At 44.5% G+C, this 144,179-nt stretch overlaps 2 protein-coding genes across 3 annotated transcripts; one reads left to right on the top strand and one right to left on the bottom strand.

The window, feature by feature from the left end:
* Positions 1-28,503: 28,503 nt before the first annotated feature.
* On the bottom strand, positions 28,504-32,875 carry WRN (WRN RecQ like helicase). The gene has a single exon (XM_086938637.1). It carries the CDS (start codon positions 32,646-32,648, stop codon positions 29,376-29,378), a length of 3,273 nt encoding a protein of 1,090 aa, XP_086794763.1. The 5' UTR covers positions 32,649-32,875; the 3' UTR covers positions 28,504-29,375.
* Positions 32,876-33,382: 507 nt separating this feature from the next.
* Positions 33,383-131,298, top strand: NOP53 (NOP53 ribosome biogenesis factor). 2 transcript variants are annotated; one of them, XM_086938636.1, is made up of 13 exons: positions 33,396-33,636; positions 54,781-54,845; positions 56,743-56,830; positions 83,428-83,627; positions 86,757-86,827; positions 86,964-87,059; positions 87,523-87,627; positions 89,395-89,598; positions 100,856-101,031; positions 103,187-103,253; positions 112,892-112,968; positions 117,857-117,913; positions 131,181-131,298. In XM_086938636.1, exons 1-13 carry the CDS (start codon positions 33,440-33,442, stop codon positions 131,185-131,187), a joined length of 1,410 nt encoding a protein of 469 aa, XP_086794762.1. In that variant the 5' UTR covers positions 33,396-33,439; the 3' UTR covers positions 131,188-131,298. The 2 variants fall into 2 exon arrangements, with proteins under 2 accessions (XP_086794761.1, XP_086794762.1); XM_086938635.1 differs by lacking the exon at positions 131,181-131,298 and having other exon boundaries at positions 33,383-33,636; positions 117,857-117,917.
* Positions 131,299-144,179: the final 12,881 nt, after the last annotated feature.

The raw sequence follows: 144,179 nt of genomic DNA, 5'->3' as shown, positions 1-144,179 counted from the left end.
CAGGGTGGTCACTCCTTGACCACAAGGGAGATTATTCAGTCTTCTACGTTGAGTAGGATGTCGAAGGGTCCAGAGTTTCGTTTCTTATGTTTCTTCAGGATAATCTGAGTTACATTGGCACTGCTCCCACTCTTATTCGAATCTGGTGGGCTGGATTACCTGCTAGGTCCCCTCCTATGGGTGGGACCCAGGAAGGGGGTGGATACACCCCTTTCCTTTGATCCAGGCCGCGCTGGGACTGGGGCTGGTGTGCCCCAGAACCGGTTTGGCCGGATTATGCAAGGGGCAACCTTGTGCTCCCCAGGCAGTGTCTGGTTTCTTTGAAACCTCCCTGCTACAATCCACTATCTCCTGTCTGGGGTGGTGTAACACCGCCCTGCGACAGGAAACCCTTTGTCCAGCCCACCATTTGCTGAGTTTCGGTCAGCAGCAGGAGGCCAGACCCGTGTCTGTGGCAGAGGCATCCATTTTGTGGATCTGAGGCTCTTTTAAAATCAACCGCGTTTTAGTAAAGTAACATGTCTTCCCCCTCTAGAAGGGTGGAATGCTACCCCCGTCGCCAGAACTGGCGAGGGGGTAGTATTCCAATTCGTATGACACCTTACACGACATGTTTTGATAAAGCCAAACCAAAGTTGCTATATAACTGCGAGGATTATAAGGCACTTAATAGTATATGGTATGGCATTATCCCGGATCAGCTTAGGGAGTTGTTCCTGACAGCTGCAGACAGGCTCAGCTCATGCCAGAGCTCCATCTCACATTAAACCACGCACTCTGCCTCCAGGATTGATAAGGCCTTCCATAGGAGTGACTCACAGGTATATATGTGTCCAGATATAGGTTTTAGATATAGGTATACTATATCTAAGCAAGGGGTGATTACACCCACTTGCCCCAGCTGAGTGATCAGCCAGTTGTGTCAATTTAAGAACCATCCAGGGGTGGCAAAAGCTATGCTTCAGCCCCTGGTAGGCCTTGGTGGCACCTATGCCCTGAGCACCTATAGTGCATGGTAAAGGGGCTGACAAGGAGTCCATTTCCAATTGTAGTATGTACCTATAGCACATGTATTGCAAATTTAGAGAGAGAACAGCAGGCTGGGGGTCTGATTAGCAGGCCCACAGCCTCAGTAAGTCGAAAACCAGTGAAGCAAAAAGCAAAAATTGGGGTGACCATAGGATAGCAGACCCTACTCTCCTACACACCTCCACCCAGACCAGACTTTGTTTCTGACCCACAAGAACTCAGGGCTCCCACCTCAGGAGGACAGAAACATGTCTAGAAGTGGTAGGCTGGTGCAGACCACTCAGCTACATACTAGACAGCTGGTCGTTTTTCAGGGGGCATCTAAGATGCCCTCTGAATGCATTTTGGAAATACATCGAGCACTGGCATTAATGTTGGCTTATAATTAGGGCTCCCGGTTTTATGGCATTTATTTTTTTGGCATTTCCGTCTGTATTTATCCAGATTTATTTTTGGGGCATTTTATCTGCATTTATCCACATTTATTTTCGCCACAAGCAAAAGTTGACGCTGCAGATAGTATTTTTCCACATTTATTTAAATTGACAATGCACACATGCACTTGTTTGTTATTGGCCAACACAATACATTCATCTGAAAACGTTGCCATTTGCAGAATGTCCCAAATATGCTTAAAAGTGCAATCACAAGCCATTTGTCTCAGAGCCTTGCAGTTTCTGTCATCAGTAGAGTGCCACATCCTCTCCCTCACTGAACCCCATACTGCCCCACTTAGAGAAACTCACACTGCTTCAGCTACAATCCAATTGCACCCCGCTTTAAACACATGGAAGCAACTCAATTCAAATTATGCACTAGACTAGGGTAATATGCTGTCTGGAAAAAATCGTAACAACGTACTGGAATAAAGCAAACGCGTATAGGGAATACACCTTAAAGCTGTTACACTCATTATTCAGAAATCAATGAGTGTATTTGCTTGAAAAGCTAACAACATGAAAAGAAAAGTAGCGCTTCACTGGCAAACTCTGAAAGGTAGCGCTAATGTTTTAGGTGTAAATAAAACCAAACTGGCCACTTTGCAACTACTCTGTCTAGTTTTATTCAGTTATGTATTGTTCCATCTTAAAACCTTTGTTCTCTCCTCCTGAGGCTGCATTGTGGTGTAGAAAAATGTCAGACAAAGACATTTGCAGCAAACTTGCTTCTCCTTTTTAAGATCCATTTCACAGAGCAACAAATGATAGAAAGGAGAAGAAAGAACAATCACGTTTTCTACAAGTGAGGAGCGCAACAGTAAGAGGGAAGAAGAGGAAGAAAGAGGGGGGTCAGCAGATGTGGACACTGTCCTTGTCTCGTCTAGTAAAAAAAAGAAGAGACCGCAAAGGTTATGGGCTATGCAGTCCAGCCACAAACTCTGCAAACACTCCAGTCAGTGGTGTAGAAATGCTTTGAATTTGTGTCCAGATTGTTCTTGCAGCCACAAATACACAGCGTACTCCTCTGCAGTGCAGCCACAAGCTCTGCAACACGCCACTGATGTAGCTAGGCTTTGGCACCCCACTGGATACTGGCATTCGATTCCTGTTTTGCTGCCCCCAAAACTGCATACACCACTGACTCCAGTCCCACCCCTCCTCTCTTCCCTGAGAGCACTTACTTTTGTTTACAAGTGACTGGTGCAGAGCTCCCTTGAGGGGTGGAGCGGAGCACCGGAAATGACTGGGGCATCAACAAAAATGTTTCATGTTACTGTAGGCAGGCACAGCCCTAGAATCAGGAAGAGGGCGAGGCAACTCTCTGCTGTAGCATGGTTGTAATATTTTCCTTTTTTTACATATAAATACAGACAAAGGAAAACCTGTTTTCAGACTGTATTTATATGTAAAAATCGGTTTAAACAGAAAACTGGGAGCCCTACTTATAATACGGAGACCTTTGATAATCAATCAATCAATGACACTTATAGAGCGCGCTACATACCCGTAGGGTCTCAAGGCGCTGGGGGAGGGGGGTGCCTCTACTGCTTGAACAGCCAGGTCTTCAGCTTCTTCCTGAAGGAGAGGTGGTCTTGGGTCAGGCGCAGGTCGGTCGGGAGGGAGTTCCAGGTCTTGGCGGCCAGGTAGGAGAAGGACCTTCCTCCTGTAGTCGCTCTTCGGATGCGGGGGACGGCGGCGAGGGCGTGGTTGGCTGATCGGAGGTGGCGTTTGGGAGCGTAGAAGTTGATCCGGCTGTTGAGGTAGCTCGGGCCTTGGTCGTGTAGGGCTTTCTGTGCGTGGGTGAGGAGGCGGAAGGTGATTCTTTTGTTGACGGGGAGCCAGTGAAGGTCTCTCAGATGTCCGGAGATGTGGCTGGTTCGTGGGATGTCGAGGATGAGTCTGGCTGAGGCGTTCTGGATCCGCTGGAGTCTCTTCTGGAGCTTGGCGGTGGTACCGGCGTAGAGGGCGTTGCCGTAGTCCAGTCGGCTAGTGACGAGGGCCTGGGTGACGGTCTTCCTGGTCTTGGTGGGGATCCACCAGAAGATCTTCCGTAGCATGCGTAGGATGTTGAAGCACGCCGAGGAGACGTTGTTAACTTGCCTGGTCATGGAGAGGGAGGAGTCCAGGATGAAGCCCAGGTTGCGTGCATGGTCTGTCGGTTTGGGTGCGGTGCCCAGGGCGGGAGGCCACCAGGAGTCGTCCCAGGCGGAGGGTGAAGAGCCCAGGATGAGGACCTCCGTCTTGTCAGAGTTCAGTTTCAGGCGGCTGGTCGTCATCCACTCGGCTACCTCTTTCATCCCTTCGTGCAGGTTGGCTCTGGCAGTGGCGGGGTCGTTGGTCAGGGAGAGGATCAGCTGGGTGTCGTCAGCGTAGGAGATTATGCTGAGGTTGTGTTGGCGTGCGATGGCCGCGAGGGGGCTCATGTAGACGTTGAAGAGGGTGGGGCTCAGAGAGGATCCTTGAGGGACGCCGCAGATGACTTCGGAGGCCTCTGACTTGTACGGTGGTAGGCGGACTCTCTGTGTTCTTCCGTCGAGGAAGGAGATGATCCATTCCAGCGCCTTGTCCTGGATTCCGACGTTGCTGAGGCGCTGTATTAGGGTGCGGTGGCAGACAGTGTCGAATGCCGCGGAGAGGTCTAGGAGGATGAGGGCCGCTGTGTCTCCGTTGTCCATCAGGGCTCGGATGTCATCGGTGGCGGCGATGAGGGCGGTCTCGGTGCTGTGATTGGCTCGGAAGCCGGACTGTGAGGGGTCGAGGGATCCATTCGTCTCGAGGAAGGCGGCCAGCTGCTTGTTGACGGTCTTCTCGATGACTTTGGCTGGAAACGGGAGGAGCGAGATGGGGCGGTAATTCTTGAGTTCGGTGGGGTCCACTGTAGGTTTCTTGAGTAGAGCGCTGAGTTCGGCGTGCTTCCAGCTCTCAGGGAAGGTGGCGGTGTCGAAGGATGTGTTGATGATGTCTCGCAGGTGGGGTGCGATGACATCGTCGGCCTTGTTGAAGACGTGGTGAGGGCAGGGGTCGGTCGGTGATCCGGAGTGGATGGAGTTCATCGTGCGGATGGTGTCTTCGGTGCTGATCGGGGTCCAGGCGTGGAGGGTGGTGGTGGGGGGTGGTTGTTCGGTTTTGGTGTGCGTTGGTTGGTTGTTGAAGCTGTTGTGTATGTCCGCGATCTTGTTGTGGAAGTATGAAGCGAGGGAGTTGCAGAGGTCTTGCGATGGGGTGATGTCGTTGTTTCCTGCGCTGGGGTTGGATAGCTCTTTCACGATGTTGAAGAGTTCCTTGCAGTTGTGTGCGTTGTTGTCCAGCCGGTCCTTGAATGCAGTTTTCTTGGCGGCGCGGATCAGCTGGTGGTGCTTCCGGGTGGCCAGCTTGAAGGTGGTCCTGTTGTCCGGTGTGGGTTCCCTTCTCCAGACTTTCTCGAGGGCTCGGCAGTTCTTCTTGGAGCTCTTGAGTTCGTCGGTGAACCACGGGGCTTTCTTGCTGCCGGGTCTGCTGGGCGGGGTCCTCAGCGGGGCGAGCTCGTCTGCGCAGATGCTGATACCAAAATTCCTAGCACTCAGTAAATCATCATGGAGCTGTGGAATTCGTAATGACAAACTCCCAGCTCATGTACTCAATATGGCTTCACTGCACTTACAACGTCTGAGAATGGACTCTGACACTGTAGAGCACATTACTCATGCAGCTATGCCCTCATCTGTGGTATAGTGCAACCAGCCTTATGGCTGTAAGGCCAGCTTGAGGTGACTTACTTATGCCACAGGCAGTGTTTACTAGGCATTGAACACAGGGATGTATAAACATGTCGACTCTTCAAATAGGAGTATGGGGTACAATGATGTTTGTAGCAAACCCGACTTTAAGTAAATCTAATGGTGAGCCAGTGGTGTTCTCCCTTTTGACAGCTATGCTGTGGACACACTGAATGATCATGTTTTTGATCTGATGTTTTTGAAATGATGACGGCCACCTTAACCAAACAAGGAAGTGCGATATATTGAGAACTGCGAAAGTACACGGTAAAGGTATCTGGTCTTATAAGAAAATTCCTATAGGCAATATATGTTTGGACTTATTTCAGGGGTTAATCAGAACCTATACCACATATCTTTTTATGCAGGCGCATTCAACTGAAAGTAGGTTTTTAGCAACTCGCCTCCATAAGAATCAGCAGGATAGAAGATGGTGCCCCTTGGTAAGATGCTTGGCTGTAGTACGGCTTCGGTATTGAGAGATGACTCCGAAGACATCTGTGTCAAATGGTATGTGATGGCACTCTTCCTTTTTCCTTGTTAGGAAGCAGGTCCTCTTCTGTAAAGGATGTCGCCTTGGGTGTTTTCCCAGACTTCAGTGGTGAAGATTTTACCTAAGTAGTGGAGATTCTCTGCTAGTAAGTACCTATCTATGGACCATAGCGGGGAATGATACAGTGGTAAGAGTTGGTGATACAAAGCTATGACTATAGAGAAGTGATGTACAGCTTTATGCAGTTATGGAGGAATAAGTGTTGGTATTGTATATATAAATGTGGCGATAGTGTTTATAGTGTTTTAAGTTTTATCTTTTACCAGCAAGCGATTCTGTTTCTTGTTTTGCCCTTAGTAAGTAGGGGCGAGATAATTACAGAAATCTCACTATCACTGTGGATATATACTCACGGTTGATTTTTGTGATAAGGTGGCACCGTTACATTATGTCATGTGTCAAGAACACTTGGTTGTGTTAGTTCTCTACCTGGGAGAGAATATATTGTAATGTGGAAAACTAATTTTGTATTGTAGATGGTTGAGGACATTATAAATATGTAATTTTGATAAAGCTATATGTTGAAAACAATGATGATAAAAGAGTATCAATGAAAAACAGTAAAATAAAAGAAAGTCAAAAAAGTACAATGTATATGTTTTAGAATTTTGGTTTTCCCTAGAGCCCATGTTTGAATTCATAGTTTGAATCATATTATATAAGAGATAGGTCATGAGGGAGTTACTTTACAGTGTTTGTCGTCTTTTCCCTTCTTCTCCCTGACCTTAAAAAAGAAATTCTTTCAGAGGGGGTCCCACAATGTTTGCATAGCATTCATGTTTTTCAACTGTGGGATTACATTACCCATATGGGTGTGTCTTGATTAACTATTGACATTAATCAATCAATCAATCAGAGTACTTGTAAAGCGCGCAACTTACCCGTGAGGGTCTCAAGGCACTGAGGGGAGGGGGCGCCGCTGCTGCTCGAAGAGCCAGGTCTTGAGGAGTCTTCTGAAGGCGAGTAGGTCTTGGGTCTGCCGTAGGTGGGTAGGGAGGGTGTTCCAGGTCTTGGCGGCGAGGTAGGAGAAGGATCTGCTGCCAGAGGTTGTTCATTGGATGCGGGGGACAGCGGCGAGGCTGGCGGAGGGGAGCTGGCGGGTGGGGGTGTAGAAGCTGAGTCTGCTGTTCAGGTAGGCCACCAGGAGTCGTCCCAGACTGAGGGGGTGGGTCCGAGGATGAGTACCTCCATCTTCTCCGAGTTCAAATTCAGACGGCTGTTCTTCATCCAGTCTAGATTGGACCTGAATGTATGTGCTTTGGTAAAAAATGTTTGTTTTGTGTTAGGTTTGTGTACATTGTTTGTAACATTGGGTAAGTATTTCACCTCACTTGGAGTTTTTTTTGTTCTAGGGTTGGTGTAAAGAATCTCCTTTTTTTAATGTTTCATTTTTTTTCTTTGAAGTAGCTTAGATTAATTTTCCTCACCTGCTCTCACCACTAACTTTATGGAGGGCCTAAAGACTTTTGGGTTTACAGATGATGACTTCACTGCACTAATAGGAAGGGCTTTAACAAGTGACAATGCATCTTCCTTACAGCCTAGTGTCAATGGAGAATGGAATAACCTACTAAATCTGAGAAAAAAACATAAGCGCATGGAATCGCATGCACATTATATGCTTGAATATCTGTGAACAGGGGTTATACCATCTGGCCTGAGGGTACGTAATGTCCCGGCACTATTTGTGAAAGTCCATAAGTTCCTGGAGCGGTGGCCACTTATTGCTAACCGCTGCTCCAGGGACTGGGTGATCCTTAGAATAGAAACAGCTAGGGAAATGATGGAGGTACTGAGCCAGGAAATTACATCATTGGAAGAAAAACTGAATACTTCCACGGCGTTGGAAGAAGCAAAGGCTAGGTTAGAAAGAATCAATTCAGAAATGAAGGACTTCGAGATCTATTTGAACAATAAAAAAACTGTCAAGTTGAAGAAGGACATCAGGTGGTATACCCAAAAGAAGGCTTATCCGTATCTTAATTCTACCTACTATCAGGAATCGCGTAATAATCAGGGCCGGCAAGGGAATACAATCAAAAGTTGTAGGAGGATTTTGAATGTCTTCGACACGTATTCATCAGACTCTGATAATGATATCGTTCAAGTAGGAGTGAGGCACAGTATGATACTCATCCTTAAGAGGGGCAGACAGATGGGACAGCAACCATTTCTGGGCCAATCTCCTTTTTTACCGAGTTGTCAATACCGAGGGAGGAACAAGAGATGGGCACCAAACAGAGGGGAGCCACAACAGATGGCCCCTCAACATCAGCAGCCATACTTGAAAACCAGGAACCATCAGTATTGGTAATAGATGCGTTTGAAGGAGGGGACCAGAAAAGAGCAGATGTATTGCCTATTTTTAATCGGTCATCTATAAATCCAGATTTAGAAGATTATTCGGTTCTTAGTTGGGGTTTGTCATTTGTCCCTAGCACACGGTCTAACTTGTTCAAATTGCATGAAAACCTGTTTTACTTTTTTAGAAAAGTAAGATTAAAAAATTCTTGCAGGAACGACCAATAGAAATTGAGGATGAGAACCAGTCGAAATGTAAGCTCCCATCTCAATTTACACCAACTTTAGAGATGGTGGCACCAGAAGTGAACATCTTCGAACAGAATGCTCTGAAAGAGATTGCCCGGGTTATCAAACATCCCCCTCTGGTGCGCAGTAACTTGTCACCCACAGAGAATATGGCTTTACAGAATATTAAATCAAATAAAGATGTGATTATAAAGCCCTGTGACAAGGGCGGGTATAGCCGTTATGAATAGACTTGACTATGATGATAAGATATCTAAAATGCTGGCTGTCCCACAACCCTATAAAAAAATCTCACCCGAGAGAACTATCTAAGTTGAGAAGTACAATTGAGGAAATATCAGCTAAAGCATTAGTGTGTGGTGATATTTGCCAGCAGGAATTTAATTTTCTTAACAAGTCTTGTCCCAAAACTCCAGCACTGTATGGTCTCCTTAAGACGCACAAAGATGTATTAGATTCACCTATGCTTCCCATTATATCGACCATTGGCTCGAGTACTGAGCCACTCTCCAAGTATATTGATTCGTATCTGTGTCCTTTGACTCAGACATATGCCTCCTATATTCGTGATAGGGGAGATATTATTGGTAAACTTGAGTGTATGCAGTTCAACCCCACTACAGAAATATTAGTTTGCTTGATATTCAGGGGTTATATACTAACATCCCTCAATGTCAAGCGTTATAGGCGGTAGCTTCCCTCTTGCACAGATCCGCTGGAGACAGACCTGATGGTTTTTTGCTCGAGTGCTTGGAAATAGTTCTTATGAATCATTTTTTTCGAATTTAAAGGGTCGCTGCACTAACAGATAAAAAGCACTAGCATGGGAGCTTCCTGTGCTCCCAGTATCGTGAGCATTTACATGGAAGAGTGGGAAATCCGAAATGTCTTCAATGAAGCGGCTCCATTTTTTGACAATGTCGGAAAATGGAGACGCTTCATTGACAATATTTACTTTATTTGGAAGGGAGACAGTGACTCTCTGAATGAATGCATCCTATGGTTGAATGCAAACGACAACAATCTCAATTTTACAGCTAAGAGTAGCGTCCATCATGTGGAATTTCTGGATATCCTGATCTCGGGGTCTAACAACATCCTGGAGGTCAGTTTATTCAGAAAACCAACTGCAAAAAATACCATCTTGCAGTATCAAAGTTACCATCCCACTATTCAGGACACAATCCCGTTTGGTAAGTTCTTACAGGTGAGGAGAAATTGTACCAACATGTCTGAATTTCACAGACATGGGGAAGCTCTCAGAACAAGATTGCTAGCTAGGGGCCATCCTAATAGATTAGTTTGTCATGCGTACAAAAGGGCTAAGTATTACAACCGCGATGCCCTTTTGGAGGGAACACATCGTACCTCCAAGGAGCAGGTAGTCTGTGTTATCAATCATTCTTCTTTCAATTTCAAGGTAAAAAACATTATCCAGAACAAATGGAAAATTCTAAACACTAATAACGACGAAGCCCAGTTAGACCAACCGATGGTTGCCTACCATAGAAATAACAATTTACGTGACATCCTGGTACATACCAAACCCAATACACAGTACCAAATGCGTCAGACTACCATAAAAGGTCTCCCAATGGTGATGGGTAACCACAAATGTGGACCCTGTCATGCCTGTGACTCCGCTATAGTTACAGACTCCATTGTATATCAAGGTGGGAATGTAAAGTTGAAAGATCTCACGAATTGTAGGAGTCACAATATTGTGTGTATGCTGACTTGTCCATGCAATTACCTTTATATTGATGAGACTACACGTAGATTCAGAGTAAGATACAGTGAGCACAAATCGGCAATACGTACTGGTAGGACCACAGCTCCGCTTGTTTAACACTTTCTTGCAAAACATAATTCTGAAGGAGATATTAAATGGTTTGTTTTGGAAAAAGTTAAAGGACAGGTAGGAACACCCATGGAGATAATTCGTAAAAGAAGGGAAACCTTCTCGATTTTCACTCTGGATAGTGTAAAACATGGAGTGAACGAAGAGATTCAGTGGAACATCACAGAACCGTGGCAAACCTTAGGTGCTGAAATGATGCTTAAATGAGGTACAGGACTAGTAATGTCCTATTTCTATTGTGACCATGGCAAACTAAGTTGGGTAGCTGAATGTTGGTGAGAGATTCTTTGCAGGCAGTATGTTGGTTGTAAGTGGCACCTCTGAGTGAACTGACACAGCTTTCTTGGATTGATGGAAGTAGACGGCTGTCTACCTCCGATATTGCTTTTGGTTAGTATAGAATTTAGAAGGATGTTTTAGAAGGCCTACATAGTGTTAATGGTAGGATGGGAGTAGACGGCTGTCTACCTCCGTTATTGACATGTTTTTTCAGATATCGATGGTGGTCTGTGAAAAGTGGTACAAATAAGTCCTCCAAATTGATGGTTGAATATATGAGGGTGGCAAGATACAGAGGGCTGCTTATGGTAGGAGTGGTGATTTGATGTCCTTTTAGTGTAATATCTTCTATTTTGTTAAGTAGGGATCAAGGCATTGTGATTTGACAAATCAGGTGGTTACCGATTTCCACTGATAGATTGGTTTGAAAAAGAACAATAATAGTCTGATATATTGTGAGCTTGAGGTTAGAGTGCGACTAGGATGTTAGTACCTACATATGATCTAGGGTAGGTAATATGGGTGTTGAGTTATAATGATGATAGTGAACTAACATCTTGAGTAAAATGACATTAACAATTTTGTTAACATTGTTGGTTGAAATACACTACCGAAGGATGAAGATCATGAATTAACATCTTGAGAAAAATGGCATTAACATTTTTGTTAACACTGTTGGTTGAAATATACTACCACCATAGGGTGCGACTGACAAAGATCGATATAGGCTTACCGCGCTAATATTGTTTATGTTTTATCCTTATCTAATATGGAGCAACCAGTCCCTTGGCGAGTTAGTCCGTCGTCAGTCTTTGTGGTCTATGACGTACGTGGTGCAAAGACAGGGTAGATGGTTGAAGAGTTACTTTCCCCACCAAGATGGCGTTCTTCAGGCAGTGGTAGGATAGTCCGCTGTTAGTGTTTAAGAACTCATCAGGCGAGTAGGATTGCGACTTTGGCGCACGTTTTTTCAAAGATGCCCCCAGTATAAATGGTCGGGTTTGAATGCAGGACATTTAGTGACCTTCAACTGAGGAGACCACATTGGTGTTAGTGTAAAATTGAGAGACCTACACACCGAGTGGATGCAGTTATGCTGCTGCGACTGCATGGTGGGGTAACCATTGGTTTTGCCAATTATTATTAAGTATAGGGCAGTCTCCTTACAAGTAGAATCAGTTAGGTGTTCAGCGGTACCATCGTTATCAGTGGCTAACATTATTGTAGGCTGGAGCAGATATGGGATGGGTACGCCAAATTGTCTTATGTTGTTTACGCTGTATATAGGAGCAATTTTTCCCTATGCTAATAAATATCGAAGAGAGTAAAGTTCGCCTAAAATGTTAGTGAGGGTGATGGCTATGCGACTACAATCAGGGCTGACAGGATGGTCTTAATGTGCAGTCTATTTTTGTAACAGTGCGTAGTTTGGGATGTTGCAGACTACAGCAAGAGGCAAATATAAATACATAATTTGTCTGAATGCCCATATGAGTATGGGGTACAATGATGTTTGTAGCAAACCCGGCTAAGTAAATCTAATGGTGAGCCAATGGTGTTCTCCCTTTTGACAGCTATGCTGTGGACACACTGAATGATCATGTTTTTGATGTGACGTTTTTGAAATGACGACGGCCACCTGCACCAAACAAGAAAGTGCGATATATTGAGAACTGCGAAAGTACACAGTAAAGGTATCTGGTCTTATAAGAAAATTCCTATCGGCAATATATGTTTGGACTTGTTTTAGGGGCCAAATCAGAACCTATACCATGTATCTTTTTATGCAGGTGCATTCAACTAAAAGTAGGTTTTTAGCAACTCGCTTCCGTACTAATCAGTAGGATAGAAGACGGTGCCTCTTGGTAAGTTGCTTGGCTGTAGTACGGCTTAGGTATTGAGAGATGACTGCGAAGACATCTGTGTCAAATGATATTTGATGGCACTCTTCCATTTTCCTTGTTAGGAAGCAGGTCCTCTTCTGTAAAGGACATTGCCTTGGGTGTTTTCCCAGACTTTAGTGGTGAAGATTTTACCTAAGTAGTGGAGATTCTCTGCTAGTAAGTACCTATCTATGGACCATAGCGGGGAATGACAGTGGTAAGAGTTGGTGATACAAACCTATGACTATAGAGAAGTGATGTACGGCTTTGTGCAGTTATGGAGGAATAAGGGTTGGTATTGTATATATAAATGTGGTGATGGTGTTTATAGTGTTTTATGTTTTATCTTTTACCAGCATGTGATTCTGTTTCTTGTTTTGCCCTTAGTAAGTAGGGGCGAGATAATTACAGAAATCTCACTATCCCTGTGGATATATACTCACAGTTGATTTTTGGGATAAGGTGGCACTGTTACATTAGGTCATGCATCAAGAGCACTTAAGAATGTCGGCAAATTGGTCCAATCGGTGTCATTGAATTGACAGATCATGGGCCATTAACTTATCAATATCTTCACACATATTTTTCCAGGAAATGCCAGGGTGTAGAGAACCAGTTTTTTATATCTGGTGGGTCTGATGAAAGTGGCTCCTATTGTTGCCGTATGCCACCGAAATGCGTTTACCGAGTCCTTTTAAAATCCTACTAAAAGCAGTAGCCCTGAACAGGGTCACAAAGACTAAAACCAACTAAATGTGTTAACATGTACAGATATATTGATTTGTGAATGGGATATGTATGTAGTATAAACGTTATGTATGCATGAATGAGTGGTATGGTTCGGTTAGTTCTCTACCTGGGACTGAGACTGAATATATTGTAATGTGGAAAACGAATTTTGGATTGTAGATTGTTGAGGACATTATAAATATGTATTTTTGCTAAAGCTATTTGTTGAAAACGATAATGATAAAAAAAGAGTATCAATGAAAAACAGTAAAATAAAAGAAAGTCAAAAAAGTACAATGCATATGTTTTTGAATTTTGGTTTTCCCTAGAGCCCATGTTTGAATTCATAGTTTTAATCATATGATATAATAGATAGGTCACGAGGGAGTTACCTTACAGTGTTTGTTGTCTTTTACCCTCTTCTCCCCGACCTTAAAAAAGAAATTCTTTCAGAGGGGGTCCCATAATTTTTGCATACTAATAACATTGTTCTACATACATCTACTGTTGCAAAATATATATGCATTTCCATTTAAATTCACATGTATACACTCACACTAACATGAGGCACAGAGCTCCAAAGTGCTTCCTATCTGACCTTGCCTGGACATGCTTCCAACAGCTATTCTGAATCAGCCTTAGAAGTCACTTTCCTTGTCCAGACGTCATCATAAGTTTCCGTATCTGGTTGTGCAAGTTCCTTACACAGTGCCATGCCAGCCTTTCTAGTCTGCCCATATCTGGCTGTTTATAATTTGCATGGTGCAGACATTGCACATCCATGTTAGCCATATTTGGCTTGGTGCCTTATTCTAGTTCCGCTGACATGGCATTACTAAACTATATAGTACCCAGAAACCAGCCACTCTGGTAAAAAGCAGTCTGAGAGCCCCTACGGCAGCAGACCCAAATTCTTCCTTGCTAATTAGCAATGATGCATGCTTTTGGTACCAATAAATAAATGTCACTTTGTTTCTGAGCAAACCTGGTATGTCTGGTGAGTTTCATTCATTTGCTCCTGGGAGGGTGTCAGTATTTCCCCATCATCTAGGCTTTCTCAATCCATGACTTAGAGATTAACACATCTCACAGAAATGTACACAACAATTCTCAAGCTCACAACACCATCACATCAGACCCTTAACTGCACCTATGTCACTGCCTTCCACCACAGAGCTAACAACCCTTCCAACATCTCACAACAAAGCCCTAACCAATATCAATCACATAAGAACTCCCACTGTGCTCAGATAGCAGCACAAATCTATTCCGTTGCAAAGTCAGCTTCATGCTTAACAACCCCCCTTCAAGCGCCAGATGTCCAAGACAAATTATCTGGCACAAATATCTTAAATATGGGGTGCAGAAAACTGTGCCACAACAGTTCATAAAGCAATCTACCTGGTTTAAGACAAGCATAAAGCAAAGACATACCCAAAGAGCAGTTGAAGTAACACTAGTGCAAACACAACTTAAACACAAAAATCTATTCCAGCTTGAATGACCTGTACTGCAAATTCGTATTGCTACAATGCACTCTATGCCAATACCTTACAATGCATTTGTAGTCATCCTGAACATTATCCTCCACGTACATCTGCAACAAATCTGTTCAGTTGTCCATGGCACACATTCCCTGAATGCTTCAACACATTGTTAAACCAGAGGAGTAAGGCTATACTCCTGTGCAGAAAACTTTGGTATTCCATATCTACACCAGACGATAAAAGAAGTCATTCACTCAAGAGGTCACAACAATACGGCTCTGACCCCTATTAAGTGGACCGGAGTGCTTTACATCATAGAGACTCAAGCGGTAAAGCCCAAAAAGGCAGACACATGCCTGCGTGGCTCGTTCCCTGTTCAGAAGAGATGCAACCTCAGCATTTGTGGTGAACGGTTTCTTTTTGTGCAGGGCCAAGTCACCTGAACATGGGTCAGTCCCTATCAGTAATGGAACATACAAGGTAACAAGCATTGGAAATGCAATAGGTCTCGCAGCATTAGAGTTAGTGCTTTTAGAATTGTTTATGGGTTTTTTTGTAAATCTTTAGCATTTTTGTTTCCTGTAGCCAATGCTAAAGAATTTTAAAAAAAAAGCCATAAACATTTCTAAAAGCTCTAACTCAAATGCAAAGGCGACCCTGATTTGCTGGTCATTCCCCTTTTGTTCACCATCTGTCCTAGCAGACTTCAGAATATTTAATACGTCCGGTTTTCAGACGACTGAACACAGGAAGCAAGTTACATGTGTTACGATACTTACTTAATTGGTTAGCTGTCCTCAACCGAAAACTATTTAATTAGCACAGAAGGTGATGTGAGCATATAATGACCCCTTAGTGCCTCATTGTTTGTATATTCCATGTTGATTGCACTGTTAATTAAGCATTTCCATGTCGCTCACGGATGCAAATAGTAGTCCTATTTCTATGTTTGTGAGAAGTCCTCGGTTTTGGTTTAAAAAAATTCAAGTCGCCCTTTAAGTGCCTGCCGTTGGTTGCAGTTTCGCTTTCTAAATTATCACAGTATTCAAGTCCGAGGTGCTCGAGAACTACTAGCAAATAACATAATAGTGAGTAAATCGCCGTTAATTGCGAAAAGTGCTAATTTGCGACTGGCAGCGATAGCTGTCCGATTTGGCGAAATTATGCTCTTAAAATGAAGCATCATGTTAGAAGAAAAAAAAAATCCTATAACACGATAAATCATTGTGAATTATTTAACTCCCCAAAATAATCTTGTTTAAAATAATTAACATAGTTGTTAAGGTGGTTTGAAAAGCACCGTTTTAAATGTGACTAAATGGACATTTCAACTCTGAGACAATGACGCGGTTAAAACGCACAACCTAGTGTTTAATAATACAATAAGCAGAAACGGGAAGTGTAACTCCAGCGCACAATCACACCACCAGTCTCGCTGCAATCCGGAAGAAGTCCGCCATGACACAATGGGTGAACGACAGCTACTGCAATGACCCCTGAGGCCGAGATGAGGGCCAAGTATTCCAGCTGAGCTGGCTTGAACTATCACAGTACGATGAAAATACATACTTGATTTGACAAATACTGCTTGTAACTAAACGAGAACTAGAAAATTGATGTAGGCAAAGTATTATATACCCGCCGTTGGCGTGGAACGCACAGCATCTTGTTTTTTGCCAAATGTATTTTTACTTTAAATTCTTGTTTGTATAGAGGTAACATGGGTCCGTCCAATGTGCCCCTCCCCCTCTCGACGCCGCCTATAACCTCGAAAATGGAGTCTGTTGGAAAGGGGGGGTGGGGGGGGGTCGGAGAAAAGAGGTAGTATCAGGTTTGGGATAAGCACGAAACAGATTTTTTGTTTAATTCAAACAATCTAGAGAAAGAAAACAAAAACAGACCAAATGAAAGAACGGCGATTTTTTTAGATCGCGGATCGAGGGCTTGTTTATTGTTTGAGGTCACAACGAATAATAAACTCTGATTACTGTAGGTGGTTTACTTGAGACGCAATGCAAAATATTTTGCGAGCATAATTAATACGTAAAGCCCACCCGTGGCGCGTCATTTAATTTTTGGTAATGAAAATAAATGCAGGTTCGGCTAGGCCACGGAGGAAGCGGGGTTGAAAAGCGGGAGGGGTGAAGAAAACAAACTATTAAAAGGGGTATACTGTAAAAGAATAAAAAGGTGTCGCATCGCAAGAAGGGAGGGGGTCGGGACGTCTGTATTTTATCGGTTCTTATTGCTGAGTGGGCCTCAGGCATGGCCGGCCGGCCGGCCGGCCGTGAAAGCCTTTGATGCGGCAGGGGAAATGCGAGACGGCGGGGAGGGGGCGGAACGGGTAAACAAAGACGGACGTGCACGCGCTTTTAAGCTCAATGCGCATGCGCATTGAGCTTAAAAGTCACGGGCACTGCAAGGAATCGCCACGATTCCTTGCAGTGCGGATAAAGAGTGGATAAGTGCCAATACTCTCGCTTGCTCGATGCGCATGCGCATCGACAGGCGAGACCTAAAAACAACATACAACAAAATGAGACCAGAGTAATTACATGCATTTGTGGCTGATACAAGCACTTCATTCCACACATTTACCACTATATTTCTGCCAGAATAGGCTACTCCTATTGCCACTACTTGAACAACCCACTCTTGCACCCTTTTTCACATTCTATAATCAGTCATCCCCCAACTAGCAGCACACACTAATAGTCCCAGTCATTTGCACATAAGGGGGCCTAACAGGAAAGCTAACTTGGCAATGACTAACATCTCAGTGACCTCTAACACAACCCCCCTTCGTAATGCCCCAGGATCAGGATAACTTATTTGACACATGTGGCTTAGTGGTCTCAACGGACAACACACACACACATACTAGTCCACTAAAAAATGAGAAGCATAGACTGAACTCAATCTCTCTCATCAGTGGCAACCGTTAACAGAAGACAAAATAATTTGCAACACAAACCCCATACATCCTACTGCTCAACGATTTACCCCAAATTATATCAAATATATTTATATCCATCACAGTTTAATATTTGAAATTGCCATGCTCCACCAGCTAGAAAGCGTGGTGCTCCACATTCCCAACGCAAAGGCGTCTTCAAGGATTTACTGGCACTAACTTTGGTTGGAAAACCTTATTGTTGTCTCAACATCTCATTAGAAACCTTTATAATTCCCAATTAACTAAAAACCAAATAAATACACCTAAATGACAAAACTACACCCTAGCCTGTAAATCCTGAACAATAACAAGGTCATCTCAAACGTCCCTTTCCCTGAATATCTTCTTGAATGTGCAGTCCATAATATCATAACTTGAAATCCACTAACAACAAGACGATGCCAAAGAGGGTCTCAAGAGACAGGCACCCCTAGTTAGTCTATATTTATTGGAATTTATCAACACCGTAATATCTTCCATCACAACACAGGGCCTACCCCACAAAGGAGTCAAATTAGCTGCTTGACTGGTCGCCCTCTCATTTCAGACCTTTTCCAATTAAGATGCCTAATACCGTTCTGCTAAGAAGCACGCCCCCTCTTGTGGTACACATTAGGACTCCACAATGTCTAACTTCCTCTTGAACCCTTGCAATATGTCAATACTAACTGATATGCAATTTTTTGGGACTCACCTTCTCTCATTTTATTCATTCATTTAATGTCATACGATTGTGAAGAGATATGCTGCACAACAGTATAGTAATTGTACCCAGAATCTAATGTGAATCTGTGGATACCAAAAAGAAACGAGTGAATGGACCTGAAAAGAGTGACTGACACAGTTTGTGAGCATAATCAGGGAACACAGGCAAACTTGCCTGTTCACTGTGGTGGGCAAATGTTTAGCTGGGCGCGAACTTTCAGGGGCTTACTAGTCCTGTGGGTCGAGGGGACTACTACACGGATAGATAGGAGCAGTGCCTGTTGCTCAGGGCCTTTCTAATTAGCAGCGCAGCTCACCCTCTTCAGAAACAAGCATTGGCAAAGACAATTGGTCTCGCGTGTGAGAGCTACCGGCTCTGGCAATGATTTTTAGCCATGATGTACAGTAGCCCGGCTGCTATGCAGCATGGGTATAAATTATATTTTAAAAAGCTCTATTCTGCAGCCAGCGCTATTGAGCTATATTTAAATTGGGGAAAAAACCGAGAAGAGTATTTGTGACAAGGCAACACAGAAGAAGGGAAGGTTGCGGGTAGGGAAAAGAGGATATGTGAGACAATGAGAAAGCATGCTGACAATGAAAGGTGGGTAAGAGCATCTGAGGAGGCAAACGGCAATGAAGGGTGGGTGTGAGGGGATGAGGAAGAACACTGACAACAGTTTTACTCACACAGATCCTCCTATTGCTGGATTTCATTGGTTCTTGATCTTTCAAACTGTTAACCAGTAATCGTGATGCGCATGATTGTTACAAACTGTTTTAAACGTAAACCCATCAGAAGAGAAGTACATCTCCTCCCACCTACCGATGGCATGTCCTTGCAAGGTTGTAAATGCATTTTGCAGTTATATACCGCTTACTACCCCTGATGAGCCATTGAAGAGACAATCTAATGTGCAATAGCGCTGTTATGTCGAGCCCAAAGAGCAGTACCAAAATCTAAAACTAAATAGCAAGTTTAATACTGTGTGCAAGGATGTGAAAATGGAATCAAGCAATGTTGATTATGCACTATTGTAAACCACAGGTGGCTTACGGCGCTGGAAGGCAATTATTGTGTTGTTCAATAAGGTGAGAGGATGTGGACTTACGGCCAGAGCTGCCAGCTTTGGAGATAAGGAGCCAGGGCGAAGCCTCGGAATTGGCTCAGCAGCCTGAAATTCACGGCAAATTACTTAAGCTCCCCGTGCCTACCAAAAAGGAAAAATCATTCTATAATTTAACTGGTTCTCATCTAAAGCGCTTCAATATCTTTGGGTCGAGTTTGCGCTATATGAATATGCCCCCCCCAAAAAAAACAGGCTGTAACACTTTGAAGCAAATATATAGTGTATATTGGTGTTAGAAAGTGGGTTATTAGTAGTGGTAAAAGTGCATCTACCACTGGCAATAAGGCCACTAACACCGTCCAGGACTCAGAATAAGTTTTGAAAAATCATTCCCATGCTCAAACCTTGGTAGCTTGGCTGTGAGCAGGCAGGATTAACTTCAGAGACAGGTATGTAAAGTATTTAATAACACCAATTCAGTAAATAATTAAGACAACACATAATAAAAATCCAACACCAATTTATAAACATAGGAAATCTTTTTTTCTTTCTTTAAAATGACACCAAAACAAGAAGAATCCAATGTAGGGAACTGGAGATATTCATTTTTAAGATTAAACACTTCCTAGTGCTTAGAAACCAATAGTACCACTTCTGGAAATTGTCACCTCTGGCCGGGACAAAGGCAAAGTGTGAGGAAGACGGAAAAGGAGCCCTGGTCAGATACACTAAGCGGGACGCCCCGGTTAAGATTTTACCTTCACATTTATAAACTTTTCTGGAAGATTTTTCATAAGACGTCGTGCAGCCGCCTCCAGCAGGCCAGATTTGGTGAGAGTTCGCCGGATTGCCTTTCTGTTAAGGTCTGGTCATACTCTGGATTTTTTTCCACAAAAGTTGCACTTGAGGGTGCAAAGTGTCAAAAACACAATCCAAGGATCTAGAATCTCCAAGATGGTCTTTGACAGGTTGGAACCACAATTACCACAATGCACCTGGACAGCACCTTAAAAGTCCACTGAATACAGTCCAGGCAGGGGACTCTTGGTGGAGGTGATGTAGGTAAGCTCTGTTAACTTGTAGCTTGCAGGGTATCCACTCTGTAATCCTTTTGAAGCAAGGTACATCCAAATAGCTGTAGTTCCAGATAATGCAGCAGGCACAGTCAGCCAGATTGCAGGGCCTGATAGTGCAAATCAAGTTTCCAGCTTGGCAAGCCTTCTTAGTTTCAAGCAGCAGATCTGAGAGGATCTGCCCCTCTCAGATACTTATTCAGTGTTCCCTGGGGTCAAGCAGGAGGGCACTCCTTTCCACTGAGGTGTAGGGCAACACCCCAGAGCATGACAATTTTCTCCAAAGCGTGGCACAATAGTTTCCCAGAAAGCACTAATCTTCCAAAATGTAATATGGCTGTAGTCTCAGCAGAGAAGCAAGAGCTAGCTAAACCAACCTCCAGGATGGCTCATTTCCATAGCTGCCCTCCTTCTGACATCTGCAAATTCCTTCCTTAAGCCTGCCATTTGGCTGGGTTCAGAGTGGAAGGGGGTAGATGGACTTGGATTTATCTGCCTGTCCCTTTCTGCCATTGAAGCTGATGCTTTCCGACCCCTGTGCACTTCTGTTATTCCTGTGGAACAGGGTCCTCTCACAAGAGATAGCCTCTATGAGGTGAGCCACGTATCACGTCATAAGGCAGCCTGGTTAATCCGGTTAACTCTGCCCAATCAGGAAAGACCACTTGAAGGCTGAATTGTGGCTTACAGACAGGAAAGTCTTATAACTTTTTTCTGTATATTTTAGGATAAATTCAACAACAGTATATTGTCGGATTTATCAATGCCATTCTCCCAAGTCCTTGAATGATATTTTCCGAATGTCTCTTGCAGTAGTTATCAATTCATAAACTATTGCAATGTTAACCTATGTGTCTGGGGAGCTGCAATGGGGAAAATGAAATGTTCAACTTCTCCAGCACCAGGGCTTATAAAACATATTTTGTAAGGATCCTGCTTATAGCTGCATGTCCCTCACCCCTGGGACACCTAGGGGAGACTTTAGGGGTCCTGAGTATGCACACATAAATGTAGAACCTCACTCCACAGTGCTTCTAGTACAAAGTTCGAATTTTAGGAAGCACTTTACTACAATAGGGGAAGTGAAATGTGCAATTTCTCTATCCCCTGAGAATATAAAACCTCATTATTAGGGTCCTCCTTACAAGTACCTAACACCCCCGAGTTTGGGCACAAATTTCATTTGAAAGCTGTTGTGCAACATAAGTTACATTATAGAGTGGTCCCAGTAACTGAGGACTGATTTAAGTTTAGAAGGATTATAGAAACAAATATTCGAAAGGGATGAATCTAAAACAGTTATATCAAAAGGGAATGTTATTTAATCACATTACCACACAAAAAACACATTTTTCATTGTACAAAGTAGAAATCTTCAGAGTTTAAACATAAGGTGCCCAAAAGGACAGAGAAAAGGGAGAGGGTAAGTGCATTTGGAGTGAGGATCGTGGTCATGTGTAAAGCATGGAAAAAGATGTGAGATCATAAATCATTTCACAAATAGAGTCAGATAAATAATAGAAAGGCAAAACTCCATTAATTCGTTATATGCCTTAGTACATTACTATGCCCTATTGGTGGACCACAGTAAAAGTCTTTGTTGATGCAAGGGCTAGTTAGAAGCAAAAGGAATGTCGACGTTTCGACCCCATTGAGAAAACGTAGGTTGGTTGACACCTTACACTGGGGTCTTCATCAGGACAGGGGTGTATGTAGGAGGGCACCAAGTAGTCCTTCAATGGGGACACAGTGTGAAAAAACGGGCCAGATGGCTCCTAGGGCGTAGAACACGACATCCACCCTAGAGTCTGTGGGACAATTGCGTGTCCCTGATAAGTATAAATCATTGGTTGTGGTCAAATTTGATTTTAAATATGGAAGTCAATCGCCAAAATCTGTTCCAAGAATGCGCTGTGGAATTTCAGTGAATAAATATGCGGTCTTCAAGGCTAATGGCAAATACTCAGGCGGTGCTAACAATTGCTACTCGCCGGTAGAATGCCATCTCCGATTGTATCTGGATAGGAACATAAGGCTGATTTTAAAATGACCGAAGGCTTTCAGCAGTGTGCACATGCAAGTGCAGAAAGGGCTGCTGGCCTCTAAACTGCCATGTCCTATTATAAACTAGGGACTGAAATGTCGTTTTTATCCAGCTGCCCTATTATGTACTAATGACTTGCAGGGTAGGTCCTGCCAATCATATGTGTAACCAAGTGGTTTTTCCGCATAGCACTGGCCCTGGTTAGGCAGAGCCCTTGGACAGTCAGTCAGTTACCACCAGTACCAATCAGCAAAAAATGGTTGTGCCCAGGATGACTTTGCAACAACAGAAATATATTTCATTTGCATATTTTACTTATTAATATTGCAAACAAAAGCAGAAAAGATGCGCAGTGACCAGTTACTCCCACAAAAAACAGTTGTACATCATATCCCATGTCTGTCTATGCAAACAGTGCCTTGTCAGTTCATTGACTATGAATAGAATTACTGAACGTTCCTGAAATGTGACAATTGAGAAGCTGGAGGGTTGTTTCATAAGAGCTTATGCTGGTCAGTGTTTAATCTAAAAAAACTTGCTTGACAAGCAGTCTTCTCACTCAACTAAGCGACAGCGTAACTATGTTTGAAACAATGAAACATGCTAGCACCTAAAGATTGTTTTTGAGAGGTTAGGGACAATAGCTGAAATAGACAAATGAACAGCTGACCGTTGTGTAACAAAATACATTAAACAATAAAATTAATATAATCTTCACAACAAGTTTGCACACCGGAACTTCCAGCTCAACTGTGTACCATGAAGCCCATTTAGGATTATTTATGGGGTGAGAAACTATGCCCTGCTAAGTCTGGTTTATTTAAAAATTGAACGCCCTCACCTCAGCCTGATACCATGTCAGAGCACGCGGTTGTTCAGTCTTCAAACATACGCTGCACTTGGGATACAGTTCCCTGCACAATTACAAGAGCTCACACTCAACGGAAAAGGTAATAGCGAGCAGGCCTCCCCTCAAGGGAACATGTTCGGATTTCATTATTAAAACTGATCAATGCTTATTTTCCAAAAGATGTTTCCATGCTCATAAATTATCAGTATAATTTAACATGACTACAGACAGACTGAGCATACACACTGTCATGGAGACAGAACTCCCAACATCTTTGCTCTGCATTTTACCAACGAAATACATGCACTTTGGCCAACGGGTTGAAAGATTATTACTGATAGGACTCAATATTGCACAACAAAAGCATACCCAATGTGTGGATCCTTGAAATTAAAGGTGGGATGACAATCAGAGCTACTTAAACAACTAGACTGTAAAAAAAAAAAAGGGCATAGATACGAACGGGTCCCCTGGGGCCCCGTTCCCCTTTGAAAACGTTAAAACAAAATGTAATGGGCAGACAGTAGCCCAAGGGACCACTGCCTGATCTTAAAAAAAGAAATTTAAACATTTAATTTTCTTTTTTTAAATAGATCTCCTCCTTCTTCTATAAGGAAAACACTTATTCATGAGGTAGGTTGATTCGCTACCTTCTAGGAATCGCTGTTTGGGAATAAAAAAAATTAAAACATTAGGAATACCAATCTCCTAATTGTGAATCGGAGGTAAACACAATTAGGGATATCTGTATTCCTAATGCTTGCACTTCTGGCCCTTGGAGCTTTAATTGCAAAATAAGAGTCAAACGGTCTTGGTATTGAATAGCAAGCATTTAGCATAAGAGCACTGGCAGGACACTTAAAGTATTGTGTTGTGTCTTATCTTTACCTGGGTTTCTAAAGTCTGATTACCTTCAAGAGCAAGTCTCCACCGAACTCACAAGCCCCTGAAATACAAAAAAGTCCAAAACGGGCTACCAAGACATCTTAGTGAAAAATGCATTAATACCCTGGGGCTGAAGGTGCTCCAACAAAATACAATACAAGTCATAAGAACTACCCAGTATTTCTCAATCCCCAAGGTCGTGAAGAACTGGTGCGGCAAGGTGAAGATTTGAAAGCGATATCTGCATATTATTGCCAGGAAAAAAAAGCAGTTTTTTGTGAACAAGCAAAACTCATTTCATCAAAGATGATCAAGGAATAGTAAACACACAGGGTGTGAAAAAGACAACAACAATATGGGTGCATAAAAGGAGAGATGAAGGACTTAAACAGCCTCTTCCTGTTAACATGTAAAAACCAAAAAAGAACCACATTTGAGAAAATTGAAGTTAAAAAAAAGCCAAAGCACATTTGAACTTGCAGTTAACACATGGCTCAGTTACACCTTAGCCAGTCAAAACAGAGATAATCCTTGCCAGCAACTAATTATTGACAAACCTCACAAATAGGCTTGCATTCCTTCTGATAAAAAAATGTGAAAACACAGTTGGGGATATGTGTTAACTGTCACGGTCCTATACCTCAACTCAATTCTGTTGTCAAAACAGCATTTGTTAATGTACCTCTTTCTTGTCCTCATACAAAAGATTCCTGGCAGGAATTACTTAACTACCACACTGCATTAGGCACCCCCATTAATTAATTGGGTCATCCAACATACCCATCTCACAAATTAATCATTCAAAACTCAGGAGTAATTCTGCACAACCACCCCTGCCCCCTCCAAAAAACATTCACACCTTCTCAAACAAAAATGCTACCCATTGTCTAGCATTTGAGTGCTATATCAGTTTTAAGACGCACTCCATCACCAGGAGAAATGTAGAAAGAGGATGACCTAAACTCCTAAAAGTCATATTAGTCAAATACATTCACAACCCCACTTTCTAATCAGTCATGCACAAATTCTCATTGTCACAAAATTCTACAAAACCTAATTAGGATGGTAAGCCTTGAGCCAACCATGTTATCTGTACCATTTGGAGGGGTAGGGTTCTAATAGGATTTATTGGCACGATATGGACACCCAGAGATGAAAAATATGTGATAAGTCAAAACTCTTTGCTGTTTGTGCGTTACCACTCCACTCATAAGATACCTTGATGTAAATGTAAATTTTTTTCATCATTTTTATTGTGAAGGTTATTAAAAATTACACTAAATGTGATTATATAAATTGATAACTAATAGTAAATATGATCATATTAGGTACACCAGGTAAAATGTATAAATGTTTTAATTAATTTCTTTTTCTAGAGCTGGTGGTGTATGAACGTGCAGCATTGTGAAGAAGACTGAAACGAGCACATCCTGTCCCTCCGATTCCCAGTGTATAATTAATTTACGGTCAAATTACCAACATGGAGTTAGGCTGACAAGCCGGAAGGACTACTCATCATGGAAAACTTTGGAAGAGGCAGCTCAATTTAAAAAATCACATTCTACTGCTATTAGAGATTGCGAGAAATGTGGAAAGCAACATGGTGCCCCAAGTATTTTACCACAGGAAGTGAAGGAGCCTGTTTAATATGAAGAGAGCATTACAGACTACTAAGTGAAAAGCTGGAGAAAGTGTCAGTGATGATGCTGGACCTAGTGAGTGCAAGAGTAAATGCTTAAACTGAAGAACATCATTGAAGTCAAACATGTATGCTGAAGAATGTATATTCAGTGGAAAGAGAAAATGCTACAAGGTAACATCAACGTGCTAGAAATTACTCAAGGCCACATAGCTTAGAGATGACAAAAGGCTTTGAAAGTGTGCAACAATTAATTGTGATTCAAAGATCTTAGCAGTTTTAGTAGGGACATAGTTGTTACAGAAGTCCATTATCATGCATCTTGTTTTAGGAACTATACAAGGGTGAAAGCAAAGGAAGGGTATCATGCATCCAGCATTCAAAGCGAATACCACTACAAACTGAGAGATGAAGCCTATGATGAACTATTTCAATACATTACAACTAAGATTATTCCTAACAAAGAGGTAATGCTTGAGACATCTCTCACTGAAAGGCTTGAAACCTTCATGACACGCTGAGTATTTCGATACATCCCCCACATATTCCCAGACAATCAAGGAAAATTATTGGCCCAACCTGATAGTGGACAGGGCGTTGTAATAGAAAACCAGAGTTTGAAAAGAGAATTATCAGTTTTAAAGGGTAAGGCAACAGACATGAACAAGATCATTGATCAAACAAAATCACATCTGAAGGGAGCCACGAAGTTCCTGATCGACAGTACACACAAAGAAGATGGTTGTTTGTTGCTGCATACACTGCTAATGAGCGTTGTGAAGCAGTAATAATAAGTTCAGATGACATAGATGTGTTTATTATGTGTTTGGGATTCCATGACATAATCATGTCTAAATTGTTTCTGATATGTGGTACTAAAATACGCATGAGTGTACTTGACATTGGGAAAATAGCTTTAACTATTGGTGAAAATGTTTATCGAGATATGATAGGTCACCATACGTGTACCGGATCTGACACAGTAAGTGCATTTGCTGGAAAAGGAAAAGTAAGTGCATTCAAAATCTTGTCTGCCAACAGCCATACACAGGAATCCTTTTCAAACCTCGAAAACTAATAGGATCGCTATGAAGAACTAATGGACAAATTAGAGCAATTTTCGTGCTCGCTTATGCACCAAAATCTTCAGTTCATAAGTTGAATGCCTTGAGATATCACCTATTTTGCGCAAAGAAGGGCGAGATAGACAGTCATCAACTTCCATCTTACAGGGACTGTCTAAAAAAACATGCCAAATGTGCAAAGTATCAAGCCACTATAACCAAGAGATACCTTCTGAATGAACCACAGACACCTAGTTCAATTAGGGGAGGGTGGAAGTTGGAAATCAACAAGGGAGCAGAGCAACTGGTAGTGGACTGGATGGAGGGGAAGCCAGCACCTCAGGCTGTGTTAGATCTACTAGCTTGCAACCGCACTTGGAACTGCCAATTGGCAACGTGTGTCTGTGTTCTAAATGACCTCAAATGCACTTACATGTGCAGACTTCCCGCCTGTGAAAATCAAACAGACTGGAATGACGACACCTGTTCAGAAGATGAAGATGATTGTGAAGGATATCATTGTATTTATGTTCACTCATGACATACATTGACTATGTAAGATGAAAACTATTATTTGAAATTTTAAGTGAAAATTATGCATATAATCTGTATCAATAGAAGAGGAATACAGTGAGGTTTTATTGTTATTTTAAGGACTACATTATTATTACAATTAATAATCAGAATTATTTTAAAATATTTATCAATTCTGGTGGAATTCGATTTTCCCACATATTATGATGAATTTGTATGCTATTTATCAAAAATATGAACACCATTATTTATTTCCAGTTATGGTTGCTAATCCAATAACATTTGGGTCCTGGCTCATTGCCTAGGATCTCTTTCAATACAAGCCACCAATCTGTGGAACACAATGTCCATGCATATGAGCAACATATATGAACACCTGGCTGTCTAAAAAAAAAAGGTTAATTAATATTTTCCTGCTGCAGAGTCTTAATCAAATAACAGCAATACTGACAAACTCCTTGGTCTTTGCAATAAGGACCTGTCTAGGCAGTGATGCATGCTGCTAAGTTAATATTCATATTCAGATCACTAAATTTCTACTCTTAAAGGGGTCTACAACTCCCAAAAGTAACCACTGCCAATAGTATTTCCATAAATGACTTCACAGCTTCCTTTTCTTTTAAGTATTTCTTTGCGGTTCAATGCTAATCAAAACTATGTGCCAGATATAGAATTTAGTGGACGGTTACTCAGTTGCTATGATGATGGATATCCTGTCTGCCCAATTACAAGTACATTACAAATGAATGCACTTTTAATATGTGGACGGGACATCTGTCACTTTAGTGATGGAGTACCCCTCTGCCAGACTCTAAATCAGGCCACAACTCTCTTAACACAGACTATATGTTCAAAATAACAAAGCTGTGTTGTTGTTTTACACAGTCTTGCATGGTTTGGTTGATGTTCTCCATTTTCAGACATGCCTTTATCCAATTATGCAGTTCTTGTGTACCCCACAAGTGAGCAGCCAGAACACACCATTTAAGAGAACATGGCATGGATCCTTCTACATTACCAGATAGAATTAAAACAAAAATAAATTGCAAAACGAATCAGTAGTCAAAAAAAGTGTGTCCATCACCAGGCTCTGAATAAAACTTTTCAATATGCCAGCAATGTAAACATTTGCATTAGTTTATTGGAATAATTAAAGGGTGAAACTAAAATGTAATATGGTTAATTGCTTGAGTGCTTACATAGAACAGGTCTAAATAGCATTTGGGCACTTACGAGACAGAACAAACTTACAGTTTTCCAGTAACATTTGTTTCCACGTTAAGCTGTTCTGTGGGCAATAAATCTTGTCTAGACTTTAATTGACCAGTAATCTAGATCCCCCTCTGTGGCTCACGGGAAATCAAATCTTACTGTGGTGCTGAAAAATTGAGTGGGAATGAGAAGCCACTCTTCAACTTACTTAAGTCAGCACTTAATTTTGAGACTTGAATCACTTGCCATTTGAAATGTACTCAAGAGTGGAAAGTGTCACAATTAACTGCTATCCTAAGTAAGTTCTAGGAAATTTGTCAAGATTTTTGCAGTTTATAAGTAGCCATTCTAATACTTTAGTAAAGACACAGGGTGAAGTGTTTCTACTGCTTCCTGGTAAACATATGAATTTAACATAAACTGCTGAGCACACATTCTAATATAATCACAAAATAAACCTCATATTTTGTGAGGCTAAACTTACTTTTCAGAAGGAAAGTGCTTTTAAGATTGAGTGGAATGTACGGTAAGGTACATTACATGCAAACTACAGGATTTACAATGTACAATTTATGCTTCATTTTATCAACAGTACAATGCAGCATTTCTTGTAAGTTAGATATGCAGCAACGCTGATAAATTTTAATTGTCAAGATAGTGCTTACACAGGCCACAAATCTGCATATTATCCTTTTGAGATAGTTGTCTTTCACATTTCAATACAACTATGTTACTGATCTCTTTGTCAAATACATGTTCTCTTAATTGTGAACCAGATCAACTAAAGAGGCCACGTTTTGTTTTGGCTTTCTTTCCAGACACAGTTGAAAGGCCACTTTCCTTGGGAGCCCCAAACCACTCTGGCAACTTTCTCTTGGAAGTCTGACTAAAAGTCTGAGAGTCAGCAAACAGTTCCTCTGTATCTGCATCAAACTCACTCACATTCAAAGATGCTGAATTGGCAGGCAGAGGATTTGGAGACAACTGGACTCTCGCTTGAGAGCTTTGCGCCAGTTGGGTTTCATTTGTCTTTACAACTTTCTCTGCTTCAATCCACAAACAATTGTTCTTGATACCTTTCAGGTTAGTGCTGTGAGATGGCCCAATAGTGGATTGGCATACTTCAACAAGGTCCTGTGATTCGTTTTTGCTGAAGTCACAGTGTCTTTCTCCTTGACCAGTACCTCTACTTTTCTCTAACAAATACATAACCATCCTGATAAGGTAGAGTTCTATGCCAGCAGGAACCAGAGCTCGTATTGCTTTTCCCCTGGAGAGATCGGAGTTAATGGGAGGGCTTTGGATTATGGTGGTGATAACTTTCTGAATATCAGAGGTCAAGCCGGCTCGATTTAAGTCAACCTGATACCCAGCTTTCAGAGCCTGGTATAAATGAGCCCCCACCACAGAAATTGGCAATCCTCTGGTGCTTGCTATTTCATTTAAAGACAAATGCTTATCTTGGAAAAGTGAGTAGGTGATATGAAAGGAGTCAGATGGCGGACTAGATTTAGGAGTTGCTGAAATAGACTTCTCCACTACTTTCCCACAGTTACCAGAAAACACATCAGCCTGCAGTTTATTCAACAGACAGAACTCCTTGATGGCACTCAGAAGAGGAGACAACATGGAAGCTTTAGCCTCAGACACCCCGTCGATTTTCTTCAAGTTTTCAACAGTGGTTGGCCTGATTTTTGCCATCTCTACCAAAATCTTATTTGTTGCCAGCACTGCAGGAGGAATATCCTTTTCACCAGCTATCCTTTGCCTTAGAGCAACAAGTTTACCATACAGTGACGTCTGAAGTTCCAGTTCTCTACGAGATACAGTAGGTTCTGAAGGCACTGCAATAGTATGATTTGGCGACTGAATAGGAAAACTTTTGGAAGGTTTGCTAGGTACTTGATAAGAAAACTTCTCCCACAAACTTCCCTTCTGAACCTCTGATGAAGGTTTAACTGGGTTCATAATTGGTGTAAGCTGAACTGCAGATTGCACTCTTGGACTACTTGAAACTTGAAAGGTTCTAGGGCACAACTCTTCACTTGGAGGTAGCAAAAGAGACCTGTATGATTCATTGACTGCTTTGCGCATCCAGTCATGAGCCTTTTTAGTGAGACCACAAGTCACTGCAAACTTGTTAGTCCCAGAAGCCTCTTTGAGGAAGCTCTCACCAATAAGCAATCGTGCCAACGCCTTCCACCAGTTCTCGGACTGGTCCTTTCCACTGCCAAAGAGTGGATGACAGCGGTATCTGTCTGGAAGCCTCTGAGAAGATGATCCTCTGAGAAACAAAATAGGGACGCCAGATCCAAATCTTTCTCCCAAGGCTGAGATTGCAGACATGAGCTGGTAGGCTTGCTTTCCAAAGTCTTTCAAATTCTCCTCGAAATTGTCAACAGATAAGTTATTTTGAGACCTTGACCTGCAGTTGTCACAACAGTTATCTGTCCCCATGATGCCAGAGGTGGCTTTTCTAAGTTGTTTATCCTCAAAATGGGACAAGATAATCCTCCGTCTGCAATTTAATGAGTTGAGATATTTCTCCATTTTGGTAAGCATCTTCATTTTGTACTCCCGGAATGTTGTACTTTTGATCTCACTCAACATATGTCTGTTAAAGTTCATGTCTGATAGTGTCCAGAATACATGACATGAACTGGGTAGCCCATCTCTGCCAGCTCTTCCAATTTCTTGATAGTAGGACTCCATTTCCTTTGGTGCTCCATAATGAATGACTTTACGAATGTCTGCCTTGTTTATGCCCATTCCGAATGCAACTGTTGCCACAACGCACTGGATTTCATCTCTCATAAATCTATGATGGACTTCTCTCCTTGCTTTGATACCCATTCCTGCATGGTATGTTCCACATGAAATGTTTAATTTTCTCAGTTCAGCTGTAACTTGTTCAGATGTTTTCCTGGAGGGACAATAAATTATTGTAGGGCCTTCAAACTCCCAGGTGGACCCTTTCTTTTTAACCATTAATGGTTGTAAGTCATGAATGATGTTTGATGTTTTGCGCCCTACTTCCAGGTACAGGTTAGGTCGGTCAAAACTTGTGCAGGTCACCGGATAGTTCCTCAATTTTAAGGACTGGGCTATGTCTTCTCGAATTGATGGACTTGCCGTTGCCGTCAGGGCAAGAATAGGAACTGAAGGGAGGGATGTTTTTAATGAGCCCAAACTCCTATAAGAAGATCGAAAATCATGTCCCCATTCTGAGATACAATGAGCTTCATCAACCGCGATCAGTGTAATACCTACAGTATTATTCAGATGTAGAAGCAGGGATACACCACTTGAACAGAATTCTGGTGTCATGTAGACTACTCTGTAGTGGCCTGATCGGACCTCACCAAGAATATTTTTGGACTGCGCTGATCCAAGAAAACAAGATCGGATGTTTGACATTTCAAGTTGCAACACTTGATCTTCCATCAGTGAAATGAGGGGGCTTATGACGATAGCAACACCCCCAGTATAAACTGGAGGGAACTGATAACACAAGCTTTTCCCATAACCAGTTGCCATTACAACAAGATTATCTCTTCTTTCGCGTAAAACGGAGGAGATTACCTTCCACTGAACAGGCTTGAACTTCGAATGTCCAAAATACGTTTTTAAACATGCAATTTGAGCGGCATTTGGCTCTGGTATGGATGGGTCCAAATCATCCTCGAAAGCCTCCTCAATGCCTTCGTCTTCTTCATCGTCCAGATGTCGGTCTTTTAAAGCTTCAAAAGGACTCTTCCTGCCTGGAATGGTTTGTGAGGCTATAAGATGCTCCTCACCTCGGTCAATCTCTTCTAATGCTTTTAGCATCTCTGGGTCAAGCTCATCCTCACTATCATCGTTACGTGCAGCGTTTGGGTCACTACTGACAGAATCGAGACCGTCTGGCTCAGACAAGCATGCATCCTCCGCCCATTGCTTTAGACGCTCCTCTTCGGCTTGATATTCCAGCAAATCAAGTTCATAGTCCGTAATGTCCAGGGACATCGGACAGTTTCTGTCTTGTATGGTGCCGCCTCGGTTGTGTGCCATTATTCTGTGGTAAACAGTGTCTTCTGTCGCTTGTTTTCTTCACATTGCTAGTCATTCAGCGCCAGAACGCACGTTTTGCAGCGTCTCCAGATTTGCTACTGTTCACAGCACGACGTCAAGGGTGAGTTCTATATACCAATGTGACAAGAGCTTCACCGGCTGTCCGCTGCAGAAACTCCTCAACTTTTCGTTCCCGGGAGGTAAATTGCGCGCTACTTCCAAGCCAACTTGCCCAACCTCCTTTGCGATAGAAATAGAAGAACAAACTTTAGTTGGTCCTCCCCAGAGGCAGGCAACAAACCCCACAAGTGATGCTGGCGGCCATCTTGGAATATAGTTGTTTGGAAGGAGACCGACAGTGTAATTAACGTGATAGTCGGGGGGGGGGGGGGGATGCCAGCTGAAATACTTCATTGGCTACGTACAGAATATTAGTGCAAACGAAAATTCTAGTTTCCGAAGCATGCCTCACACATTCAACCAAAAATACTTTTAGAGTGTTTCTGTAGATGGACTATTGCTGAGGACCAGAAGACACAACATTGCGTTTCAGCATAAACTCTGTCATCGGAGCCGTCATTTGTTTATCTTATTTTGTTTGCGTTCTAGAAATTCAGCACAGAAGCAGACATCGTCATCACTTTATCCAGTTTTTGCAAGGCACCCACCAAACGACGGCGTCGTTTAAATTAGTAGTTTCGTCACGAGCCTTACTATCCCAGCAGGGCGGCTCTATGACCGGAAGTAAAAGAATCACTTCCGACTATTTACTCGCTCTTTTCTCTTTTGGGATGGCTAAAGGGAGCGTGGCTACGGCCCCGGCTCCGACTGGATTTCTGGGGTTGAAGATCGGCGCTGAGCATCGAGTGCCCGGGGCGAAAAGAAAGCGGTTAAATCGAAACAAGAAGAAGACCTGGAAGCGGCACATTGATGCCCGTGATGTCGAGGAGTTTCTGCAGGATGTGCGTTTGCAAGAGCGCACTCAGGGGTGAGTCTCTTCCAAGTGATCTCAGCCCTTAGAAAAGTAGACCATTTTTAGAGTCGCACCACCAGAAAGACCCATTTTTCACAGAGTTCTCTGAGAAAAACCTCCCTACTAGTAGTCGATAATCGAGAGCTGCTAAGGTTTCAGGTTGTCCTAGTGTAATATTTGTTATTTAGGTGTGCATATGAGTGCCATTCTAATGACACTTTCCCGCAAGTAAATCAAAGCTAATTGGTGACTGTGAAGTTTCTGTAACTATCCAAAAATCACACCGTAATGAATATGTCTAAAACTAACCTGACCTATTGGCTTTGCTAATGCCTTTTAGCAGTATCATATCACTAGTAGTAACACTGATTTTTGTAGTAAATAAATTGAGCTGAAAGTATTGTAGTTCTGAGAATATTAGACTGTGGAAATTACTAGGCTAGTGGAAGGAGGATATTGGTTTTAAGAGTACCTTGTGCAACAGCATTTGCCGTACTCACACACTCTTTCCTCCGCTGTAAATAAAGGCTTATTTCAACAGCTGTGTGCCTGCGTCACACTCCTTAAGATACAATGGTAATTAAAATTGTCACATGATAGTTTGTTCCCTCTTCATAAACGCTACTGCGAGGATGATCATGTCCCAGCAATGTAATCAAGAGGCACTGTGAGAAACTGGCTTCGTACTTAACCCCAAGGATATCAATAATTCACAACCACCCATAACCTGGAATTACCCAGATACCTACAGACAACTCAGTTTACAGTAATATGCGTTGTACATAAGGCTCCTAGTTTTCAATTTGTACATATTTTACAGATAGTCAATTTATTTTCCTGTCTGTATTTACTTCTAAATATGGAAACATTCGCAACTAGGTTTTCTTCTAGACTGTCCTCAATACTGTCAATCATGCTGGATCAAAATCTGGGCAGACTGACAGGGTAGTTCAAAAACGATTTTAAATAACTGCAGCATGGTAGCTGTTTAAGCTGTTGTACAACGCACATGGTTTCAGATGTATTGTACTGCAAATATCTAAAACTAATTGGAAATTCGGACATGAGTAAACTCTTGTCTTAAATAAACGTGTAAATATGCCCATTGCGGCTTCGTTTTGTACACTTAGCACAAAATATGTTAAATACAGATAAAATGAGCAAACAATAATTATGGATGAATACAGACGGAAGTGTAAATAATTACTGTAAAACTGGGATCCCTTATTATACAATTGATTATTTTGCATTTGTTGCCCTAAGCGGGAAGGGTATGCCCAGACGTCGGTCCTGTGCTCACTGCACCACTGGATTCGAGCTAGTCTGGCTGATGAAGGTGATGTTCTGAAACCAGTCCCAGGATACTTGTTTCCGGTCCAGTGAGGACATGGCTTGAGCTCGGGCTGGACTATTTGCATAAGGAACAGGGTCAAGACTGATTTGCATATGGTTGGGTCCAAACTGGGGTGGTGTGGTGAGCAAAAGAATGATGGCTTAAACCCAGATCCTTGTGACTGGGAGTTAATGTTTGCATTGCCCAGCATTCTGTCCATCAATTGTTTCTTTTCCACTCATTATGCAAGAGTCTGACATTGCATGAAAATAACAAGCATTTGCAATGCAGTAGGTCTCGCATTTACGCAAGTTGAAGCTATTGGTATTGTAAATGGCAATGCCTTTTATTTCTGTTTTTAAAACAAAAACATTGAAATGCATTGCAAATGTCTATAGATAGGAAAATCACAGACAGGATGACCAGGTTAAAGTTTCAGAGTGTATCTCATGTCACTGTCAGTGGCTTTTGGATGAATATGGCCTGGTGTTGTGAGTCACCAGGACTCCAGTACGCACTACTTCAATGCAATTATTTGACGTTAGTACATTCTATTTATTTCAACAAAAAATGTTAAAGCAATCATGTTGTTCACTTTACTATTTTTACATTCCTTACAACGATATCATTATTCATATCATCACATTCACAGAGATGCAAACAAATTCAATGGTTTATACAACTTAAATCATAATAATTAATCTACACCCAATGCATTTCGGGGCAGGTGCCCCTTCGTCAGGGGTCTGTGATTTGAAAAAGAGAAAGAAAAAGAAAAGAGAGAAATCTTGTTACTCATAATGCAAGAATGGAACTAAATTCTTTGATATGGAGTTTCTGTAGTTAAACAGCTTCTTACCACGGATATGGAGGAATTATAAATTCCAATTGAACTTCATAGTACCCAATGAATTTGTATTTTCTGAAAAGGGGGAGATATTACAGGATTTTAGTATGCGAAATCTATTTATTTAAACATACACTGCATGTGTCAAGGTCTTTAAAACTGTTACCTGAGTGTTTAACTGTGAAAAATCTGTAAAGAAGAGCCTGTCCACTCTACTTCTTTGTCTGCATGTGTGTTTAGACAAGGCCATTTCTACTGGACAAAGATATGATGGAAGTGGCACTGCTTCCCGAGTAATAGTCACTGGACCATGAGGTCCGTGACAATTGGTGGCAACAACGAGGAGTCAAAATTTTTTTGATCTGATCTCCTGGTATACGGGCCTCCAATGGGTACATGCATCTCAAAAGGTACTGGCTCTAACCAATTATGAAAAGCAAAGTCACGGTGTTCCAATCAGCAAGTCATTCCATGTGGCAGAGAGCAGTACCATAGCTAGATCAATATTCTGGTTTCCAGGTCAGCCATTCATTCTGAAATTGAGGCTGGGGATATGTTGCAGCCATTGGATGCAAATCGAGAAAGAACAAGATTTCTTGCAGTGGTTAGTGCAGACGCCAGCTCCAAATATACTACCCTCAACATTGGCGAGAGGGATGGCGGTGTGGTATACTGGCCAGACAAATGGAGGGAACTGGGAACCGTTAACCCTGCGGAAGACCACCACGAAAAACCTTAGAGTGAATAGTTACTGCAGAAGTTATGTTTAGTGAGGTTGATCAGCACAACAATGTTGAACATCAAGGCCTTTAGACATAAGTTGGATATCCCAATACACAGCTTTACCACTACAAAATAATTTTTAATATTGCCAATGGGGATACTTCTGTATGCACAGTGCATGCCTATGCGAAGTAAATTAGTGGTTGTCAGAACAGATTGCTACAGTCGGAGGAAAGTATTTGCCATAAGTAAAAGTGACAGAAAGGCTCATTGGCAGGGCCTGTGTTCATGTTTTCATTCACAAAAGGGCACACAGGAAGCAGCCACAAATTGAGCTATGATTTGGAAAGTATTTAGTAAGAGAGCAGGCAACAGACACCCTATGATCCTATTCTCCCCTTGGTAAAATTGTGGGCAACAGCCCTTGCCCATGTTGAAGGGATTTGGGTTTGCTAAGAAGAATGTCAGGGGCAGAAAAATTCACACAGTTAATATGAATACATACTGCAAAGTTGATGTGAGAGGAAAATGAAGCCTGACAGTTGAGATATTATGAATGGAGTTTGGTAAATAATTAATTTGCAACCTAGGTGTTACGATCCATATACATCACAAACAAATATAGTATTGTAATTGCATTGATTTAAAGCTTACTGCTGCTGACTAGGCATAGAAGCGCGTTGTGGAGAGCAGCACACTACTCCGGAACCCAAGGGTAGTAGTTAATCCAGCGGACATTGGTTACTGGGATTAATTAGCCTTTTTGTCTCAAGGAAACCATGCCACGTATTTACTCTAATTGCTTTGGCAAAAGAAATGAATAGGAGCCCGGTCTGATCATTAATGGGTGGCATGTGAATTCATGCAGTGGTTGGTGGGGTGAATAGACTGGATAGAGGAAATTAATTATTAGTAGGCTGCAGGGATATGGTGTCAAATAAAGAGAAGTTGTAGTGGGGCAATATTGCAGAAATACATCAGCGAATTAGGCAGACAGTAATGCAACTTACCATAGGCTGTACTTAAAGGAGGCATGCAGAGGATGGTAATGTAAGGATAATTCGAAAGTAAGGAGAGATAAACAATAGAAGATTTTACACCTGCCTGAAAAAATGCATTTTAGGTGTTGAGTTCTTGCACAACCTGAGGGTGCAACTATAGATAGAAACATTATTAGAATGAGAAATAGTGTACATCTTTTGTATCACAATTACTAACCCCGTGTGGGCCACTGAAGCATTTATCCACATGGATAGCACGTTACTGTGTGTGGTTAAAAACGTGATAGTCTCTGCTTTGAGCTTACGTGGGAAAAGTTTGCTGTTTTGATGACACTGAGGTACGTTATGTTATGCGATGCACTTCCTCGTGGTGTGACGTATGATTGCCAAACTGTGATGTGGGATATATGCAGCACACTGGTCTCAAATACACTTGCCATGTACAAATGCTTGTTTGGTCAACTTTAAAAAAAAAAAATGTTTTAAAGCTCAATGAATCTTAAAATTAAACCACTTTAAAAAAAAATTGAAATTTCTGTAGGGTTAAAAATGTCCATTCACACTTTTAGATCTGTTACAGTACTCCTACAATGCCGCAGTACTTTGGTCCGTGAATGTATCTCACTATTTTTCTAAAACTGCTATTACCTATTGCGTATATGTATGTAGGTATATATGTAAACCACCGTTACCCAATGTGTATGTATGTGTGTGTATATATATGTATATATATGTATATGTATGTATGTGTGTATATATATATATATATATATATATATATATATATATATATATATATATATATATATATATATATATATATATATATATATATATATATATATATTCACTGAAAAAAACCATAGGTTTCACACCAGTTATAGTTAGGAATTAGCATTTAAAAAACCTATTAAATTCACTGAAAAAACCATAGGTTTCACACCAGTTATAGTTAGCTGGAAATTTTACTGATATAAAACCATTGAAATTCCCACGTTATAGTTAGTCGGACTCACTATAACTTGCGCGTGCAATGCACTGCTGATGACATCACATATTACATCACTCATGACATGGTCAGTGACATCACTCATGACATCACTGATGACACCATCCTTGTGACACAGTGACAGACCTCCTTTCAGTGTAATGTAACCCATGAAACACATATTCAAAAATAGAAACTAATATTTTCAAAAAAGTGGATATACCCATACCAGTTACAACAACCAATTCAGTAATACCACCATCTAATACACATCCACTCATGTGTATGTATATGGGTTATTAGATATTTTTATTAGTATCAGTATGAGTGTCTATATGGTTTGGTGGGGGTATTACTTAGCACATAGATGCATGAGTGACTGACTCTTTGTTTGTATGTGTTTTGAAGACAACATATGTACAGGACTGTATGGGTGGATGAGTGTCTATATGTGTTTGTTAGTGAGTGAATGACTGTCTCACTAGTGTCTTTATCAGTAACTACATATGTTTTAATCTAGTATATATGAATATTGATGTATATAAGTGAGTATATGTGAGAGTAAGAGATTGTAAGAGTTCCTGTTTAAATAAGTATGTGTTTCTATAAGTGATTGTTTAAGAGAATAAATATGTGTAATTTTAAATAGAAGTAAGGTGGAAGTGTGTGTATAACTCTATATTCAAATAAATGGATGTCCAATAGTTTATTTGCACGTGTGAATATGTGTGTGAGTAACTTTTGGATGAATGTCGGTGTGTAACAGGATGTATAGGTGTATCACTTCATATGATGAGTGAGTATATGTATGAGTGACTATATAGAACTGTTGGTGAATGAGTGGATGTGTATATAGATAGTGGAATTACTGAATTGCTTGTTGTAACTGATATAGGTATCTCCATTTTTTTTAAAATTTCAGTTTCTATTTTTGAATATGTGTCTCAAGGGTTACATTATAGTGAAAGGAGGTCTGTCACTATGTCACAAGGATGGTGTCATGAGTGATGTCACTGACCATGTCATGAGTGATGTAATATGTGATGTCATCAGCAGTGCATTGCACGCGCAAGTTATAGTGAGTCCGACTAACTATAACGTGGGAATTTCAATGGTTTTATATCAGTAAAATTTCCAGCTAACTATAACTGGTGTGAAACCTATGGTTTTTTCAGTGAATTTAATAGGTTTTTTAAATGCTAATTCCTAACTATAACTGGTGTGAAACCTATGGTTTTTTTCAGTGAATTTCATAGGTTTTTTAAATGCTAATTCCTTACTATAAGTTTCACTTTATAAATAAGACTGTTAGCACTCTAGTTGTTCTTTTTAACACTCTGGTACATTCTGTCATTGGGCTACAGTTGTGCTACATCTAGTTGAATTTTGGGCTACATTTACAATTTTTGATCTCTGGTGGCCATCTTTGGGCTTCATTGGGCTACTTTGGGCTACATTTGGGCTACATTTTGGCTCTAGCATATATTAAGCCCAATGTAGCACAATACATATTTTTATAAAGTTAATTTTTTTACAAACCACTTCAGAATAGGGCTACCTGTCTCTACAATTATCCCATTTTTTTTTTTTTAATTTTTGGGGGGAGCGCTCCCAGAGCGCGCCCCGGAGTGCGCCCCGAAAAGCGTATTTCTGAAAAGCGCCCCCGGGCGCGCTCCGGGGAGCGTCTCGTGAGCGCCAATATCGCAAACGAAAACATGACGTATCGCGTAGCCGCGACCGCGTGATACGCACGGCGTAAGCGCACCCGGAAGTACTCGAACGAATACGATCGCAAAACGTAAACTTCCGACGCGCTTACGCTGCGCGCCCCCGTGCGCGTAGCGTAAGCGCGTCGGGTCATGTGAGCAGAAAATAACACTTTTCATTGGTTCATAACAGTTTTAGTTTCATAATGATGAAGCCCCTGGTCTTGTGACCTGAAAATAACACTTCTCATTGGTTCAGGACAGTTTTGTTTTCCAAATGATGAAAGCCCCCACCTTTTTTCCTTATTCTGACTTTGTCCTTTGACTGAGGAAGATCTGTTTGGAACTCTCTGTACCTTTTTGTACTTTAAAATGGCTTCAGTAGCAGCAGCAGCAGGAGCATCTCAGCCACCACCACCACCACCAAGAGGACCAGCTCCAAATTATATTGGTGGTCAAGAACAGGAGGAGGAGGAAGAGGAAGAGGAGGAGGGGAGAAGAAGATGGCTGCCTGAAGAAAACACACCTTATAAACCCAAACCACACTTCATTTGGCAGTTTTTTTCAATCCCAGAGGGGAAAAAAAAGGTGAATGCGCCCAAAGTCACTTGCCTCATCTGCAATGATGAACTTTCACGGGGCAACCCAAATAAGAAATATTCTTTTGGTAACTATACCATGATTCGGCACATGACAAGAAAGCATCCAAACAACTACTCTCGCGCAGAGTTCCGGGAACTGGCCAGTAACCTCCCCCAGTCATCAAGGACCCCCTCCCAAAGAAAACAACCCTCTTCCTCGCAACCAGAAACATCTGAGGTGATGCCTTGCATTCAGCCGAGATTTGCTGATTTTAAAATTACTTGCACTGCTTGTGGCAAGCTTATCTCCTATGGGGAACAAAGTATTAAGCTCATCGTCCTTGCAGGTGATAATCACAAGTGCCCCAAAAAGAAATAATTTTTTGGGTTTTTTGTTTTTTTGCTCCAGTTGAGCCAGTTTCAATTCCCTTTTTTTGTTTCTCCCCCTAAAAAATACAAAAAAAATATAAAACTGTTTTGAAAAGCCAAAAAAAGTTTAAAAAGTTCCAAAAACACAAAAAAAATATAAAACAACAAAAAGAAGAAAAAAAAAAGTTCTTTTAAGAACTACCTCCAATTTCTAAATGAAAACTTCATTTTTTTAAAACTCTGTCATCTTTTTCCCTCATTTTACGCTCCCCGGTGCGCTACCTGGTGCGCGCACCGAGCGCTTCCCCCGCGCAAAACGAAAAAAAAAAAAATATTTTAAATGCCCCGCGGGGCCCTTTTATAGCCCCCACATCAAACCTAGGGGGTCAAAGGGGTCTATCCCTGACGCCTTATGGTCAGTTCCCACTTTGTTTTAGCCACCTCTTATGTCTCGATTTTACCGAGACACAAGATGGCGACCGCTCTGGACTGTTTGGAATGTTTACAGACACCCGAGAGCCAATCAGCTTTCCATGCGCACCTCGCGTGTCGCGCCTGGAGCGCACTCCGGTGCGCGCACCTGTGCGCTGCTATAGATATATATATTTTTTTGGGCCTAAATTACTCAAAATCCACTGGAGCACATATCTTGAGACATAGCAAAGGCACATCGGGCTACCAGTCCCTACAATTTTGCCAAGTTTGGTGTAAATCCATTCAGCCGTTCGGGCTAAAAGTGAAATCGACCGCCCTATGGAAATTAACATGGGGAAAACGCGTTTTGGGACCCCCCTTTTATCTCGGCCCCCGCTTGACGAATCCCCCCCAAACTTTCAGGGAAGGACCGGACCGCCATGAGACCATTTTCCTGAAAATTTCAGGCAGATTCGTCAACCGGCGCCAAAGTTATTCAAAATAGAATGTTGAGATTTAACATTGAAAATTATCCTAACTATAACTACCTACTGGCGACCGCCAGTAGGTAATATATATATATATATACACATATAGCCAAACAACTTGTCCTGTCGCAGCGGGAGCTCGTTCCAGTTGGTGCCAGCGATGAGACCAGGACAGTGTCTCAATTTAATCCCATACCAGAAAAGAATCGCTGCACACTTCTTGGTATTTCACGCAGTTTCTTTATTTTCAAACGTGAGATAACAACTCCTACGCATTTCGAACCGTAGTTCCTGTTCACGGTAGTATTAGTGGTTTGTCCCTCTTCCATTTCTATATTTATACCTTACACACCCACATTATCTCGGACATGATGGAACTTGTAGTTTTTAGGGTTGAGATGGTATAATTCAAGTTATTTTGCATCGCACAGTACGGGTTTTGCATAACAGAGAGGAATCATTCATGTTACTGCATTAAAAGCGTTCCCACATTTTTACAGGGACAATCACGCTTTCTTGACGCTCGTGAAGAACACGTGCGTGTTTAATCAAAGCTCTATGTACCAGAGGATTGGTTATAATGCGTAACTTTAGACATAATGTCTGTTTACAATTAAGGGCTGAGTGCCCTACGTCCCCGTTGTTTGCAATAGTCCATATTCTGTGAGTTGTTATAATCATTGGCTATACATTCTCATTATCAACAATTTGGATCAGTCTCTAGAAACAGTTAAATGCCAGTGCATTTCCTTTTACTTTAGAAATACGATTATCTTATATAGCAGATATTTAGGCATTAGCAAGATTGTCAATTTATACATTTTTATAAATGAACATATAATTCTTCATCGCCGTTGAGGCCAGCCGGCTGCTTGCTTTTGAATCTCATAATAAGTTTTGATTCCAATCGTCTCAATTTTTGTATACGGTTTCCCCCTCTTTCATGCTGTTGAATACTTGCAAGTCCAAAGTATTTTATATCCAGCCAAGTTTTCGTTTCATGATTGGTCATGTGTTTTGCAATGGCATATGAATGGTCGCCATTCTGGATTGCACGGATGTGTTTAAGTATTCTGGTTTTGAGGGAACACGTCGTGCTTCCAATATAGGATTTGCCGCAGAAGCATCGCCGCATGTAGACGACGAACGATGACTCACAGGTTATGCTCGTCCTAATTACGAAGTTCTTCCCTTCAGGGTCCTTTAAATTCTTGATGTTTCTTCCAATCTTGCAAGCCTTGCAGATTGAGCATTTGCTGAATCCTCGTTTTCTCATGTCCAACCAGGATTCTGGTTTCTTCATTTCAAAATGACTTTGGGTCAATTGATCTGCGAGATTAGGCGCTCTTTTGTATGAAATTAGAGGATGATCGCCTATGGACATTCCTATGTCTGGATCTTTCCGCAGTACATGCCAGAATTTCATCAAAGCTTTTTGTATTTTATAGCTCTTTGCTAAAAGTCATTATCATCCGTGGTTGTTCATCCTTTTTATTTGTTTTTTCTGAAGATTCATCCGTGGATTGGTTCATAATGTGTGTTCTGTTTATAAACGTGTCTGCTCTTGTTTTTGTTCTGGCTTTTGTTTCACATACGTTAAGATCAATTGTTTTATATCCTCTCTCTTTGAAGCGTTCTTTCGTTTCTCTGAATTTCTTCTCCATTTTTGTGTCCTCCGAGCAGTTTCATCTCATCCGTAATAGCTCACCATACGGAATGCTCTTTTTTAACTTCTGGGGATGAAAACTCAAGCCGTGTAGGAGGCTATTTGTCGCCGTTTCTTTCCTATGGACAGTAGTTTGGATTTTCTCGTTGGCTATATAGACCTTTGTGTCCAGGAATACTATCTCCTTTGCGCTGATAGTATATGTAAATTTTAGCCCCACTTGATGATCATTGAGGACATCGAAAAATGTCTGGAATTCTGCTTCAGTGCCTCTCCACAGGAGAAAGAGGTTGTCAATGAATCGTAGCCAAAGGGCCACTTTGGCCATGTGATGGTAGTTTTCTTCTCTCCAAGCCACGCTTCTCTCCCACCATCCCATGGTGAGATTAGCGTAGCTTGGAGAGAAGGAAACTCCCATCGCCGTTCCACAGCATTGTTCATAGATGATTTTGTTAAAAAGGAATACGTTGTTATGCAGGCACATCAAGATCATTTCCATGATCATTTTTGAATGTTCTCTCCGGGTTATTGATTGTTGGTCAAGGAAGTAGTTGATCGCTTTTAATCCGATGTCATGATTTATAGATGTATATAGCGATATCACATCGATCGTCACCAATAAGTAATCTGTTTGCCATTCAGTTTCCATCAGAATCGGTAAGAAATCACCCGTATCTTTTATATAGTAACTCAGTGTGGGTACAATTGGAGCTATGAAGTAATCCACGTAACTCGAAACATTTTCGTAGAGACTGCCACAGCTTGAAATTATCGGGCGTCCTGGAGGTTTGTTAAGGGTCTTGTGCACTTATGGTAGAAAGTAAACGGTCGGCTTGATTGGATTCTCGACCATTAAAAATTTCCTTTCTACATCCGTTATCAAGCCTTGTCGAAACCAGGTGAATAGTTTCATTTCCAGTTCATGTTTCATTTTGTCTGTTGGATTTCTTGTGAGTACTGTGTAGTTGTTGGTGTTACAATTGAATAACACTAGGCTTGATAACGGATTGGTTCAGACTATTTTAGTTGTGTGCCCTTTGTTAATGCACTTTCAGAAGATCAAATTTGCGACTTCATTTTAGTGAATGTCTAGTATTGGCAACCGTTCCAACAATCGTTCGAACGGGTTTGGAACAAGAGTTTGGCACTGTATTGGTCAATACTTCATTTGCCTTAACTGAGCAATTTTGTGGATTCATTTAGCAACCAAAACTAACCAAGGGAACAGTGTAGGATTCTGGATCATGCCTACTCGTTTACAACGGTAAGTCTGTGCCGCTAAAAACAAAGTTACATGCAGAAGACTAAATAAGCAGGAGATCAGGACACAGGAGGAAGCAGCAGAGCAGCCCAGGTCGTCCTCCGGCCCAGTCGCTGCTGCTAATTTACAAACCACAAGCCCGGGAGTGGTGCTCGCGCTAAAAGGAATAAAAAAAAAACGGGTGAGTGGTGCTCATGTACTGCAAACAATTTACTAAATGCAGCCAGCACAGTGCGGAGGCCGCTGCTCGCTCCCGAGCTCCCTAGGCCAGGGGAGCGAGAAGGCGGGACATGCACCCGCCTTTGACCAATTGCTTGCTGTCTTTCTTACAAAGACGCAAGCAAAGGCCAATAAATGTAAATGTAAATGTACATGTATTTATATAGCGCAAATCGCCCACATCGCAGGCATCTATGCGCTTGCTTAGGGAACCCGTCCTGGTATTCCCCTGTGAGATACCCCAGCAGGGTATCCACAAGGTGAAAGCCAGGCATCCCGCCGCGTGGGGCCGTTGTGGAGATTAAGCAAGCTATTGCCCAGAGTAGCAGAGTGTGAACTCGTGAGTCGAGTAGGCACCAGAGTGAGAATTATCAAGTCAGTGGAATTATTGAGCCCAACCCCTGTCGGGGCGGGGAATTGAACCCTGGTCCAGGGCTGATCTCAGCTTCCGGGTCTGCCGCCTCTAACCCCTGAGCCACACTTCTCCACGGGTGAGCAAAGAAAAAAACACATGTACGAGCGCGTGGTCTGAGTTGGAAGACATTACTAGAAGCCTCACAGAGCAGCGCATGCACGCTGGCCCAGGCGAGACCTAAAAACTACACAAACGCAAAAGCTGGAAAAGGGATGTACTTAGGAAATGCAAGACCATGTAAAATGTAACCTGGGAGTACATCACTGACGAGGATTTCTGTAAGGGAAGTGTTAATAGTCTTTATTTGTGCTTTGAAGGGAGGCCAGTGAATGAATAAACAGATTCTGAACACATTTGAGTCACCAGCAAGCACTTTGAGATGGCCTCACTTAATCCTCGCTGCAGAGCTTCTTGTCGTGTTCCATAATTCACATCTATAATGTGACTTTACACAGACCTTTAGCTGCAAGTCAGTCCACCTTTTAAGCTGTATACAAGAGTCCCGTGTTGAAAGGAAATAAACCACAGAAGTGCTCTGGTCAAAGTATTTATTTGTTAGGAATTCAAGTTTAAGTAAAACTTGAAAGGTAAACAGGACTGCATCACTCACATAGATTACCTGGATTAAGCATTGAAAAATCTACCTGGGGCGGCTGTACTGGTGGTTGAGATGCAGTCTGGGTGCACACACCTGACAGTGTGGGTGATCCATCAGTCTCAGACTGGAACAGATTTGAGCAGGCATGAATAAGTTGTCTGGGCACCAAATAAAGTTGGCACACATTAGTGAATCAGCTGGGTAAGAAGTGTCGCATGTGCAAATCGGAGCAGTTTTAAACTTGTACATACACGTTTTGTGAGGTATGGGAGACTGCATGCATTTGTGATGGCCGTAGGCAATGTTTCTGGTAATATCTGGGAAGTCAATAGTAAAAAACGCCAAAGCAGTCCATAAAACAGGCCCACAAATGCCAAGTTAAAAATAGCCTACTCACTGACCTGTCAGTCCGGCCCATCCGACACTTAGATTGTCATATCGCCCAGTTTTCGATTGGAGGTCTATCAATACCACAGAACACTTGCTGGTGAGCTGCATGCTGCTCAGTCATATGTGTATCTCTCTTGAGAGAGACCCTTGATCGTTTTTCCCTGGACATGCATCTGCAACAATGAACATATATTGCTGCAAGCTGGGTCAAGAGGAGGTTTCCATGTCAACCTCAGTTATCACTGCCTAAAGATTAAACGGATGAGGGCAGACTAATCAAGCCAGCTGAAAGCGAAGCGCCTTTAGCAACGTTCAGAAGAGGTAACTATACATGACCAATGCTTTTTAGAGCAGGAATGCAGTGAGGTGTTCGACAGCCTCCTGATGCTTGGTACTTGGCAGGAGTGCCTACCTCCTGGTTGAGAACACCCTTACCCAAGAAACTGAATCTCCAGAAGTTGATAGTTCACTCAAAAGAAAATGTTTCTGAAGTGGGGAAAGTGTAAGTGATTTGCCCAGAATCACAAATTATTTAGCCAACCCTGAGATACAAACCTAGTTCCCATCTGCCACTCTGGCTGGTAAGCCACATTCGCACTTCACTTCAAAGCTCCTTAACTGTTTTGCACCATCACTTCCACCTTTGTTCAGCAAGACCTCTTCAACATCGAACAAACCTGGTCAAAGCCAATAGATCTTGGCAATGCCCTTGGTGTTGGCCTTGACAGTTAGAATGTAATTTAGCCATGATGTCTAGCATCACATCCAATGCCATCGGATCAGGCAAAAGAAAAAACGCTGTTCGTGTTTTTACAACTTTTTAAGAAATGCATTTCTTCATGTACATGCGCATGCATATTAGTGGTATGTGTACAAGGGAGACGGACGGAAAACTCAAGTAATGGGAAAAACCTTAATTGAAGCAGAATCGGTGACAAAAATGAATGTGCCATTGTGTAATGTAACTGGTGATCACTTAAAACGCCCCAATGCCATCGGCTTGCATTTGCGCTGTGGCAAGGTGGTCGACTGAGCAAGCGATCCAATACCATCCGATCAGGCAAAAAAAATGTGCTGTTTGTGTTTGAAATAACTTTTTAAGAAATGCATTTGTTTATGTACATGCACATGCATTTTAGTGGTATGTGAGCAAGTGTACAAGGGAGAAGGCCTGAAAACACATGTACTCCTATGGGGTGCTAGAAAGCCAAGGAAAAAATAGCTCCGCAAACCAGGAGTAGTGTAAAGAGACATGTACTTGGTCCATGTGCTGTGGGAAGGGCAAACACAGAAAAGCATATGACTCCCACATGCCTTGACAATTGGAATCAAAGAAAATGAGAGCAATGTCAAAGTTTACCAATGGTAGGAGATGGGCGGCCTGTAAGCCCACAGATGGAGCACAACACATCTCTTCGAAACAACGCATGCACTGTCTACCAGAGACGTAATGAATGTGTTGACTAGACACTGCACCCTCTAGACTCCACAGATAGGTATTGCAGAATCATGTCCTCGCTAGAGATCCAGGGCATGTCTGATCAGTGGACCCATTAATTCTTACAGAGTTTTATATAGCGCGAACTTGACTCGAATCGGATATCGGAGCGCTTTACATAGCACCAGTTGCATTACATGAGGACACATTCTTTTGTTAGGCACAGGGAGATTAAGTGATTTGCCCAGAATCACAGAATGTTTAACCGTCCTTGCTGAGACTCGAACCCAGTTCCCCAGATTTGAGGACGGCAGCCCTGGCCGTTAGGCGAGCTCCTCTCCCTACTTTAGAATGTAGTAGGTGTGCACTAGTCAAGGATGAGGAATAATCATGTTTGACACTTTAGAACATTGTGTATATGGGAAAAAATGTTTTTTAGATTTCCAATACGTGAATGGGTGTTTTCCTGAATGATTCAGATCATTATTCTATCTAATACTGAAGGCTGTGGTCTCAATTTTATGCATGCAAAACCTATTGTATCCCTAGAGTCTGTGAGGTCGTTTTTGTCATCCCCTACAGGAGCATGGAGTCTGTTAATTATACTAAATAAAGGTCAGCAGGTGACATCAAGCCAGTCTTTGTAGTTCTTGTGCACACATCAGTTTTAACTGTTGGCGTTGACCTATTGTGGACAATACCAAAGTCTACATTGGGCCCTCACATTGCGTACCATAGGTTGACTTTCTACTAATCTTACTTGCTTCCTTATTTATTCAACTGCCATTCGTTGACAGCTCACCACGACAAGTCTCCCGACCGGTTGCAGCAGCTTGCTCTCCTTCACACCTCGCTTGCCCCCCTCTGATAGTTCTCCTCCCCTGTTGCCCTCTGCTGCCCTACTCGGCCCGTTTTGCTGTCTTCTGCCTCCTCTTCACCACTTGTGTGTTTCTGCCACTTCTCTGTATTTCTTTATTATGCTACTTCTGCTTGTTTTGCCATTCTCTTGATTACGGCCTCTTCTGCACATCTCTGTATTTCTTTATCACTAATTTTTCCCTTTTTTCTGCCACTTCTACTCATTTTTACCTTTTTTTCCTTGATTTCTGCCCTTTTCTTGCTGCTCCCTTCCCATTGTTTCCTGCCACCCAGCACTCTGCCCCCCCGAGCCTACATAATGGAGGCTGCAGCGCCGAAGGCGCACCATAGGCAAGCCAGTCCGCACATTAAACTTGCCCCGTCCTCCTGTCATCCTCCGCTACACCGCCAAAGAGCTTCTAGCCCTAGACCCCAGTCATCGGAACAGATGCCACATGTCCACCCGGGGATCAACCAAAGGACTGTTCACCCTCTGCTTCACATGCAACACAGGACTGCCTGCCTGCACCGGATCCCATGCCGCTTCAGCCCATAAGACCACAAACATCCTGAAACGACTCCATTGCATCTTGCTCAACGTCCGATCAGTCTACAAACATGCCAAAGAAATCTGGGACACAATCACCACTGTCTCCCCAAATGTTGCCTTTATCGCCGAAGCATGGCTCAACCCCTCCTCGAACCCTGGCATCGCCACCACAACTCCAGATGGCTAGAAGATTATACACCGAGAGCGCTTCAACAAATTTGACAGGGGTATCGCCATCATCTTCAAATAAACTATCCAATGTGCCTTCACCAACGACTACACATCGCCTCTCATGGAACACCTACTTCCTACTACTGACGGTTGCATCTCTAACCTAATCACACCCCTAGCCATTGACTCCTATCACTACATCCTACGTGGCAACATTAATTTCCACGTCGATGACCCCAACTATGCCAACTCCATCACCTTCCTGGAGAACCTGACCAACATTGGCCTTACTCACCTGGTCACCGAACCCATGCACAAAGCCGTTCACACACTTGACTTCATCTTCTCCGCTAGCGACTGAATCAAATTCAGCCACATCACAGAACTCATTTGGATCAACATATCATTGTTCACCTCACTATCTTCGCTCGCACACCATCACCAAGCCCCACTGCTCCTCCCACCCCAGCTGTAGCAAGGTAACAGACACGGTGGACACAGACCCTCCGCATCACCCAACCTGAAACATCTTCAGACTTTTACCATGCCATCCAGAACTTCTCCTCATGGATCACCAACTGCGCTGACCAAGTCACCCCGTTGAAACCAGCAAAAATGAACAAAACTTCAAAACAACCCAATTTACACACCAGAGCTCAGAACCATCATGTTCAACTGCTATCAACTCTAGAAACTATAAGTAACTCCTTTGACAGTCATTCATAAAGCAGCCCTCAGTAACCTTTATGCCTCAATAAAGCAGCCTGCATAGACACAGCAGCCAACCATGCAAAGTAGTTCTTCAAAATAGTCAAGGCATTCTCCAACCCAATAGCCACAGAGAACACCATCCACCCCTCCCAAGAAGTCTGCGACTCACTCTCTGAATACTTCCATACCACAATAGCCTTTATTTACAACAATTTTGGCCACCAACCCATGGCTGTCATCCTGAACAATGTCGGCCAACCAACGCACACCAGCCAAATAATCACCATCTGGTCACTGTTCATCCCTCAGACCACCAACTTTACAACCTCGGGAACATCCCAATCAGCCCCAAACTCACCACAATCATCAAGACCTCCATCTCCACTGCAGCCTTCCTGGACTGTTGGAAACACACAGAGGTCAGACCCCCACCTAAAGAAACCCTCCGCTGACTCTAGCGATCTAAAAAAACAATGTTCGACCCATTTTCCTGCTCCCCTACCCACCCAAAGTGCTTAAAAAAGCTATCCACCTACAACTCCAGAACACTTGGATCAAAACCACTTACTTGACGCCTCACAATCAGGATTCAGTGCCAGCCACAGCACTGAGATAGCGCTGATATCTGCCACAGACGTCAGATCTTTCCTTGACTGTGGAGAAATAGTGGTCCTTATCCGCCTCAACTTTCTTGCTGCTTCCGATAGTCTCCCACCACGGCCTCATTGATGGACTGTAGAACATCAACATACAGCAAAATGCCCTCAAGTGGTTTGCCTCTTTCCTCACATCGCATCCGCTGCCTCCTTTCACAGCCGAACCCAAGCACGTCATATGCGGTGTACCACAAGTATCTTCCGTCGGCCCCACCCTGTTCAAAACCAGCATGACCACCCTCGCAGACCTAGTCAGATCTCACGGTCTCAACATAATCTCCTATGCAGCAGACACTCCGCTAATCCTCATTTACTGAGGACCCATCCCAACGCCAAAACCAACTTATGCCACCCCATGTCCAATGTAGCCCACTGGATGGAAGACAACTGTCTCAAATTCAACTTTGACAAGACAGAAGTACTGATCTTCGGGAAAAGCACCCCTGTTTGGGACCACGGCTCGTGGCCTGCAGAACTTGGACCAACACCCACATGCCTTGCACGCAATGTAGCATCCTCGTCGACCACAAACTGCCCATGAAATGGCAAGTCAACGCAGTTGACTCCTCCTGCTTCCACCCTCTTCGCTTGCTCCACAGAATCTTCTGATAAATCAGTCCACATCAGAAAATCCGTCACCAGCCGCTTCGACTACTGCAACACTTTCTGCGCAGATATCTCCTCCCTGCGCCTCAAAAGACTCCAGACCATACAGAATTCAGCAGCCAGACTCATCCTGGACCTCCTCAAATGGACCCAAATCATCAGTTGCCTCAAAAACCTCCACTGACAGGCCTCAAAATCATAAAAATATTACTAGACCTGCAGGTCTAGTGACGTAAATAATCAACTCTACCTATTTGTAATGCTCTTGACCCATAAACTGGTTTCAAATTATGTAATCGCGGGCAACTAATGTAATTAATTGAGCCACTATTTTCTTCATTATGACATATGTGAGCACCTTAAAGTGCGAGTTCAGCATATCTACTGAACAAAACACTCTTTTGTTTGACTTGATAGACTAAACTTGTTTTCCATATATAATAAAAATCTAGCCACATATAAGATACACATGACACTCCTGACTTGCCTCTTAGTTCATTTACAGCATTTTCATCAGGGTGGGGGCAGGAATGTTCTCCAAATCATGTTTTAAAACTATCACTACGTATCAATACATAACTAAAGCATGAAGTGGTAGCACACTGTCCTTTGTAATCAGCAGATTTTACATTGAAATGGCCCCAGTAATGTTTGGAAATAGTTTCTGCAAATATGTGTCATTTGCATCACACTTCCTAATTGCAAAAAAAACTGCTTTTGTATTTCATGATATATTTTGAAATGTCCGTAATAATTTGCTGGCTGTTTATTTAAATGTTATGTGTTAGAGTAAAAAGACAGCCCACTTGACAAAGACCTCTAACTCTAGTCAGAGTGAGGGAAAAATAAACCTAATTTTCCAAGGAGCAATTTGTTAAAAGACAAACTGACATTTGACCTCTTTCCTTGAACAGACAGCAAATGTGTCAAGATAAAAACAAGTTTAATGGCATCTTAATTGCTCAATCACTTCCTTAAAGAACAGAACTCCTGTTTCCTTCCAGCTTAAGTTTACTCACCAGATGGGACGAGTAGGTGCTAAAAATAGCTCGACCTGATATCATTTTTGGGCGATTAGACTTTCGAGGCCTGACTGGCTTCCCCTCCAGAAGAAATGCTAGTTAAAGATCCCCATGCAGGCCTTTGAAGCTCTACACAACCAAGAACTGTCCTACATCAATCATCTACTGAACTTTTGTCTGTCCGCAAGGCACCTGCGCAACTCTTCTCTTGCCCGTGCGCACCCACAGTGGGGGTCACTCCTTCTTCTACATTGATGCCCAGACCTGAAACGGCTTGCCTGTACACCTTTTGAACAGCACCCTCTCTGGCAGACTTCAGAAAGAAGCTCAAGACCAGGCTTTTCGATGGAGACCTGGCACCATTAGCTCCTAGATACCCCTAGGGGTGACCGTGTTCTGCTACACAAATGCTGATTGAATGATTGAACTGCCTTACTTCTTCTTCTCGTTCACCCCCCACAATAGCGTAGCTTCTTTTTATGTCGGTACTCCTTAAGTTTACATGTTTTCTTGTCTGCCCCCTGCACTTTCTATACTGCTCCAAGCTTGTTAGTTACTTCATCTACCCCTCTTCGTACGGGTTAATTTTAGTTTTTAACTGCAAGCTCCTCAGACTTCCTGCTCCCTGTGAGGGGATATCATCCAGGGGCAGAACACTCTATAGGCTGATCTTTATATTTTCGGACTGGAAAATGTCGTCATAAATCCCAGCTTCCCCCTCACCTCACCAAGTTGGGCAATCTTAGGCAAATCGCTCCACTTCTCTGTGGCTCATTTTCTGTGATTGTCGAATTTGGGTGCACCTTGAAGTATTTGCTTCCCGTGTAAGCGCTATACCAAATATGTAATCTTGGATATGGTTGAATAGACTATATTGTACTAAACAAACCTGTGAAAAAAATCTTTTATGGTTGCCTTTTATTTAACGTGCTGTATATATCACTGACTTACAAGCAAGATTTTTTGATGGCTTGGCTTTCTCTGATAATTGCTTCTGCATCCCTTCCAGTGTTTGTAAGTGCGATATATCATTCTCATTCCCTAGGCCTATAGTTGATTTTGTGATCTTGTGCACTAGTACTCAGTGTGGTAGCATTCATGTATTTTTGCCCTTACCCTGTTGTACAGGAAATAGTTTAAAGACATGACCGGCTAAAACAAAATTGGTGATGCTTGCTGGCTTTATGTTGGGGTGGCAATTCTTGTTCATATTTCACAGTACCTAAATACAATTCTGTTTGCAGTGTGCACTCTAAAATGCCCAAGAGCTCAGCGAATTAAACCTGTAATGGGGTGGGAAAGGACGATTTAATTAAGCAAGCAGACTATAAAATATGATCCAGGGTTTAACAGATGACAACATGCTGCTTGGTGGACCATGCTTTGAGTTTTTTCTTTTCATAATTCATTGTTACCTAGAAGTGTGTCCAATAGTTTCAGTTGAAGTGAATCAAGGCGACAATCCAATGACTACATTAGGTTGGTAAAAGGGAGCCTGAAGATTGGGTCAGTGGAAAATTAGAACAGAGGAGGTCTAAGAGAATTTGGAATTAAAGAAGAGGGAAGATGGTGATCTGTAGGAATACAGGATGATTGAAAAATTGGTAGAATGATTAGGCTGGAAGCTTGACTATGTATGTCATGGCTAATGTGACGATGTTATAAAGAAAGATGGGGTGATGAAAAAAGGAAACTGGTGTTACAGTAATTTGAAAGATGGGTCATAAGTGAAGATGAGCTGGTGGGATGGATTGGACTCTGGACAACATGTTGCTAAAACAAGGACTCCAGGAGAAGGCAGTTATGAAAGAATTTAGTAGAGAAGTTGTAAAAGAAAGGATAATGAAAGATGTCAGAATTAAATGGGAAGTGCAGGGTAAAATATGAATAGGGTTATATGGGAAAATTGTGGCAGGGATTTACATTGGATCAGAGACTATATTTAGATGCATGATGGTCTCCGGGTTAATGGGGTGCAAAGCAGTTCTTGATTAGAGAAAAGTTTTGGAAGTGGTTGGGACGAGGTGTCCGCAGGAAGAGTCGGAGCAGTAAAAATGTTAATAGTGGAACCAGTGAATGATCCTTACTTCTGTCTAGTAAAGCAGATTAACATGGATAACAATATTTTTCCTTTCCTTCCATCTCCAGCGGTCTCGTGGCAGAGAAGCCGGATGAAACCCTGTATTTTATGGACACCGGAAATGAGGAGAAAGGTGAACTATTTAAGAAACCTCTTTATTTTGATGCAAACTGGTACATTTCTAGTGTGGCACGCACAGAAGAGAATGGCATTTTTACCCTTAATTGTGGCTTTTGTTGCTTTGAACCAAGGCTCATGTGACGGAGCTCTGGGAGCAGTGTTCTGCTGTATCAGATGACTTTCAGATATATTGAGAGCAGTTCTTGGTAATAAACACGCATCAAAGGCACAATTATTTTGTTTGAACGCTAGTGTTCCGGTTTTGTTAGCTTAATGCACTGTAATCGTGTGTCTTTTTGGTTCAGTATGGATGTGAACGACTGAGAACTAGAGGATAATATAGGGACTTTATGAGCCCGCGGGGGAGGGGGTGTGATTGCTTAATGAAATGGTTATCTGTGTTTTGGAAGGAGTTTAGTGGTAGAGTTGGAGCAGCTAATGCTCATTAGGTGGTGGATTTACTCCACTTAAATTAGAGATGTGCAGGTATAAGTTTAGTAGTCTACAAAATCAAAAAAAGTTGCGTAGCTTACAGCACTATTGTTACATTTGGATTCTGGCTTGGTTCCAACTCTCTGTGGTCTTTATTTTCAATCTATACACCAACTGTCACCCTCCCTACTGCCTCCAATTGTCTTAAAGTACTCACTGATTACTGTCCCAGATTTGGCTGAGTTTTTGGATTATTACATCTCAGGGAGACATTCCAGATAAACACTTGCCTACACTCTAGAAAGCCACAAGTTGTATTCCAGGCAGGTATTCGTAGTTTCAGTCACTCTTATACTTTAGATGAGGAATTCGTATTCTATTACAATTTATAGGTATTTTACATCAAAAGAATACTGGAACAATTGATCAGATGATGGGTTCTCGGGAGGCCTACTCTGATGTGGCCATAGCTCATGAATTTACATCGGCTTTATTACAGGGTTGGCTAAATGCAGAGTCTTCACCCAGTGGCCAGTCAAAGAGCTGCTGTCCCTTCCCTGTGGATCTGAGGGGTCAATTTATCAAAAGTACCCTGGGTATTTATTTCCCATATGTTTCTTTCTGAAAGCACTGATGCTGAGAAAACTGTCTTGTTTCTGTGGTCTCTCAAATACAGAATCTCCTCTGTAAAAGGGGTGGATTCGGATTTAAATGGATGGCTGCTAATTTTCAGTCAGCAAAATAGGCAGTGACTATCATGGTTTCCAGTGCAATGTCAATATGGGGTGACCTCTATGATATATAGTGATGGGCGCGGTTTGTCTTTAGCAACACCCAATCTAGACTGTTTCAACACCATTTGTACTTTGCCATGGGGCAAGAATTCTGAAACATAAGAGACTATCCTCTGGGATAGACCACAGACACTGAAGGTTTTTTGTGCGGGGGATGCATTTTCTATACATTAGCTCACTTTTCAAGGCAAAGGGGTACTTCCTGTGTCGACATTTTAGTAACTTGACTTCTGGAAGTTATTTTGGTGGATTGCAGAGTAATGTTACAGACTGGAGCCCACAGAACTCCAGATAGACTTGAGATATATTTCCAAACAAGATGCCGTATGCAATCACACAGCACATGGAAAATATCTCCTGATTAGGTGTAGCCTGGTTGTTCATCTGACAGATTACCTAAACCCCCAAAAGTGGCCGAGCAGTTGAAAGGTCGCAAAGGTGAATCTATTTTTCCGCCACATGCTCTACAAATTGTAAATGAACTGTCACACCAGTGTCAGTTGTCCTGAAATGGGCCCTTACAAATCGAACAATATGAAAGTAAAAGATTGACTTTGAGGTTTGTAGAACAGCGCCATGGGAAGGTCTTTATAGCTGGATGTTTACTTTTGGGAGTGATGTAAACGCTATTGTTTGTGCCGTATACCGTACACTTGTTTTAACAAATGTTTTCTTTTTGTGCAGACCTGAAAGTAAATCGAGGTAAAGCCACCAAGCCCCTACATATAGATCTCGTCTTGCAGCCAGACTCTAAAGTCGCACCTCCAAAAAAGTAAGTCCTAGCCGATGTTTTTGTGGTATTTGGGAAGTGGGGTTTGCAAGACCTTTGGGTAGACCTGCATCAAGTAGACTGAAAGCCTGCCCCTTTTCTACCTTGGAAACTGCACTGTTGATGTGCCTGGGCCTTGAGAGTAGGCCACACCTAAACTTTGGTCCCCACCCAATACTCCTCCTTTTCCAGGTTTAATGAATGGGGTTAAAAAAATGTAGCCTTTCCAGGGAGTAACGAACATTCTCAAATTAAGATCACCTATCCTTATAGTAATAATCTAGAGTTGGGATAAGTAATCGGAGGATGCTTACTTATTTCTCAGGGTTTAGTGCTTCCTATTTCATCATGTGATTATATGAGAGATCACAGGCAGAAATGTGTGGGAAAATTAAAAAAACAGGTCATGGGATCAGGAGAAACAGGACCTGTTGCATAGGTATAGCATCCAGACTTCTGATCAATATAAGACCCACTAACAGAAGACTTCTGGCTCCTCAGGAGATCCTGCTTGTGGTTCTACCATTTCCCGTTGACTAGCTCCTAGCACACTCCTCTGTTGTGTTCTGATTACCTGATCGCGTTGCTCGTAGCCCGCCCTGCCTCCGCCCCAGAGACAGCCCACCCCGCGTCGTGCGTCTAACGTAGACGGTGACTGTGCGAACAGGCTGGGAGGGTGCCAAAGGAGCTGAAGGCGCCGAGAGCCGTGAGCGAAACGGCCCTAAGGAGAGGAATCAGCCCTAACGTGACGAGCTGCAACGAGAAGAAAGGAACAAAAGCTGAAAATCGGGAAAAAAAACGATTACAAAGCGGAGTTGGAAAATAAAACGAGAAGAGGAGGACCGAGAACAGTGGGGGCTCTGCGCTAAGCAGGCAGAGGGGCCGGACACTAGGTGCACCAGGAAGGCCAGACACACAGGGGTAAGTGGGGGAGCTGAGAGGAGAGGAGGAGTGCGTTCGCTTTATAACCGCATGCTCTCAATGCCTGCATTTGGCAGGCGCATGTGAGATCGAGGGGGCAGGTGACAACATTACATTAGTCAGCAATTAGTGGCTGAACCGGCACCCCCAGTGAAGAATTTCTGAGAACTTATAGCCCAACCAGGGAGAAAAAATATCCAGGACCGTGATATAGGACAAACTGGTAGCATCCTATAACACTACCCTCTTCTAATAACCGGGAAGAGAAATCCGAGAAAGCGGCGCCGGCGAATAATAACAGGGTAAGCACCAGCATGGTCTCAAAAAGTGAAAAGGCTGGCAGAACATAACCTGAGGCCAAAATTGAACGCTGCACACGCAGTAAGCCTGGGCTCCCTGGAAGGCACCAGTGGGAGTATAGAGCTATCACCTGTGAAAGGGAAAGGAGCAAAAAAATCCAAAGGCACCGCCAAGTCACTTTCCACGTTTGCCGTATTCCGAGTGCATAACTGTTCTGGGCCTTTTATGACCGTGGTTCAGTTTTCTCTTCATTATTCATGCCTTTCCTTGCCAACTAGCAACTTTTATTATTCTACAAACTACGGTCACGGTCCAGCAGCTCTCATGTGTTTAACTTCTGATGTTATAACATGCACTTTTCGTCGTCTCTGAGCTCTATTTAATGATTAGCTGTCCTGTTCCTGCCCCAGCCCTATTTCTGCTCATTTTAAAATATGCACCACCCACTTTTTCTGCACTCTACTCCATGTTCTTATTCGTATGGAACAATGCACCTAGCACGCTCTTCTTGACTGAGCAAGTATTCAGCAATAATGCTATCGAATTAGCATGGGGTTTAAACGGGGAACGATGTCTGCCATGTGATCTGAACACGAGATTAAATGGCTCTTTTACTGTGTTTTTTTTATTGTAATGAGCATTATTTTATTGTAAGTTTTAATAAACTGAACAATCAATATGCATTCGCTTTCGGTCCTTGCGGCTCAAGCATGTCGATGGGTGAGGTCTCATATTCTGAAGATATGGACCCACAATGTCTGCTTATACCTTGGTTAAGAGCCGAAATCTCTTGGATTTGGGATCAGTAGGGTATGATGGAAAGGATTTTCCAAGGGCAGTTGGACTTGTTTACAAAAATGGTATGTGTGCGCATAATACTGTTGAAAAGTACAGACCCACTCAGGTAATCGGCCCCAACAAAAAAGAAAGAGGTGCAACTTCTGGTTGAGGGGTGGGGGTTAATACAAAACGCTGTGTAAATGGAAACGAGTGGAGGGAGAGGAAAATAAATTCCCGGAAGCAATCCGCTCTTCAGCTTTCCTATCGGGTTTTGTAAACGGACGCTTAAATTGTGGAGCGTGAGCAACCGGTTTGCGTGATCAAGATGAAAACAAACCACAATCCTAATTCCTGTCCCCCGGTGCCTATAGCAACTGACATCCGTCTCCTTGGAAACTAATCTCGTGGTATTCGAACAATGCACCGGGGGCCTTTAATCTGCCGAACACTGGAAATCTGTATTCGAGGCTGCTTCTCCTTCTGCCTCACCGTCAGGAACCCGAACCGACCTAAAAAATATGCAGTTTCCCAGAACACGGGGCGGGGCTTATTCGAAATTCAAACAAGCACTCTTCGTTGTAATCAAGTACACCTGAGGATAATTGTTCGTTTTTCAGCAACCAGGTGAGCACCAAATCAAGTGAAAGGGCTGACTAAATTATACGTCAAAAAAAGGCAAAATATGCAACACCTATTTTTTTCATTTTTACACATGATAATACTGTCTGGGCAAATATTTCACTTCAGTAGTACCAGTTTAACAAAGTCAAAGTCAAAAAGCTTTATTTCGATAAAATTTCATTATCATAAAAGCAAGTTAATAAAATTGGTAACACATATCCAGTTAATAGCAAGAAGTAAGACATTACTAGAATAAATATTCTTTAAAAAAGGAATTAAACAGAGTATTTAAGCTTTCTGGCTCGAATAGCCCAAGCCCAGAATAAAAATTTGGCTAGGGCACAGACATAGGGTACATAGCTGTCCGAAACAAGTATCCTAATTACCACATCATGGCTCCTGGTTCCCAGCTGACGGCATAGATTCTTCAACCACACCCTTCTTGGGTTAGCATATTCCTTGCAGACAAATAAGAAATGGGCTAATGTCTCTGGGTGAGCTAAACATGATGGACACAAGTCAGTTTTGCCTGTACAGGATTTCCAGGTTTTGGTAAAAGTATTCAGTGGCAAAGTACCCGTTCTAAATCTAAAATACAAAGACCGGGCAAATGGTTTCCCGATTATGTCTAGGTAGGGTTCTCGCCTGGGACAGTCTTTAAACATCAAAAAATCCTCTGTAAGCCTGCCAATGGATGTGCTGGAATGTCTTTGGGAGCAAATCCAATCCCGATAAAGCTTTTTGAGTATTTGTTTTGGAGGTGAGGTTCTGCTTGACCAGGAATCAAGTAGGCCCAAGTTGGACAATGAAGTTTTCATGTCTTTTAGCCATTTGATTCTGGCCCAATGTGGTATGCCATTATTTCTTCCAGACCTCTGGCGTAGCCACTAAGTTCCTCTACCCGCCAAATACGGGCCCATAATAAGAGAGGACGAAATTTCGCGATTTCGCCGATCTGGGTACAGCCAAGGTCCATAAATAAGAGTAAAAGTGGGGTGCTTTGAGGGAGGGACATTATTTGTCTACAGTTTAACACCCAAATCCATAAACAAGCAAGTGAAACATTATTAGTTAATCTTTGAAAAAGGGTCTTCTAACTCTCTTGAAAACATATTGCCACGTCTTTAATTTTTGTTCTTGTTGAGCAAGAAACACTTTTTTGTATATAGATGATGATAGATGCAGCAGATGGTAAATTATGTGACAAACGCAGCAAATCCTTAAGTATGCAACAAAAGCTTCTTCTGCAGAATTTGGCGCCCCTCCCAGAGGCACCCAAATTATGCGATATATATGCTATAATGAGGCTAAAGAAGTTTAAAATAAATTACTACATAAGTGGAAAAGAGAAGGTATGTTATCTAAACAGGAATTTGAGTTTCTCCAGGTAGATCATCCTGTTTTGCCTAAGTTGTACCTATTACCAAAGGTGCACAAGAATGTGGTTCCTGTGCCAGGTCGGCCCATTATATCGGCAATCTCTGGAGTGGCAGAACATATCACGGAATATATAGACTATTTCTTGCAGGATCTTGTGAAGGAGCTGCCCACATACATTAAAGACACTAGTGACTTTCTCAAGAAAATTAAGGCTGTTCCATGGACTAGTGATTTGGCGCCACCCCTGCATCGCTCGGCGCCACCCCTGCATCGCTCGGCGCCACCCCTGCATCGCTCGGCGCCACCCCTGCATCGCTCGGCGCCACCCCTGCATCGCTCGGCGCCACCCCTGCATCGCTCGGCGCCACCCCTGCATCGCTCGGCGCCACCCCTGCATCGCTCGGCGCCACCCCTGCATCGCTCGGCGCCACCCCTGCATCGCTCGGCGCCACCCCTGCATCGCTCGGCGCCACCCCTGCATCGCTCGGCGCCACCCCTGCATCGCTCGGCGCCACCCCTGCATCGCTCGGCGCCACCCCTGCATCGCTCGGCGCCACCCCTGCATCGCTCGGCGCCACCACTGCATCGCTCGGCGCCACCACTGCATCGCTCGGCGCCACCACAGCATCGCTCGGCAGCACCACTCAGCGCAACCACAGCATCGCTCAGCACCACCACAGCATCACTCAGCACCACTACAGCATCACTGGTTGAAATATGTTCTCTCATTGTTTCAAGCTTTATTACAAATGTCACAAAAAGATGTTAATATTTCACTTCTGTTCTTGGATTTTCGTCACTGAACATAATCTTCACAAAAGTTATTTACAAAAGTTTAAGCTATTGCCAATATAAATTACAATCACTTATTTAAGTATTAATTATTTAAAAAAATTAAAAGCCATTGTTATTTGTAATATCAATACATCTAAGTCACGTAAATGCAAAACATGTTGCATTACAAATGCTATGGGTGTCACATACGCGAAAGTTATAACTATTGACATTGTAAATGACAAAGCTATTAATTTAGCTATTTTCAAAAACAACACATAATTTAAAAAAATTGTCATTTACAAAACCAATAGCTCAAACTTTCCTAATACGAGACCTATTGCATTGCAAATTCTTGTTCTTTTTCCCAACACAGTGCTCAGAGTACCATATTATGTACATTAACATGATTAATTAGGGTATCCACAATAGACCATTTGGGGTGGGGAGCGCTACCTAGTTTAATGTGGCGCGTTTTGAAATTTTTTATTTAATACTTTGGATTTACGTATCCTTTGTGGAGTTGCAGATCGGCGAGTTAATGGTTGCAAGCTCTAAAATTTACCCTCCTTTACCAACACATTTAACCTTTTAACTTCTCAAACTACTGAACGGATTTATGTCAAGCAAAATATTTGGTGTACTTCTATTGAAATATTTTATCTGTATTGAGAAACAAAAAAATCCTATGGGAATTAAATTGGAAAATAGCACTTTTCAGAGCTCCCACCTTTTTCAGTGCCACTGTTTGACTGATTGGCACAAAACTTGGATTTATTACAGAGGTGGTGCTAGTGCATCTAGTTATAGTTGTGGCAGAGTTTCCATTGGATGGATTTATTTTCTTAATAACTTTGGCAACCATCCCAACAGATTTCTCCACTTCTCTCTCCCTCCTACCATGCCTGCTCAGGACCACAATTCTACACAAAATCTCAGATTGGACAACCCAGGGCAGTTATCAGCTAAGAAGACTATCAAAAGAAATGCCAAAAATAGACCTGTAGCCGTTCAAAGCTACCAGCATACTGAAAACCATACACCTGCGTGCCTTTCTCACACTTTCTCATCCACCATACTGCTATGTGCTGCATCCTAGAACACAATAACAGCACCTGGGTGGTCATTGCGCATGGCATGGAAACCTGTCCCACTTGGCATCAAAACAAAGACCACCTACTCCCAACCATGCACCCTAAACAATGTAGCATGCTACCCCATGTAGGTAAGTGCTTTAGCACCCCTCATAGGGATAGCAAGTGCAATGAAAATTCTGCAATACAATACAATCCGCATTCTGTGTCCTAGACAATATAATCTCTGGTTGCACTGAATTTTGGTCGCTGAAGTCTTTTAAAATTGTATGCTCCAAGATTCGGGAGTTCATTTGTGCTTTCATTTAAAGTAGAAACCTTTAGGTTTCTCACTCGATTCTAAGGTAATTTTCCAAGCTTTACTTCGTGAATATGATGAGGTTTCTTCTCTTTTTAGGTCCATTCAATAGATGCCTAATGCATTTCGGACACCTAGTCCTTCAGGGGGAAAATGACTAATCTGAAAACAAACCAATCATTTGCCTGGTTCTATGACCCAAGGTTTGTGGAGTTATGCAGACCCAGAATTGTAAAAAAAAGAAATTAAATACTTGTAGTGTTTGCTTTCATCTGCAATTTTGAGCTTTCAGATTCTGACTCTAATCTGTGAAACCAAACAATCTGATTGGCTGGCTGCAAAATCGGGCGAAAAATCTTGACGCTGCCTTTACACAATGCAGGGATTTGTCCTCTGCAACTTGAGAGGGAGGTGTTCTAAATTGAGTTATTAGTCTGGGTGCGGGAGGGGGGCCAATACTCACATTGAGCAACAACCGCAATCCTCGTCGGGGTGAACCCTTCAGATCAATACATTAATCTTAGCTATGTTTCAATTTAGGACAATGTGGAAAGTATTTATGATTTACCAAAACAGTGATAAATCAAAACGCAACACAAACTGAATTAAAGAAATAGAGTACATTTTAATAAATAAATTGACATAAAAACAATGACAATCCAATAAGTGGGACTAAAAATATAAATTTTAACAGTTTCAAATAAAAACTCCGCCAAATTGTTAAGCCTAAATCACGGTCAACTGGTCATGGTAGACCAAGGCACTATTGGAGGCTGACCGCCATGGAGTGTGGGTCGGATACAGGGACCAGGTTTGATCTGATTGGTGGTCTTTCCTTAACACTTAGGGGCCCGTTACTGTGTCAGTGGAACCGACGTGACGTCTGTGTCGGTTCAACCGACATTTCTAACAGCAGTCAGACCACTGCATTAAGATTCAGTTAGTCGGCCGCATTGGCTCAGGGACCGACCAACAGTTTCCGACGTGCTCAAAGAGCCTGTCGGCGAGCGGTTCGATCGGATTCCCCACAATGAAGGCGGTGTCTTCTTGGGCACCGCCGTCTGGATTACGATCGGTCTTTTCCGCCAGCCATTAAACATCTGTTCTTCCAATGTGAAAAGACTGTCAAAGGGCTTTTTAGGGCCCCTGTTCCCCATGGCCCTTCGCTATGGGCCCTGAGGGGCATCTGTGGAACCCTCCTATAAACATCCCTGCACCACGTGGCAGGCACCATGCTGTGCCTGTAACATGGTGCAGGGATGTTTAACAACTTGCCTCTTTGCATTGGGGCTTGTGCTGCTGCCCTTTTCCGGGCCGCAGCACAAGCCTCCATACAAAGAGTCATGTTTCCGACAGCCTCCACGGCATTTGGATCCTAATTTGGCGGGCGGGACCACCAACTACCTGTTGGTCGATCCTGTTCCCTCAAAGATGGTGGTTGGACTCTCGTCCAACCGCCATCATATTTGGCCCTCAGTTTCAAAATTTGCTCGTAGTCACTCCTTTGGAGCTCTGAATCCTTAGTTGGGGCAAGAAGTTCTGTAGGCTGTAGCTGAAGAGGGCTTCATGAGGATAGATATCATCTCTGCGCGGTCCTGCTGAATTGGATTTGCTGCTGCAGAGAAACCTGACTCTTTAGCCCAGTGTCAACAAACCTCAGTCATGTCGGCTTGGCAGATTTGTCCCAGTCCTCAGGGGGTCTTGTAGTTGAAAACACTTTGAAGTCCCAGGTTTTCTGGGGTAATAAATGTCCAACCAGACACAACCACGAGTTTCAAGACCTCCGAATAGCATGCACTTGGGGGTCAGGACTCACTGTAGCTGAGCCCAAGGCAGGTCCTGTTTGAACTGGTAATTTGCTGGAAAGCCCTCTTATGTCCTGCTGAATCCCTGTAACTTGAACAGGAGGTCTGCCTTATGACCCTTGGAGTTCACTTCCTTGTCTTACTTATGGGAAGGGAGATGTTCAGTCCTTTAGGGACCCTCTCAGGTTACAGATAGCAGGTCCAGCTTCAGTTATCCCTCAGATCAAGAAATTGTTCGGAAGTGGGTGCTGGGGGGTGGTGCTGCTCTTATGCCTGTCACTACCTTGTGGGCGACGGTGACCCTGGCCCCTCCCAAACCAATGGGTTAAAAGTCCTGGGAGTACTCTTACCCACTTTTGCACACATTCCTGCCTGCACTACTGCAGACAATCCCACAGTGCCCCTCTGCCTAGATCCAAAGTGGTGAAACCCTTCTTCTGTGTACCTATCTATAAGGTGTGGTCCGAGTAATGAGCTGTCACTCTTCTGTGGTAACTTTAAAACCATTCTGGGGCCACCACCCCTCCTGCTGGGGTTGATTTCTGTCTGACATGGGTAACAAAAGAAGGGACCTTTCCAGGTGTCATCCGACATGCTTCTTACGGGGAGGTCCCCCTGAAGTAAATGATGTTCCTGGGCACAGCCCAAATTGTCATCCTGCTCTAACAACTTCCCATACCCAACATTAGAGTTGTTGAATCCTATTTCTGGCTGGCCCCTTTCCATAAATACCAGAATGAATATTGCTTTCAGTGTTAGTGTTTTTTTATGGGCCAGTCTGCCTTTCTACAGTGAAAATAACTTTTGGGCGCTAGTCACTGTAAGGACATACTAATATTAAATATCTGCATGTCCCCTTTAGATACTCTGCACCCTGCCTTGTGGGCTACATGGTCTGATTAGGTGACTTATTAATATTTAAAAGGCCGGTTCAAACGTTACAAATGGTTTTATTTTGACATGTCGAATTGCAGTTTTTTCCTCTGCGTCAATGCTAGCCCTGAAGCCATGTTTGCACTGCCCCTGTAGTGGATGGAATATTTGGTGGTGCAGTCCGCTACTGGCATTTAACTTCCAGACTTTAGGTAAACTTTGTACCATATAATAGGAACTTATAGGCAAGGTAAATATACCAATTGGGTGTAAACAAATTCAACTATGCGAAATAAGGGAGCACAGGTACTACATATACTACTGGTAAGCATGGGTAAAGTATACAGAGCGCTGTATCAGCAAAAGATGGGGCAAAAATCTTAGCGAAAACCATGCAAAATATGGTTTCTTCCTTTATCGGAGAAGTGAAATTGCACCAAGGGGAGCATAGTGAGCACAGACTGTCCCCGCCCAGGCCCGGGGGGGGGGGGGCACAAAGTTTATACACTAAAAAATGGTTCTGCCAGAACATTCTTCACAGCCTGGCACTGAACCATGGGCAGGCTTCACAGGATATTGTTGGCCTGTTGTTGGCCTTTTGGTTCCAAAGCAGCCGATCCAGCACAGGTGTGTGAAGCTTGCCTTGTGTCGTGATAACAGACCGTGCAGCTTGTACTTGAAACACAAATCCAAATTTTGGATCTGCAAACCCTTACAAATTGAGTGTTGGCTGCTCTCCACAGGGCCAGATGCCAGACCCTGCTATTAACCACTTATGTTTACGAAGCTACCTGTGGCAGGATGGGCTTAGGGGCCAGGCCCTGCAGCCAGTCCCCTAAATAAACGGCCACAAGCTGTGCGCACTGGATGATGTTCGCAAGTGACGAGTTGACTACAGAACCTCGTCGGGGTGGTACACATGGAACTCTTGTATGTTGTATATAATAAAAAAGTAACTACAATTTTTTTTTTAAAGTTAAAGCAAAGTTAATGATAGCTTTGATGCTTCAACACGTTTTAAAAAAACTTAAATCTAAAATACATCTATAGTGCAGTTAGTTATGAATTAAAACTAAAAAAACACCGTACATTCATAATTTGCGCAACATCTTTGCAAACCATGACTTGCGCACAAAATGTAATGTTAATGACCTCACTATATTCATACTGACAAATAACACCTAAATGCATTCATGCTTTTCTCTGTCATGGAATGTGTAATATCCTCTTACATGTAAGATAAATGAAAACACTTTTAACTCCTTCTGTTTTTATTAAGGGTGAGATCATGAGCATTGCACCTGATGCTTGGAATGCTAATGCAGTGTACAAAACTTCCAAGCGTAGAAAGGGTTTATGGAGAGAAATAAGTTCTATATGTTGTGTAGACGTCACTCGCATAGCAGCGAACACTAGTTTTAACACGTTGGGTGTCTCCACCTAGTGAAGGTTGGTTCTGTATTATACTGGCTGTGTTATACATGGTGCACTGCCCAAACCTTGCAACTAGTCGGACCAATATCCAGTGCATTCTATAAAATAATTCAAGACTTTCATAGCCAACCTTCTGTTTAGTGATTGTGATGTGAAGTTGAAGGCTCAACATTTCAAATCATGCAGGCTAGACATTGTTCACACTCTGTGGACAGATCGTGCGCTGCTCGATAATTGTCGCCTCTCCACAGGGATGTTCACTTTACAGCTCTTCGGCACTGAAGATTGAAAAAGGACAGCCTGACTGTCTTCCTTAACCACATGGCTGCTGCAGGGATTTTTGCCCTGTGCTGCAAATTACTATTTTGCTGGCACCATGACGAGCTCAGCTCGTCATCAGCACACGACACCCGTGGGTGATGACGAGCTGAGCTCGTCATCAGCAGCGAAAGGGTTAAAGCCCATAGATAACACGCTTGCAGGAAGGAGGTCTAACCTGTAAACCACATTAAACAGAAGAAGAAAATCAAGAAAGAAGAAAATCAAGAGTCGATAGCGAAGAATGACTTTTGAGATGTCATTTTGGTGAAGACAATCTATTTTATTAACCGCTTTCCACGTGGGTATTATAATTCTGGCTACATTGTTCAAGAGCATATGAAAACATTAAACGTTTTCATCACCTAATACTTGGTAATTCTTTTTATGCTGCCCAAACGACCCGCAAATAATTAACTTAAAGGCAGATGGGCACATTCTTGTGGTTCAGAAAGACTCGAGTCATCGTTTTGCATGTTACGACAACCCCCACAGGGTGACACTGACCAGAGACTCTACGGAACATCAAGGCCCCAACACAAAGAGAATGGTTTATGCAGTGAAAAAGTTTCAATGTTTTATTTTAGAACCGTGTGGGAGTTGATGTGGTGCAATGAGCACTATAATGTCATTCTACACTACTCCTCTTAAATGCAGGGCAGTGATTGGGTGTTGAGTGTCTTTTGTCATCAGAATGGATTTGGTGTCATGGATAAATTGGTCAGAACTAATGATGCCCGCCAAATATACATTCTGAATCTGTTTCATGACCCGTAGTTTCTACCACTACTACATCAGAAACATTTAATAGACATTTTGTATAGTAGGGCAGATGACACCTGACTCGACTACCGGACAGCTGAGTTTCATTTCCGTGCAAAAAGAGGCTAAATAACATACAAAATCCAATTACATATTACAACTGTATTAACATTCGAAACGAGGGATATCCAGCAGGGCTCCAGGAGGGCTGTATTGGTGACAGGACCCCAAGGGGACGTTAACAGATTGGGCGTGCTGTGCGCCGATAAGCATGTTCCCCCAAACCTCTGTGCTTAATCTGTGAAGAATTATGTTCCAGTCCCCTTCTCGGAAGGCCACTTCAGCTTGCGCCACTCATTCCCTGCAGCGCTGCCAATGGCAGTTCTAGCATAACACCCACCCATCGCACCCCTACAAGTGTGACATTTCAGATATTTGAAGCCACACAAAGCAATAATAATGGTGAGAGGCTGGTATTTATTCATTTTCAATGTATATTGGCTCAATAAACAGGGTTGTTGTGCTCATCTCAAAACGAGAACAGCAGCGCTACCATGTGGTGGAGTGTCAGTAGAGCAGGTGCTGACAATTAGGTTTTAGTTCAGAGTACCGGAAACCACCAGCACAAATTAAGCACTGCCGAACCACAATCAGGACAGTGCAGCCTATCGCTGTTCACAGAAACTCACTATGGGCAGCGCATTGGTGAAAGGTGGACCAGCTGTTTGAAGCAGCTGATCCACTTTTTATTCTGTGGCACACAGGGTTTCTTCTGCTAGCCTCTTGCCCTCCTCGTCTGTAATATGGAATATCATGTAGGGGCAAATTATTCCCTCTTTTGCTTGGGGCTGCACTCCCATTCAGATGAGTGAATGTCCCCTTGAAATTATGCTGGTGCACATTTAGGGGCCGCACACACGCCTGCTGTCCCTTCTGTAAAGTCAAAGTACTTCTTTTATGCATGCCAGTTGTGCCCCTATCGTTTTTTTTCCTTTGGTGCGACCAAAGGTCCCCCAGTTCTACCTAACTATTTTATTTTTAGGTCGAGCCCGAGTCAGTGCGCATGCGCTGCTCTGGCTATCTGCTGTAGTAGAGTACGGAGGAGAAGCCCCGCCCATATTTGTCATTGGCTTCTGTCTTTGTCCTTTGTAAATGATGGCTTCTGATTTAGTAATTGGCTTCTTAGTCCCTCCTTAGTTACGCCTTGTCTTCATCTGTAACCGCCCATGGCGACTGACCCCTTTACTTCGCTTGTTACACAGTACGTGTTTACTCTTGCAAGCAGTATTTTCTTTCTTGAGTTTCTCTTACTGCAGAAACGACGTGAATTTTATCATCTGTCCCTCTTCTTGAGGAACCCTATCTCCCTCAGCTGCATTCTCCCCTCTCAACAGCACCCTACTCTGCGAGATGTCTCCTCTGCACTAAGCAAAGCTTGCTTCCTCTCTCCTGGTTAAACACTCCTCCTTTCCTTACACATTCCTGTAAAGTTAACACTGTAAGTGCCTGGAAGGAGTGAGAGGTGCTCCTCCTCCACCTCTGACTCCCTCGTACACGGTGTAGCTTGGAAAGCCCTTCCCAAAAGCTTGAGTGCTGATCTGGTTGCATACCAAGTTTTCTGGCCAGGATCTGGGCAAGAGCTATGCTGTACCATTTATTTTGGTTTGCAGGATGGAACAAACAGGCCTTGGCCACTGCATTACCCCGCTTTCTCCTCTTTGCTAACACGGTGTTCACCCGATAAAGGCATCGGCGGTGCAAGAGTGCCTGTTTATGTACAGTTATTTTCTCAGTTCTTGTTTTGCAGGAAACTATTTATTTTCATTTCATCATTACTTTATCGAATGCTGTCTTTTAAGGAACCCAGTGGATGTTCATTATTAAAACAAAAATCATCTTTCCAAATGTGAGAGATAAGTGGTGCATTTATATTGGGATGGTTTCCTCCCCAGTCTCGGTGCGCCTCTGACTCCCTCGTACACTCTGTATCTTGGAGAGGGGCCCCACCTGGAAGTCTTCCTCGGGACTTGTGTACAGCGCCCACCAGCGCCTCTAGCCGCCTTGGACTCACGGGTAAGGCCGTGACCATGAGCCCGCAGCCATGGGTGGATGTCCATGGGCTAGCGCTGTCCCAATGATGGGGAGTACTGGTCTATACTGGCCTCTTTAGTATGCTGCAAAAACGGCAACAAAGACAAATGGAACATTAACTCTGTTCTGCCTTACATAATAGAGCGCAATGGGACTGCATTTAAACTGCATCACTATGTGAAGGCACCTGCGGCAGACATCTTAGTGCACTGCGCAAACTCTGGGCTGTTGTAGCAGTTAACAACTCTGGTGGTTCCTGCACTTGCTCTAGAGAGTTGTGAGTGGTCTAATCACGAGTTTGACTCACCATAAAATAGCACAGAGGGTTAAGGCATCTGCTGCACATTCTCAATCATTCGGGCACCAGATGACCATTCAGCCTGCCCCCACCCTAACATATGTCTTTGAAATGTGACATTACAGTTTAGTTCCATGAGTTCTGAAATGGCTTCAAGGTGCTGCATACAGGCTCCAAGGTATCCGTTTAGAACCTTGCTGTTTTTTAATCAATATTTTTGTATGCTAGTGTTGTTAAAATGATTGCTTATTAGTGCCACTACAATGTTTCCTCGCTTAATTACTCCCACAGACCGCTACAACTGCCATACTTACAGTGCAGGCCTGTCTTGTACATACAAAAGTTAGAAAGGTCAAAAACCTACATCTGAATGATAGTTTATCTCTTAAAAGCTTATGATGTGACTATGTGGGTACCTTTGTTCTCCCAATGGCATTGGCTTTAAGGGCGTGAGCTGGCTCAGAAGCGGTCGCTCCCCATGCCCCCTGGTCTCTCCTGGGTATCGTTGTGCTTTGCTCGCATTGCTTTGTTGCCTTTTATAGAACTGGTGCCTGCTTGTGTTCCGTAGCGTTCTATCGCTCATTTGTGCATTGCTCTCATTGCCTCTTGGGGTATTTTTGCCATTCTGTACATTGCTCGCATTGTCTTAAAGAGTGTCTGGGCCAGTTTGTATCGTAGCGCTCTCATTGCATGATAGAATTTAATTAATAGTGCCTGATTGTGCCAGTGCCACTGCGCCCAGCGTAATTCCTATTTGTGCCCCAACCTGTTCCGGTTTCGCTTTTGCTGCCATTTTGTTGTTTTGCCTGGGAGCCCGTCCTCTCCACCCTGCTCCCGCCTCCCAGCTGCTCCTCCCTCTCTCCGCCCCCCTCCACTCTCCACTTATGACAAATGCACTTGCGTGCAGAGTTCACGCGCAGCAGTCGCGCCCTATACGTGTAAGCCCGTCTACGCCCGTCCGCGCCTGGACCGCGCCCAGCGTCAGACCCCCTAGTCCCTGCAAAATCCACTCCACCTGCATAACGTACGGCGCCGCAACCCTCTTAGCACTCAACCCCGGCCGACTTCCAGATTGCCACCAAGCCACCCCCGGACACACCCATGGACCCTTCACCTGCCACTCCTGCAAGTTCGACTGCATCAGGACCCACACCAAATCCACAAACTCCAAACAGAGATCCGATACTACCTGAAATGCATCCTGCTCAACACCCGCTCTGTCCACAGACACGCCATCGAACTTTGGAACCTACTCCACACCACATCACCGGACGTCGCCTTTCTTACAGAAACCTGGATGAACGCCTCATCAGCACCCGACATCGCCACAGCCTTCCCGGACGGCTACAAGATCATCCGAAAGGACCGCATCAACCAAACAGGAGGAGGCATCTCCATCGTCCACAAGAACACCATCCGCATCACGACCAGTTCCGACGACAACCTCGCAACCGCCGAACACCTTCACTTCCAGATCCACACCGACCCCAAGACCACACTCCGAGGCACCCTCATCTACAGGCCACCAGGTCCCCGCACACAATTCAGCGAAGACATCACTGACTAAATCAGCCCACACGCCCTCCCCTCCAAGGACTACATTCTACTGGGAGACCTCAACTTCCACCTGGAAAAGAACAAGTTACTTACCTTCGGTAACGCTTTTTCTGGTAGATACAATATCTGCCTGTGGATTCCTCACTGACCCACCCGCCTCCCCGTTGTCCACTCTTCTATGCCAGTGTTTCTATTATGTATTTATTTTATTGTCAAATGTTTTATTGCATTTACTTCACACTGTGTGTGTTACCTTGATATTGGTACTGCGTATACAGTGTTTGTCTACTGTCATTGGTCCGTCCGTGTGCCTCGAAGGCACGGAAAAAAGGGCGGAACTGATGTCATCACGCCGGCGTGGGCCTATTATAGGCGTCGGTGACGTCAGCGGAGTCGCGAGCGATGCCGTGCCTCTATGACGCCCGGGTCCACGTCGGCGCGGAGCTACAAAGGAATTTCCGAATGTTGCTGACGCAGGGGTATATTCACAAGGTGAGGAATCCACAGGCAGATATTGTATCTACCAGAAAAAGCGTTACCGAAGGTAAGTAACTTGTTCGACAGCAACACCACCACCCTTCTGGACAACCTCGCCAATCTCGGACTCAAACAACTTGTTGACACCCCCACCCACTATGCCGGGCACACGCTCGACCCACTCTTCACCTCCAGCAAGCACATCTCCTTCAATCACGCCACAGCTCTCCATTGGACGGACCACAGCTGCGTTCACTTCAACTACAAAGACTACGACCCACAACCTCCCACAACCAATTCCCCGCAGAAACTGGAACAAAATCACCACCGACCAGCTCTTCACATCGCTTCACCAAAACCCTCCTGTCAAATCATCGGACCCAAACCAAGCAGCCACCAACCTCACACAATGGATCACCCGCAAAAAAGCCCCCTGGTTTAATGAGGACCTTAAAAAATCCAAGAAGACCTGTCGCACCCTCGAGAAAGCTTGGCGAAAAAACCCAACCACTGACAACCTGGCCACCTTCAAGAACGCCACCTGCAAACACCACCAACTTATCCGATCCACCAAGAAATCAGCATTCAAGGATCGTCTCGACAACAACGCCCACAACAGCAAGGAACTTTTCAACATCGTCAAAGAGTTTACCAACCCCACCGCCGGCACCAACGATATTACTCCCTCCCAAGACCTCTGCGACTCCCTAGCCTTGTTCTTCCACAACAAAATCGCTGGCATACATAACAGCTTTGGCGACCAGGCCACCCCACCCACCTCCGAACCAAAACCCCCCTCCAACATCCTTGGCGCCTGGAACCCTATCACCACTGAAGACACCATTCGCCTGATGAACTCCATCCACTCAGGATCGCCAACCGACCCATGTCCCCACCACATTTTCAACAAAGCAGACGCCATGATTGCACCCCATCTCCGAGACGTCATCAATTGCTCCCTCTACTCCGCTACCTTCCCGGAAAGCTGGAAACATGCCGAACTCAGCGCCCTCCTGAAGAAACCCACAGCAGACCCCACCAAACTTAAGAACTACCGCCCCAATTCGCTCCTCCCATTCGCTGCCAAAGTCATTGAAAAAAGTCAATAGTCAGCTCGCCGCCTTCCTCGAATCCAACAAATCACTCGACCCGTCACAGTCCGGCTTCCGAGCCAAACACAGCGCCGAAACCGCCCTCATTGCAGCAACAGACGACATTCGAACTCTACTGGACAACGGAGAAACAGCTGCCCTCATCCTACTTGACCTCTCCGTAGCCTTCGACAGAGTCTGTCATAGCACCCTTATACAACGCCTCAGTAACGTCGGAATACAAGGTAAAGCATTGGACTGGATCATCTCGTTCCTCGCCCGAAGAACCCAGAGAGTCCGCCTCCCCCCTTTCAAATCGGAAGCCACTGAAGTCATCTGCGGCGTTCCACAAGGATCATCACTCAGTCCCACCCTCTTCAACGTATACATGAGTCCCCTCGCATCCATCGCGCTGTTGCGTGTTTATCTAGGTTCCTGATCGATACTGTGACCTTATGCCCCTATTCGGCTATAAATCCATTTATTCCCTATATTGGCATAACCGTTCAAGTGCGATTTTCTGAAAAGTCATCTCTGGCCTCACACGAACAGAGCCACATTCCAGCATAGTTCTCTCTGCCACTTCCTTTGCGACCAATTAGTGCAATGACAGAGCAGTAGTCACTATCTGATATTCCTAGATAACACTCCGAGTTCTTCAACAAGATAAAAACTCAGCAAACCTGGAAATCCCCGCTTGCTATGTTTTGATTAGTAATGGAACTCTAATGAGCAACTGATAACTATCACTTCCTAGTGACATCTTTAATTGACGTCTTATGTCCAGCAAACTTGCGTCAAACCCGGCACCTGTCAGGTATAAATATTACCAACGTTGCCTTAAGCAATGTGAGCTGCAAGCTACTGTTGCTGATGCTGGCTGCCTGCAAGACCCCGTGTTGGTAAATCTAGCACTCTGTCGCTGCAGCCTGCTATCCTGTGGTGGTGAAGCTGCTGATACCATTATCGCCGCTAAAGCGCAAACTATGGTGCAGTACGCTTAAGGAGCTGAACAGCCGTCCCTCTGCGAAGACATCCAGCAGATTCCAGCTGCCCGCGGACGCTGTCCCCCCTCCTTCCTCGACGCGCTGAAGAGACCCGCTGCCTTTCTCGTGCAGAGAAATCCAGCCCCGGCGTTTCCGGTTTACCCTCGCGGGTGACTGGGATATCGAGAGAGACCCCTGAAGGAGATACCAATCCTCCATCATTCTATTCAGAGGTATGGTGTTGACTAAACCCTTAGACGAGAATTCTTGAAACAAACCTTGGCAAAACCAACTTAACTTAAAGCTACTTACTTACTCCCCTTTCACGTGTTAGGCTTAGGTCAGGCACACTGGGGTAGGCTTAGTTAGAAGCACCAGTTGAGTATGTTAGCCTAATGTATATATGGCTGTATATATGTTTTATTACTTTTAAACCATTGTATGGCTAAGAAACCATATCAACGCTTTTACAGTTCTATTTCGCAATACTTATCTTACTGTACGTACTTTTTATAATAACAATTATTGCAATTGTGGCAATACATTTCTCTTGTACGAGAAGAAAGACTGTTCAATAAATGTTAACCCTTTATTGACAAACGCCCGTCTCTCTATTCTCTACATCTCGTGAAAGTAAACTGCACTAGACTGACTGAGTGAAATACATGTCTATTGTTTCACACGACCCTAGAGATTGACTCTTGATCCGAGGAGCAAAGTTGTCATGTTGCACGGTTGTTGGAAAGCTGAATCCCTTCTTGTCTGTGCCAAGGAAGCTGATCACTTCCTATGCAGAGAAGAAAGTTTCCAGTGACCTCTGAGCTAGTTGGTAACACAACCCAATTAAGTTTAGCATAGTCAGTGGAGGCCTGGAATATCCGCAGTTCCACGTCGATACTACTGTTTATGTTATTCCAATGCGCAGGGCCTAGTGGGAAACTAGGAACTACACTACAGCGCGCCAACACAACCTCAACATCATCTCCTACGCAGACGACACCCAACTGATCCTCTCCCTCACCAAAGACCCAAACACCGCCAAAACCAACCTACACGATGGGATGAAAGAAGTGGCCGAATGGATGAAGAACAGCCGTTTAAAAAGTAACTGACAAAATGGAAGTCCTCATCTTATTATCATCCCCCTCCGCCTGGGACGACGCATGGTGGCCACCGGCCCTGGGAAACGCACCTAAACCAACGGACCACGCACGTAACCTGGGCTTCATCCTGGACTCCTCCCTCTCGATGACCAGACAAGTCAACGCCGTCACATCATCATGCTTTAACATCCTACGTATGCTCAAAAGAATCTTCAGTTGGATCCCCACCGAAACAAGAAAGACAGTCACCCATGCACTGGTCACAAGCCGACTAGACTACGGAAACACCCTTTACGCCGGAACCACAGCCAAACTACAGAAAAAACTCCCAACGCATCCAAAACGCCTCAGCCAGACTCATCCTAGGCATCCCCTTCCAAGCTCACATCTCCGGTCACCTGAAAGACCTCCACTGGCTCCCCGTCAACAAGAGAATAACGTTCCTTCTCCTCACCCACGCACACAAAGCCCTCTACGACCTAGGACCCGAATACCTCCACACGCGCCTGTCCTTTTACACCCCCACCATGCCAACTACGATCATCCAACCAAGCCCTCGCCGCAATTTCACGCATCCAAAGATCAACCATGGGAGGAAGATCCTTCTCCTACCTAGCGGCCAAGACCTGGAATTCTCTCCCCACCCACCTCCGCCTTACACAGAGCCACCTCTCCTTCAGAAAACAACAAAAAACCTGGATATTCAATAAGTGATGTACCCCCCCTTCCCTCCCTCAAGAGCCTTGAGACCCTCTGGGTGAGTAGTGCGCTATACAAATTTTAAACTTAAACTTGAACTTAGAACAAAATGAGTGCCCATGGCGCTTCAAGTGATGGGTTTGTTCTCCCAGCTGCAACTGAAAATAAGATACTTCCCTACCCCACTGCAGGTTGCTGCTCTTACAAGGAAACAATCAATGTTTATTGTTAGCCACGTCAGTGTACGCAGTTAAGTTTCAAAGTTTATTCGATTATTTAAAAAGAACAATCCTAAAGGCGTACAAGATATATACATATACATTCATAGTATTAAGCACTGATACAATTGACACTTAAAAATCGACAGAATAAATCGTTCAAATGATAAGAAGGTAACCGACTTGATGCAGCTCGATAACTAAATATAACAGGATGATTAAAAAACCATACTTTTCCTAGCAGCCATAGATTTCAGAATATACATAGCTGTAAAAAAACAGATATCAGGATCATCTAAGGAGAACAGCAGCCTCATTGCAGATTTTACCGTTATTGCCTTTTTCATAAATAAAGGTTTTAAATAGGCAATACGAAGGTGCTTATAAAGATCACACAGAAGTAAAAAGTGAACAGTGCTCTGTTTAGTGACCCCCATCACATGGACATGGTATAGAGGGATGATTTTTCATATGGGAAAAGGCCACCAAATGGTGAACGATTCCAAGTCTTAATCTAATAAGAACAAATCGATGAGAAGGTCTGGTGATTACCTTTAAATATTTAGAAAAGCCGGACGTGCCCCTGTTGAAGTAATAGTATTGAGAGATAGTTAACAGCATAGTAGCGTCTCTACGTGCTTGGGCTTTCTTATGCAAATAAAGACACTTAAGCTCTTTCTTGGGGATGTCAGAAAAACTCTCCAGATCATCAAGGAGGTTTAAGTTAAATAAATCCCTGGCAGTTGTCATAACGTAATTAATCCATGGGATCAGTGAGCTTTTATCTAGGCGAAGACAATCCCTAATAATACTCCTCGTGAAGCTGGTTTCTTTCTTCTGCCAAATTGCTCTCCACACCATCAGTGGTCTTAGACTGATTAAATCTGATAAAAACTCAAGGCCCAATTCCTGGTGTGTTATCGCAGTGGAAGCTGACCTAGGCAAGCATAACAATTTTTTAAAAAAGCAATTTTCTTCCGTTTGCAAATCCCCGTGGCGACAGTACCCCCAAACACCGGATCCGTAGAGCGCAATTGCAACACATCTGCAGCTATATATGTGTAGCATATCGTATATACAACGGTCCCCAAGCTTATTTGCAAATTTAAAAATTCCATAGGCACTTTTAGACATCTCCGCTTTTACATTGGATATCTCCTGAGACCACATACCATTACTACTAAATGTTATACCCAGATAACCAAATTTGTTTACAATTTCAATTTTTTGACCCTCTATATGAAAAGGTTTCAGCTTCCTCATTTTCTTTCCACATGACATGATGAATGTTTTAGTATTATTAATTTTTAATTTTCTTTCCTTGATGAAACCTGCAAACTTATCCATCTATCTCTGCAAGCCGCGAGGGGTTCTTGATAAAAGCAGTGAATCATCGGCATACAGCAGAACGGGAACAGCCTGACCGTCTACTAGCGGAGCATCAGAATTAACCTGCTTAAGCTCAGTATCTATTGCATTAATAAAAAGGGAGAAAAGAAGGGGCGCAAGGACACAGCCTTGTCTTATACCTAAGTTAACACTAATACAATCAGTGCATTCCCCGCCTTGGCCATATCTTATACGGGCAGATAGTTTAGAATATAATCTGGCCAGGAAATAAATGATCCCTGCAGGAGCACCTTGTTCTAATAGGGTTGACCATAGTAGCGCGGGATCAACAAGATCAAACGCGCTGCTTAGGTCTGCGAAGAGACGGGGTTTCCTTCTCTATCCCTAGCAGTCTGTAACACAACCAAGTCGTATTTTGCCAGGGCAGAGTTCAGTGACTCTCCGTAGGTACTATGTATAAAATGGGTACAACCCTCTCCTCTATCATCATTTATCCCGCAACACCTTAGTTAGTGATAAGGAACACAGGGAAATATTAAAATCCCCATCCCAAATAAATACAAAATTAACATGATTAACCCGACAGATCCTATCCAGAACCTTCTCTACTTCTGTAACTGCAGTCAATCGCAAAGAATCGGGCAGATTATTATAGTAGTTAATCAGCAAAACGTTATGGCCATTCTTATGTCGCAGCCATAACAATTGGGAATGACTTCCAACCATTACATAACTTATAACTTGCACTGGGAAATTAACAAAGCAAAATGAGTAGACCACCTTTGGCTCTACCCATATTCGAACCCTGTGCTGGTAGGTTAAGGGAGACCTATCCCTCACAACTGATATCGTCCACACTCCACGTCTCTTGGAGGCATAAAATGTCATATTTTTCCACAAATTCTCTCCATCCCAGAGAGCCCAGTTTACTATTCCAGCCCGCACTATTCCAGCTAGCTAAATTGTACCCTCGCCTACCTTTTTCTGTCCCTAGCTCAGGGATATCACCCCTATCCCTGGATGTAACATCGACGTCCCCCATATATACTAAATTGGGGGTCAGACTACTACATCCCTGCTTATGGGATTGGCACGGGCTATTTGTCTCTCCCTGTTCCACATTTTCGTGCAACCCTATGCCCTTATCACCGACAGGGCCGCAATCCTCAAAGGTATTTGGTTGCACACAGTCTAACAACTCTAAAGGGTCCAGGGGTACTCCTTTTGCCCCCTCCTGCTCCTTGGAGTTTCCAATTTCATAAGTAGGATGGTACAGTCAATCTACTGCCTCTAGGCAGCTGAAACGGTTATAATTGAAAAAAGTATCCGGGATATACATGGGGCCCGGTCTACCCCAAGTCCCCCTATTCCCGCCCCTCCTTTCTACTCTTGTCCATTCATTAGGCCTCCCCTTAACTTCCCCTACACAGTATGGTGGATAAAAGTAAGTTAATGGTAATGTCTGGATAGTTGCATCCAACACTTGGTTGGGCCATGCACATATATGGGAGACAGTTCTAGGGTCTCTAAAGGCGACCACTATACAATCCCCTTTTATGCTTTTAGTTGTTCTACCTATCTACGGGACCCTCCTTACCATTACAATCTCACTCTAACTTTGAGGGGGCAGAGGTCTGTTTAGGTTAAGCCAGCTAGTTACCTTATTTTTAAGAGCAGCAAAAGGTTCCTTTGCATGCTCTCTCAAAGCTGGAACTCCCGCTAGGATGACCACTAAGGGGTTAGCTTCGGGGGGCAGGTCCGGTGTTAATAGTCTCCCCTTCATGTTGTTATCCGCTTGCACCTTTTCTTTATGTGGGTCATCTGACTTCGTAGATTTAACCTGAGCTGCCGCTGGAGGCCCAGCAGCTGTATCACTACAAGGCTGGGACACAGCGGCAGCTCGGATTATACTTACAGGTTTATCAACTGGAACAGGTAGACCTACTTGTGGAGAAGTGTGGCTCACTGGTTAGAGGAGGCATACCCTGAAGCAGAGGTCAGACCCGGGACCAGGGTTCAATTCCCGACGCGGCAGGGTCTGAGCCCAAGTGTCCACGGACTCGATAATTCTCACTTCGGTGCCTACTCGAATCACGGGTTCACACTCTGCAACTCTGGGCAATAGCTTGCTTAATCTCCACTACGGCCCCCCCGCGGCGGGATGCCTGGCTTTCACCTTGGGGATGCCCAGTACGGGTTATCTCACAGGGAAAAGCCAGGACGGGTTCCCAATGCAAGCGCAGAGATGCCCAAGGGTAAGTCGAGCGCTATATAAGAACACACACACATACATACATACATACATACTTGTGCATCACTGCAAGACCTCTGGGGCTGACTGACGATCAACGGTACCCTATTGGGCTTCCTAAATGCCACTAACTTATCCAGAATACAAGAGTTGGCTTTCACCATATTTTCCAACTGGTCTAATTTGTTAATCATTTTAGTTTGTTCTATTAGGGGCAGTAGTAAAAAGAAGGGGACCTAGAGAGTTCACTGATCGTGGTGGAATTTATGGTAGCCTCTACTATATCTACTGTATCTGGCTCTACCAATATAGAACCAGATCCTGGACGTTGGGCAGCTGGTACATCAGGTAAATCTGGGTCAGGAGAGGCAACAGCCCCTATGGCGCCCAATGACGAACGCTTTCCAGTCACTAAATCTAAGGAAAGTCTTTTTTCTGTCAGGGCTATTTCTTTTTCTAGGATTGTCGTTGCACGCGTTAAAAATTGGTCCATCATCCCAGTGACTGCCCCGTCAGCGGTCATAAGTGTCACCTTTCTCCCCTTTCCTGAGCGGAGAACCATAATACCGGGAATAAACAATAACACAATATACCTCTAACTACAAAACCCAATGCCTACCCAAACTTTAAACAGACTGGGCCCGGCCCGGCCTCTACCGTCCTCGGACGGCCCGGGCTTCGCCTGGGTCGTCGTCCGGCGCAATGCGGGAGTGTCCAATGTTATATAGGGGGCGGGAAGAGGACCCAGGTGCGCTGGATGAAAATGCGCACAGACTGCTGGTCCTCGCAGTCCCACTCCTCTGGCAGATTGAAAGTTGCCTGCAGGTGTTGGCCACAAATCGGCAAAAACACAAGTCCAGAGTCGGGAGACATCATAAATCAGAGCGAAGTCCCGTTTGGCTCCCCGTTAAAAGAATCCACACAAGGCAAATGACCGCAGGAAACCACGGCTGCGAGCGGCATGAGTGTTACTCATTTTATTGACCTCATGAGGATAACAGAATGAGTGGACCTTCCATGATTTGAATTTGTGCCTTAAAAGGCAAACACAGAACCCTATAGGAAATTCATTTTGTCCATTGGGTCATCAGATGCTGTGTTAGATGTCCTTTACAGTAGGGCATGCTAGTAGCTGTAGTTCTTTGTTCAGTGCCTAGTATTTTGGTATTTTCTTTTAATTCTGAATGGTCCTTAGTGCTGTGGATGCTGATATCTCTATTTCTCTGAATTTCACTCATCACAGGGAAATCTGGGAATTGTAGTTCTGGTGTTCTCTTGTTGCAGGGCATACTGGTATTGATAGCTTGAAGGGTTTACTTTCAGCTGATAATGCTCATGTCTGCAGTTCTCGGACTTCTGCTGAATTGAATGCTGAAACTTTTGGTTTTGTTTTACAGCAGAACCTGCTCGTAGGTGTATACAAGTGACTCTCGCTGCGTTGAATGCTGGAAGGTCATGCTCATAGCTGTAGTGATCGGAGTGACTCGCTGCATCTTGTATTTTTTAGGTCGAGTCTGGGCACCGCAGGTGCTGCTCTGCGAATCATGCTGTATTTGAGTATGGACTTCAAGCTCTGCCCATATTTTTCATTGGCTTGTGTCATTGTCCTTTGTAAATGCTGGCTTCTGATTAGTTAGTAGGATTGTTAGTCCCTCCTTAGTACCTCCTTCTCTTCTTTTGTAACCTCCCATGAGGACTGGCCCCTTTACTAAACGGTATGTCTTATTTAGTCTGAAAGCACTATTTTCTTTACTAAGTTTCTCCTACTGTAGGCACCACATGCCTTCCTGCAACATTCAGCGCGCCATGCGCAGTTTCACTTTCCAACCAGCCCGGGACAATGTTGGCTGTTTATTCTAAATTAAATAGGTCTCGCATTTGCAAGAGTTTGAGCTATTGGCATTGTAAATGACACTGCCTTTTGTTTGAGTTAATTATCAAAACATATAAATAAAAAGCATTGTTATTTACTATGCCAATAGCTTAAACTCTCACAAATGCGAGACCTATTGCATTGCAAATGCTTGTTTAACTTTCCTGCCTGCTTTGCAACGTAACATCCTGGGGAATTTGCCAGTGGTGCACAGAAAACACAACAAAGACAGCCTACCAGGCAAATCGAAGACCATCTCAATCTAAGCCAGCAAGCTATTTGTTCAATTCAGCAGTTGATTTTAAGCATATATTGCAGTTTGATTGGTTGAGTGTGTAAAATTACGTGCACATGCTATTTTGACTAAACCTCCAATCAGAAATCCGGATATAGTAACATTACAGGGGGGTGGGGTGGGGGGGGGGTCTAGCGCTGGTGTTTTCTGTGACTGTTGTGTTGTCAAACCCTTCACTGGTTCCTTCTACTTTGAAGAGATTGCCAATGAGTATGGCAGTTGCGTGTTGGGGGTCGCTTTTTATGCTGCCTGTGCATTACACCTGTGAGAAAATGAAATTGAACAAGCTAAACTGTACAATAGGAAAGCGTTCCATGGGGGAACACCGTTTCAGGCTCAGGGTGTGAGTGCTTGTGAGACTAGTTCGCAGTAGAGTAGGAAGGGTAAATTGCCAGATGGTGCATATTATTCTGGACCTAGGGTTGTTCTACGAGAGACCGATCCGAGCCACATGTTCTGGATGACTGGTTGTCACTGATTTCCGTGTGATTTCCATTTTTGCTTTAGTTAAGTATGGACTTCCCTAGCTTTGGTTCTCACGGACCTTTGTTGGATTCCTCTTCAGCATATGGTTGTGCATGAAAAGTTAAAGGGATCCGTCTTACTTAACCAGTGCCAGTGGTTTGGGCGTTTTTACTTTTTAAATTCATTAACCCTTATTTAGATGGGTGGTTGGGTAACTTGTTTGATGTTTTGTCTTTTAAGTCTTCACACACTTCTGGGTTGCTCTATGGCTTCCTGAAAACCATTTCAAGACTACAGAAGTTTATTTAAAAAAAAAAACTAAAATACGAACTTGTGATAGCTCTTAGGTGTTGGGGTGAAAATTCAAGTTGGTGGTTTGTAGTATCAGGCAACTGTGATATTGGCAGATTTAACGTTTTGTAATGAAATGGTGCTTTCCTGGAACTCTTTCTGTGTTCTGCCTGGTAACTACTTTGTGTTCTGCAGTGTTCTTTCACACCAGATTCCCAACTCGCGGAAGTTGAAGCGGAAAAAGCAGGTGCGAGAGAAACTCGAAAGACGGGGCATCATCCCTAGGAAGCAGCGACTACTCCAGGCAAAACTGCTGAAGCCTGCCCGGGAGCCTAAGCCAGCAGCAGCCCGAAGCCAGCCTGACAGAGGGTTCTATGACATCTGGGCAGAATCCAGTAAGTCTGTGATCTTGGGGACGAGTGATGGATGCTCTGTTGTGAGAGCAAGTCCTTTTTTCCTTTAATTATTTCATACCATGCACATGTCTATTCATCTTGATGTCCAACCAAGAAAGTGATAGATACATAGGTCATTATCCATTTGCTCTCGTCTCAATTCTTTGAACTCTGACTTTTTTTTATTTAAATAAACATGGCTTTTGGCTTTCTTTTCCAGTTAACAATCTTTGCATTAGACCACCAAGCCATAAACATTTGCATATCTACAATAACCGAATACAATAATCGATAGATTAAATACTGTGGCGCGCACACTCGTCAACAAAACAAAAAGAAACACAACACATAACCTCCAAGGATCTGCTTGTGGTGCTTTCTTTACAGGTAATCTATCAGAACATTTCCTTAAAATGCATACATTTTGGTAATGTTTAGGTATTTCCACTCCAGTCTAAAATTGTAGATGAGCTACTGGAAGACCACCCCTTCCAAAATGGGCACGTCTTCAGTCGACCCTGTTCTGGTTGGGAAATCCTGAGGTTTTGGAACTCTGGTTGTTGGTTTGGGTAAGTAGAATGGAATAACGATAAATTATAACAAAAAAAGCTCAAATTTTTAGAATTTAAAATATCCATAAAATGGAAAATTGGTGAAGGGTGAAATGAGATGGTCTCCCAGTGTATTTGGGAGTGCTGTTGCACCTGGGAGGATCCTGATCGGGTTTCTTGCGGTTGAGGTCACTGACGGGCTTATTTTCACAAAATGAACAAATGCGGAAAATATTGTCCATGCATTATTGGAGGATGAAAAGTTTAGCATTGATTAGAGTATATTTATTTTAATGTGACATCGCGTGGCAAGACCGAATTCGCTAAAGGTGAGAATTCTGCACCAACTGCCCGTGCAAAATGTATATTTTGTAGGTTTTAAACCTAAATACCAAGAAATATGTTTCTGTGTACAATTAAAGGATGTTATCACTTGTAAATTGCTACTATACTGGATTGAGAATGTATGTATTAATCCTAAACACTGCATTTATTAACAAAAGAAATAGGTGCAAAATTACAAATGTTGTTCTTTCTTCGAGAAAGTGCTATTGTTATGCCGAACTCAATGGACTCTACCAATAATCCAAAATAACACCTTTCTCCATTTCTGCTAATACGCTCCTAGAGCATTATGCCCAAAAAGCCTACCGTACTACAACAGTTGTCATGCATTAAAAACTGTTTTTAAAAGGATGATGGCGTGTCAAGGAATTCAGGCGTCATGAAATAAATGTAAACATTGCACACTTCGAAAGAAGTACCACCTACCAGATACCTGCTTCTGAGGAACATTAATTTTAGGCACTAGATGATTAGGCTTCGGTGTGCATGTATGCGTTGTAGCATGTAGATAATGGCCGTATAACCAGTTTCAAATTGAATGAATTAGTGCGAGCTCTGCCTAAAGATTGGCTGCGCATAAATCTAGGCAGCCTAACCCAGTACATGTTTTCACTGCTTTATTTAAGGTTCACTTTGGCATCATTTTAATTTAAAACCCAGTGCTGCCCTGGTGTACGTACTTTTATTCCTGGGTGGATCTTTTGGACGTTCCTCAGGATGCCTCTTCTCAACCGCACTTGCTGAAGACCCTCTTGGGCAGGGCCACTGGAATTATGTGGCAGGGTTTACTAAATTATGCGGCAGGGTTTGCTAAAATATGCAGTGATTAAGCTTTCTGTCATTACGGCATGCAGGTTGTTGCAGCTGCTCACTTTTTTTCCCGACACTACTACAAGACTCTCTTCAATATAACTTTCATATTTTCTCTGCCAGTCTGTCTTAATCCAGTATTGCAATGCCAGATTGAAAATTCTAGTTCCCGTCTGCGATAAATTGAAGTTTTCCCAGTGCGCTTGTCTTAGCTGCATGTTTCCATACCAAAGTCGTGCTTTTTGCACTCTAAGAAAATAGACAGAGAATTATATCAAACCTAAACAAAAAAAAAAAAAATTATTTTGCACATTTTAAAATGTAAAATGAATGTAAACAAGCTTGAGTCATTCAACGTTTCCTCGTGGGTGTTAGTTATTGCTAGGTTGTGTCTGGAACCCTTTAACTAGTTACACTTAAACCCTCCTTCGGAAACAGGGAGATTTCAAAGGAATGTATCAGCAAGTTGCTTAATAAAATGCAACTTTTGGGTATATCGTTTTTTTCGTACAAATGTTTTTGATTTACCTCGTTCTCCTTTGTTGTTTTTTGGTTTTTGGGCGTCTGTTCGCTCCCTCTTTTCGTTCATTAGGAAGTGTCGTGTCGGATGTTCACCAGCAGGTGGCATCATTGTTTCATTTATTTCAGTGGAGCCAGAGACTTGAATGGTTTTGTAGCGTAATAAGGTTCTAGTTTGACATGGTCAACCCATCCTTATATAGAAATCCGGGTCAACGGGTATAGCGCCCTCATCCACTGGGGTTGATAAAAGGTTCAAGCGAGACACTGAACAATGATATGCGTTATGTTGCTTGCTGGCACAAGGTAAGCTCAGACGTGCCAGTTTTCCCTCCTTTCCTGAACCGAGAAGGTAATGCTAGCGTGTCTGATATCTGCAGAACGTGCACTGGAAGACGCTGCACTGCAGTGCCCAGCAGCAGAACTGGTACCACACAATCCGCAGCAATTGTATACCCCCCTCCACACACTTTGCGAAAAAGCTCCGGGCGCATCGCTGCATTTCAAGCTTTCTTCACACACAACGGGCACTGCTGGCTCCCATAACTTAATTCACGAGCTCCAATCCCTTTACCCCGTATACAGTGACAGTATATCAAAATATTGAATGACCATTATTGTCTGAAATAAATATTGTGTTATCATTATGCTCTAATTTGGTGTAGATTCTCTATTACTTACTTCAGCAGGACTATAGCATTGCGGACTCCTTTTGACACATTATTTCTGGTGATATTGTGACAACAATATTCTAGGACCACGGTAAATGGGGAAAAGCTGGACAGTGTAAATGTATTCATATTCCTCCACTTCCTTACTCGGCTACTAACGCTTGATCACGCTTTAAATGTGTGATCCCACCCCACCAGCAGTAAACTGTCCATTTCATATTTCCTTTTGATAGATCCCTTGGATGAGGCTCTAGCAGGCAAGGACAGCTTTTACTTGGAACAGACAAAGAAGTTTCCAGTGAAGGTAGCTACTCAACATGTTGTGCAGGAGCATTTGTATTTTTATTGTATTTACCTTCACTGTGTAAGGTATTGCTCTGTTAATGGCTGGTTGTTAAGTACGACTTGATATAAAACACATTTTCTTCCCCTCCTGCCAGCGACCTGATCGCATGAATGCGAAGCCTTCTCAATTGCCCGCCGTTGAAGTGATCTCTTCCGGGGGATCATACAACCCAACCTTCGAGTCCCATCAGGTATGTGTGGAGGTCTCCGTTTTTTTTGTTGTTGATTAATTTGTCATTTACACTTAACTGTGGCGAGGACCTTCATGGGGTGACCTGATAAATAATTTGAGTCTCTACCTTGGACCTTCACGGGTGCCCTGATCAATAATTTTGGTCTCTACCTTAGACCTTCACGGGTGCCCTGATCAATAATTTGGGTCTCTACCTTGGACCTTCATGGTGTGCCCTGATCAATAATTTGGGTCTCTACCTTGGACCTTCATGGGGTGCCCTGATCAATAATTTGGGTCTCTACCTTGAACCTTCATGGGGTGCCCTGATCAATAATTTGTCTCTACCTTGGACCTTCACGGGGTGCCCTGATCAATAATTTGGGTCATTATCTTGGACTGTAAAGATCTCTACCTGTGTCCTAAAGCATGGAGAGCAACACCTCTTTCTGATGGCAGTGGTCCATTTGTTTCTCTCTTAGGCATTGCTGTTGCGTGCTCATGAGGTAGAGCTGAAGCGGGTGAAGGAGGAGGAGAAGCTGAAGAGGCAGCTGAGCTTTCCCACCATCGACCAAGCCCCGACCAGTGTGAGTGCATCTCCCTAGCCTACCGTCTTGGTCCAGGGTGACACTTTCCATTTGAACTGTGCAAGTCTCTCCTTGAGTGCAGGGGTGGAAGGGGGGGGGGGGGTGTCTGTGTGTGTGTTTCCCAGAAACGACAACGGTTAAAGTATCTTTATAGTTAGGTGACTTGGAGGGGGTGGGGGTGTGTGTGTTTCCCAGAAACGACAAAGGTTAAAGTATCTTTATAGTTGGGTGACTTGTTCAATAACAATGTAACGTTTTAAACTCTAAAGATCACAGAAATTCAACAGTTAATGGGATTTTCAAGTAACTGTAACTATAGCTACTGCCCGTGCCGCAATATCCTCTGCCTCCCACTCCGGGGACTTGAGAAAAGAAGGGCGGGAGACCGCACGTATTTTTTATTTACTTTGTAGCGTATTTTCACTTCTGAACTTGTAGCAAACATTAAAAAAAAATGGTTAGGGTATTAGTACCATGCTCTCTTGTGCCTTTAATTTTAAAAAACGTTTACTTTTTGTTCACAATCAGGACTGAGTCCCGAGTCCTACGATGGCTGCCGCCACTTCCTGATTAAGGTGGCTGCAGCCAATCAGAGCTCACTTTGAGCTCTGTCGGCTCTGCGGATCCTCTTTGGTGTGAAATGTTCACTTCTTTTACCCTTAATTTCTTCAAAACTACTGAATCAACTAACACCAAAACACAAAATCAATTCTTTCTAGCTTTCTGCCAAATTTGGTGTAAGTCCTTTCAGCGGTTTGGACTATAAAAACGAATGGGGAAAACACGTTTTGAGGACCACCACTGCCACCCTTTTCTTTTTCTTGTCCCCCGCATGACTGATCCCTCCAACTTTCCATATGCAAACTCGTCAAAAAGTATAACTTTTTGTTGGGAAAGTTTAATCAAACTTGAACAAAGGTATTAGCAGCACAAACAATTCAACTCCTATGGAAACACGATCCTAGCTATAACTACCCAGTGGCTACCGCCATTGCGTAATATATCCTACCTAGACAAAAGTGCATTGCCACACTTAAAAAAACAAAATATTGACCTAAGTTGCACCTACCATCGGTGGTAAGGCATGTGCATGCCTACAGAATGCGCAACCACTAACAGTGGCCGCGTCATAGCACTTATTTATTTATTTTGCCAATCGAAATAGCATAGCATGCTGTTGTGCTTTTTACCTATCCTGTTTCAGATTGCCAAAAGGCATTCATAAAACCAGTAGATCCCAAAGGCAAGACCTATTGGCTTTGCCATTGTTGTTGACTTTGGTCATACCTCCTGCTAGTGTATATGGCTTCATTGGGTTGTAGCAAGGCTCACACACTATGACCACATATTCATACTTCTTTGGGGTCATAGTGCACATCAGGGTGTTATAGCAATCTAGGGTTTTGTAGCGCTTTCCGTTTATGGCATAAATCTCTTTTTTGGTGTGTTAGTGTTTTAGTACATCTATGATGTTTAATTGTATACAAAGGGAAGAATGCGATTTCCTGTCCCTTGTGTATATCATTTGTTACCTTTTTGTCTTGAAATTTATGATTTAATATCAGGCTTGCTTGCTTCCCCTCGCCCCTAATCTGGCATACTAGTCTTTTTCTTCCCCTTTTTCCCTTCTTTATGCTTTTTCTGGGCTTTCTTTCCTCGCTCTGCTTCCTTCCAACTTTTTCCTCTTTTCTCTGTAACCTTTAGACCATCTCCTTCTTTGCGCTGTCTTTTGTAATAACCCGGTCTCACCGGTTTGGTCCTCTTTAGGAAACTGTATTTCGAGAACTATGTCAAGGTTTGTTGGAAGATTCAGATGATGATGAATCAAAAGCTAACCCTGTCAAGGCCATGGAGGACAATGAGGACCAAGAAGATGAAGATGAAAATAGAGTGAATCCAACCTCAAAAGCTGCCATTGGAGAGAAAAAAACTGAAAGGCAGAGGAAACGAGAAAAACAAGAGAAAGTTTTGGTAGGCAAACTTTCATTTGTATATGAATTATGTGTGTATGTGTATATATTTATTATATATATCTTTGCCCCGAAATCTTGACTTGTGAAACTTTTGTGGTGCTACTTTCACTGCACAAAACGTTTACCAGTCTCTTTTATCTAGTGGTTCCTCATTTTACACTTGGTTCAGTTTATCTCCTGTGTCATTATGCTGGTTGATGACTGCAAGGCATGGGTGCTAGAATTGACCAATTACATTTCAAAAGCAAGATTTCAGAGCAGATCATGTCTTAATATGTGTTATTGACTAAATTTGCTGACCAGAACTGCTCTTAATTTGTCCTTCAAGTAATGGCCTCTGCCATGTGTATGGGTCTATGTAGAAGGCGATTTTATTTTATCAGCTATGAGCAGCAAATCTAAGATGACCTACAACCCACTCAGCCTACCAGTGTCCTGCAGCTGCCCCTTTGGTCAAAGCAAAACCGGCCTTAAAACTATGGCTCTTAACGCAATTAAGATTCTGATCAGAAGCACTCATTGAGTGCCAGCAGGACATGTCCCCCTCTGCACCTCGCTGTAGTGTATGTATGTATTGAGCGGGAGAGAGCAGGAAAAAAAGGAACGTAAGTGAGTCGGAGAGCAAAAGCTAACACTCTAAACCTGCACCAGAAGGGAAGTTAAATGGAAAAGAAGGCCTCGAAGTGATGCCATACAGTCCAGTAACAATCTGTCGGTGAATGATTCCTAAGAAGCCTGCAAGTTGTCAGCTAGTTGCCTGCAAACTTAGCATTCTGATATGTCGTCTGACATGAATGATCTGGTTAGGTTGCAGATAGTTCATTCTGCACCTTTATTTCTGGGTCATATTATGAAAAGTACCCGAGGGATGCAACAGGCGTGTGCACCCTTTTTTTTGCACCCCAACGTCACTTTGCTGCCCCTTCTACAACATCAGAGACTTGCGCTCCCCTTAAACTAGATTGTGCTAGTGCACAAGTTGCACAATCTCAAGGGGGCTTTGTGTGATTTGCATGGAGCTTTTCTGCTGGTGCAAAGGAGCTATCCTCTGAGTGAGGTGGAAATAGTCAAACCCCTGAGTGTGCCACTTGCACACACCCATCTCCTCCCAGACATACCCTCTGCAGGTGGATGCAGTCACTTGATACAACCAGCTGCAGGGGAGTATCTTGCTTACCCCCCTCCCCAATTTCCCCCCCCCCCCCCCCTCCCCCCCCCCCCCCACACACACTCCCTTCATTCCTCCCCTATTCCCCCCCCCCCCCCCCTCACACTCCCTTCATTCTTCCCCTATACTCCCTCCTTTGAAACTGAGGCTGCACGGCAAAAGGTGGACTGGCTGCTTCAAGCACCTTATGCTCTATTATGGAAAGTGGTCTAGGGCACAACCAGCATATGCAACTGCTCTCTGCAACCCAAGCTACTTTGGTATTACGGAAGGGGCTACAGATGCTTCCACAGCCCCATCAGTAACAGAGGTCACACCAGTGCTATATATGTGCTGGCATTATTTCCAAGAAACTTTTTCGTATTTGCATCAAGCATGATTCCAGGTAAGTGAGGAAACCCTTTGCACCTGTGCCGTGTTCTAGACCTGTGCAAAAACAGTTGATGGACAGAATGCAGAACAATATCATACATTTACCCCAGTACAGAGATCAGGGCCTAAATACATCGTTTTTTTGCTCACCATGCCATTCCAGTTTGAACCAAGCCATATGCGAATCAGTCTTGATCCTGTACCTCGTGGGAACAGTGCAGCCCGAACTGCCAAACCAGGTCCTTCCTGGACTGGAAACAAGCATCCTAGGACCTGTTTCAGGGTTTCACCCCTCTTCAGCCAGGATAGCTTGATTCCAGTGGCATGGAGAGCACAGGAACCACGTCTGGTCATACCCGTCCCACTCAGGGTGACACATGCAAAAACAACAATTGATTGACCGAATGGTGGATTAAACCCAGATCCTTGTGACTAGGGGTAAATGTTTGCATTGTGTAGCATTCAGTCCATCAATTGTTTCTTTTGCATACATTGCCCTAAGTGGGAAGGGTATGCTCGGACGTGGGTCCCGTGCTCACTACACCACTGGATTCAAGCAAGCCTGGCTGATAAAGGGTGATGCCCTGAAACCGGTCCCAAGATGCTTGTTTCCGGTCCAGGGAGGACCTAGCTTGGCAGTTTGGGTTGGACTGTTCCTGCTAGGAACAGGGTCAAGACTGATTTGCATATGGCTGTGTCCAAACTGGAGTGGTGTGGTGAGCAAAAGAATGGTGGATTAAACCCAGATCTTTGTGACTGGGGGTGAATGTTTGCATTGTGTAGCATTCCGTCCATCAATTGTTTCTTTTGCCTGTGTTATAGACATGGGCGCAGCGGCAAAGAAGCTGTCGGAGGTTATCGACTTTGCAGCACATCGAGGTGTCATACAGTCTGTGCACCTTGTGAGGGTTCTTTTTCTGAGGGTGATTCTTGGGTCCTTGACCTGCCAGGCATACCCCTGCATACAGGTGCAGTTAACTACTTTACCTGCCTGCAGGGAAGATTCCTTCCCCCACTCTGACTTAAAACAGAGGAAAAGTCTGTTGCTTCTCTGAAAGGGTGACCGGCGGCTTTAATCTGCTGCTTCTCCTTTCACTGTGCTGGAAACCGTGCTTTTGCTAGGATATGTCGCACATATTTCAGGTTTTGCAGTGAGAATCTTTCTTGGGTTCACATGCTGTGTAATCTGTCATCTAGTGGTTGGGTCTGAAATTGTATTTAAAAAGATTTTTTTATTTCTTCTTGATTTTCGAGCTCGCCCTCCACTTCCCACCATGGCATCATAGGTGCACTCATAATCTCAGTGCATGATTGCCATATTTTTTTCTGCCATTTTGGTTTGGAAGCACGGTTCAGAGCTTCACTTTGCAGTTCACCGAAGGCAAGGATGACTGTGTGGAAAATGCCAAAGCCGAAAGAACCGAAATAGTCAGCTGACATCAAGGAGAACCGAAAAACCTTGAGAGAGAGACTGAAACATAGGTTTTTCTGTTGGGCTTCGACTACAAGAGTTGGTGAATGTACGGCTGGGAGGAGATGGGGTTAATGGCCGGAGCCTTTGGGGGCACATGGAAAAACACCCTTTAAATTGTATCCAAAATGCCACCATAAGCTCGCTCAAGCAGACAAACTCATGGTTTGCAACCTTTGCGTTCCCATGGACCATAAGAATGAGAGGTGCGAGACATGCCAGGAGTATTTTCCCTGATTTTTAAAATGACAGAGAAACAAAGGTGGGTTCACTAAGTCAGTATGCAGTCATAGGCCAAACAGCCCTCAAAGAGGCTTGGGACTGTCGCACAACAAAGAGCAAACGTAAATGGCTCAGGGGAGAAATGGCCTGACGCTGGAAAGAGTGCCTTCTACCTCCACATAGGAAGGTGTTGAAAAAGCCATTGACAGACGTAGAAAGCAGGTCCTCGGGTCGCAGTAAAAACACAGACCTAACTCTAATCGCTATCCATCTGCCACGATTCAAAACATAAATGGGGACAGACTAGCAGCCACTTGCATGAGTGGGAACTTAAACAAGAGTGCCAAGAATGGTCCAGAAGTTGGGGACATCAGAAATAGACCTCTGCAACACAGGCAAAATGCCAAAACTTCGCACCCAGGTACCCACGCCGCCTGTCTAGGGGAAATTCTCTATCGGAAGACTTGTCATGGAAATTTGCATACCCTTTTCCTCCTATTCTAATGATGCCACTAGTGGTAAGCAATTGTAAACTGACAACCATTGCCCTCAAAATGATAGCCCCACAATAGGCCAGACAAACATAGTTTTCAAACCTGGTGGAGCTAGCACAAAAACAGATAATAAAATGACCTGCACCAGAAGACTTTACATACAACAGGGTCATGTTTGCTACCCAGAACCAGCCAGCCTATATCTAGTGGCATGGCTCCTGAGGACTTAAAATTCAGGAACTTACTACTCCCTTGCGGATGCATGAAAATCCTGAGGCAGTCTATGAATACCGTCTAGTGGAACAGATTTGCCAAGTGGTGCAGGAAAGGGGAACTAAAAGATTGCCTAACAAGAGACACTATAATAATTGGATACTTACAATCAACATCTATTATTCAGCACCATGATACCCTTCTGGGTCAACATGCAGAGGGAGAGGTGTGACGCAGCGGCCAGAGCTCACTGTTCGATCCCCAGCAGCAGCTTAGCAGCATGTGACTGGGCAATAGCTCACTTGATATCCCTGACCGCCTCCAGTTCACTGAAACCCTTATGGGTGATGTTATGTAATGTTCTACTTGACATCCCTTTCATACACATTGTTAAAGGTACATCTCTCCACTACAGTGGAATGAACAAGGAGCAGAATAGGAAGGAGTCTCTGTAAGACCCATTCATCAAAAGATTCTAATGTGGTGCCACTTTTTTAGCCTCTAAGTCTGCATCCATACAATATGGAATCTTAATCTGGTACTAACACAGTTAAGTGAACCCACGTACAAGGCAAGATTCAAATTCCTAACCCTATAGGCGGCATTGTTATTTGCCATCACATCACTATGCAGGGGCAATAAGCAGTAGGCATACATAGTGCAGGGACCCTAGCTACAAATACATAAAGACTGGGTAGTCACGAGCACCAATCTGCAATTCCTCCCAAATGTGATATCACACTTCCTCGGCAACACAGTGATCTGCCCTTTTCCAACAGCCTAAAATACAAGCTGAAAAGGATGTACACAAAATAGATGTCTCCCTATAGCAGTAACATATTACCAACCAGAAACGAGACAGTTCAGGGAGGGAGTCCATTCTTAATTTCCTTTGCACCAACAAACCAGGGCTCACCAGACACGAAAAGGACCTTAAAGTGAATTGTGCAAATCACACAGACATGTAAAAGATAGCAATAGTAATACTAAATGGCTTTTATGGCTAACTCCTCCTTAAACGACATCTGCAGAGCAGCCACATGGTTATCTTTGCATAATGGTACAAACACTAAAGTGCAGACTTTCAGGTTAATAACGCCCACTAACCAAAAAACAGTGCTGCATGGTCATCCTTTGACACCTACTAAGAAGAAACAATTGACAAATTGCTCAGCACGTTGAAACCTTCTAATCACCTCACAGACCCCCTTCCTGCCAACACTGTAAAGGACTTCATCCCATTACTCCTCCCACTCTGGACCAAAATTATCAACAGTTCACTTCAACAAGGACTCATCCAGACTCCCTCAAAGTTGGACAAGTCACACCTATACTCAAGAAACCAACAGCTGACCCTACTGACCTAAACAATTACCGTCCTATTACCAATATTCCCACCCTTGCCAAACTGTTGGAAAAATGCGTACAACTCCAATTGACAAAACACATTGAGGGTTAAGGAGGTCAAACTGATCAATCAGGCTTCCGAGCAGGGCACAGTACTGAAACTGCTATGACACACAATTGATGACGCACTCCAAATCCTAGATCAAAACGATACCTGCCTCCTCATCCTTCTTGATCTCTCCTCAGCATTTCACACAGTCAAACACGAGAACTTACTCGAGCTGTTAAACACCAGAATGGGTCTGTCTGGGACTGTTCTCAAGTGGTTCACCTTTTTTCTGCATAACCGGTCTCAGAAATTCAAGAGCAGCAACCTGATGTCCCCACCAGTACCTGTAACAGTAGGCGTCCCACAAGGATCTTCCCTATCCCCAACATTTTTCAACCTGGTCATGGAACCTCTCACCACCTTGTTACAAGCATCTAATGTACACTTTCACATGTACGCCGACGACACCCAACTATATCTCCAATTACAATCCCCCAAAGACATCAAACTTCTGAACTCAACGCTCAAACACCCAATCATGGCTTGCCGATAATCACCTCAAACTCAATGCTCTGAAAACTGAGTTCCTTCTGATCTCACCTCCCACGAAAATCTCCACAACTCAAACTTGGCTTAAGCACCTAACAGCACTCAATGTCCAACCTACCATCGTGGACTCAGCAAAATCTTTAGGCATAACACTTGACGCCAATCTCAAGATGCAGCAGCATATCAGCAAGGCAACTAAGGGAGCTAATTTCCAAATCAATACCCTGAGGAAACTTAAACCTTCCTCCCAGCCAAGGACTTCCAAACTGCAGTACAAGCCCTAGTCATTCCTCGCTTAGACTACGGTAGCGTCGCCCTCTGCGGACTCCCCCTATCTACAACTGCACCCCTGAGAACCTCTTTGAACGCTGCAGCGAGACTCATCACTGGATCAAAAAAAAACACTTGCATATTTCCCCTGACCTAAAATCCTTGAACTGGCTACCCTTTGAAGCCAGAATACATCTGAAAATTGCCTGCATGACACACAGGACTGTACACCACAACGCACCCGGCTACCTCACTCAGAAGCTGACAATATCTGGTGGCTCAAGAACTACTAGAAGTACAAATAATCTTCTTCTGAAACCTCGTAGATTCCGGAAGGAAAGAACATATAAAGGCTCCTTTTCAGGAATGTAACCCAGGGTTTGGAATTCACTCCCTCCAGAAACCACACTTCTCTCCTCCACTAAATTTTTTAAGAAAGAAGTAAAAGCTATCCTCATGGCTAAATTCACCTGATCTTTTACTTTGGAACTATTTGAGACTCTGCACCTATTTGTATTATTCGTTTTTCTGATTGTCTATTTGTACTATTGGTTTAGCTGATTGACTATGCTCCCCCACGTACCTACCCTATTTTGCTACTCCTTTATTACTTACAACTATTCTTTGCTTATCAGTCTGTTAATCACTCTCTTGTTTTCTTACCCCTGTTTTTGTAAAGCGCTCTGATACCTGCAAAGATCTTGTTCGCGCTATATAAAACTTTCAAAATAAATAAAATAAACTGCTTAAAAACACATACTCACTTCAACCAACCTGTGAAGTGGGCGTAATACTGCTCCGTAATCGAGCCACAGCATGTGAATCCAGAAGAGATTTGCGTTTCAAAGCAAAAAAGGTATTTTACCTGTAGGTAAAGTTTTGAAGCATGAAAAATGTTCTGGATTCACTTAAATCTCACTTCACCAGAAATGTGGTATCATTTTGAAATACGATCGGAAAATAGGTAAGTAGAAGGTAATAAAATAAGTACAACGGAAATAAGCTCAAGATTAGTACAGGTCACCAAAAAAGGAGGAAAAATCTAAAGATGGCAACTATGCACTGGGGCATTGTAGGCATACATTTTGATATCAAGGGTGGGTGACTATTCCAAAGGCCGTTGGAATTATGTGATTCTGGGTCACAGCGTTTTCCACATAATTATGAATTTGTTGCATTTCCCCACATAATCAGTCACCTGCTGCATAACCTGCAGATTATAACAAAAAAATTGTTTCTAGCTCAAACAGATCAAACGTTACTAAAAACACTAACACATTGCCACGTGGTGGAAATTTCTTCGCAAAGATTGGCTAGTCACCTTTCAGTTGCTTATTGCTGTATTTAAAAACTGGTAATGAAGTTAAACCCTTTCCAAACAGTGCTAACATGTAAACATTGCAAAATAATGAAGTAATATTACCACAAAATGTGCTGCATTAAGCCAAATACCTTGTTTTCTCATTCCACATAATTTAGTCCTATTTTGGTCCTTACCTCCTGCATAATTACAGTGGGCCTTACTGAGCCCCTCTGAAAGATCAGTGCCCAAATAAGAGGAAAACCTAGACAGGACCATTCCAGATGTACCCACTAGATGGCAGAATAATAGCATGGGTATCCGGAAATGTCCTCAATCTGGAAAATTACTCTTACAGGGAAATAACCTTTTTGTTGCACCACAGTGCATACTTGGGCTGTGCCCCAGATCTGTGTATCATAGATGCACATCATATCAGTACATTAATTGTGATAGGGTGCACTAAGCTGCCCTGACCCCTTTCCCCATCTCACTCCTTACAAGTTGAAAGTGCGTTACAAAACTGAACAGAGCAGTGTGTCCTGTCTCTAAAGTGGCAGGGACTCTCAATATATTTCTGCAAGTAGGCTTGCTGTGTCCACTGCTCTCGAGTGTCTGCTGCTTCCAGCAACTTTAGGCAATGGCATAACTTAAATCGTTACAAAGTTACTGTTGTGCCGGCCTCTGCTTCCGATGTCTGCCAATGATCATTCCTTACTGCTCCTACCGTATCCGCCCTCAGTGGCCTCAGTGAATGTTGCGCTAGGACTGACCATTAGCTATCCTTGCTGCATTAGTGTCTCTCTAGTCTCCCCATGTTTTCCGCCAATGCCATGCTAGAAGGGGCACAGAGTAGTAGTGACCCCCTTTACCCAACCCTGGAAATGCTTGTAAAGTAGTCTTTAACCATGTTTGAAGATCTGCAGATAAAATGTAAGCTGTGAACTTCCTGCGTGCCTCTACATCAGAGCTGTGGTGTGGGAAAGGGTTGAACTGACACGTTACATCACTGATGCTTATGCCAAACCAATATCCATCTACATTTTCCTGGAGATGCAGTGCTGAGCTACAAGCCGATATTGCAGTGCTGCTTAGGCTTTGGTGCCTTCTCAACATTTCCTGGGCATTGGGCCAGTGCTGGCTTCATTCTGCGCCCTTGCAGTAGTGTGTAAGCGTCCAGCCCGGGTGCTTGTGGCCATCTGCTGCATAGGAGGACTTGCCATCTGTGCGGCCGACGAAGCTGCTCGGGGGAGCTGGGAATCGGAGATGAAGACTGTTGGGCCAGGGGCTATTGCAGCTACTGCAGCAGAAGCAAAGTTGGTGTTTGAGGAACCAGAGGCAGTTAAAGTTTCCTTGAGCATGTTGGGTTTATGCTTTTTTTTCTCAAGATACCTTGTTCTCCTGGTATGTCTTAATTTTTTGCGTCCTGGCTGTCCTGATTTTGCAAATAGCTGTTCTAGATTTTTTTTTTTTTTACTTTCGAAATTTTTTCACTGATTTCATTTGATTCTGCGCCTTTTTTTTTTGTCCTCAGTCTTTTTTTGATTTTGCAATTTTAAAGCGATCTCTTGTTTACAGCGTGCACCTTTTGGCTATTTTCAAAAGTTTTGAGGAAGCTACATTGCATTTTAATTTGTGTTCTTAGACAGGGAGGAGTTTGGTTCTGCTAGCAGGCAGGAATACGAGGTTCTTAGTTTATAGCCTGTGGAATCTCCTTCTGACCCTCACAACTGGCATAATATCACTAATTAAAGTAGTGATCACCACCTACCATAAAGAATCACTTGGGAAAGATCTAGTTGGACCAGCAGCTTCTCTGGGTGCCTCTTGGACAGTGAATGGTAGCTTTTGGGGTGCACTTGCCTAAAAGAATAAGCACCCTAGGACCCCAACCTGGTGTGTTCTGTCTCACTAGTCTACCTGGTCCTGGCTGAAGCAAGGACTACTATTTGTATCATTCACTGTTAGACTCCAGTGCTTTAAAACGTTGCACTGAGTCCCTTACTGGATATTGGTGACTGAACACCAGGCCATTACCAGCAGGAACCGTGGAAGAACCACAGACTTTGCTGGGTGGCAGCCTAAGTACTAGGTTGGAAGTGTTGTTAGAATACCTATTATAATGGGTGACTCTTTTATTCTGGCCTGGGACCACTTTTAGTGGTGACCTTGCACCAGGACTATAGTTTGATCCAGAGGCCGTGTATCAGTATGCTTTGCCCACCTTGTAGATCATTTAGAGTTTTCCCCTGTTAACAGGAGACCGTGGCACATTAGATTATTATAAAATCAACGCTAACCTTGCATCATAGTCCAACACTGCCCATACCTTGCTGCATTACATGATAAAAGAGGTTTACTTTAGGCCCAGATCACATTTCTAAACAGCACGGCTAAAATGGGCTTATGACACTAATTGTTCTGAGGCAACTCCTACTGTGGTGGTGTTAACCGTATCTGAGAAAAACGCTTAAGTCTTGGAGGAAACCAGACTCCACTGAAAACCCAGAAACAGACCGCTTTTACCGCAGGAATAATAGCGGGTACTCGTAAGGGAGACTAATGTGAAGTCTGTGTATACGAAAGCAACATCCTAGTCCTTAAGAAGCTACGGTAAACCAAAGAGCTTGTACACAAAGGAGCTATAGGGGTAGAGAATAGGTCATCCCCCACTCATAATCTCATACACAACATCGGACCTGTTCACACGGTGAATCTCCTCAGATCCCCACCTGAATACTATGGTATTTGTAGGGGCAGGGGTTAGGGCTATGAAGAGAATACTTCCAGTAAGTGAAAAGGAGATATCTTCTTTTTACTCACTGGAAGTATTCTCTTCATATTAGGGGAGTTAGTGTGGAGGTGACACTAGTTAGAATCAACGCAACAGTTTGAATTTTAGATTTTGTTTTAAAGTGGTGACCCAGATCCGTAAAGTACAGATGGTATAGCCCTAACCACTGCCCCTACAAATACCATAGTATTCAGGTAGGGATATGAGGAGGAGATTCACTGTGTGAACAGGTCCGATGTTGTGTATGAGGCCAAAGAGCTTGCCCTTTGCAAAAGCAGTTGAGACCCTAGCCCAGGGTTTCGTCATTCGCCATCCCTGTCTGCATGCTGAAGCACACCATAATCCACCTGCCTCATGAAGTAACCAATATATATTTATTTTTCAGTGTCTACTTAGGCAATATAAGATCTTGAGCTGGATTCGATTTGAGTGTGTGGTAGTTACACATTTGTAGCAATTTGACACCCCTAGCTTTATCGTAGCCGATTCGGATAATACCGGTTGTACGGGATGTTACATTAGTATGTTAGCAGAACACTTGGCTAGACTATCCATCTGGTGGTTACTAGGCGTCATCATCTAAAGCAGAGCTCTTCCACCCCACCCCCTGACAGGGGAGTCTGAGCATTATGGCCGATGCCTGGTGCCAGACAGCTATAGAGGAGATTGGCCCTGGTTCTTCCCCTTGGCCATCACCTACCCAGCTGGACAGTTCTCCCCGTCTCCCTGTTTTGTCTCCTTCCTCCCCCCTCCCTGACGAATTTACCTTAACTCTGCTTTTTAGTTCTATTTTTGATTATGCTTTTTAACAAATGTAACTTGTAACCTGTAATTCACTGATCCTCATGTAAAGCGCTCTGATACCTACTGGTCTAGCCATTCAGGTCTGCTAGTACTAGAAAAGCTGTAGGATCAAGACTACATGTAACGGCATGAAGTAAGCTGAATAAACTACGGGTATTTGGAAATCTGGACTCTTTCTCACCTCTCCCACCTCTTCTTGCAGGTAGCCAGGCGGCAGGCGGAGAAAGCCTTGCGGCTGAAGAAGCAGGAGGTCTTCAAGTTACGCTCGATTCGCTCCGAGATGAAGCAGCGAGAGGACATGCTCGCCAAGCGCAAAGAGAAGCGGGTCGCCAAGCACAAAGCGGAGGCCACGCAACCCAGGCGGCTCGGAAGACTCAAGTAAGAACGCAGATCTGGGGGAAGGGGAAGTACTGTTCACAAGCTGGAAGGCAGGACTCAAACTACACATACTGAGCCTAATAAAGGGCTTTACAACATAAGGCACAGCGGAGACCCATTCCTTCAGTGTACTGCCGTAATATCGTTTCAATATCGTACTACTCAAAGAATGACTCCATAATCTAGACTTTATAGTGTCTTGATTATGAAGTCAATATGAGGTGAGTGTAGATTTACTATTCCTAAACTGTAACTCCACATCTGCATACCTTGCAGATGTATTTGTAGCTTCAAGGTACGTAATATGTGGACTGCAGTCTATAGTTACCCGCACGTATCGTGCTAATCGAAATTATGCGTACTATATATTTTCTTCTAGACTCACAACCTGCCTCTACTACATGAGGACCCGTGCTCCGGTTTCTGCCTGCCTCTCTGGCTTCTGCCCCACATTATGCCACACGGCCGTCCGATCTTCTTTTTAGTATCTGTTGGATAACCCTTCTCTGCACCACCAGGTTCTCCCCACTCTGCTTGTGCTGCACAAGAGCGCCCCTCATTCTGTGGTGCTTCTGCTAATGCGATTCCCCACTCGCTTCTTTCTTTGTTAAAGGACCTTTCCCAGTCCCCCACCCCCCCAACCTTGAACCTACATGCTTCTAGTTTTTGCTTTATTGCACAGTGCCCCACTAGTCTCTTTAAGGCACTGTAACATACAGATTCTGTCTTATTCCCCTTCTTTTGTTCATGTCTCTCTGTTTTCATTCTTTTTTGTATCTTAAAACCGTTTCAGATTTTTTTTTAATGTTCCCTCTTGTTTTTTCCCCTCACACTGCTCGGTCCTCCTCCCTGCTGCAGATCAGGAGGTTGTATCCTCGCTATGTTTAGCTTCTCGTCTCACCCAGGCGGTGACCTTGTCCTCTGCTGCTCGATGATGAGCCCCATCCTTGCGCTATGAGTATTCAGGCCCTGGGGCCGGGAATGTGCAGAGAAGGCTGGTGTTCCCGGGCTAAGCCGTGTAGGTGTCTGCCTGGGAGCTGAGGGCGCCGGAGGACATGGCCCTTCTCGGGTCGAGCTCGATGAACACAAAGAATGTTGGGAAGCAAGACAAAAGGGTCAAAAGAATGTATAGGGTCGGTGTGTACTCCAAAATGAACGAATGGTGAATAGTGCAACAAAATACACAATTGTGCTATATACATTCTTTAAAGTGGAATGCCAAAGCTGATTGATGTCATGAGGGCAGTAATTAACACTTCACGCCAGATGTTCTAGGGTGCCTCTTATTAGTGTACCTTTTTTGGTTTCTCCAGGTGCACAACTCTGAACCTGGCCGTTGTTTGCTACGGACGCCTTTGGATTTTGTCTAGTGATTTCCTTGTGCGCTTTTGACACATCCTCCTGCCAGCCTTGTTATTTCAAACTTGCTCCTTTTTTCCACATCAGCCTTAAAAATGACCTTTTCAGTCATTCAAAGCCATGCTGGTGAATGGCTCTTTTGGAGTATGCCGTCTGTCATGAGCTGCACACCTTATCCGCTGCTCCACTAAATTGCTTTTCTTGATGCAGATATGAAAGGATGATCCTCTTATCGTCAGCAATACAAAAAAGCAATTCTGATGGGAAATTCCTGTGTTAACGTTTGCATGGCATTGGGGGGGGGTTGTTAACTGATGCTGTGTCGAATAGCCTGTAGTCGGTGGAGCCAGTCGGGATATTTTGAAAGGAAATCAGGCAGGTAGAATGCGAGCTGAGGGGTAACCACGCAATGCGGATGTTTGTAAATGCTTATAGTGGGGGGACCAAGGTTTGTGATTTAATTAATGGCCCTGGCTTGTTTGGGAATGCCTCCAGTTTGGCTTATTAAGGGCCCGAAGATACTTAGAAGTAATGAGGTTGAACAGTTCACATAATTGGTTCAAGTGGGAAAGCCAGGGTTACAAATTTGATCTTTCAGACCTTAATATTTAAGGAAACCTTTTCTGTTGCTGCTTCTGCCAGTTTTCTGCACTATGTCACTTGTGGATTAAAGTGATTCCATTGTTGGTTTGTTGTGGGTTGAAGATTTTGTAAATTATTTTTAATTAAATGCCTACTGCAGATCTTGCCTCATATTCTGCCTCCTTAATGGCACAGAATGCTCCCTTCCTTCCAGGTACGATGACCCGGACACAGACGTGCAGCTGAGTGAAGAACTGGCTGGGTCCCTCAGGGCGCTTAAGGTATTTATGAACATTTAGTGTCTCCTAAATCAATGGAGCAGTGTTGCAACTGTCTTCGGCACCATTTGGCTGTGATGTTTGTAGCGTGGAATGGTCTTCAGTGCGTTAATCTTACTGCATTTCCCAGCCCGTTTTTATGTGCGATTTTTAAGATAGGTTTGAACTTGGTACTTATTACATTTTCTCCCTTGCCATTATGAACATTTGCTTATTTGGTCAGAGCAAAATTGGCAATTTATGCAGACCATTAAATTGGTGTATGGCTCTATGAATGTGCTGTTCTAGGGCAGAAAATTTGCAATTGGAAAGTTTGTAGGAGGCCTTGCTTCCCAGCTCGCCCAACTGGTGACTGTCTTACAGTGCCCGATGAAGAGATCCATCCTTGCGCTTCGAGCATTCCTGGCCCTGGTGGCTGGGAATGTGCAGACAAAGCTGGTTTTCCTGGGCTAAGCCATGTTGGTGTCTGCCTAGGAACTGAGGGCACTGTAAGATGGGCTATCCCTCTCCACCTACTGCCTGGTCCAGAGTTAAACTGCTAGGCATTCGGCTACTAAGCAAATCATTAGGGCCGGACTTTGGCGTTGTTGATAGTTCAAAGGCATTTGTACCAGTGAACATAGAATCCGCACAAGACTGATAGCACCCTTCTTGATCACTCTGCTGCGTGGGCACCTCTCTTATAGACGACTGATGCATGAAATCGAACCTTAAAGGCTGCACCACTTTAAGGTTTCATTGTAGCCTGTGAATAAGCAGATAACACCCATTCGGTTATGTTCAATTTACAGCTCTTCTGCTTGTACCTTTCTAAAGATATTGAATTTTCAAAACTCGACTTAATGTGGTTGTTGAACTGTCTAAAACTGTCTGAAACTACCTTAAAGGTCGGAGTCCAATGTGGGTGCAGAGGGTGGATCTGTACCAGATTTTCAGAATACCCCATAAAAATAATTCTAAAGTTAATCTGAATGAAACTGCCTCCCTGAAAATCTGGCTCGGATCTGTATCTCCTGGACTGAGGTTGGACCCCCACAGTTTAGAGAGTGAGGCTACAAACGTGCTGGTCCATTTATCGCAGTTCAGGAGTGTTAACCAAGTGTTTCTTTGTAGATGTTCTAGTAAGGCAGTTTTAGAGCACCACTGCAGCATCTGCCTCCTGATTGACCTTCGGTATCGCCTCACCCCGACCAAAATCAGACACTGTAACGAAGCCTTTTCAAACCTCAGCTACTATTTATTGTGAATTCATTTGAAAGTGCGTCAGTATAGGGGTGCAAAGCAAGCTAAATATGAGTAAATAGTCTGTAGTAAGTCTTTGTTAAAAACATTTTGTTAGAAAAACAATGTTGATGGAAAAAGATACGTAAGGAATGCAATCTGGAAATATATATATATATATATATATATATATATATATATATATATATATATATATATATATATATATATATATATATTTTATTTATTTTTTTACAGATGCGTTTTTGTCAGTAAACGGAATAGGTTTTGAAGACACTCAAACCTGTACCAAACTATAACTTTTTAACTAGCATAATTTTGCCTACCTAGACTCGCTGTTACTCAGGCAGTGCCCAGCTAACTAAAACTGAAGTTGGAATAGTAAATTAGCCAAGTCGTAGTAATGGTGATTGCAGGGAAGGCCAGCCCCAAAATGTTTTTATAATGGTAGGAGAAGTGAAGGTGTGGAAAGCTTGCAGGTTCCTGTAACGAAAAATGGAACAACCTGTTTAAAATATATATTTTGGAAAGCAAATGATGCATTTAAAACCCACTCCTCCACCCCCACCGGTTCTGATAAGGGTAGAAAAGCTACATTTTGCACTTCCATAACTTTTTAAGGCAAATTTATATTTAACGGACTACATCATTTTTTCCAGACAAATGGTTATACCTTCAAAATTTAGATGGGGTAATTAAGTGTCCCTCTAAAGGTGTCGTAGTGGGTGTTTGAGCACCACTTTCTTGCTGGGTTTGTGTGCGACCCTCTGGTTCATTAAGTCTGCACATGGTGGTTTCTCCCCTTCAGGTAACAGTGCCCTTTATTTTGTTAAAGGTGATGAGCGCTGGCCGTTTTTATGCAGAGCTGATTCCATTGTACTGCATACAGCTGCCCTAAGGTGTCCTGGCTGGTTGGTAGCCGTACACATCATTGCAGAGTGTGGTTCTTCTGAAATGCCCTGCTGGCTTCCAACCTGTCATCTCAGCAACGCACACAGCTTGTCCTGGATTTTGGGAAAACGGGTGCCTTCCACGTTTAAAGTGCCTGTTCATTGAATCGGGACAAAGGTTTTGACAGAAATGTCGCTTTGATTAAAGCAAGGCCTAAGATTGATGGCACAAATCTCAATTGGCTACCTTTACATGTGATGTCAGAGCACAGTAACGGGTGGGATTTTTTTTTCGTGTCATGTGATTGCATTAAATTTGCTATCCACCTGGCAACCGAAATCTAGAATTTCGTAGGCAGAACTCATCTAGTCTCATTTTTTGCCTCCTTTTTGGTGACCGCTATGGTGGATGTCTTGTTAGCTCTAACCACAGATTGATTATTAGCTGTGACTGACTGGCCCTTCAGTGAGAAGGATAGTAGGGATGGCTTGAGTGCTCGAATTAATCTCAGCCACTGGTAATTGCTCTAATTATATCCAGTTGTTTATTTTTTAGTGTTTACTGTTACAGACCAGGAAATCACTGTAGGGAAATCGGTCTTGATTTAACCTTTAAAGGGACAGTTCTGCATAGAATGATTGGCTATACCTTTTGTGAAACGGAACAAATGCAACTTCGGACCAGTTTCAGCCTTGTTGGACTTTAAGTGAGGTGCAGTTTGTCCTATCTCACAGCGAGGTTGGGACCCATGTCTTGGCACGCCCCTCCTACATACAAGACTCGCCTGGACAGTACCAAAGGTAATATATGGAATACTTGAAATAATCTCATTCTCTGATAATTGCTCTGGGCCTCTGTCTGACCTGTTTATTGTGGCTGCACCTTGATAGAAAGTGACCCAAACCCTATGTGCATCTGCGTTGGCCGCAGCCGTAAGCAGTCTGTATCTTCCTTGGGACCGGTTTGTTCCATCAGTTGCACTGTGGTGATTTCTGAAATTGTGTGTGCTTTTGCATAGCAGTTTCCAAAGCTGTTTTGTATATAGACAGCAGTGTGTCTCAAAAGATATGCCACTTGGGTAAATTGTTTGTTTTTAGAGCTTTGACAACAAGGCTGCATCAGGAACTGTACAGGTTCAATCTGATGGTGCAAGTTGCCTGCCTTAGCTGCCTGTTTTTTAGGTCTCGCCTAGACGAAAGCAAAAGCGAAGCTTTTGCTGTCTATGCGAGACAACTTATGTTGCCGCTTTTCTGGGAATATTGTGGACATCAGACTGTTACGAGCTTTTTCTGCTGTAGTCAGGCTGTCACGAGCTTCTCCTTTGGAGATTTGACCTTGTGAGCGCGCCTTGACTGCATCTAATGGGCCGTGCGCTTCCGTGCCACTCGCTTTTCCTGCCGAGATTAGACCTCGTGAACGCGCACACATCCTCTCTCTTCAAAGAGAATGTGCACGCCCTTCAACTGCCTCTAAAGTTTGCTGTCCTCTCTCTCGCTAAGGCTCTCTCCGGGTCCTTTCCCTACCTGCCTCTCCATGCTCCGCTCTCTGTCTCGTGGGCCGCGGTGCTCCTCTATCTCTTCGGTGTCGAACGTAGAGAAGTCCAATTTTGTATATATGGTTCATGTTTAGGAAACTAGTAATGTTAGAGTGAGTACTTATCAGATATATATGAATGATTTCTGGGCAGAGTTGAAATTATGGACAAAGAAATTGTCCTATAAATGTATATACACATAATTAGTATTAAGATATCGCGTTTTAAGCGAATTCCTACATTCCCAAAATGCTCCTTGGCTATATGCAAATAAGGTTTGCACACTCATTGGAGAGTGCGTCTACCCCCTTTCACACACCCCTTTCGTTTGTGCTCCTTCCGATTGGCTTACATCGGAACTGAAAGGACGCTACAAAAGCCACCATCTTGGAAGAACTAGATACCAAGCCCAGTCAATACAGATCTACCGGTAAGAAAGCAAACGTTGCGACGTTTATCTGTTTAATGCAATTAATGTGAATTTATGAGCAAGAACAAAAACATGTTGCATTTGCTACATGTTGTAATTTTGCTTGAAATTTACATTGAACAACAGAATCAAAAATTAGAAAATTACACGGACATTTACAATACCTGGGTATATAAGTGCTTCATTTCAGTTTTGACGCAGAACTAAACCGGCGAGCACAAGACAAGATGCACCACTTTCATGACGATCGTTACACAAAAGGACCGCCTTCATTCTCATGCGTGCCTGGAAGTTGCCTGTTTGTCCCTTTTCTGTGTTGCTGACAGCCAGACCTTGCCCGCTTCTCAGACACGCCTCCACTAGTTTGTACAACTCTCTTGCATATCTTTGGCTCTCCTCCTTTACGGCGAGTACCCTGTTACCGATTGATGCTTGGGCACTGTGCTCCACTGTTAAGGTAAAATAAAATAAAATAAAAACTGTTAAATAATAATTGACGTTTTACAACGAGGAGTCACATTGTTTTCGAACTTATCTGTTTTGACTTTTTGCCCAATGTTCCTTTAAATCCCACCGAGTTCTTCTTTGTTGCATCAGGTGACCGAGGAGGCTCCTTCAGGAAAGTATATTTTTTCAACCGATTTTGCAGGAAAGAGCAGGCTGAATCAATGTTTTTCTTCAATCCGAATCAATCAGGAAATGAATTTCCCCTGCATTTTTTCCTGAAACTCTCTCTAATCTATTCCAAAACATCGGACCGCATGAATTCCCCTATAATTGCAAAGCACTAATGCGCTTCGATGCCTCTTTAGGGGTTTAACTCACAGCGCATAAGAAGCTCCCCAAACTGCTTTGTCTTGTTCAGTAGAGAAAACATCTATAATTGTTTTATTTATGCGCCGCAATGTGTTTCAGAAAACAAGAAACTTTGACTGTACCGGATTTGTTTATTATAATTAAATGCATGTATTGTGTTCTACTATTTTTGTGACTAGAATAGCCGCGTAATTAGGTCCCGATCCCCGAAATTCTGCAGGACGCGTGTTATTTATTACACTCCCGCTTTTTACTTGCCTTCTCGGACACTGACAGAAGGAGACCGCTAGAACTACTTATCCCTTCAAGCTCCGTGGCTGGCAAGTTGACATACATTCTGTGCGACGTGGAGTGCTGTTTACGGTAGCTGAAACTGAGGGCTAGCGATATCTCTGTTCCCGGCCCTTTCTGACAGTACAAATGACGTTCAAGCCAACAAAAGGAAAGGTGAGTGAGAGAGAAAGTCCTGCTTTCTGGTGGGAGCTTGGGGACGGGTAGTCTGAGTTCGTAGAAGAGTTCTTCTGTTTCCCATGCGCATGTTTCAGAACCTCAACCAGGCAAGTCTGATGCTATCTGGGACTTGCAGTCCTGTGTATCCCAGTATAAAATCTGTTCGTCAGTACACAGACACAACAGGATTACCTATTGACGCTGGATTGGGAAAGAAGAGAGCCCTTGATAATGTGCAAGATGCACCATACCACTGAAGAAAGAGTTTAGAAATCCCTGCGACTTGGGAGTCAGAGAAAAGGGATCCCATGGATACGGGGGTAAAGGCATTATTTTATGTGTGGGAGTGGGGATAGGGGCCGGGGCAGAGGTATAGGAGACTACATTTCTGTTGTGGCGAGCGTGGGCCGGTAGCGGGGGAGGTGCTGTGTTTGGTGGCAGGGTCAATTTTTGGGGACCCACTACAAATTGCCTTTGGGCTTGAGGCCTGTTTCTGTCACTCTGCTAAATTTATTGTGCCTCGCACGTGGAACACGCTGCACCGTATTCACTACATCCACCTTTCCCAGGCAGTCTCATGTCTCATGCGCATATAAACAGCATCTTGGTAATGAGCCGGCTCTGAGGGCTGCGAACAAAAATATCACTGAGCATGCTTCCTCACTCCCAAATCAGATTCCGGGTCTACAGATCGCACTGTGCAGTATGTCACTGTGTTACTTTTAGGGTGGTTTTGGATTAAGATTCGCTGCTTTCAGGGCTCTTTTCATGTCTGTCTGTCTGTCTGCTTGCCGTGTGTATCTGGGCTGCTTATTAGGAGCTAGGGAGTTGTGCCGTGTTTCCCTTGCTTCTTTTCGTCTCTATCTTCCTGGACTGATCTTCAACAGGGGATAGTGCGGTGAACGCGGATTCTATTCTCTCATCGGTTTTCATAGTGAGAGGGTAACCATAACCTTTTTTGCCTGTTTCTGTCTCGGTCTCCCTCTGTCAAAAATTGCGCTTGGGGGCTGTGTGTATGTGCCTTGTCTGTCCCCCAAACTCTGCACAGTCGCATACATTCGAGAAGAAAATCTTTCATCTGGAATATTACAATGAAAATCAGGGAAGGAATATCCAAGCCGGATTCAGAGGAGGTAAGCACCAATTGTTGTTGTATGTGTTTTTATTTTTTAGCTGTGTAAGAATTTATTTCCTCGATGCCAAGGACTTTATAATCCTAGCTCTTTTCTGGTGTTATAATTGTGACAAATGCCTTGATGAATTGACTTACATTTGTCGTCCTCCTTAACCTATTTTCTGAATTCCAATGGTTATACTTAACTGCTCAGATAAAGATTTTTTACCTACATTGTGCTTGCTCTCATCCCCATCCTTGTGGGCGATCTTACTTTGATCCATCGGTTACATGCTGTATGTGCATATCCACACAAGCCCCAGACATGATGCACAAACTCGCAATTAACATTGGCATGGCCTGTCTGTACCCGTCATTTAGCTCATGTGAGGGGGTGACCCAGTGCCTTCAGACCCTGACCGGTGCGTAGTTGTGCTTTACCAACTCCTGATGGATTGATATGTCTCTGCCACTTCTATCATTCATACACTCACCCTCTTTGCACGGTGCTCATGCTGGAGATGCAGGGTCGAAGAGTTCTGTGTGCCCTATACACCTAGCCCAAATAAAGTCTCCGTGCACAGCAGTTCCGTTTTTAAGCTGAGAATGTTCACAGCCCTGGAAGATGTTCTCTGGCCCCTCACTGCAGTGTTCCCCTCGCCTTCAATGCACATCTTCTGTGATGTCATTCAGGTTGAACTGTTATGGTGCTTGCCTGCTAGGAATGGTTTGTCCATGCTCCTAGTGCATGTGTTCGCTGCCAGGGAATGCTTGTGCTCACCTGCAAGGGATGTCCTGTCCACTCTTCTGATCTATGAGCCCAGGTGCAACAGATTGTTTAGTTGTACAAAAAATGGATATATTCATGTGCAGTGGATGGTTAGTGTGTTTTTAAACCCTTCATGGTGTGGCATATCGGCTGATCTTGCTTGGTGCTCACCTGCATTATTGCCTATGCAGGGTGGCTGCATTGTTTCTTACCCTTGCTACAGGCAGTCTGTCTGAGTCAAGCATGATGTTTGCACAGCCATGAGTTTTCTACTCGTGTTATAATTTGTGAAGCACACATTGGTTTACCACATCCTGAGTGTTTGCTTGCATTAGCCTCTCTCTTACCTCACCTATTGGCCTTCTATGTCTCTCTATTCATTGATGTCCTCTTTCCCTCACGTTTTCCCATTATTTTATTTCTTTCTCTCTACAATGCTCTCTCTGCCTCTTCTGCTCCATCTATCACTCCCTTTGCTTTCATCTCTCTTTCTATCCCCTTCACTGTTTCCGCTCACTCTCTCTGCTTCCAATGTCTCGCTCGTTTAATACACCTGTCTTACCTCTGTCTCTCTCTCCCTATTTCACCATTCTCTACTTCTCCCTCGCTCTTCCTCTGTATGAGCCTCATCTCTTTACCTCATCTGCACCTCTTTTCTCTCTACTTCAATGCAATAGCTCTCGCATTTGCGAGAGATTAAGCTATTGGCATTGTAAATGACAATGCCATTTATTTATCTGTTTTCAAAAACAAAACATAAATAAAAATGTTGGCATTTACAATGCCAATAGCTCTAACTTTTCAAAAGGCGAGACCGTTGCATTGTAAATGCTTGTTTTATCAGAGATGGTGTCTGGCCAAGAAGCAGGCCTATATCCCACATACATCATGGGCTTCTGGCAGCATGGCTGATCCATTGGTATTATTCACACTTTGCTTAGACCCTCGCCCCTCCTAAGCCTACGGCATGGTTCGGTGGGTCATCCCACTTAAGCCATTGGCCCCCATTTCTGTGAGTGAAATCATTTTGCTTCTGCCCATGCTTTCGTTACATTTATTTCCATTATTTTGTGGGGTAATGTTTATGCCATTTTACCTTTAATTTGTTCAAGCTTTTAACGCCTTTTGCAGGTGTTAAAAGAAAGTCACTCGAAGACTTGGCATGGCCAGGTCTGTTGGCTTTGCCAGTGCTGCTCGTCTATATTACCTACATCGTCTCTTTCTTTCTAAAACTAGGTGACAAAACCTAGGGTTCTGAATGTTTGTCAGCTGTCTGCTTACGTTGTGTGAGGGGAGAGGCGATATTCCTTCCCCACACTGTATCACTCCACATCTCGCTCGGTCTCCCACCTGCGCTTGGGAACCGTGTGAAGGGAGTCGTGTATGGGGCACAGAGAGGGGTTTCAGGGACGCACTGAAGTCTCGCCACTTTTGTTATCTTCGCCGCGTGCCACACTCCCTCCCACGTCCCTGCGAACATCGCGCCGGCAGGGCGGGAAACACTCGCGTCTGCGGGGCGGTTTGTTAGCACAGCTGATCGCTAATTAAGTTTCCCCGAAGGCGTCTGAAGGCAGCATGAATTTTCTCACCTTGATTAATCCGGTGGAGATGACGTGCTCAGGAGGGAGGGGGAGGTAACCTGGGACATGGCTGTTGTTGCGCAGACTGTGCCCGAATTTAGGAAACCACAGGCTTTTTGTCAGAAGAACAAACTAGAAACCCATGGTCTCGAAAATAAATACATGTGTCACTTATTTGAGAGCTAAGGGTGCGTGGACCAGATGTGCCCGCCCCTTTACCGATATAAGGCATGCTACTATCTATAAGTCTCCAGCCGCTGTGTGTTTAGGTAGCATTCCTATTCCCCTTTTCCGTCCTCAATGTAAAATGCAAACACGATACATGAAGTTATGGTTTCTTGCTAATGGGGTTGAAGAGTGTGTGTGTATGTCTGTGTGTGCATATATATTATGTGTGCATATATATTATGTGTGTATGTATATCTATCGGATTCATTTAGTCTCCTATAGATCATGTGAATAGCATTGGTGACCTTTGTGGGCGGGATGTCGAGATGTGGCACTCACTTGAGCAGTTGGGCCACGTTGTGTAAATCATTCAGCGAAGTTGGGTACATTCTGCTTCTTCCTGTGCACTCATTGGCTGCAGATTAAACCATATTCTGCGGCATATGTGCGTGTGTGAGGAAGTGTAGATGAGGCCTGCCCGGCGGCCGGCCGACCGTTAGATTGTTATTCCTGCCGATGTTTTCAGTCCTGTAATCCTCCCCTCGGGGGAGCCCGAGCGAGAGTATCGCTTCCCAGTGTACGGGGAAAGTGGGTCGCCGCCGCTGCTTGGCCTGGTTTTGCCACATTGTCTCTGCTTTCTCTTCCAGCCCGAGGGCAGCATCCTGAAGGACCGATTCAAGAGCCTGCAGAAGAGAAACCTGATTGAACCCAGGGAGCGCGCCAAGTAAGTGGCAACTGCTGCGCGCGCGCTTACACATTTAGCCAGGGACTCTGGCTCGCGCGGCCGCCATCGAGTCATGGAACGCCACGGGGAGATTCCACGCAAAGCACGTGCGCAGCCAACCCCAGACAGAGCCCCTGTAGAACGTGCTCCGTATCCACAAGCCCCGCCCCCGGAGCACACCACTTCTCCCTGCCCTTGGCCTGTCGTGCATAGTGCACAGGAAAATGTTTAAGAAGTCCACGCAGTAAGTTGAAACGTACCCCCCCCCCCCCTTTCTCTCTATCATTACTTTGGCCAGCCTTACCTGTTCCAGAACTGAGACCAGCAGTCTGTGTTGCTCTGGGGCAGATCTCCACACACAGCTGCCCTTCAATCTTGGACTGCAGCAGATATTCATTTTCAAGGACTGTTTGAGACCAGTGGCGTAGCGAAACTTAAGCTCCCCCACCTCCCTGCAAAGTACATCTCCCACCACCTACCGCTTTTACTGAGGGCCCCCCTGGAGCTCGGGCTCTTATGTTGAACCACTGGTTAAGAACGCAGGTACAATACTGCCGAAGTATGCAACTGGTGACTTTATTCAGAACAGAAACCCATACACCTTTCTATACCCTTCTAGCACCCTACAGCCTCTTCCAGTCCTGCAATAGACCTCCCCACACTTATGCAACAAAAAAGTGCACCACATTCCTGCTCTGCAACAAGGCTTCTCTTAATTCTAAGAAACACAGCTTTTTTAAAACGCCTTCCTTTGAACTTGAACAGGCCTTACGATGGCAGCATTGTGTCTCCACAGACAGCTTTCCTAAGTCCCCTCAGTTCTGACCTTCTGCAGACCTTCGACTGAAAGGCGGTGACCCAACATATACAGCTCTAGCAAATGCTGCCAACCCTTCACTACAGCAGCCTGTGCTAATCCACCGCTGAGTCACCATCTGCACCTTTGCAAGTGGACGTGTGCAAGTGGACGTGTGGACCCCTATTTCACCGATCAATTGCCACTGGGAACTCCACTTTTTTTTTTTTTTTTTTTGCCAGTGTATCTTCACTAGTTGGATCCTGTAGTAGAAATCTAAATGCCCCCAGTCTCGTAACTATAGTGCTTGCTGTCGAGTTATCAAGGTGGGTGGGGTTCAAAGGTCACTGTGTGCATTTCCACACATGCTCAGAAGTCCTTTAAGAACCACAAAGCTCTAACGCACACGAGGTCCGTGCATTAGACGTCCAGGCAGTCCGTATATTCTCGGATTCGTTTTTTTTTTTTCGTACATCCCAAAATAATTCGAGTCCCAGAATACAGAATGAACCTGTACCCCACGAGCTTCTCGCGGCGAATGCACCTGGGAAACTTGCTAATGACCCCACGAGGGCTTCTCGGGGCAGTTTGCGCTGAATGAGCCTGCCCCCAGGCATGACTTATGGAACCTGGGCATGCCCTCGTCCTCCTCATGAAGCCTGACCCCTGCATGGCCGGGCTCAGCAGTCTGCCCTGCCTCGGAGGGTTTAGCACTTGAGCAGATTTCATCCGCTCTGTGGAGATCTTGGCTCTCTTCCTTGAAGCTGACGAAGCCGGGACACTGATTGGCGGGCGATGTAAATGAGGGATTAGCACACCCCCAGTGTCAGACATATGCCGGTTATGTCTGGGGGTTTTCACGTTGATATCAGTTCGCCTAGGAGGCACTGCGCATCCCTGGCAGCCATGGCAACCGCGAGCGAGGCCGTTAAATCCCCAGATACACCTCGCACCGTGGTTCCCTCCTCCCCTCCTGTCCGCTGTTTGAAGAATGTTTTCCAAGTTAATTTTAGCTTGTGTGGCAGGTGCCCGAGCGACGGCTCCTGCAGAGGAGGGCTGCGGGTTCAGATACCGAGACGGGCCACCTAGGGTCTGTGGGCACCGCTCAGCTGAGAGCTCCGGCACGGGCTCTGAAATGCCTTTCATTAGCTGGTCACTGGGTTGAATCTCGTCGTCCAGGTTCCCCTGGCTGTGAACTTGGTACCTTCCAGCCTTAATAGATCGTGACGTTAGAGGTTCTTGGTGCACGCCTCAGCAGGAGAGTATGTACATAAAAATCACCTATGTGGCAGTTTATCCTGTCATTTGAGTGAATAAATTAATAAGTCTATGTCCTAAACTTTGTTCGCCAATTTTTTTTTTAATTGGTCTTTCACCACATTTATTTATATGTGCAGGAAGTTGCTATTGGCTCTACCTAATCCACTGTTTAGGTGCGGCGTGACAGCGCAGCTGTCTGCAGAGCTATGGTTATAAATTCTTTATGCAGATTTTAAAGTGGTCCGTGGCGCCAGCCAGAGGAGTCGAAGTCTCTAACCTCGTGGTGTTGGCTGTGCTACATAATTCCAGAAAGTGGTTCCACTGGAATGTGGAACTGTACTTGGTCTGTCTGAAATAAGCCCTCCCGCTGTTTGTCATATTCAATTCTATATATCCGTTTTGCTTCTTTACAGCTGTGGCAAAGCCAACAATGCAGGCCTTAACGTGATTAAGAGCATTTGTCCATGCTAATGTATGTAAATTGCATTTGTGAATGCCTGTCTTTACATCCATTAGCACATTAAAGCCAGACTTATTGTCTTCGCCAGTGCTCCTTTTGAAGGAAGCTTTATATTTGTGCACCAGTGCAACAGATGTTCTTTCGTGTTTGTACATGTGTGTAATATGCGTCATTTTTTGGCAACTGACGGATCATTGCTGAAGCCTATGGTGTACCCTTTACGTGTGCAGTGCTGCAAACCTACAAAATACCTACCTTGGTTGGAAACAGCCATGACTCTGCCAGCGCCCAGCAAAGACGCAGAAGCCTGTTGAGAAACACTCCTTATTGACAGCCGGTTTCCAATTTTTTTTTTTTTTTTTTTAATGAAGCAGACTTTTGATTGGCCACGGCTTCTCATCATTGGCCATTGCTCTGTATAATTGAATGAATACTGGCCTCTTTGGGACAGTATTTTGAATTTATCGGACACCCCCTGTCCAGCCAGTGAGACTAGAGCATTGACGGGCCTAGTTTCCTTCTGCCCTCCCTAAAGGTTGGGAATGGGCATAATACTTTGGTAGAAGCCTTGCTGCTGCAGCTTGACTTTAATATAGAGGCATCTGAATTGCTCAGAGAAAAGCAGGTCCTGATCAAAATAACAAAGATTTGGGCTAACTGCTGTATAGTGAATGATTAGAGTAGCAGTCTCGTCTAGGCGCTGCAAATCCTTCCAGCTTGCCCCCAAGACCAAACAGTACCGTCCATAAGTGGAGCTTAAGAGATTCATCTCAAGACTATATGTGTAGTGAAATGATGCCACCCTGACCTGCTTGGTAAAGAGAGCTCTTACCTGCCCAGATCCACCCCCAGAAAGTGACACTTGTTTTCCCTCCAAGTCTTGCGGATTAAGTAAAGCTGGTTAAAGCAGATGGCTCTGCTAACAATGGGTTTAAAGTAAAGCTGGCTAAAGCAGATAGCTCTGCTTACGGTTTTAATGGTCTCCCAAGCCTTTACCGTTTCGGACTTACTCATATTTAAAGTTGTTTGTCCATTGTTGAGTCTAAATCCCAGAGCATGTTTCCATCTATGGCTAGTGGAAGCTGTCCGGTTAGTTGGACACTTCTGTCCCATAGATGCTACACTCACCTCACCCCAAACTGCCAGTCCTGGAATATTGCTGTAGAAGTTTGATACCACAGGGGCACCATTTTCTTGGGACCTGAGCCCCCCAATTGATTTCTGTGGCAGTACGCATAAACTCTGTTATTAAACGACTGGTGGCCCTTTTAAGTGGACACCCTGACTTTGCGTAAACTGGTATTATAAGGGCAGACATTTCACAGCAATTCTGCTATTTTCTTTCTTCTGGTATCGCTTTCCCTATGACTGATTGGGACTAAATCCCCTAGTAGGTAACTGTAGGAATTACAAGATCACCCGAAGGTTCCCTATAAGGTGACATTAGTCACAGGTACCACTTTATAAAAATCTAGCGCCTTTCACGTCACGTAAATGGCGTAAAACCGATGGTGGTGTTTCTTAGCCTCAGAAGGTCTCCGCTCTGTCTAGTTTTTGTGCATTTTTTTTATTTTAACTGGCCTTAATTCCCCATCATAGCTAGCACCGACTGGACATTGAGTTTGTTTCACTTTCTATGTTGTGAAGTATCAGAGTTAGAAACCCAATACCACCTCCTAGAGTATACCTTGTCTTGGCTTCATTGCTCGAGTATTCATTCAAAAGAGACAAACATGGTTGCCTAATCACGTGTTCATGGCTCACCAGTCGTAAACCGGTGTAACTATCATGGATACTGCCAAGTGTCTTTGGATTGTTCCAGAGCCCAAATATTTTACTCAGGACCTGCAGAACTCTGAAGATCTATGCAAAAATAGAACCTTCTCTATCATCCAGTAATCCTCTTATGTTCTTGCAGTCTCTAACTAGTTGTTCCCTACATTCTATTCTAAAATTAATATGCATCAACCGCTCAATTTTCAGGCTAGTGCCTAGAATCCATTTGTGTTATCTAGTGCATTCAAAAGCGATATACCATAACTAATGTTGAATATGCTTGTTCATGCCTACCTTCCCTGACTACAGTATCCTTGCTTCAGCCCCGTCTTATGGTTCCTGTCTGATGTCTCTGTGCTTTCCATCTGCTGGCTTTCTCGTTCACTCATTTCCCAGGGCCTTTTCTTTGATGTTTCAAAGCCCTGAGCTTTTGCAAATTCTTACCCCTTATACAAGCTGCGCTGCACTGCACTGCAAGGTTAGGTGTTTGTTGGATAGTCATTTGTCTGGGAGATGCAAAAAAGTAATAGAGCAAGAAAGTGTAACATGTCGTATGACAAGTGATAAGTGTTAAAATCTTTCTTTATCCCCGACAGGTTCAAGCGGAAACATAAGGTGAAATATGTGGAGAAGCGAGCCTTCCGAGAAGTCACGTAAGTCATTTCCATCTTCAGCAAAAGATGAGTCTCTGGCAGTGTAATATCTGGCTGCTTTAGAATTTCCAATAGTGTTTTAGTCGGTAGGCAATCGAGCAAAATCCATGGGGGAGAAACCTAGTAGTATGAGAGCCATGTATTGTAAACCGTCTACTCTGAACAATCGTCTCTTAAAGGCTATTTTAATTTGATTGCGTCTTTGAATTGTAGCTGTTTTTGATTATAGGCATCTAGTTTTGTGACCTCCATCTTTCTGATGCGATTCTGCAAGGCATGCCTGTTACCTGTCGCATCACGTGAGATAGGGTCTCCCACAAGTAGTGCTTAAGAAACCGTTTGGAAGCCTTTCTAAGTAACTTGGGAGATTTAGGTTCATGGGTAAAAATCTCACTGAACTTGACACATCTAGAGTGTACCACAGGGTTATTGCGCTTCAGATACTTGAGTAGACAATGGAGCTCCTAGAGTTGGTCTGCATTTCAAGCTGAAGCTATGTTGTGCTTTAACCCCTTAGCTGCGGCGGCTATTCCGCCTCAGCGCTAAGGGGGAGGGGGGGCCGTACGGCGCTCCCGTGCTCGAACGGAACCGCTCCGTTCTGAGCCAGGGGTGGGCTGTGCTTATGACGGAACGCGTCCGTCACGGCCCCGCCTGCCTAATAGAACCTTCAGCGCAGGCGTGGAATTCGCGCAGCGAGCGGGCCGTGACTGAACCATTCCGTCACCAGCACAGCCCACCCGAGGCTCGTGACGGAACTGTTCCGTTACGAGCACGCAAGGGTTTAACTTGAAGTGAATCCATTTTTTGCATCTGAATGAGAGAAGTGAATGGTATAGGTCATGGACACCATTATGTTATTTGTTTTTTAGAGTACATGTTTTACCCACACAGGGTATTGTGGCTCTATAATCAGTTATTAACTCAATTCCACCTACTGTCTGAAAAAACAGTCTCTTTGTGCCTGGGGAAAGAGCCATGTTTTTCATTTTTTTTTTTTCTGAATTTCAGATGGTCTAACTCTCCTTTTAGACTGTCCAGGAGGAGATTCCATTCCTGGGCTACTATTATTGAAAATGCTGTGCCTCCTATTGTCTTGTGCTTAACTCTTGAAATTATCAAGTTGAATTTAACTGCAGATTCTCAATATGTGTGTTGGAAAGTATTTTTTAAAGTGAGACCAAAGAGGTGACCGGCGTGGCTAGTACACTGGAATAGGGTAGACTAGTGAAATTCGCACACCAGGTGAAAGAACTTTTAGGTAAAGTCTCCGTCATGGACTATAATTAGACTACGGTTTTAATATAGGGTTTATATCTCTTTTATCTGTTTCGCATTGCTTAAGTGTTATGATTCTTAGATATGTCTTGCTCATGTTTCAGTCATGATTATTAGATTTGTTAATTATCTATTACTAAGACTGAAGAAAGTGTGCGGGCGAGGATATTTTTGCCCGATTTCTTTGTGACAATTTTCATTAATTTATACAATAAAATGTATTCATTAAATGTATTCACTGTTTTAATGACTAAACACCAGCATTTAAACTCTACTTTTTCCTTTATTGATAACCAATGGCGTTTTGCCTGCAATTGAGTTCTGTGAAAACAGTTCTGTGTCCTTGGGGTCTGTCTTGTGTCAAAGTTCTGAACCAGTTGTAATTTTTTTTATGAGATACACTGATACACCTAGGTAAATGGAATTGCAGTAATCAAAACATGTTGAGGGAAATGCACTTAGGATAGTGATCTTCTGAGATGGCGTGATTAAAGGTGGCACTCGTTTAAATGAGGTAGCTGAAAAAGGCAAGTTTCAATTACAGTATCTTTTGAGGCCAAAGTTCTGTAGTAGGGGATCTCTGTGTATAGTCATAATCTAGTGAATAGTCCCGCCCATGTGCGTGGACCCCGGAGCAATCAAAATAATCTCTTAAGTTGTCAAACAAAATGCAGAACTGCAAGGACACTTAAGAGAGAATTTAAAGACAGATAATGCAGCCTATATCCACAGGCTACACTGTGCAGTACTTCAACTAGACATTCCACCAAAAATCCACACAAACAGCACAGCCTGCCCAGTTTCCTTCACAGAGAAATTTGCTTCTACTAGCAAAAGCCTCTGGAATGATAGAGAGAAAGGAATGGACAGACAAACCCCATAGGCTGCCATTATGTGGCTCAAACAGGATACTGTGCCTTTAAGGGAACTCCCCAGAACTTCTCCCAGTATCCCAGAATGCACAGCAGGTCCCTTTTACTTTCAGTTCTTTTTTCCGGCTCCTGCAAGCAGGACCCTGGAGCATTGAGCTCTCCCTTTCAAGGGTTTATTTGGTGATTTTTTTCACTTTTTCTTGTGTGTAGTGCTTTTTATTAAGTACTATGCCTTTTTCTTCCCTGTGGGTGCCCTGTATTGGCAAAATGCCTGGCTTATTTGACAATTGCCCAGAGTGTGATAGGAAGAAGGCCAAATCCGACCCACATGGAGTGTGCATCGTCTGCCTTCCCTCCTCTCATGTCCCAGAGGAGTGTGATATCTGCCAAACCTTCTCTGCCAGGACCCTGAGAGAGGATGAAGATCAGGCTCCAAGGCCTCGAGGACAGACGTCAGAAGGCACAAGGTGGGTCAGGGCATGCTTCATCTGCCCATGCTGAGGCCTCTGGAGGGCTCCCCAGGGGCAGGAAGTCCAGCAAGCGTCCCCATACTCCGCCAGCGTCGATTGCGTCGACTACGGTGTCGAAGGGGATGACAGCAGTCTATTCCCCATCTCCCCGGGGCTCTGGGGAGAAACATCGTCGACGCCATCGTAGAGTCATCGATGTCAAGAAAAGGCCTGGCGTCGGCGCTCGCCGTCGAGGCGATACCACCGTTCGCCGTCAGTGAAGAGAAGGTAGGCGTCGAGGGGATCCTCTCCATCGAGGAGGCGTTTGCCGCCGAGGAGGCGTTCGCCGTCAAGGAGGCGCTACCGGTCGACATCGAAGACATTCCTCGATGTCGAGGCGGCGTTCTTTGACGCCAAGGAAGCGCAGCAGGAGTCCTGACGCTAGGAGGTCGCCGAGTGGTTCGCCATCGTCGCCATGAAAGAAGAAAGTCACCGGGCTCGGTGTACAGTGGTGTATACACCTACTAAACCTAGGTCGCCTACCCCTCCTCCTTTGCCGAAGGGTCCGCCTCCGCGGAACCCCACCCCGCCTCCACCACCGCCTCATGTGCTGGCTCCTCGTCTGTCACCGCCACCTCAACTTCCTCCACCGCCTCTTCCTTCCGTTCCTCCACCTGTGGCTCCACCCCGGATGGCCTCGTTGCCACGATATCCAACGCCGCCTAAGGGGACCCCTCAGCCGAGGCTCCCGGCCACGCCGCCATCGCCTGCTCCTTTTTTTTTATTTTTATTTATTTTTTTTTATTTTTTTTTATTATTTCAAACAAGGCAACCCAAACAGTTAGCTGCGGACCGTGAGAAAGTATGCTATAAGGGACAGGGGTCCTTAGCTTATCAAGAATATGAGTAACAATGAAATTTAGGCCTTGATAGGAAACTATATTTTGTCCTCTGTCCAGCCGGACAGGGTATTTATTTTGAAAAAAAATCAACAAAAGATTGAATGGTTATTAGACACAGTCCTGTACCGTAATCAAGAAGGACAAACCACATATAAGGACAATTTTGCAGGCAAATAAAGGAGCAAAGCTGGCCACTTTTAACTCTGTGTTTGAATGGAAGTAATGCCAGGAAAGTGCTAGACACAACAAAATAAAACACAATGGTACAGTTGTGAAAGCACTATATCGAGTCGACGTTTCGATCCCTCTTGGTCAATTACATGGGACCATCATCAGGACTAAGGTTTTAGAAAACATTTGCCTGCCTGCAATATTACACAAGCCTGTTTACGAGGAAAATTAGGGAAAAGGGAGAGAAAAGCAGTAGCTAAGTTACTGACTGGTCCTTCAGCAGAACAATCACGCACAATTGCAACACACTTTTGCAGTTTATTCGGATTAGGCTTAGAGTGCTCTAGGTGGTGTCTGGTACTTGTGCCTAAACCGGGCATACAGGAACTTGTGCATAAGTTACAAGTGTTTTTCACATTGTTCCATGCTTGAATAACATTTTCTTCTTTGGAATAACCGCAGTTTAAGGGTGCAATTGCGTAGCACGTACAAGATTTCAAGGGCTGCGTTTCTGACATCGTTTGATTAAAATTATAAAAGTTCAAAGAGAGACCCATTCGGTGTCCATCCATACGTGCACTTACATACCATGTTTTATAGTGAAGGTGGGTGGCTTGCTTAAACTGTTGTAGGGTTTTCGTGTTCTAAGCTGTATCGATTTAATCAGCAATTGGTTTGGTCCGGAGGGGGTTTTTTGGAGGTACCTGTGGGGTCAAGGGGTTGTGAGTGTCAATCTATAGCTACATGGGAGTTTGTTTTCAAGGCGTGCTCAGGAAAAGAATTACCTGGGTGGCTGGGTACTAGGCGTCCTGGTAAGTATCCTAGCCAAGACACCTCGGGTTTCTGTAAAGACAACGTTAATCTTTAGTAAAGGTAACTCAGGGTGGTGGGATGGGGACGTTTGGTGGCCGAAGTGCATAACCGCGGGCATACCTGGTTAGTTCAGATCGGTCGATCACGGGGGGGCTGGGGTGCTTCGTTAGCCTCCGCGGGTGTCTCTGTAACAATTGCATGAAAGGTAGGATCAGTTTGCCATTCCGCTTAAAATTGCAGGCCACGTGGATTTTGAGGCCGGGGGGGAGGGGGGGGGGGGGGGGGGGCTTACCTAGGTAGTACTATGCCTCCGTGGAAGGATGTCCTTGGAGCGGGAGCGATGTCCTGTCCGTCCACTGCTTAGATTGCAGTGTGGCCGGATACAGGTTCGCAGGGCTTAAGACGGCACATTCGAAATTTAGAAATAGAAGCTGCGAGGCCGGCGGATCGGCCAAGAAGATCGCGCTCCTGCTCCGGCCGGAGAGGGAGATCGCGGAGCTGTGGCCGGTTGTCATCTCGATCTAGACGAAGCCACAGGAGGCACAGATCCAGATCCCGCACAGGTTCGTCCACCAAGGAATATTCACCGACTCTGTCGGAGTCTCCAGGGACGAGGGTGTCGCCCATTGACGATATCGTCTCTTTCCAGGAAGTTCTGTTGAGGGGTGCGGCTAAACTAGGATCACGGTGACTGTGCCAACACCTACGACGTCCGTGATCTTTGAGGCGCTCCACAAGAAGCATCTGTCTTGACTGCTGCTGCCTTTGGTACCCGGATTGGTAGAGCCCGCCACGGAGTTGTTTCTCACTCCGGCGGTGACTAAGGCAGCTCCCTCCAGGCTCCTCAAGAAATTCCGGGCTCCGCAATCTGACCCGGCTTTTCTTCGAATGGACCCAACACCAGACTTCGTCATTGTGACAGCGGCTAAGAAGCAGCATGCCACCACTTCTTCTTAGACAGTACTGCCTGATAAGGACAGCTGTTGGCTGGACTCGGCGGGCAGAAAGGTCTGTGGCACGGCATCGACCACTATGAAGGCTGCAAGTGCCGGGGCTCTGCTGGGGCGATACGATTGTGCCCTATGGGAGTCCCTTCAGCCGTACGCTGAACTCCTTCCTCGTGACAAGAAAGGACTTTCTGGTGATATTAAACGAGGGGATGCTTGTGTCGAACCAGATCATCAGCGCGGCTGCTGATGTATCTCTCCTGGCGGTGCATGGATACTGCCACGGCATCGACCAACGGCGTCACGCTTGGCTTCGCCTCACCCACGCCGGAGTCACAACAGCGGGTGGCCAACCTGCCTTTATCGGGGGAAACCCTGTTCGGCAAGCATGCGGACGATGAAATGGCCCGTATGAACATTGCAAGATGGCCGCCGGGTAGGAGCTCCCGGCGGGAGCTCCAAGTGCTGGGGATCCCAATTTTGGTTTTTATCCCCGTTAGCACCCGGCCCGCGTTTTGTGCTAGGCAACACAAGAGTAACTGGAACAAGTAATTGGATTTGAAGTAACAGTAACTTCCTTACCTGCCCGGCGGTGGACGAAAGCTGCTGAGGATCCCCGACTTGCCTGGAAGCTGAGCCTCGCAGGAGAAGACGAGCCACCCACACCTTCCTCCTCGGTCCCTGGGCTCCCCCTGACCAGCTTGCAGAGCACGACACGGATGTCTATTGCCTGGAGTCCGCAGCGCTCGACCGGTGCACGTTGTGGCTGCTGGTGAGCCAGTGGCTGCCTGCGCGACGAGCTGTGGCTGTGCAACGGAGGTATCCGACCCGACGGCAATCACCATAGCTAGCATCGGTCAACGAGGAAGTGGTGCCGGACCCGCCTGCAATCATTACCGCTGGCGCCGGTCATCGTGGAATTGGAGCCTAACCGGGATCAATGCTGGCCGGACGGATGACGGGAACCCCACTGCGGAGTGTTCCTGCGTGCCTACAATCACCACTGAGACCCCCGGTGCCCCGTCGGGAGCTGTGCAGTCCTGCTCGCTGAGCTCCTGCCTGACTGCTGCTCCGGGGCCCCAGGGCTCCGGCTCGGATCCTACACAACGCGGCGACACCAGGGGAAGCAAGCGCACTGTGGCCAAGGCGAGCTGCAATCACCGCTGTGACCCCCGGGGCCCCACGGGCTGTCCTGCTCGCTGAGCTCCTGCCTGACTGCTGCACCGGGGCTCCAGGGCTCCGGGACGGAAACTACACAACTCGGCAACTCCAGAGAAAGCAAGCGCACTGTGGCCAAGGTGAGCTCTGTGTCCCCCCCACTCCACTCCCTGAGATAACGTGGAGCCGCGATCTGGATGTAACTTTGCAGATGGGGGGGGGGGGGAGAGTGGTCTGAACGAGTGCAGCTGAGAGAGGGCAACCCTACCCCCGTGAGTCTCTCTGTGATATTGTAGATCATTGCTCACACCGTTTTAGTCGGATGCTCTGCCGCCACCCCCCTCCCCCCAATAATCGACATACAAGTATAAGCTCCCAAATGCCGCGTCTGCACAGGCGAGTTGGTGAATCGCCCGTCCTGATTAACACAATTGCAACATGGTGAGCAGATGTACATGAGGCCCCTGAAGCGTTATGCAAGCAAATAACCTCTGGGATTGCTCTGAATGTACTACCACAGTGGTACGGGCATGCAGAATTGTTTCTGTGGACAAAGCGATCCCTGCACTCTCCACTAACTAAAATGGCGGGGGCCATAAAGAAGAGCCATAAATCGCCTCCACTGCCCACCAGATGACCATGAGGCTACATACCAATGAGCTCAGGGGTCACCAAAATAGAGATAAGACGCGCTCCTCTCCTCCTTGCAACACTGGAGCTGTACCTTCTCCTCCCCACCAACTAACACAGATGATGGACTAACCCGACCTGCCATAGAGTAGAAAGGGAAACCTAACTCTCTTAAAGTCTTCAACAACAGACAAAGGACTTCTACAAAGGACGCTTGTTTCTGTATGTGCTTCTCGGGCGGCCATCTGAACATAACCTAAGAACTGGCCTTGTTATACCAATCCCACTCACCACAGACTGTACATAGCTCTGTATCTAAATCTTCGTGTGATTAAGTGTCTGCCTTTTATTGCAGTATTATATTCTCATGGTATGTAATTCTTCGCGTGATTAAGTGTCTGCCTTTCATTGCAGTATTATATTTCTCACGGTATTTTATACATTTTGTGTAACCCGCACCCATTTTCACGTCTTCCCCACCGGTAGTGCACAGAGCGTGACCTCATATTTCACCGGTTGCTCACTAGAGTCATATGTGTCTACTGTAGTCTTATGTTTGCACCTATATTGGCTTCGGTATATCCTTAATATTTTACTCCAGTATATCTATAGTAGTACATTCTTATTTGCATACTGTATAATTTGTAAGCTGCACCCATCTCACTTCTATCCCTATTATGCACTGTCTGTACCTCATATACTTTGTTCTTTTGTAAGCTGCAAACGCTCTTTCTCAGGAATGGCACCCAGGATCTGGAACACACTCCCTCCCGAAACCAGACTCATCTCCTCCATCGCACTTTTTAAGAAAGAAGTAAAAGCTATTCTCCAAATACACTTGACCTATTAACGTTATCCGTAAAGTCTCTGCACCAACCTGTATTATTCTGCACGTTTCCTACGACTATGTGCTTTATCTGTACTATTGACTTACCTGGCTATCTATGCATACCTATGCACCTGCATACGAACTCCCTGGTCAGCCATTCTCCTCGGTCGGCCGCCCCCACCTCCTCCATCTACCCCACGATGACCCCTCGCCGCACACCCCTTTCACCCCTCACCCACCTCCCCTCCAAACCTATCCCCTACCCTCTGGTTGACTCACTCACTTAACACGTCACAAGCCTAGCGCCAATCCCCACTCTTAGACGCAGCATATGCCCCCCTTGACGCCCTTGCAACACCTCACTCAACTACACCTCCCCGACCAAACTCTCTCACTCAACCTTTCAGTACTGTTATGAATTGCACATCACAGGGGCAGCTGAAATTCCAGGAGCCTAGTCCCGACAGCTCGACGACTTCGGAGGGCTGGAAGAGGTCCCCCGCTACACGGCGGAGGAGGGCACTGGACATCGAATGCTGTCTCATACTATGTGACCTATTGTTCCACCTGTCTGTCTATGCTCCCCCAGGTACTTCTCTTGTAAAGCGCTCTGATATCCGCAAGGATCTTGTCCGCGCTATATAAAACTTTCTAAATAAATAAATAAATAAATGAAAGCGGAAGCCGAAACCCTGACGACTGTCAGGTTAGAGAAGCCTGAGAAGAAAAAACTACCGCCCGTTCCAGAGACGGTTCGGAGCTTCAGGCAGAGGGCGTGGGCAGACTTCGGGACAGCAGCAACAGCAGCAGCAGTTCCGGAAGCCCTTCCAGAAGGGCAGAGGAGGCCAACAGTCCGCAGCAGCGACCAAAGGCCCGGCTGGGTCTAGGCCCTGAGCGATTACTTCCCCATCATCCGTTACCCACTCTGGTGGGGGGTAGCGTTCAATTTTTTTTCTGGCAGAGTGGAGAAAAATAACTCTGGACAAGTGGGTGCTGAATATTGTTTGCAATGGATACAGTCTTCGGTTCACCAGCCCGCCTCCAGCTATTCCGCCGGTGAGCTCGCAGTTTCAGCTGCGCGAGCTTCAGGCAGAGGCCGGCATCCTATTAAGGAAAAGGGCAATAGAAGACTTACCTCGGCCGCAAAGGGGAAGAGGTCTGTACTCACGGTTCTTTCTGGTTCGCAAGAAGGACAAGAACGAGTTCAGGCCCATTCTGGACTTGCGGAAAGCAAACAAATGGATTCGCAGAGAGATTTCGCATTGTGTCGTTGCAGCAGGTTTACCCTCTGCTGCAACAGGGAGACTGGCTTTGTGCTATAGATCTACAGGATGCGTACTTCCATGTGCACATTGCACAGAAACACAGGAAGTTCCTGCGGTTCCAAGTCGGCGCCAATCATTATCAATACACAGTGCTGTCATTCGGGCCGAAGTCTGCGCCCAGAACGTTCTCTAAGTGCATGGCAGTAGTAGCCGCACACCTGCGGAAGAACAAGGTGCTTGTCTACCCGTACCTGGACGACTGGTTGATCAAGGCCTCCTCCTTCGCGGAAGCTCAAGCCCACTTCCAGAAGACGTGCGTTCTATTGAACAAGCTGGGGTTGCATATCAACATGTCCAAGTCTGTCCCGACTCCGGTCCAATGCATACAGTACTTGGGAGCCTCCATCAGTACGCTGTCAGCAAGCGTGTCTCCTTCGGAGGAGCGACGGTTATCACTCCTTCGGAAGGCTCAGGCTCTTATGACCGCTCCATCTAAAACAGTGAGGACGGTGTCTTCTCTACTGGGGTCGATGGCCTCTTGCATCTTCCTCACGCACAGCTGCACATGAGACAACTGCAGGAGTGCTTGGAGGATCAGTGGGATCAGAGGACTGGTTCTTGGGACGACACGATATGACTGTCTCTGCATGCTCTTCAACAGAGCATCTCCTCAGAGGGATTCTCTTCCACAAGGACATTCCCACACAGACTATCGTGACGGATGCGTCTCTCCATGGCTGGGGAGCGCACTCCGGAGACTTACAGATTCAAGGGATGTGGTCTCCGACGGAGTCCACGTGCCACATCAATTTCCTGGAACTAAGAGCTGTTCACTTGGCACTGAAGGCCTCTTCATCCGTCCTTTCAGACCAACTCTCTGCTTGTACAGACGGACCATGATGTATTACCTCAACAAGCAGGGGGGCTCGAGATCGCGCACTCTGTCGCAGGAGGCGCAGGCAATCTAACACTGGCTTCTAGCCAGAGAACTGACAATAATTGCTACCCATCTGCCAGGTGTGCAGAACTGAGTAGACTGATTCAGGAAAACCACGAATAGGTCATAAACGACGAAGTGCTAGGAGAAGTCTTCGCAAGGTGGGGGACTCCAGACATAGATCTGTTCGCCACTGCAAATGCTGAGATTTCGCATCCAGGTACTACCAACAGGGGACGTTGGGGAATGCCCTATGGATCGACTGGTCGAACAGCTTTCTGTATGCTTTTCCACCCATTCCCCTGATTCCGGCGGTGCTCATCAAGCTGTCCCGGTCCAGGGCGTGGATGATACTGATTGCCCCGGAATGGCCCAGACAGTGGTGGTTAACGGACCTGCTTCACCGGCCTCTCCTTCCTCACATACGGCTGCTGTGCAGGCCGGACCTTCTCACGAAGTTCGGGGGGCAGATGGTGCACCCGAACCTCTCGTCTTTGAGTTTGGCGGCATGGCTCCTGAGAGAGTGCAATATGGCCATTTGAATCTACCAGAAGATTGTATGGACATACTGAAGGAGGCTAAGCGACCTTCCACTAGGACTTCTTATGCTTACAAGTGGAAGAGATTCTGCATCTGGTGCAAGTCTGAGAAACTATGACCCTACGACTTGTAAGGAGGATGTCATCCTTCCTTATCTTCTACATTTGGCGCAGTCTGGCCTGAATTTCCATTCCATTAAGGTTCATCTCTCTGCACTGACTGCCTACAGGAAATGCCCTTCACAGACTACCTTCTTCCAGATCCCTGTGATCAAAGATTTTTTGGAAGGCTTGAAGAAAGTATTCCCTCCTGTCTGGCTTCCTTCGCCTTCATGGGAATTGAATGTGGTGCTGTCCAGATTGATGAAGGAGCCTTTTGAACCTATTCATAAGGCTTCTTTGCAGCACCTGTCCTGGAAGGCTGCGTTTCTCGTGGCCATCACATCGGCCCGCAGGGTGAGTGAAATTCAGGCGTTGTGTTGTCAAGAACGTTATACTGTATTTCATGCTGCTAAGGTTGTTATGCGCACTCACCCTAAATTTCTTCCCAAGGTTATTTCTGATTTTTATGTCAACCAGACCATAACTTTGCCTACGTTTTTTCAGAATCCTTCATCTCCAGCGGAAAAGTCTCTACATTCCCTGGATGTTAGGAGGGTGTTGAAATTTTATCTGGATAAAACCAAAGATATTCGTAGGTCAGACCAATTGTTTATCAATTATGGATCAGTCAGGACCTGTCTTGCTACCTCCAAACAGTCCATTTCTAGGTGGATTGTGTCCTGTATACAATTGTGTTACCAAAAAACTAATAAGACCTTAGGAGGTAAACCTAAGGCTCATTCCACCAGGGGCAAAGCTGCCACGACTGCTTTGGTACGTAATGTTCCAATTGCAGAAATCTGCAAGGCGGCCACTTGGAAGTCGGCCCATACCTTTGCTAAGCATTACTGTCTGGACACTGATGCCAGGACAGACGCTCAGGTTGGGCAGGTTTTGCTGCGAAATCTGTTCGCACATTAGTGGTGTTATGTCTTTATTCTCCACTGCCGCTTTGGTGTGGGGATGGGCTTGCCATTCTATTCACTAGATTATGACTATACACAGAGATCCCCCTACTACAGAAGGAGTAGTTTCTGTCCTGTAACTCCAGTTCTGTAGTAGGGGTATCTCTGTTATAGTCCTAAGCGCCCGCCTCCTCCCCGGTGGAGAAAGATATTTATGTAAGGAATGCTACAGGTCTGGCGTGTTACGCCTTCAAAAAGAACTGAAAGTAAAAGGGACTTGCTGTGCATTCTGGGATACTGGGAAAAGTTCTGGAGAGTTCTCTTAAAGGCACAGTATCCTGTTTGAGCCACATAATGGCAGCCTATGGGGCTTGTCCGTCCATTCCTTTCTCTCGATCATTCCAGAGGCTTTTGCTGGTAGAGGCAAGTTTCTCTGTGGAGGAAACTGGGCAGTCTGTGCTGTTTGTGTGGATTTTTGGTGGAATTTCTAGTTGAAGTACTGGACAGTGTAGCCTGTGGATATAGGCTGCATTATCTGTCTTTAAATTCCCTCTTAAGTGTCTTTGCAGTTCTGCATTTTGTTTGACAACTTAAGAGATTTTTGATTGCTCCGGGGTCCACGCACATGGGCGGGACTATTCACTAGATTATGACTATAACAGAGATACCCCTACTACAGAACTGGATTTACAGGACAGAAACTACTCCTTATTAACCATTGGCACCAGTAGCGGAAGTGCTCCTAGACTTTCAGGCCAGAACATAGATGAGATGGAATAGTTGGTTTCTGTGGACCTGTACTCTACATTGAGTTTTAGATGACTTGTACGCATTCACCCATCCTTGCACTTGCTCACGACAATGGGATAGATTTACTGCGTCTTCTGGGGGACACTCTTTATAGCTTGCTATTTTTTTATTTCTTTTTAAGTATCATCTGTGTATAGAAAGAACTTTAGGCCAAATGATTCAGATAAACCTGATGAGATCCCGTAAGTCAACAATAAGGCCCTGAGAATAAAGTGGGAAAAGATTGCCCCAGATGCCGTTATGAAAATATTTGGTGAATGGGGAAAAGCTTTTTCATCACGTCAGTCTTTTGAGAATGACCTTCCCATATACAAGAAGGCTTTAAAAAGTATTCCAAATGGCCTCCTGTAGTTGCGCATGTGTGTTTACGCTCAGACGTTCATTTTGAAATTACATTTTTAAAATTTACTTTAGGTGATGAAACAGCATTGGTAAAGCCAATAGCTCTGCACTATGTTATAAAAGCTGAGATCTATTGGCTTAGCCAAAGCTTGTTTAGTTTTGAGTGCGCAGACTGGATCCCAGTTCAAATTAGATCAGTGTCTTCAAATCATATGCATATTATTAAAGATATCCATGCAGACCCCTTTGAACACTGCTTTTTGCTTATTTCAGATACGTCTTGTTTGTCTATTAATCTTGACTTTGTTCTCTTTCTTGCAGGTTATAAACCCTCGTCCTAGAAAGGCCTCCATCTCTGCCACAGATGCCCTATGGGAAGCTGTGTCCTACCACCATTTATTAAAGAGTTTATAATTGTATTAAAATATTTCTATTCCGATGTTCAGACTTGCAGTCTTATTTTTCCTTGGATTCGTTATTCGTATGTCCAGTGTCCTGTATCAAGAGGTCAAATTTTGAGGCTGCCATTGATTGTGAATAATTTCCCCCATGCTTGTACTATTTAAGATCACAGTTGATGTTATGGAAGTATGATTTTATGTCTGCAGACTTTACTATCTCAAACACAGAAATTCAGTGTGTATACACAGTAGGGTTGAGTCCTATGAGGGCATGAGAAGGTGTAGTTTTACTATTATAGGTATCTAGAGTGTGAAACTGAGGGAGCCAAGATAGGAGTGGAAAGCGGAGTTGGTAGAGTAGTGCAGATTAAAGTAGATGTGAAAGGGGAGGGTGGGGGGGATTAGCCTTCTAGATTTGCTGGACTTGTTTGCAGTATTCAACAGTTGATCACAACAAAGTTCTGAAAATGCTGAATTGCAGAATGGGTTTCAGGGACACAATAATCAGTTGTTTCAGATCCTTTCTCAAGGGAAACTATACCTTGCAATCAGAACCAGTATTTTGTTGGGACCAACAATGCTCTTCTAGTCCTCATTGCTCTTCAACCTATACATAGAGCCTTTAAGTTTACTCTTAACTTCAAAGGGGCCTAAGGAAATTACACAACTGAATACTGCTAGCTGTCTGAAACAAAATCTACAAAAGACAGAGGGCCATATGTATGAACACATTTTCCCATAGACACAGAATGGGTAAAACCCTTTGATACATCTGGCCCAGAAGTCTTAAAGTTTGTGCAAATTGCACAAAAAATGGATCCTAAAGTATCACTTATCCAAAAGCGAACCGCTTCTCACCGATGCTGTTGGTGACTGACTAGGGTTCTTGATGGACACCACTCACTCTTTGGGACCTCACATCAAATTGGCAGGATCTGCTAACTTCCATCCATACTAGCTTTAAAGAATAGTGTACTTACTATCCAAACTCATGTTACTAATCCTGTGTGGAATTTGGTGCTGGCAATACCATTTTGGCATGTTTCCTGGCTTACGTTTGGATGCCTGTTGAGGCACTTTTCCATTCTACAAAATGTCTGATTCCTGAGGGGAAAACAATTCTCCCCCATGCTGAGGAAGCTACACTGACTCCCTGTAGAGTCTTGGATAAAATTCTGAATTTGCTGTTTCGCTTCAAAGCTGTCCACACAGGCAGAGCGAGATACTTAGCAGACAAACTGACAATTTCAGGTAGCTTGTGAAAATCCAGGAGCAAAAACTATATCCAGCTTGAAAAGCCAGCATTCTGAACTGCATAAGTGCAAATTTTCAGGATCTGCTGCGACCAGATCGATCAACTTGAAGTCCCAACTGAGAACATCCTGTAACATCCTGGAATTCTCAAAAGTGAAAGAATCCAAAGAAGGTAGCAACAGAGCTGAAACACGTATGGGGAGGCTACACACCAAGAACTCTGATTTCAGCAATTACTATATACCCATCTTGGCTTTATCATCACTTGCTACCCTCACTAACGTGTTTGATGTTAGAACTCCAGAAGAGGTTTTCTCCTATTTCCCCTGCCATGCACCCTCCCACTCAGATCTCTACAGGTGTACTCCTGGAACCCTCATTCCCATTCCCTAATATTTGCTCCTTCCTTCAGTGTTGCTTTTGTACGCATATGCTGGCATATATCTTAACTTAAGTACCATGTAAAACGGTCCTTTGACTCTTGAAGTGGTGCTCTAGAAAAGAATTATAAAGAAATAGATATGCTGAGGTGGGAATTTTTTTAGCTTGAGATGCAACTGAAATATTACCTTTTTAGTACTGCTGAACATTGGATTTACTACTGACCCGTAATGGTGATCAGTATAATATTTTGCAACATGAATTTGACGTTTTTCCCAATCTAATGCTGCAGAAGGATCCCCCAAATAGTCTTGAAGGTGTTATTGCTGTCGCTCCTTACAGTGTGTTCAGTTTTCTTGCAAGGAGGAGAGAATAATAGAATGTTTGGTATTTGGCTTGTATTTTATTTCCTATTCATCACCTAGCACTTTCCAGTCCATAGTTGGAAGCGTGTCAGTTGATGAATTTTTTGCAATAATTCTTTTTAAGATTTGAGCCAAAAACACTTAATCAACCCTCCTTCAATGGCAGCCTTACATTTCAAAAGCAAATAACGGTCTTTTCATCCTAGTTCTCCCCTTTTCTGATGATTACCTTGAATTTAAGATGCCATTCAGTATTGCGCATCATAGTGCTAGTCTTCTGCTGGAAACGGTAAGCGTATACCAAGCTGCAGATCAATTTACTTCGACTGTTTCTGCATCTTCCAGTCAACGCCTTCATGTTTGGAGTACCCACTGCCTGAATAATTCGAGTAATCACTTTGAAACATTTGTCACCTAGATTTAAAAAAGAAAACGGGACATTCAACAGTTGTCTTAAGTAATGTTTCTACGAAAAATGAAAAGTAAAACTGAACACCCGACTCAGCACAGTCTTTGTGCTCAAAATAGTTGTTTCATCAGGTTTATCTGTGGGTATATTTGCTGACATGGTAATTCTAAAAGTCTGGTAGCCCTCTATCCACCTTCTGCCGAAGCTCACGTCAATAAAATAGATGAAAATAATTCATGTGGTGTTGCTGCCTAGATTTTGGGTAACATAAAAACTGATCTGCAGAAAGCATTGCAGACATAAACCATGAGAGTGCACGGGGATCTCAGTTCGTTAGTGTAAACTTTAGTCTGAGGGTTAGTTTAAGGTAAGGGTTAGAGTTGGGCAAAGTATTAGTATACGGAGTTGGGTTAGGGTTAGAGTAAGGGGTGGGGATTAGGCTAAAATTTAGTGATGCTTTTAGGAAAAGAGATGGGGGATAGGAATATTATGACAAAGGTGATATTTAGGTTCACAGATACAAATGAAGGGCCGCGGTTTGAGTCCTCTCACTCAAATAGGGCAAAACATAAAACAAAAGAAGAGAATGCAGTTAAGAATCAGAATTCCCAAACTTATGGTTCAAGTTTTGGCAACAATTAGTTTAGAGATATGACCCCAAATTCGTCACCTTGAGATTAATCCCGGTTATTACCCCAATGCAGTAACCTTTCATCCTGGCAAGGAATAATACCACATTTTCTCCTCATCCATGAGCCTATTCAGCCAATATAAATTGTATCATCTACTTTATTTTCCAAATCTTCTTTCACTAAAATGACTTTTCTGATGGATGCTTCTCCCTACAAATACTCTTTTTAAATATATTGAGGCGCCATGCTGGATCAGGAGAACTTTTTTGCAATAGCTTCCCTGTACTGGTAGGTGGTGCTGGCTAGATTTCAGCGGTGGATGCAGCGCACGTGATGTTACTGGAGCCCATATACACTGCGTAAATGGTTGAGAGAGACCCCTTAGCACACCAGGGTAATAGGGTACTTGCAGACCGTGAAAAAAGGGGGAAATCCCTTGGTGGACACCACTAAAGGTCAATCATCCGCTGTATTGATAACATCAAAATGAGCCCATATATTAGCAATGGTCTCTGACACTATTCTGCACAAACAAAGAATTCTATAAATCACTTTTTTTAAAATTATTTTTCTGTTAAAAACACATCTCATAAGTATTACAAATCATAAAAACAACATATTATAATTTCATTAAAAACATACAAAAAAATCATTACCATCCTATTTGTCTATATTCTGAAAGTCTATTCTAGGCAAATAAAATTATCAGACGACAACTTATTTTCACACTATAAAAACGAAGAAAGGGAGACACAGACACTTCTATTTGTCATAAAAATGCACATCTGGAAACCCAATATTTGAAAAGAACTAATCCTGGACCCGCTTAGTTTATCTTGTCTGCAGGATAGACTCTGTGCCTTGAATGTGCGGATGTAGGCGTCGGCGCGTTTCGATGGCTTTTAACAATAATCTACCATCTTTTTCAAGACCGAATGATGTCTCTCCTAATCGAGAGCTCTGCCAGTGCCCTATATTAGGAGAGACATATTCTGTCTTGAATGATATGAACGCGTCGACGCCTACATACTGCTAGCTCTCCCGCCTTTGACACACTTGCCCCAAAAAGCCTCCCTCAGGGCACTTTACAAATGATGGCTGATCCTGTGCAGACGCCGAACCCCTGAAGAGTGGTTTCTCTACTGGCAGAGATTCCAACACCAGTGCCGGCGACGTGAAAACTGGAGGAGTCTGGTGCCAGGTACTCCTGTGTTTGCACTCCTCGCCAGAAAGCCTGGTGTTGCAGGTACCCTCCTGCAGCAAGCAGAATTTTGGAGCTTTTTACACTGCTTCCTCCATACATGAAGTCTAAAAGTGGAGGCAGTTGGAGAAAAAGGTAGTTTCTGTAGGTGGTTTGGCCCTGTGCTCTATGAATGCCACATGTCTGCTGGCTAGATGCACGCACACATTGTGGGAAGTGGCAGACATAATCGTGTTTAGCTTGTCAGATAACCTGAAGGATCACTTTGCACAGATGGCGAGGCACGGCCAGGATTCATCTCTAGATGAGTCATCAGGGCAGGCCTGGACACCATAGACCCACTGATCATGTTACTTGTCTGTCCTAGAGGCATTCTTGGCTGAGGTCTGCTGGCTTCTTTAAACAAGCATTTGCAATGCAATAGGTCTCGCATTAGGAAAGTTTGAGCTATTGGAATTGTAAATGACACATTTTTTAGTTAGGTTTTGTTTTTGAAAATAGCGGAATTATTAGCTTTGTCATTTACAATGCAAATAGTTATAATTTTTCCAAATGTGACACATATAGCACTTGTAATGCAATATGTGTTGTATTTACGTGACTTGCATGTATTGATATTACAAATAACAATGGCTTTTAATTTTTTTTACATAATTAATACTTAAATAAAAGGTATTGTAATTTATAATGGCAATAGCTTAAACTTTTGTGAATAACTTGTGAAGATTATGTTCTGTCTTTTATTGTTACAAAACTCCTAGAACAGAAGTGAAATATTAACATCTTTTTTTACATTTGTAATAAAGCTTGAAACATTGAGAGAACATATTTGAACTAGTTGTTGAAAGGTTGCACAGATTGATGTTGTGGTGGCGAATGAGTGATGCGGGGTGAGAGGGTGTGTGTGGGTGAGAGGGTGTGTGTGGGTGAGAGGGTGTGTGTGGGTGAAAGGGTGTGTGTGGGTGAGAGGGTGTGTGTGGGTGAGAGGGTGAGAGAGGGTGTGAGGGTGAGGGTGAGTGAGAGGGGGTGAGAGGGGGTGTGTGTGAGGGTAAGGAGGTGTGGGGGTGAGGGGGTGTGTGAGGGTAAGGGGGTGGGTGAGGGTGAGGGGGTGTGTGACGCTGAGGGAGGGAGGGTGAAGGGGTGTGTGGGCGAGGAGGTGTGAGGGTGTGGAGGTGTGAGGATGAGTGAGGCTTTGATTGTGTGAGGGTGAGTGTGTGATGGTGTGAGGGTGAGTGAGGGTTTGATTGTGTGAGGGTGAGTGTGATGGTGTGAGGGTGAGTGTGATGTGAGGGTGCGAGGATGTGAGAGGGCGGGGGGATGTGAGGGTGTTTGAGGGTTGTGAGGGTGAGGGGGTTGTGAGGGTGAGTGAGGATGGGGGGTGTGAGGGTGTGTGAGGGGAGGTGTGGGGGTGAGGGCATGTGAGGGTGAGTGAGGGTGTGATGGTGTGAGGGTGACTAGGAGAAGCTGGCTGTGTAGTTCTCCGGTTCCACACCTAGTGGCACAACATCACTGAATAAAAGAGGAATGGCAGTCCACACAAGTCAATAAATCGCATAATCTGCCATCGGAAAATGTGAGAATATTCGGACGCCGCTAACGAAGAAGGAAATCTTCCACAAACTTCAAGATCCAGTGTGAGGGTCCCTGGAGCCGAACTGAAACCAAATTGGCACGCAGCCCTAACTGAGACACTGTGGTGTTCTACGGAGAATAGTAGCCCCTCGCAGTGCACTATGGATCCTACACCCTACTCTCAATAAAGAGGGAAGACATTTTAACAAGCAGAGTGCATTTAAACAGCACTTAAAGTGCAGAAAGCATGTGCGATGCATTAATCCCCGGCAGAGAGCGATAAGAATGACACGTGACGGCCGCTGCGACTCAGACACACCGTGTAGCATCCAGCGTCAATCACAATAGCAGGAGCTGCACTCAGAGCGTCCCCTACCTTTCAAGCCCCCCCCCGCTCGTTTTTTCGTCCCACTTAATGCCCTGGGTGCAAAGGACGCATAGCTTTCACTGGCATCTTCAGCAAGTAAACACTGTGGTACATACACTATAATACAATCCTCGCACAGACTTTGCTAGGTTGTTCGGCAGGAATCTAGCCGGATGTAGGTCGAGAAAGCTCCTAGACTAGAGGCTTGGGGTGACTGGCACACAGTTCACTGTCGGTGAGTGGACTGGAGAGCTGAGCTTCAGGGCAGCAGAGGGCGTGTAGGGGCACCTCACTCGGGCATCAATGCAGGTTGGGGGGGGAGCATCCTTAAATTAAGCACTGCCTGGACCACGGGGGTAGAATGGGGTTTCTAAAAGACCCAGGATACAGGCGTCTTCAGGTAAATGATTTATGTTTGAAGTCTGGGGCTCACCAGCTGCTACAGGAGGCCTCTTGTCTGCGAGGTGACAGCCGCTTCTAAAACTTATTTTACGTCACGTGACAGCTCTTGTGCAAGCACAGCGCCAAAGTCCAATAAAGAGCTGCATTTGAAACAAGACGTGTGCGTGCGGAAAACTGCCGTGGGGCGGGACTTCCGTTTCCTGCTGGAAGCCTGCGCCCACGGAGTGGCTGGCTAGGAGAGGAGCAGTGGTTGGGACCTGCCGCAGTGCCCATAAACGATCAAGTGACGCGACACGTGGGAAAGGTCTTTCAGTGGAAGCAAATTTTAAATAGTCAAAGCAAGGTTGTTTCCAAAATTATTTCTTTCCTATAACATACATTGGTAGAAGTTACTCTTTATAACAGTAGAATTCGTATGATTTTCACCTTTAAAATGTGTGTACATCACCAGACGCAAGTCAAACAAGCACTGGCGTTGCCAATAGGTCTCGCATTAGGAAAGTGTGAGCTATTGGTATTGTAAATGACAATTATTTTTTTTTTATATGTGTTGGCATTGAAAATATATAAATTAATAGCATTGTTATTTACAAAGCCAATAGCTTACACTTTCCTAATGCGAGTCCTATTGGCTATGGGAATGCTTGTTGTTAGCCAGCAAGGACAGTGCTGTTGTGGTGCTGAGTGATGCTGTTATGGTGCTCAGTGATGTGGTGGTGTATTAAAGTGATGTGGTGGTGTCCCAGAGTGATGTGGTGGTGTCCCAGAGTGATGTGGTGGTGTCCCAGAGTGATGTGGTGGTGTCCGTGAGTGATGTGGTGGTGTCCGTGAGTGATGTGGTGGTGTCCCAGAGTGATGTGGTGGTGTCCGTGAGTGATGAGGTGGTGTCCCAGAGTGGTGTGGTGGTGTCCCTGAGTGGTGTGGTGGTATCCCTGATTGATTTTGTGGTGTACATCAGTGATGTGGTGGTGTCCCTGAGTGCTGTGTTGGTGTCCCTGAGGGCTATGGTGGTGTCCCTGAGGGCTATGGTGGTGTCCCTGAGGGCTATGGTGGTGTCCCTGAGGGCTGTGGTGGTGTCCCTGAGTGGTGTGGTGGTGTCCCTGAGTGGTGTGGTGGTGTCCCTGAGTGGTGTGGTGATGTCCCTGAGTGGTGTGGTGGTGTCCCTGAGTGGTGTGGTGGTGTCCCTGAGTGGTGTGGTGGTGTCCCCGAGTAGTGTGGTGGTGTCCCTGAGGGATGATGTGGTGGTGTCCCTGAGTGATGTAGTGGTGTCCCTGAGTGATGTAGTGGTGTCCCTGAGTGATGTGGTGATGTCCCTGAGTGGTGTGGTGGTGTCCCTGAGTGGTGTGGTGGTGTCCCCGAGTAGTGTGGTGGTGTCCCTGAGGGATGATGTGGTGGTGTCCCTGAGTGATGTAGTGGTGTCCCTGAGTGGTGTGGTGGTGTCCCTGAGTGGTGTGGTGATGTCCCTGAGTGGTGTGGTGGTGTACGAGTGGTGTGGTGGTGTCCCTGAGTGGTGTGGTGGTGTCCCCGAGTAGTGTGGTGGTGTCCCTGAGTAGTGTGGTGGTGTCCCTGAGTGGTGTGGTGGTGTCCCTGAGTGCTGTGTTGGTGTCCCTAAGGGCTGTGGTGGTGTCCCTGAGTGCTATGGTGGTGTCCCTGAGGGCTATGGTGGTGTCCCTGAGTGGTGTGGTGGTGTCCCTGAGTGGTGTGGTGGTGTCCCTGAGTGGTGTGGTGGTGTCCCTGAGTGGTGTGGTGGTGTCCCTGAGTGGTGTGGTGGTGTCCCTGAGTGGTGTGGTGGTGTCCTTGAGTGGTGTGGTGGTGACCTTGAGTGGTGTGGTGGTGTCCCTGAGTAGTGTGGTGGTGTCCCTGAGTAGTGTGGTGGTGTCCCTGAGGGATGATGTGGTGGTGTCCCTGAGTGATGTAGTGGTGTCCCTGAGTGATGTGGTGGTGTCCCTGAGTGGTGTGTTGGTGTCCCTGAGTGGTGTGTTGGTGTCCCTGAGTGGTGTGTTGGTGTCCCTGAGGGCTGTGGTGGTGTCCCCGAGTGGTGTGGTGGTGTCCCCGAGTGGTGTGGTGGTGTCCCTGAGTGGTGTGGTGGTGTCCCTGAGTGGTGTGGTGGTGTCCCTGAGTGGTGTGGTGGTGTCCCTGAGTGGTGTGGTGGTGTCCCTGAGTAGTGTGGTGGTGTCCCTGAGACACACAGGTGGGGGGAGGGCAGCCGATCCGGGCTGACTCACCGGCGGACTAAATTTACACTAAATATTAGTGTATTGGGAAGAAAACTGTTTTTATTAATGATTTGTCAAATAAGATAGCATCGTTATTAGGAGCACCGCCAGTGCGGGAGGAACATTCTATTTACAATGAATCGGCTCTACGGCAGGTGTAGTATTGGCAATGAAACGTAGTGTTCCTTGATGCGCGGAGGGGGGTTTTAAGATAGTGCAGGAGTCTGCAGGGGGGGCGCCGTGAGCTGGAGGTCTTGCGAGGGCTGAGGGGAAGGGTTATGACTGAGTCTGGGTAGTTAGAGGGGGAGCTGGGTAGTTTCCTAGGGTTATAGGGCGATGGCATCTGGTGTTTTGAAGGGTCCATGAAGAAACGGCGGAGTTCTGTGGTGGTCGGGATGAGGGGATGTGGCGGACAGTAAGGGGGTCTGCAAGGACCGAAGGAGAGGGCGAGCAGCCCGGGACGAGAGAGCTGCAACGCGAGGATGTGGATGACGGGGGGGGGTTGGTGGGAGTCTGCGATGATCAGGAGCGGGGGAGGGGGTCCTGGGGGCTTTGATGTGAGAGATAAATTAGGGGCGGGGTGGACTCTGGCAGGGGAGGGAACATGGCCTGGAGAGAGGCCGAAGGGAAGCCGGATGGGGGAGGGAGTGCAATTAACATGGTGTAAACGGTCCGAATTCAACGTAATGTGGGGGCTCTGTGGTCTCTGTTCCTCACAGGAAATGTGTAGCTTTTAGTTGCTGGAATATAGCAGATAGTGGGTTAAATGGACTTGGGACTGCTCACCTACAGCAGCAAAGTCAGGGAGCAACAGGCTTTCAAAATATGCATCAACACAGTCCAAACTGCTGCCCACAGACTCCCATAGCGCTTGTGGATACAAAACAACAGGAGGGAAGGGCGACATCGCATGTCTGGCCCACGCGCCCCGGGGCAACTGCGTGTCCATGCGTTAAGATATTCCTTACACACACGAGATCCTGCTGCCAATACGATCTTGGGACAAATTGGAGGCCAGTTGGAAGCCGGCGGGAGACGGGGCTGCGGAGGTTCAGTGGCTATGGGGAGGTAGGCAGAGGTTGGTGTGAGATTACAGCGCAGATGCTGGGGGGGACAGTGCAGGGGAGGAGAACAGCTAGGGATTATTGTCACTGTGTCGCATTAAATGGCAATATTCCAAAACGATTAAAGGGAGCTTTGGTTTTAAAGAGATGAAAAGTAAATCTTAATGTTCTCATATCCGAAAAACATGAATTACAAAATGAATAGCAGGGCCAGTCTATGAAGTGTTAACAAAGAAAAAAGTAAAGTTTTCAGGTTTTATTTTCCACGGCGGGAGAGCCTGGGGCGGGAATGCGAGCGAGGGGAGGCAGGCAGATTAGGAGGGAAGCCGGATGGGGGCGGGAGAGCCTGGTGGGGGTGTGAATGCGCGAGGGGAGGCAGGCGGATTAGGAGGGAAGCCTGATGGGGGCGGGAGAGCCTGGTGGGGGGCGTGAATGCGAGAACCGAATACTCTGAGCTTTCCAAGTGTTTGTGAAAATGTATTCCTAACTAGCTAAAAGCGTCAGAATACGTGCATGGTTATTACGATCTCTATATTCCAATGTGATTGTCATATCGAAAATAGTATAGCTCAGCTGCTCGTGAAAACTTAAAGCTCATTTTGAAATGGGTTCTCACGAGCTGCAGTTACAAATATGATGTCATTTGTTTTTAATTGGTTATTTTTACCGTGTTTTTATAAGGAGCCCTCGGTGGAAAAAAAGTGGTGAAGTCCGTTTTGTATGTTTACAGATGAGCGCTCCGTAATGTTGTGTGCAGCTGTCCCGGCATCCCCTTTGACTGGTGATGGCTGAATCATAGAGTGATGTTAGAGCGGAAACCCGGGTCCCCTGAATCAGAGTTGTTTTAGGATCCACAGTGTTCCGGTCAGACCTAGGCTCTCTCTGTTGAACATGGCGGCAGTGAAACAGCATCAATCGCTGCTTGAAGAACCTCCGCACCTCAATGGAGAGTTGGAACTAGAGGACAAGGATGATGAGGCAGATACCAGACGGCAAGGCTGTGATTGCGTGGAGAGAGGGGAGGTGCTGGTGTGGGAGGGGGAGGAGTGCTGCTAGGGCAAGGCTGTGATTGCGTGGACAGAGAGGGGAGGTGCTGGTGTGGGAGGGGGGAGGTGCTGGTGTGGGAGGAGTGCTGCTAGGGAAAGGCTGTGATTGCGTGGAGAGAGAGGGGAGGTGCTAGTGTGGGAGGGGGGAGGTGCTGGTGTGGGAAAGGGCAAGGCTGTGTTTGCGGGGAGAGAGAGGGGAGTTGCTGGTGTGGGAGGGGGGAGTTGCTGGTGTGGGAGGAGTGCTGCTAGGAGAGGAGTGAATGCTCGTGCATGTTTGCTCACGTGATTCACGTGAACTGCAAGAAAACCGCGGCTGAAAGCCCTTTGGTTTGAAGAGAAAATAGCCGACTTGAATTCTCCCCATTTCCCATTCCTGCGGAATGGTAAAGGCGAGACCTAAAAATAGCAACCAGACTCAACTGCCGTTGAAATGTAAATGTTGCACTACAAAGGAATGAAATATCTTCCTGCTGAGTGTTTGACTTGTACTCAACGCGAAGTCATGCACAACCCACTTCTTCCAGAGAATAAAAAAAAAAAACACAAGAGGCGTGTTGCTCTCGAGCCATGTACCAACAGAAGAGAAGTACATATTCATGTAGCTAAGAGGGCCGGAACTTGGAACACATAAATGATGGCTCATCCCAAATACCGATAAGCCCAAAAAAATATTTCAGTCACGTGGACATGTAAAGATTGCGCGATGTATGGCACAGAATTAAGCCCTTCGACGCCTCGTCAGGGGTAGTAAGCGCTACATAAATGCAATTACAATTACAATGTGATTGCGCCACCCTGCTATAGTGTGAAGTTGTGCTCCTATCATTCAAGAGACAATGAAGCATGTCATTTGAGCCCACTACAGGGGTGTGACTGTTGTCACTGCGCAGAGCACACCTGCTCTGTGGGGACAACGGACCATAAAGTCACAACTGCATGGCAGGACTGTATATTCGTGAGCTGTGCTCACCTGCCACCACCTATGAGGTGGATTATTCTCCTCGTGTTTTCTCGCCTAGCTCGGCCCGCAAACCCTCGGGGGCAGGGTTCAATGGCACACCCCTGCCGACTGCAGCCTCTCAACACCTGCCCCACGAGGGCTGTGCAGCCAAGGATGCTGAATCATCAGCAGCTGCAGCATCACGGCCATTCATGACTTCAGCACATGGCCTCTAGTGAGCATCCGCGCATCCTTGTCTACGGCGTTCTCCCTGCCAGGTATCAGCATCCCCCGTGCAAATCTGGTGGCCATTCGCCATAAGATATATAACCCCTTGCCAACCCTGCTTCCCTTATACAAGTACCAGCAACCCGTGCCAAGACATGCATCCAGTAGCTGACACTAGCACCCCTTTCCCCGCATCAGCTTCGTCTTTGCCCACACAAACACTTCCTCCTCGCACCTACATCCCGTAAGCCCACAAAGTCGTGTTCCCTTGTTCACAACGAATCCCACTATGCTCACACACACCCTTTACCCGTAATGGTACATTCTAATAGCGCCGCACTTGCCTGGCTCTGGGAGAACGTACGGTATCGCCACTACCCCACTTCTCTAGGAAGTGGTCCACACTGCCCTTGCCATGTCAAGGAGCCGCAGATGTAGGTGCACGGTGCTCTTATCGGCAGATGCCGTAGCGGTTCCGTTTCGTCTTGGAGCCCGGGGGGATGTCGGCCTTTACCGCTGCCCGGTGCTCAGGTCAAGGAGTGTACAGCACACTGGTATAGCGCACTCCAGTACCAACCGCCTCCGCCCTGCCGCTGCTCATCGGTCATAGCGCCGCACATTACTGCTGGAGGTTAACGCCGGCCGGACTCAACCAGTACAATTACATAGGGGTGGCGCACTGAATCGTAAAATACAAAACGGCTGGAAGAGAATGACGCCGCCACCTGTCTCCCCTGTAGTTCGTTTTTCTGTCGTAAAAACAGAATCAAAGCATATTCGGGTGCCTCCGTACAATAACAAGGACTTTAGGGGAGTGTTTGAATGTTTCCTCCCCTGGAAGC

Source organism: Lissotriton vulgaris, chromosome 9 (assembly GCF_964263255.1).
Source record: "Lissotriton vulgaris chromosome 9, aLisVul1.2, whole genome shotgun sequence".
NCBI lineage: Eukaryota > Metazoa > Chordata > Amphibia > Caudata > Salamandridae > Lissotriton > Lissotriton vulgaris.
The sequence above is the reverse complement of the archived record's forward strand: the minus strand, read 5'-3'. Positions and strand labels throughout refer to the sequence as shown.

Coding starts and splice junctions, on each gene's coding strand:
- WRN (XM_086938637.1), bottom strand. CDS start 32,648: ATGGCACACAACCGAGGCGGCACCATACAAGACAGAAACTGTCCGATG.
- NOP53 (XM_086938635.1), top strand. CDS start 33,383: ATGACCGGAAGTAAAAGAATCACTTCCGACTATTTACTCGCTCTTTTC. Junction 33,637..54,780: donor TTGCAAGAGCGCACTCAGGG/GTGAGTCTCTTC, acceptor TTCCATCTCCAG/CGGTCTCGTGGCAGAGAAGC. Junction 87,060..87,522: donor CAACCTTCGAGTCCCATCAG/GTATGTGTGGAG, acceptor TTTCTCTCTTAG/GCATTGCTGTTGCGTGCTCA.